Below are 144179 nucleotides of genomic sequence, written 5' to 3'. Positions count from 1 at the left end.
CCCCCATCGCAAACAGGTTCACCTTCCAGCAAAGAAACCAGCGGGAAGGTGAATCCATCAAAGAATTCGTGGCAGCGCTCCGCCAACTCGCTGCCAACTGTGAGTTCGACAATGTGGACAACGCCATCCGGGACCGCATTGTTTTTGGAATGCGAGATGTGGGGCTGCAAAAGAAATTCCTCAGCAGGAAGAGGATTCCGCTTAAAGACGTCCTCGACGAGGCAACAGCGGCGGAAACGTCCGAACAAGCAGCCGCGGCAATGGTAAAAGCAAGAGGGATCCATAAGATCCACAAATCGGGCCCGACCTCATCAGACGAGGCAACCACTCAATCCGAGTCTGATGAGGAAATGGCCGTCCACAAGGTGTCCCGCCCTCCCAGGCGGGAAACACCACAGCATGGCGACCGTGGAGAGCGATGCGGCAGCTGCAGAGGCGACCACCCCAGAGCAACCTGCAGATGGAGGGACGCGACCTGCCGCCGATGCCTGAAGAGGGGCCACATCGCCGAGGCCTGCAGAGCCACAGACCCAGCCCCGGAGCCGCCCAGACCGCGATTCCGGGAAAATCGCAAAGATAATCAGAGGACATCCAAACGGTCCTCAAACCAGTCCCGGCGTGGGGAGGAGGAATATCCCCGAAACAGAACGGTGCACCAGACCACCACCATTGCTCACACAAGCGACGAGGGGACCACCAAGTTCCACGTGACGCTGCTAGCAGAGGGGTCGCCGTGCAAGATGGAGGTAGACTCCGGATCCGCATTCTCCATCATGGACTGGCAGCACCTACAACAGCTGAATCCGGCATACAAAAGGACCCAGCTGAAAGCCCCGAAAGACAAACTTGTGGACTTCAACGGGAACCCCATTGAAATCCTAGGCAGAGCCACCATCCACGTGAAGTACAATGACTTCGACGGAAAGCTACCCATCACCATTGTGCAGCACAGCCGACCGAACCTGTTGGGTGTGGAGTGGTTCAAGCCGCTAGGACTTTCACTTCAGGGCATCCACGAGATCCGTAGGGACGAACTCGACTCCATCATCGAAGAGTTCAAGGAAGTCTTCGATGGTAAGCTGGGAAAATTTGTGGGGAGGCCAATCTCCTTTAATCTGGACAAGGGAATCACCCCAATCAGGCTCAAGCCCCGCCGAGTTCCATTTGCCCTGCGGCCTAAGGTAGATGAGCAGCTGGATAAGCTGATCGCCCAGGGCGTCCTGGAACCGATCGATCATGCCTCATGGGAGACCCCCATTGTGACCCCCCTGAAGCATGATGGGTCTGTGCGCATCTGTGCTGACTACCGTTGTACCATCAACAAGGCGTTGGCACAGAGCGCATACCCAGTCCCAGTGGTGCAACATCTGCTGCATTCCCTGGGATCTGGATCAATTTTCGCGAAACTGGACCTGGCCCAGGCTTACCAGCAACTGCCAGTGGATGAAAAAACGGCGGAGGCCCAAACGATTGTCACGCACAGAGGGGCATTTAAATGTAACCGCCTCCAATTTGGAGTCAGCGCTGCCCCTGGCATCTTCCAATCCATGATGGAACGCCTTCTCCAAGGCGTTCCAGGGGTGGTGCCTTACTTCGATGATGTGCTCATCTCCGGCGACTCGAGACCCCAACTCCTTGAAAGGCTCAGGCTTGTCCTGCAGCGGTTCAAGGACAAGGGTTTGAGGGTCAGGCGGGACAAGTGCATCATAGGAGTACAGGAAGTCGAGTTCCTGGGCTTCCTCATTGATAGCACAGGCATACACCCCACCAAATCAAAAGTGGAAGCAATCCATGAAGCTCCAAGCCCAAAAAACAAAACGGAGCTTCAGGCTTTCCTTGGGTCGCTCAACTTCTACGCAATTTTCTTAAAACAGAAAGCCACAGTTGCTGAGCCACTCCACCGCCTGCTGGGGAAATCGGCGTCCTGGAAGTGGGGCCAGGAAGAGGAAGCAGCATTCCGGGCCATCAAAGGACTACTGACGTCCAAAAGCGTCCTCATCCAATACAGCGAGACGCTCCCCATCAGACTGACCTGCGACGCGTCGCCTTACGGGGTGGGGGCAGTTCTCAGCCACGAACTGCCCAATGGCTCGGAAGCCCCAATCGCGTACTTCTCAAAGACTATGTCCGGCGCAGAACGGAACTATAGCCAGCTGGACAAAGAAGCCCTGGCCATCGTGGCCGGAGTGAAGCGCTTCCACGAATACCTCTACGGAAGACGCTTCACCATAGTCACAGACCACAAGCCTCTCCTGGGACTCCTCGCAGGCGACCAACCAACCCCGACCTTCATGTCCCCAAGAATGACGAGATGGGCCATCTTCCTAGCTGGCTACTCCTATAGGCTCGTGCACCAGCCAGGCACAGCCATAGGGAACGCTGACGCCCTCAGCAGATGCCCGTCGAAGAAGCCGGTCGAGGACCCAGCCCCCACGCTTCACCTACTTCACATTGATGACGACGCCAGCTGCCCGGTGTCATCCGCAGATGTGGCCGTCCACACCCAAAAGGACCCCACACTCCGCCAAGTGAAGTCCTGGATCCTCAGAGGGTGGCCAGCGGAAAAGCCAGAGGAAAGGTTCAGCCCGTTCGCCAGGAAACAGGAGGAGCTGTCCACCATCAAAGGCTGTCTGCTATGGGGAGACAGGGTGCTGATTCCAAGCACTCTGCAACGGCGGACGCTAGAAACCTTACACAAGGGGCATCCGGGCATCGTCCGCATGAAGGCCCTGGCACGGAGTTATGTCTGGTGGCCCTCCATGGACAGAGACATTGAACAATGGGTCTCCAGATGTGACCCGTGCCAAGAAGTTCGCCCAGCGCCGCCGCAATCCGAAGTCGCGAAGTGGGAGACCCCCAGCAACCCCTGGTCGAGGATCCACATTGACTTCGCGGGTCCGATTCAAGGGCGACACCTCCTCATCGTGGTAGATGCCTTCTCCAAGTGGCTCGAGGTGATATCCATGGCATCTACCACAACAGAAGCGACGATCCGAGCCCTGCGCCGTCTGTTTGCCACACATGGACTTCCGGAGGTGCTAGTTTCGGACAACGGCCCCCAGCTCACATCCCTGGCCATGGAGTCCTTCCTGGCAGGACTGGGCATCCGCCACGCCCTGTCCGCCCCCTACAGGCCGGCCGGAAACGGACAAGCCGAACGCATGGTCCGACTGACCAAAGAGGCCCTCACCAAGATGGGCCCGGGGGACTGGCAAGAGCGCATAGACAACTTCCTCCTCACCCAGCACATCACGCCACACGCCACCACCCACAAGAGCCCGGCCGAACTGTTGATGGGCAGAAGGTTGAGGTCACCATTGGACCGGCTGCACCCCCAATACAGCCCGGAAGTGACCGCAACCGCCAGCCGCCTGCTTCGCGCCTTCAGCAACGGAGATTCAATCTTCGCGCTAAACTTCAGCGGCTCTCCTAAATGGCTGAAAGGGAAGATTGCCAGCACAACCGGCCCCAAATCTTACATTGTCGAGTTGGAAGATGGACAGTTCACGAGACGCCACATCGACCAACTCCGAAAAAGGTGGGGGGGAGCACATGAAAACCAGCCTGACAAGGGAGGCCTACAACACCCCGACGAGGTAGGCCTCCAACACCCCGGCGAGGTAGACCTACCCCACCCAGACCAGGTAGGCCTACAACACCCCGACGAGGTAGGCCTACCACACCCCTGCGAGGTAGGCCTACCACACCCCTGCGAGGAAGAGCAGCACCACCCCGACAAGGTCGGCCCAGCCCACTACCAGATGCTGGCACGTCGACAGCCCAGCGAGGTAGACCGGGGCCAACCGCACGGGGGATGGCACCACCAACCCAGCCAGGTGGGCACCGGGCACAACAGGGCCAGGGACTACCAAACCAACTGGGTAGGTAGACCGGTACCTACCCAGGGGAGGAGCGGCGCACCCCACCAGTGACAGCAGCCTACGCCAGCCCAGCCAAGGAGACCACGGTTCCAGGCGAGTAGACCGGGACCCATCCAAGACGGGCACCCCCCAACCTATGGACAAGGGTGGCACTCGACTCCCCAGCGAGAGGGACCCCCGCCCATCACAAGAGGCAGCCAGGAAACAACACCCCGACCCGGATGACCCCAGGCACCACCTTACGGTAGACCAGGGACTAGGGGGAAGGGAAAGCCGACAACAACCCGGCCAGGTAGACCTGCACCACCCCGGCAAGGGAGACCTCCGCCGCCCCGCAGAGGTAGTGCCGCAACAACAGCCCGACCAGGTCGACAACCACCGACCAGATGGGGTAGACCAACGCCAGCCCGACCTAGCAGACCAACACCACCCCTGCGAGGTCGGACAACGAAACACAAGCCAGCACCACCCGCAGCCGGCGGGCCGGTCCAGAGGGCACCAAACAGAACCACCACCCACCCGGCACCAGGCCGAACCACAGCCGAACCGCAGCGCCCGGGAGACGGGGGAGGAGCAAACAATGGACTTACCGAGATTCAGACGCTCTTCCCGGGTCGGAACCGAGCCACCGAGACGAGGCGACAGATCCACAGGCCAGGAAGAAGACCACCAGAACCAGCCATCCAAGGTCTGCGGTCCGGCCGGAGGCGCTGGGGGTGACCCCGCTCACTCGACAGCCGAACCAAGCCCGGTTCCGGAGAGGGAGCCGGGAGACGACAGAGCCCCGTCCACCCAGGTCGGAGACGGAGAACAAGTGAGACTGCGCAAGTCAGCTAGGGTGCCGAGGCGTCCTACGTACCTGCGGGATTACGTGACTTTTGTGGACGAGATTTGACAGTCCAGACTAAGGGGGGAGGAGTGTTATGTCCTTATAAGGACATCCGCCCTGATTGGCTGCCAGCCATCGGGCGGGAGATTTGAATCCCTGTCTAGGGGCGGTGCGGCTGCCGGGAGCGAATATAAGGAGAGCTCCGGCAGCGCGCCTGCAGTCTTCTTTTACTTGTTACTTTGTAAATAAAGTGGTTACATGTATCGAGCTGGTCACGTCTTCTGTTCCTGCGCCTGATCCAACAAAGCTGATCTCCTTCAGCATGCTGGTCTTCTGCAGTGTCTGGGTGTCCTTTGTGCCGGCCTACCTGAGCACCAAGGGAAAGTACATGGTGGCTGTTCAGGTCTTCTCCATCTTGGCCTCCAGTGCTGGCTTGCTGGGCTGCATCTTCAGCCCCAAGTGTTACATTATCATTTTTAGGCCAGATCTGAATACCAAAGAACATCTGATGTCAAAATAAAGTAGAAAAATAAATTTTACAAATTGATTGTTTTCAGAAATGTCATTTCAAGAGCCTCCAACCCAATCCTACCTGGACAGCCTAAGGTGTGGTTAGAAACCTCTCTTCTAAGGGAGGGGTGCTCCCTCACACGTTGAGCATTTCTGACCTCACAGTCAGCATTGCCAGTACAGAGGATGATGATGATGATGATGATGATGATGATTTTATTTATTTATTTATTTATTTATTTATTTATTTATTTATTTATTTGGTTAATTTCTATACCGCCCTTCTTCCGAAGGACTCAGGGCAGTGCACAGCCAACAGTAAAGCAAATCCAAAGACAAAATTTAAAAACATATTAAACAATTGGCCTTAATCATTAAGAATAAACCCCAGTTGACTTCCTGTTTGCTGCTGGCCGCCGCCAGACGTTCCTTTGGGATCGTCAGCTTCCACTGCCTGTCAGAGCCGCCTTCACAACGGAACGGCGGCTCGAAAAAACTCCGTTTCCATGAGGAAACGGAGATAGAGCCGGCAGGGGTGGGTAGAACTCTCTGCAGAGTCCCAAAAGTTTTTCTTTTTCTTTTGGGACAGAGCGGATGAGATGCCCCATATCCCCAGCCGTCGCTCCGGGCTTTGGGAGACCTCTGCTAATGCAGAGCCAGGCGTCAAGAGCAAGCCTGTGAATCTAACAGATTACTTAAAGAAAATGTGAGCTGGATCTGTAATACTGAACCGCAAGTATTTTACTTATCTTTTAAAAATAAAAAATAACTTAAGAGAAAAGAGGAAAGGAAAGGAGGGGAAAAAAGTTTTTTAAAATGGCGCTTGCAGCAGCTGGAGAAGAGGCAGAAAGGAAAAGTTTTTCCGTTTTCTATTATTACAATGTAGCGGAATAAATACCACTGGCTACATTTGTAGACAAAACCTCGCTCCTGTGTTTTTCTTTCTTTTTTTTTTCCTGGAGACTTGATATTGTTGTTGACTGGAAAGAAGTCTTTTTTCTTGTTTTTTTTTTCTTTTTTTTTTTCTTTTTAACAAAGCCTGCCTGGGCGGAAACATAGCACTGAGACTTACAAAGTCAGATAAACAAGAAGGGGGGGGGAATTCCCTCACCCACAATTTAAAGGAACAAGTTTTAACTCTTCAGTCTCAGAAACCTGATTTTAATATAATAGAATTTCTCTTAGAGGAGATTGAAAGAAGGGATGAGATTGTGAATCAGCATCTTGAAGAATTTAAGCAGGAAATTAAAGAACTGGTAAAATCTAAGTTTGACTTTTTGGAGCAAAAAATTTTAAAAGTGGTTAATGGTTTTTCAGAATTTATGATACAGTTGGATACAAATACTAATTTACTAGAGTCTAAAATGGATGAAATTCAAGATAAATTGGACAATAGAATTCAAAAAATTGAAAATGATTTGATAAACATTCAGGATAATAGCTCAGAAGAAAAACCTAAAATGGATGCTGATCAAAAGTCTGGTAATGTAGAAAATCTGCAACAGAGGATTGAAAAAGAGGTTCTAATGGTTCAACATAATTTTACAGAATATGCGATAAGACTGAGAGGTTTGCAGGAAAATAATAGAGATGATTTAAGGAAAATATCTTCTGAAATTCTAGCTGGGATTTTAAAGGTTCAACCTGACGAAGTGTTTTGTAGGATTGACAGAGTTTTCAGAATAAATTCCTGGATTGCTAAGCAAAGGCAACTGCCTAGAGATGTGGTGATTTATTTTACGGACAAGGAAATTAGGAATAATATTGTGCAAAATTCCTTTAATTCTAATTTGCAATTGTATGGAAGAAAAATATGGATCTACAAGGAACTCCCACCTAAGATATTAGCAGAAAGGAAGAAATTTGGTTTTCTGGTGTCTGAGTTAAAAAAGAGAAATATCTCATATAGGTGGAATGCCCCAGTTGGTATTATACTGAGACATCAAGGAGAAAGATATCAGTTAGATACTATTGAAAGAGTGGAAGAATTTTATCAAAATAGGTTGAACATGAATTTAACATCTTCAGGAATGATACAGGATAAGCAGAAGGAGCTGGAAATAAAGGGAAAATATTGAATTACAGAGACTGTACCAGATAAATTGCCTTTGGATTTACCGGACACCCCAGCTGGATTATCTACAAATTTGAGAGAAGTGCCATCTGATTTTAATGTGATGACTTATCAAGGCAAGCATGGAAACCAATTAGGGGATATACAAGGGATAAAAAAGAAACATGAGACACCAAAACAAAATCAACACGACCAATCTACAAAGCAGAATGAAAACCGACCAGTTGACACACAATCTGTAGAAAGGAAACCAGGATGGAAGTCAAACCCACAAAAAGAAAACAAAAAAAGAAATAGGTTGTATAAAAATAGAAATTTCTAACTCAAGCAACAGTGAAGCCAGTGACTTTAAAATATGAATAATTATGTGAAAACATAGAGGAGGCGACATATTGGTCAATATCATCCTGAGGATAGTGGCAGATCTCTGCATTGCCGTAATTTTGGGACGTGGAAAGAGCCTCAAACTGATGGATTTGAATTATCTACTTTGAAATTTCTTTTTGTGTTGATAAATTTATTATAATTATCTTGAATCATAAGGCAAGAGAATCATGCTGGGGCATGCAGAAGATCCGGTTGTTACCCACTACGATGATGGAAATCAATAATCCTGATGAAACCCACAATTATTATTATATGGAATATAATTATAATGTCACTCGGGTGGTTGTTTTTACTTTTATACATATAAGAAGATATTTATTACTGATGGGGGCAGATATGATTGAAGATCTTGAATAAACTGTTGCATCAGTAAGCTATGTTACCCTATTATGGATGTTGGTTTTAACAATCCAGCGGAAAGACCTCAAAGAAGATATTATATGGACTATAAATTTAAAGTTATTGTCTTTTCTTTTTTTTTATTTAGATATAATGGAATATAAATATATATATATTTAAGTAGTGTGGGCAGTGAATTAAAGATATTAAGAATTGTTGTGTATGGTAAATTTGCAGGACAGTGGGTGAATAAGCTAACTACAGACTGATTAGTTTAAGAAAAGGGATTTTTAAGTGATATATTTAGGGGAGTGGAGGAAATGGATAGAGTGGAATAAATGTTAAATTAGATTTTAAGGGGAGGCCGCTTTGAAATGTTATAGTAATATATATAGAAGATTAAATATTAAAGTAGGATTTATCGTATAGTTTTAAAGTGGAAGGTGGTTTTGAATTGTTGTAATAATATATAGATATAAAACACTATTATGTTAAATTAGAAGTTATTTTATAATAGTTATAGTATAATGTTTTGTTTTTTTTTTGTTCTCTTCTTTTCTGAAACGTATGGATAAAGGGGGATGTTATGATATTTATAATATTTTTAGTAAGTAAAGGTCAGTATTTTGAGGAGGGAGTAAGTAATCTGTTATGAATTAGGGGTTTTTTTGTTACGAAGAAGTCACAGGGGGGGATGGGTGGGGAGGGGGGGTTAGGGAGGGGGAGGGAGAGGGGGGGGGAAAAGGGGGAAAAAATTTGTATTTGAAAACTTTTTCAATAAAAAAAAAAAAAAGAATAAACCCCAGTTAAAAATCATGTCTAGGACAGCCCAGCTTGTTGGAATAATAGCGTCTTGAGGGCACGGTGAAAGGTGCGTAGGTCAGGGATCCTCCGTATCTCTGGGGGCAATTCGTTCCAGAGGGCATGTGCCCCCACAGAGAAGGCTCTCCCCCTGGGGGCCGCCAGTCGACACTGTTTGACCGACAGCACCCAGAGGAATCCCTTTCTGTGGAAGTGTATTGGCTGGTGGGAGGCTATCGGCATCAGAAGGCGGTCTCATAAGTACCCGGGTCCTAAGCCATGGAGTGCTTTAAAGATGGTCACCAGCACCTTGAATCGCACCCGGAAGACCACTAGGAGCCAGTGCAGCTCGCGCAGGAAGGGTGTTACATGGGTGCGCCAAGTCGCTCCCATAATCATCCGCGCGGCCGCATTCTGGACCAGTTGGAGCCTCCGAGTGCTCTTCAAGGGGAGCCCCATGTAGAGAGCATTACAGTAGTCCAGACGGGAACTGACGAGGGCATGAGTGACCGTGAGCAAGGAGTCCCGGTCCAGAAAGGGGCGCAACTGGTGAATCAGGCAAGCCTGATGAAACCCCCTCCCCGGCCACAGCCATTACATGCTCTTGTAGGAGATCATCCTACAATGTAATGAAGGAATGTTTTATATTGCCCTTGGGTACATGGGCTTCCTATCTGCTGTCTGCTTCATGGTGGCTTTTCTGGCTAGGAATCTCCCTGGGGCCTTCAACAAAGCCAAGCTGATCTCCTTCAGCATGCTGGTCTTCTGCAGCGTCTGGGTGTCCTTTGTGCCCGCCTACCTGAGCACCAAAGGGAAATACACGGTGGCTGTTCAGGTCTTTTCCATCTTGGCCTCCAGTGCTGGACTGCTGGGCTGCATCTTCTTCCCTAAGTGCTATATTATCCTGACGCCAGAGCTAAACACTAAGGAACATCTCATGATAAAAGTAGGGAAGTGAGAGAAAAATTGTTTCTTAGGTGCCTTTTTAAATGATTCATTGCATTGATTATTGGCTACTGTCTGTCACAAATCTTTGATTCTCCTGGATAAAATGTCTGTTCTCTTTATTGTGCCTCTCTGCCTTTGAAATGATGCATTAAGGAAGGTCTTTTTGGTCCTGTCCAGAGAAAACATTGGGTTATTTTCCAGTTCTTTTCCTGCAAAATTTGAAAAGGTAGCTGTGCATTTGTAAGAAAAGCAGTGGACACTGCTGGATTCTGATCAGAAAGTCTTACTTGGGGAAGTCATGCTGGAGAACTCAAAGAATGTGGCCTATCCATGTAAAGGCCCTCCTTGGGGAAGGAAATTTGTACCAGAAATACCGTATTTTTTGGAGTATAAGATGCACGGGAGTATAAGACACAGCTTTTTAGGGAGGAAAATAGGGGGGGTGGATCTGCCTACGAGGTATTCATCTGGCTAGCATCCTTACTCTGGTCAGCTTCAGCACATTAGTTTGCTGGGTTTTTATCTCCTGCTTGGGGATAAAAAACAGCTTCTAAGGCACAACTGAGAGGAAGCAGCAATGAGAAAAGCAGGCAAAGCACAGGGGGAGATCGCTTCACTCTGCTAGCACCTAGTCAGGGCTGAAAAAAAGCTTCTAAAGAACAGCTGAGAGTCGGAGCGCCTCGTTAAAGCACAGTGGAGAGTACAGGGAGCAGGCAAAACTGGGAAGATCACTCACTAGTGCCTCATTAGTGCCTCGTTAGGGCTGAAAAAAAGCTTCAAAAAAGCTATAAGTATAAGACACACCCAAATTTTCAGCCTCTTTTTTTTTGGGGGGGGGGAATACTCCAAAAAATACGGATTAGATGGGCTGGTTTCTTCCAGGAAAAAGCTAAACTAGAATTCTTGGTGGAAGAAGTAGAAAGTCCCTTTATCTGGAATGGCTGATATCTAATGAGGCATGCCATTTGGCCCTTTTGCAGCTCGGAATTGAGGAAGCTCCTCCATGAAGTTTTCTGCCCAATCTCATCAAGAAGAGATTAACTCTGCAATTTTAGAGGATGACTCCCTTGGCCTCTGTCCCTCTGATCGTCCTGGACCACCTTTCCATCTCTGACAGAGTAGTTCCTCTGAGTGGCAGGTTAGACAAGCCCTCCTTTCCGCCCTTCTAAGGTTCCTGTGAAAATTTCTTACAATAAACCAAAGCTATGTAACTCTGTCTAATATGATTTCTTTTATCAATGTCTTCCACAACTTGGGCATCCTTTAGATGTGGAAATTTAACTCCCCAAATTCTTAGCAAGCTAGTTTATAGGGGTCTAAGACAATTTGCTGTGGCCAACTCGCTACAGCCAACTTGCTGTAGGACAAGAGTATACTAATATCAAATAAATGGTGGAATAGAATCATTAAAAAAAAATACAGAAGAAGGGACAGAATGAAATGTGAATGGCAACAATTAAAATAATTTTATTTATTTAAAATAAAAAAATTGAATTGTTAAATTGTCCCACAGTGAGTTGGCTCATTTTCAGAGTTTTACCCTATTCATGATTCTCTTCCCATTGGGCACCTGCCTGTTGACTCTGTAGGAGGTTAGCACACAATTCTTTCCTAGAAGAATGAAATATTTTGTGAAATATTAAAAAGGCAGAATATTATGTTTCCCTGGATGAGAAATGGAGAAGTACATTTTAAAGACAAAGCAGCTCCCACCTTCCTGCCCCCCACCCTTAATTAATGGGCCAGAGGTAGAAACTCAATCTTTGACAATAGGACCCATCTGCAACACAATAGCAACAGAAACTAACACAATGGAACCCATCTAGGACAGAAACTCACCACATGGCACCTGGGAAGATTACACCAGCCAGTAAGGTTAGCTAAGACTCCCACCCCCTGGAGTCTGACAACCAATCAGGATACTCTTTCTGGGCCCCAGGAAGTTCAAAGCCAGAGAGGGCATAAAACCTGGGGACTCGCTGTATCTCACCCTCTTTTCTGTTCAGGAACTCAAACCATGTGATCCTGTCCACCATTAAACCATCTTTCCAAGCAGTCTCCATGTTTCAAGTGTCTTTTTCCCCACTTGGAGATGAACCCAGAAGGATATTTCTTCCTACAACTCACTCAGAGATTAGAGAGGTGATCCTTACAGCCATTATCCAAATCATAGTGATTTAGTTGTTGTTTTGATGCTAAATCTCTAAAGTCATTTTGGGTAGCTTTCAGGTGTTACACAAACAGCAATAATAAGCTTTCACCTTGACATTACATCAAAACTTTGTTGGCAAATGTCTTTGCACTGGAAAATATTGGCGGCCGAAATGGAGAAAGAAAAAAGCTGGACAGGTGCTTTTTTATATAGGCAACAGTTGTGTTTGCTCCCCTCTCCTTCAGACATGTAGTCTCGGCTGGACTCTGTCTGGATTAGGAATCTTCTGAAGCTTCTGTCTTGGAAGAGGGGTTTGGTTTCTTTAAAGCAGACCCCTGTCTGGAGACTCTATCAGGAACAAAAGTCATGTTGGTACTTCTCCTGCTTCTGCTACCCCAGGCAGTCTTGGGGAGTCTCAAAGCCAAATGCCTTCTGACTTTGAAGAAGGATGAGGTACACCCACAGAACTATTACAGACCAGGAGAGTTTCACATTGGGGGCATTGTCTCTGCAACAAAGGCTGATTTTCAATCACTACGCTTTAACAAATCTCCTTTGACTCAATTTGATGGGTAAGTCAAAGTTCCTGCACAGCATGAGAGCCACACCATTCCACCCTGATTTCTAACAAGTTCCAGTCTCATCTCTTACAATGAAAGATATGATCTGCAAGTTTTTTTCTCTCTCTCTTCTCACTTCATCCTTGAGGTTTCATTTCCACCCTGCAGCTGTTGAGCCTGATTTGAAATTTTTATTTATTATTTATTATTATTTTATTATTTTATTTATCTTTGTCAAGCATGTATAAGATAACAGATAAAAGTATAAACATGATTATGAATGCATGAAATGGATACTAATAAATGGGGATAATAGGACAGAGATGGTAGGCACCCCGGTGCACTTCTGCACACCCCCTTAACGGACCTCTTAGGAATGGGGTGAGGTCAACAGTAGACAGTCTAAGGTTAAAGTTTTGGGGGGTTGGGGAAGAAACCACAGAGTCAGGTAGTGCATTCCAGGCATTGACCACTTTGTTGCTGAAGTCATATTTTCTGCAATTGAGTTTGGAGAGGTTTACCTTAAGTTTGTATCTATTGTGTGTTTGTGTATTGTTGTGGTTGAAGCTGAAGTAGTCATTGATAGGTAGGACATTGTAGCAGATAATTTTATGTATTACACTTAGGTCAGACCAAAGGCGGGGTAGTTCTAAGTTTTCTAAGTCCCAAATTTCAAGCCTGGTGGCATAAAGTATTCTATTGTGGGTAGAGGAGTGGAGGACTCTTCTCATGAAATATCTCTGGACTCTTTCCATTGTACTGATGTCCAATATGCAGAGTGGGTTCCAGGCAGATGAGCTGTATTTGAGATAGCAAATTCTCAAATAAATCTATAAGATCTTCTATTTTTCTTGATTTTGAAGAACAAGTATCCACTTTTCTTGACATCCTATGAGCAGAGCAGGACTATGGATGGAGAAGACAGAGTGGTTCTTCCCTTCCAGCCCTCCCTCATCCAACAAAGCAGTCAACGTGGCTACAAAAATGGGGGAATGTTGCATTTTCCCCTGCAATAAAAATGAGTTAACCACCACAATTTCTGTTCCATCCCCAAAATCACTAATTAAATAAATGAATCCCAGATCAGAACTGGCTTTCCATACATGTGTGTATCCCGTTTGAGTGAATGTCAGACATTCCAGCTGGACGATCACTTAAATTAAGTCTCCATTGTAGAAATATGGACAATGTAAACTTCTCTGGAAATTTAGTTATAAATAAGACTTCACATGATGTTAACAATCATGGTTGCTCATTTTGTTTGTGTGTCTGTGTACTTTAATGATCTTATATTTCATATGGAAGAATAGGTCACTGTCCAAATATTAAATATTTGGAAAGTGACGTAAAAATTTTGAAGAAACCAGAATTCCATTGTTTGGGAGTTCTGCACACAAATTAGAAAAGAGTGATAGTAGAGGGATTGTGTATATGGTAAATTCAGGAAGATTATTATATGCACAATGATGGAAGAATAATGAAACTCCCACAGTGGAGGACTGGATTGTGGAAATGTCAGAATTTGCAGAAATGACAAATTATCTGTTGAAAAGAAGGTTGGGAATCAATGAAAAAGCCTCAGTCATCCAGATAGAGCTGTCTGACAGTTGAGTCATGATATGGATTTATTGATATTTAATGTTGGAAGTCAGTCATACATTTCTGATCTTGAGTTTCAGAGAAGAGCAACCAAGATGATTAGGAGACTGAAGGCTAACTGGGCATGTCTAGTCTAGTGAAGAGAACATCCAGGGGAGACATGATAGCAGTGTTCCAATATTTGAGGGGCTGCCACAGAGAGAAGGGGGGGGTCAAACTATTTTCCAAGGCACCTAAACGCCAGACAAGGAATAATGGATGGAAACTGAACAAGGAGAGAGTCAACCTGGAAATAAGGAGAAATTTTCTGACAGTGAGAACAATCAACCAATGGAACAGCTTGCCCCCAGAAGTTGTGGGAGCTTCATCACTGGAAGCTCTTAAGAAGAGACTGGACTGCCATCTGTCAAAAATGGTGTAGGCTCTGCTTGGGTGGATGGTTGGACTAGATGACCTACAAAGTTCCTTCCAACTCTGTTAATCTGTATCTGTAACTTTCTGTTTTTAATTTCTTCTACCTTTTCTTCTTCCTCTCTTCCCTTCTTTCCTTTCTTTGACTAATTTTTTAATTTATGTAACATTCTTAATAAATATAAATCTTAAAAAAAGAATTAGACAAAGCTAATAATAATTAGATTATTTCAGACATGATGCATTCGGTATCTGACAATAAAATTGAAATACTCCAGAGTTCACCAAATAGGTGAGATATTTTTGGAGCTTTGAAAAAAAAATTCCATCAGATACACAATTAAATGCTCCAAACCTCTCAGTCTTGGGTGGTTTAAAAATATTATTGTTCAAAGGGGTTAATTAAATGTTCTTTCCAGTGATTATGTTCCAATATATTCATATTTTCAGGATAACATCAGCAGAGTACTGGAAATTGCTATCCTTCCTTTTTGCCATCTGGGAGATCAACAAGAATCCCAATATTTCATTCAATGTCACTCTGGGTTACAACATCTATGAAAATTATTTCAGTGCACAAATGACCTCAGAGGCTTTGCTGGACCTGCTTTCGGAGGGGGAGGTCAATGTTCCCAACTACAGCTGTGGAAGGCAAAGAAACACCGTGGCTGTTCTTGAAGAGGCTGATACTGACATCTCCATCCAGATTTCAACCATATTAGCCACCCACAAAATCCCTCAGGTGTGTCTTTGCCTGAGAAGATGAATTTTTAGTCATGCATGTTTCTTTTACACCTTCTGTTATCAATGAAAAGCAAAGTTCTAGTATAGGAATTGTATAAAGGATGAAGGACAAGAACCTGAGCAGACATACCTCCTGCATGGCATTCTTAATGCAGATTTTGCATGTCTACTGGCCATTGGGAAGAACAAAATGCTACACTGAAGGGAGAAGAGAAGCAATGTTAAAGTAAAATGACCAGAGACTCCCTACAAAAGTGGACAATTCCTCCATTAGGGCTAGATTTTTGGATTTATGGGTTTATAGAGTTTCCTTTGTTTCCTTTTCAGATCAGTCACAGTTTTATTTCCCAGATTCCAAGTGATAAAACTCAGCTTCCTTTCTTCTACCCAATGCTCCCACCTGAAGAACTTCAGTACCCGGGGATGGTGAAGCTGGTCCTCCATTTCAGGTGGACCTTGGTGGGTCTCCTTGCTCCAGACACTGAGAATGGACAAAGGTTCACGAGGACATTGACTTCCATGCTGATAAAGAATGGCATTTGTCCAATTTTATCACAAACCTTTTCCCCATCTTCTATGAAAGTCTTCATAGACTGGAATTTATACCTCAATTGGAGAAAGGCGAATGTCTACATGTATGGTGCTGACATGAATACATTCAATATAGGGGTTTTCATTATGCACGATATATTTGGAACACTTACTGAACCTCTTAAAGGAAAAGTCCTGATCACCACCGTACGCTGGGACTTCACAATTTATTTGAAAGAGAACTACCTTCCCACTCAATATATTCACAGTATTTTTTTCTTTCTTATGAAGAGAAATCAAATGGCAAAGTATGGTGGTTACCTGCAGTTTGATTCTTTCATGTTTCATCTTGTAAAGAACTCCTGGCTGTGTTCTTATACCAAAGATGCCTTTTCGGTGAAAGTCTGGAGAAGGTGCAGGGAGAGAGAAGAACTGGAGACTCTGAGAAAAGAGGAGATGGATCCGATCCTGGTTCTCGATAGCCATTTCATTTACAACACAATCTGGGCTGTGACACGGGCCATAAATGCCGCTTATTTATCCAGATCCAGGAGGACATTTAAAGGTGTTAACAACATGAAAGCTCCAGTGCTGAAGGCATGGCAGGTATTTCTTTTCTATTGCACAGCTGCTCATTTTATGCTTATTGATGTATATTTTAATTAGTTGGCCTCCCATCTTATCACAGGATAACTCATTGCAGTTGAGAATCCATTTTATTATTATTATTATTATTATTATTATTATTATTTATTTATTTATTTATTTATTTATTTTATTATACCGCCCTTCTCCCGAAGGACTCGGAGTGGTGAACAGCCAGCAGATAAAATGCAGAAAATACAAAAATTAAAAAAATATTAAAAATCAATTAAATTAATTTGGCCCATAGTTAAAACACCCCCATATTAAAAAAACCCCATAGTTTAGCAATTTAAAATTAAAGCAACTTAAAAAATATGGTCAGGTCAGCCCAGCTTGATGAAACAAAAACGTCTTTAAAGCACGGCGGAAAGTGTGCAGATCCGGGATCCGCCATATCTCCAGGGGCAACTCGTTCCAGAGGGTCAATGCCCCCACAGAGAAGGATCTTCCCCTGGGGGCTGCCAGCCGACATTGTTTGGCCCATGGAACCCTGAGGAGCCCTTCTCTGTGGGAGCGTACTGGTCGGTGGGAGGCTACTGGCAGCAGAAGGCAGTCTCGTAAATACCCGGGACCTAAGCCATGGAGTGCTCTAAAGGTGTTAACCAATACCTTGAAGCGCACCTGGACGACCACTGGGAGCCAGTGCAGCTCACGTAGGAGAGGTGTTACATGGGAGCACCAAGTCGCCCCCCATCACCACCCACACAGCCGCATTCTGGACCAGTTGGAGCCTCCGGGTGTTCCTCAATGGAAGCCCCATGTAGAGAACATTACAGTAGTCCAAGCGGGACGTGACGAGGGCATGAGTGACCGTGCATAAGGCATCCCAATCCAGAAAGGGACGCAACTGGTGTATCAGGCGAATCTGATAAAAAGCCCCCCTGGCCACAGCCGTCATATGCTCTTCCAAAAACAGCCGTGTATCCAGGAGGACACCCAAGTTGCGAGCCCTCTCTGTGTGGGCCAACAACTCACCCCCAAAAGTCAGCGATGGTACCAACTGACTATATCGGGATGCCGGAAGCCACAGCCACTCGGTCTTGGATTGGTTGAGCCTGAGCATGTTTCTCCCATCTAGATCCCACGGCCTTCAGGCACCGAGACATCACATCAAGCACATCGTTGGGGTGGTCCGGGGTGGAGATCTACAGCTGAGTATCATCAGCGTACTGATGGAACTTCACCCCGAAACCACAGATGATCTCACCCAGCGGCTTCACATAAATGTTGAACAGAAGGGGCGAGAGAACCGATCCTTGTGGCACCCCACACACAAGGCGCTTCAAGGTCGATCTCTGCTCCCCTGTCAACACGAACTGCGACCGGTCGGAGAGGAAGTAGGAGAACCACTGCAACACGGTGCCCCCTATCCCCAACCCCTCCAGTTGGCACAGCATGATAACATGGTCGATGGTATCAAAAGCTGCTGAGAGATCTAACAGGACCAGGACAGAGGAACAACCCCTGTCCCGAGCCCTCCAGAGATCATCCACCAACGCGACCAATGCCATTTCTGTGCTGTGCCCAGGCCTGAAACCTGACTGGAATGGATCTAGATAAACCGTTTCCTCCAGGAACCGGGGAAACTGTCATGCCACCACACTCTCAACAACCTTCGCCACAAAGCGAAGGTTGAAGACAGGACGATAATTTGCTAATACAGCTGGGTCCAGGGAAGGCTTCTTAAGGAGGGGCCTCACCACTGCCTCCTTCAAGGTGGTGGGGAAGTTACCCTCACTCAGAGAAGCATTGATAATCCCCTGGAGCCAGCCTTGTGTAACCTCCCGGGAAGCCAGTACCAACCAGGAGGGACATGGGTCCAGTAAACATGTGGCCATGCTAAGCCTGCCCAGAATCCTGTCCACATCCTCGGGAGCCACAGGGTCAAACTCCTCTCAAATGACATTCTCAAGGCCCGCCTTCATCACCCCACCTGAAACTACCCAGTCAGAGTCCAATCCTTCCTGAATCTGAGCGATTTTGTCATACAGATATTGCACAAAGTCCTCAGCTCTTCCGTGTAAGGGATTGTCCCTCACTCCCTGATTTTACCATTATAAACTGGGTTACTATTCTGATATATATAAAAATTAAATTAATCCCAACTTTCTATTTCTCTTCCTTTTGTACTTGTTTCATCCTGCTCATTTATTTTATTTTTATACTCCTTTTAATAGCTACTTGGTAAATATATATATATATATATTGCCTCCAGCCTCTTTCTTCTTGGACTTTTTTCTTCATAAGCAGGAGCACAGACTGGAATTCATCAAGAATCATAACATACAGTATAACACTTAATGATATTTATAGGGTACAAATAAGCAATCAAATGATATTAGGAAACAGTCAATATAAATCATAAGGATACCAGTAACAAGATTACAGTCATATAGTCAAGTGGGAGGAGATGGATGATAGGAACGCTGAGAAGATTAATAGTAATAGTAATGCAGACTTAGTGAATAGTTTGACAGTGTTGAGGGAATTATTTGTTTAGCAGAGTGATGGTGTTCGGGAAAAAACTGTTCTGGTGTCTTCTTGTTCTGGTGTGCAATGCTCTATAGTGTCGTTTTGAGGGTAGTATACAGGTCCTCAATGGAAGGCAGGTTGGAAGTAATTATTTTTTCTGCAGTTCTAGTTATTCACTGAAGTCTGTGTTGCAGAGCCAAACCAGACAGTTGTAGAGGTGCAGACTCAATAATTCCTCTGTAGAACTGGATCAGCAGCTCCTTGGGCAGTTTGAGCTTCCTGAGTTGGCTCAGAAAGAACATTCTTTGTTGTGCTTTTTTGATGACATTTTTGAAGTTAGGTGTCCATCTACAGTTGAAAAAAAGTGTGCTGCAAATATTAGGCAGTCTAACACTTTTGACCAACTCACCTCCTGGATAGGCCCTCTGTTCCATGACAGTCTTGACTCAGAATGGGTCTCATCTAGAGGTAGGCTGCTGCCGGTTCCGACCGGTTTGGGCAAACTGGTAGTTCCGGCCACTGGCTGGGTCTGTCCACCCGCCCCGATGCTATCCCATCCGATATATCTCACTCTTTCCAGAAGGTGCACGCACATTTTCAGTTCTGCACTAGGCGAACTGGTTGTTGAATTATGTAAAGCTCACCTCTGGTCTCATCCCTTGACTAAGAACCCCTTTGATTCCTCTCCCCCTACTCAAAACTCTCAGTAGCATCAGAAACATCAAACAGTCTCATCAGGATATGGAGAAACAACTTTGGCCCAAGAAACTAAGCCTACTGAGGCCAGGTCAGAAGATGAAGGGTTGCACTGGGAAAAGTCTAGGATCATCAAGAGTGACGAATGTTCATAAAATATTCCATATATGTTCCATAAAATTGCAAGGAGATTCGGGTTAACGTTAGGGTTCCAAGTAACACCCTCAACAAAAGAAAACTCCGAAGCCTGAGTTTCCTCAAAGTTACATTTTATTAGAGATATCGTATTGGCACATCTCGGAAACTCGAATCTGAAAGCTTAAAAGGTTTCCCCTCCCAAAGAAAAATTCAAGTCCCTGCCCAGCACCCACATGTCCATCACATGGTCCAATCAAAACACCATCCCAACTGGAGATGCCTCCCATTTCCAACCTCCAAGGTGCAGGGTGAGATGGCCTTGACTTTCTGAGAAAGGAATTGTCGAGCCCTGCCGAAGCTCACCATTGCTGGGGGGGTCTGTGTGGCTGCAAAAACGTCACCCATATGGAATGGGGAGCCGAGCAGTGGATGGAAATTTCGAAGCGTGAGATGGCATGGTACACACAGCGATCCCTGAACCCATCAACCTCCCACTCGGTTCCTGGTCACCAACGTTTGATGACATCAGAACTTACGCGATCACTAAACAGCTGATCAGGGGGGAGTTAAGTTTTGGATAAATACACCCTGAGTATAACCATTATTCTCGTAGTCATACAGTATAGTCTCTTTTAAATAAATAATCAGGGGTGGGCCGCTGGGGGTTTTCAGGGGTTTGGGAGAACCTCTAGCTAAGATTCTGTGCAGTTCGGAGAACACCCAAATCCCATTCCTGGCTGTCCCCACCCTTCTCTCCCCTCCTAAGAGTCCCCACACAGCCCGTTTTGGATGTAGGTAAGTGCAGGGTGTGCACAGAGGTTTGGGGAGAGTGAAAAATGGGCCTACCAGAAGTTCAGGAGGGCCTCCAGAGCCTAGGGAGGCAGTTTTTGCCATCCCAGAGGCTCAAGAAAAACTTCCGGAGCCCGGGCAGGGCAAAAACGCCATCACCATCACCCCCGCCATGGTGCAGGAGACTGACTAGGCCACACCCACCATGGCCATGCTCACCCAGCAACCAAGCAGAGAACCCCTTGCTAAAATTTTTAAAGCCCACCCCTATACATAATGTTCTACCAGGGATGAAATCCAGCAGGTTCTGTCAGGTTCTGGAGAACCGGTAGCGGAAATTTTGAGCAGTTTGGAGAACCAGTAAATATCACCTCTGGCTGGTCCCAAAGTGGGGAGGGAATGGAGATTTTACAGCATCCTTCCCCTGTCACGCCCACCAAGCTATGCCTACAGAACCGGTAGTAAAAAAATTTGGATTTCACCACTGTGTTTATGCCATAGTTATAACCATTATTTTCATAATTGTACCATAACACTCTATACCTTCATCATTCTATATGTTTTAATCTATAATCCCATACAATCCAATATTACTGTTACTTACTATATCTACTCTTATATATATCTATATAACTGTGTCTATTTCTATTTTGTTGATCTTCTTTCGTTATTAAGTTACTAATCTCTGCACCTGTTATCTAACTATTTGTACAGTAAGTCCCATGTTGCATAATACTCAGATTTCTCTTCATCTTTAAGTTCCATTGTTAACCTGTCCAATTTGGCTACCTTTTCGTCTATAGGTATAGACGAAATATTTATCGTTCCAAAATTGAAAAAATGACTATACTTTTGTTTTTCCAATTTTTGCATATGTAATTCTAGCTGCCGTTATTACATGTAACATTAAGTATGTGATTCTTTTATTGTATTTTCTGAGTAGTATACTCAATAAGAATAGTTCTGTTTTTAGATCTATTTATTGTGCTGCCATGTCTTCTAACCACCTTTCAGTCTTTGAGCAATATTTTTTTGCCATTGGACAGATCCACCACATATGATAGTAGGATCCTGGTACCTGATTTCAAAATCATTCTTGTTTCTTCTAATGGGATGTTTATGGTATATTCCATAGGACACGGGCCTTCAGTGCAGCCCAAGAGTCTATGGAGTCTTGCTCTATAACTTTTTCTGTCCTGTGTAACGCTGTTCATTTTTTCTTCCATTCCAGCTTCATTCTTTCCTTCAAACTTCTCAGTTTTATAATAATTCCATCGATGGGGTATATTTGGATGAGAGTGGAAAGCTGGTAGCAGACCTGGACATATTAAACACAGTGATTTTCTCCAATACATCTGTTAGCAAAGTGACATTTGGGAGTCTAGAAAGACAGGGATCCTTGGATTTCAATGTCATCATCTACAAGAATGCTACTGCAAAGATGGAACTGCTGAACAAGGTGGGAAAAAGATTTTATTGTATCCTTTTGATAGTCTTACCAAGAGGATTGCAGAGTTGGGCCAGGAAAAGTCATCCGAGTTATCCCAGAGAGGAAAGAGATTCTGTGGTTAGATGTTCAGGTATCTCTGAGAAAAAATATCCTTAACTATACCAGTTAAATGTTTATCAGTCTTCTGCAAGGGAGCTAGGTTTAAGTCATGGGGAAATTGACTTTGCCAAAGCAGAAAATTCATTCAATTTTGTCAGAGTGCTTGCCGCATGACTGCTATTTTGAGACAACCCAGGAGCAAAATACTATACATAGAGGTTTGTCTTGCAAACAGTGGTTTATATACAAGACTTACATACACGTGGTAGGCGCATACCAGAGAAGCATTCAGTCTTCTTCAACTCTACACGGAGAACTACAATGCAAATACATGAGGAGAGAGAGAGAGAGAGACACCCCCTCATGGCCTCCCTTATATAGACAGCAGCAGTAACCATGTTGACTCATCCTCATTGCAACATTCTGGTCCACAGCCTTACGTCAGCTGGTCAGCTTTAAATTGTCATTACCCTGACAAATTTCCCCATGATTATTTATATTAGGAATTAAAATTATTTTTTTTTAGAATGGGAAAACTTAGAAGTAGCCAAACCCAAAGCAGCAAAATCAGTTGGATGAGCTCAAAGTTTTAGGGAGGCTTCAAATTTAGCAAGGCTAAACCTTGAACTGGAGATCCCCAAACTCTGACATTTTGCTTCTTTTTGGAAATACAATAATTCATTTTGTGGATGTTATTTCTTTCCCTCTCTCTGCCCAGCCCCTGCCCACTTCCAGGTGTGTGGAAAGCTGCCCTCCTGGGTTCATGAAGGTGGCTCAGGAAGGGAAGCCCATCTGCTGCTACAATTGTCGTCCTTGCGCAGAAGGATCCATCTCCACCCTGGAAGGTGGGTGATGGCAAGAGAAAGGGGCAGACTTTGGAGATGACCACAGATCTTGGGATTTTCTATGAACATACATTTTGAAAGGCTTGACCAGAGTGCGTCCCACCTCTTTGAGTCTGGATCGAGGTATTGTAGGGAGTCATGCACCCGGCCTCGAAAACATGGCTAAATAGGAGAGTATTACATCTGAGAGGGCCCAGGCGGGCCCACATGGAGTCGCTGCTATTGGTTCATCCAAATTGGTCTCAATCAGCTGAATGCCACCTCTGTGCTGGAGGCTTTTTTTTAAAGTCATTGTCTGACTTATGGCCCATGATCAGGACAGGAGAGGAACCATGAGTTGGGACTGAGACAAACTTCCTTCTTTTTTTTTTTAATTTATTTATTTTTTTAATTTGATTTATATGTCGCCTTCTCCGGAGACTCAGGGCGGCTTACAATGTGCTAAGCAATAGCCTTCATCCTTTTGTATATTTATACAAAGTCAGCTTATTGCCCCCACAACTGGGTCCTCAAGTTACCTACCTTAGAAAGGATGGAAGGCTGAGTCAACCTTGAGTCTTGGCGAGATTCGAACCTGCAGTAATTGCAGGCATCTGGTCTTAATAACCAGCTTAATAACAGGATGCCTTAGACCACTGTACTACCAAGGCTCTTCTTGACTTTAAGATGGTCTTTCTGCTTATACAAAAGACAGGGATGCATTTTGATGTCCTCACTCCCTATTTAACTCATCTTCAAGGGGAACTCCACCTGTCTTTCTCCATGGCAAAAATAGGGTTCATCCACTTCAGCTGGCATAAGCTATGCTAGGCGATCATTCACATGAACTTTTATTTATTTATTTATTTATTATTGAATTTTTATACTGCCGTTCTCCTGAAGGACTCAGAGCGGTGTACAGCCACAATAAAACAACATATAATACAAAATTTAAAAAAACAATTTAAAAACGTATTAAATAATTTGGCCCCAAATTAAAACTCAACGATTAAAACACCCATTACAAATCCTTATTAAGCCAGCCCAGCCTGTTGGAATAGAAAGGTCTTAAGGGCATGGCAAAACGTACATAGGTCGGGAATCATGTCTATCCCGGGGGGCAGTTCATTCCAGAGGGCGGGTGCCCCCACAGAGAAGGCTCTCCCCCTGGGGGTTCCAGTCGACATTGTTTGACTGACGGCACCCTGAGGAGTCCCTCTCTGTGGGAGCGTGTTGGTCGGTGGGAGGCCATCAGTGGCAGAAGATGATCTCATAAGTATCCCAGTCCTAAGCCATGGAGCGCTTTGAAGATGGTAACCAGCACCTTGAATCGCATCTGGAAGACCACTGGGAGCCAGTGCAGCTCACGCAGGAGAGGTGTTACATGGGTGTGCCATGTCACTCCCATAATCACCCGCGCGGCCACATTCTGGACCAGTTGGAGCCTCCAAGTGCTCTTCAAGGGGAGCCCCATGTAGAGAGCATTACAGTAGTCCAGACGGGAAGTGACGAGGGCATGAGTGACAGTGCGCAGGGCATCCTGGTCCAGAAAGGGACACAACTTGTGAATCAGGCGAACCTGATAAAAAGCCCCCCTGGCCACAGCCGTCATGTGATCTTCTAAAGACAGCCGTGCATCCAGGAGGACACCCAAATTGCAAGCCCTCTCTGGGGGGGCTAGGGTCTCACCCCCAATAGCCATCGATGGAACCAGCTGGCTATATCGTGACGCCGGGAGCCATAGCCACTCGGTCTTGGAGGGGTTCAGTCTGAGTCTATTTCTCCCCATCCAGATCCACACGGCCTCCAGGCATCGGGACATCACGTCAAGGGCATCATTGGAGTGGTCCAGGGTGGAGCAACAATGGAACGTCATTCCATTGTAGACTGGATCTCATTGGTGCCTTAAAGCACGAATGAAAGGCTGGGATCCAGTTTTCAACAGGTTCAGAAGTGGAATGGGAAAACTACTGGAACTGCCTTCTTTCCTTAAATCTTTTCTTCCTCCCTCCTTCTATTCTCTCTCAACAAGTACATTGATGAAATCATGACATAAAAAAAATGGTATTAACCTGTTCTAGACATCTACATACAATCATTCACACCAACAATTTTACCCAAACAATGCTTTTTGATTAAAGGGAGATCCTATTCTTGCTTTTTTTTCAGATGCAGACAAATGTACTAAATGTCCAGAAGATCAACATCCAAACACCAATCGAGTTCGCTGTATTCCTAAAATGAAAAGCTATCTTTCTTATGAGGAAAATCTGGGGATCATCCTGACTGCCATTGCCTTGTTCCTCTCTTTAATCACAGGCTTTGGTTTGAGGATCTTCATTAAATTCATGGAAACTCCCATTGTCAAAGCCAACAACCGGGGCCTCTCCTACATTCTCCTGGTCTCCCTCCTGCTTTCCATCTTGACCTCCTTCCTATTCATTGGCCAGCCAAGGAAAATAACCTGCCTCCTCCGACAAACAGCCTTCAGCGTTATATTCTCACTTGCCATTTCTTCAATCTTGGCCAAAACCATCACAGTGGTGTTAGCCTTCTTGGCCACAAAACCAGGGAATAAAGTGCAGAAATGGTTGGGGAAAAGCTTGGCCAACTCCATTGTCCTTTCTTGTTCTGGCTTCCAAGTTGTCATCTGCAGCATCTGGTTGGGAACCTTTCCACCGTTCCCTGACTCTGACATGGACTCCCAACCTAGAGAGATCATCCTCCAATGCAATGAAGGTTCTGTCACCATGTTTTATATTGCCCTTGGGTACATGGGCTTCCTGTCTGCTGTCTGCTTCATGGTGGCTTTTCCGGCTAGGAATCTCCCTGGGGCCTTCAATGAAGCCAAGCTGATCTCCTTCAGCATGCTGGTCTTCTGCAGTGTCTGGGTGTCCTTTGTGCCAGCCTACCTGAGTACCAAGGGGAAGTACATGGTGGCTGTTCAGGTCTTCTCCATCTTTGCCTCCAGTGCTGGCTTGCTGGGCTGCATCTTCAGCCCCAAGTGCTACATTATCATTTTTAGGCCAGATCTGAATACCAAAGAACATCTGATGTCAAAATAAAGTAGAAAAATAACTTTTACAAATTGATTGTTTTCAGAAATGTCATTTCAAGAGCCTCCAAGCCTGGATAGCCTAAGGTGTGGTTAGAAATCTCTCTTCTAAGGGAGGGGTGCTCCCTCACACGTGGCAGGGCTGTTGAGCATTTCTGACCTCACAGTCAGCATTGCCAGTACAGAGGAAAATTGTTCTTTCCTTGCTTCCTTCTTTTTCTCTACTCTTTGACTCTCTGGAGAGTAATGTTGGAAGAAATGTCCATCTGAGTTCATTTCCAAGTGGGGAAAAAGACACTGGAAACATGGAAGTTGCTTGGAAAGAAGGTCTATTGATGAACAGGATCACATGGCTTGAAATCCTGGACAAAAAGAGATGCTGAGAGTGCCTGGTTTTTAATGCTCTCTGTTGGGCTTTGAATTTGATCTTATGTTCTGACTGGTTGTCATACTCCCATGGGGCCATGCAAAGGTAACTTCATAGGTTGTCTTTTGAGTCCCAGGCTTGGTTGACTCTTGCTGGGTGATGATGTAATGAAAGGGCTTTGGACAATTCCTATTATGGCTCTGCTTGAAGGAGGTAGATCTTCATTATGTAGAATAGACTGGCCCAGGCCTTAATGGCCCATTGACAAGTGGAGGGGGGGTGAGTTTCTGCCTCTCTTTTAGGGGAAATATTCTCCCCTTTTAATATTTCCTAAAATATCTCATTTTCCTAGAAGAGGGGTGGGTGCTAACTTCTTATAGTAACTTACAGCTTTTGTCATCCTCTTTCTGGACATGCAGTAAATTTAGCAAATTAAGTTGTTAAAAGTGATAGAGATTTGAGGGCAGTGGTTTAGCATCTAATTTGGAAGGGAGAAGTGAAAAATGAACAAGTCTGTCTTTCCCAGCTTTTTGTTGTTGTTGTTGTTTTCTTTATTGAAGAAATGTGGGTTTTAGGGGGAGGGAGGGGTCAAAGCAACTTGTCCTGAAGCTGACACCTTAGCATGCAGAGTCTGGTTTCCCAAGCTTAGCAAGAGCCAGGAGAGGTTTACAATCACCCAACAGCCTGATGATCTGGGTAGAAAGCTTCAAAAGCAGCCACCACTTCTACAAAGACTTGTCAGAGTATTGAAAGGGGTGACCACTGTGGCTTTGCCCAAAAATTAAGAAATATTGGGGGGGAAAAAAGAATTTGGTTAATAGAAATAACATTAGAAAAAATAGAACTCAAACCAGAGATTTTCCTACTAGGGATGATTGAAGAAAACTATAGGAAAGAAATAAAGTACTTAATATTACACATAGTCAGGGCAGCCAGATTGGCACTCGCCCAATATTGGAAAACTGATCAACTGCCAATAGACCAATTGATAATCCAAAAGATCTATAATTTTGCGGAAATGGACAAACTAACATTTGAAATGAAGGATAAGGTAGACTCAAAAGGTTATATAGCGTGGAATAGGTGGTATAATTGGATAACTCGTAGAAATGAGAGTAAATGTAAAATTCTGTATGATAAGAATAATTAACAAATATGCACCGTTAATGAGATCATGGACATGAGACCAAAGTCACTTTTTCTTTTTATGTATTGTTGTTTGTATTAATATATGTATCTTGTATATACATGGTATAACATTTTATTTTTTATATGTTTAATAAAGTTTTCTTTTTAAATTAAAAAAGGGGGGGACAAAAGAAAGAAAGGGGTGACCACTCCCAGGAGATATGAGGATTAGGCCCAAGCACTGCAGGGTCCCATTGGGGCAGGATCGAAGGAGTAGAAGCTTCCAGGCAGAGGGAAAGATGTTACCAAGCCACATCTGGAAGACCGTGGGACTTCCAACACCTCTATACCATAAAGATGGTGTCAGTGTGTATGAGAGTTCATGACTGGGATAGGCATGGCAACAGGTCAGCCATTGGGGATTGGCTGGAATAGGACATGGTAACAAGGTCAGCCAATGTATAGGCATAGCAACTAAGTCAGCCAATGAGAGCTGTTTGGGAGCTGAAACAGCTTGGAGCCTGGGTGTGGCTTAGGTTAACTGATAGGTATAAATATAAGTTGTGTGTTCCTATTATTGTCCTTCCTTCTGTTAACTGTGCTTCTGTGATTATGCGTCTGATTCTGAGAACTGCTCTTGGTATTATATATATGTCTCATGTGTTAGGCAGCCAGCGGATGTTTCTTAAGCTTCAGTTTGGCTTTGTGTGTTTCTGGGAAAGGCTCCTGTCTGTGGGGGAAGCCATGCAAGGTTTTTGTCTTCAAAGTGGGATCCGGCATTGCTTGGGAGGAAAAGGCAAGGGGGGTCTCTTGTGGCCCCTGCAGACCCTCTGTCCAGGCTCTCCTGAGCAGCCACTCTTCCCACTTTCCCACTGGAGGAGAATCTCTTCAGAGCAGCCATTTCTATGTGGGAAGAGAACCCTTCCCACGTAGCGGGAGCGTCCCTCCCTCTGCATTTCTGTCTCATTTTGTCTCTTTCTCACCCCAAAAATGATTTTTGATTTTATCTTTATTTGATTCACCTCTCCCCACCCCATTGTCTTTGTTTATTCAACCTCTTCTCCATGAGGCTGATTGGTGGCTGAGCTCCTAGGCAACCATTGTCTCTGCCTTCCTGTTTGATTGGCTGCTGGGTTGCCATGATGACAGGGGCAGGCCAGGAATAGAGGCAGCCACTAGGGGAGAGAGAGTGAGACAGGAAGTCTCTCTCTCTCTCCCCCTAGTGGCTGCCTCTATTCCTTGCCTGCCTTTTGTGTTCCCTCAGAACTGGAGGAGTTGAAGGGGAAATCTCTTTTAGGAAAGAAACTATGATCAGATGCAGCAGAGTGGAGGGAGGGGAATGAAAGAATATTTAACCTCAGGAAGCTTGCCGGAAAGATTAACTGATTTATTGTTTACCTGTAATGATGTAGGTTCCTATGAGGATTCTGCGTACTACACAGGAAACCATTAGGACTTCCACCAAATTCAAAAACTATTAAAATATAGCTTGTATTTTAGAAAATTATATTCTATTCTAATCTTGTGCTGGTGGTATCAGTTGTTGTCCCCAAAATATTTTTTTTTGAAAAGTGAAAGGATGGAATATTAATGAAATATTGCTTTTTTTGTTTTGTTTTTTCAGATGCAAAAAAGTGCACCAAATGTCCAGATGATGAATATCTAAATGAGGTGTGAGTCCAATGTATCCCCAAAGTTATAACTTTCTTGTCCTATGAAGAACATCTGGGCATCATCCTGGTCTCTTTTTCCCTACTTTTATTCCTAACTGCAGTCCTTGTTTTAATCATATTCATCAAATACCAAGAAACTCCCATTGTGAAAACCAGGACCTCTCTTAACATACTTCAGGTCTCCCTCCTGCTTTGTTTCTTGTCTCCTTTTTTCTTCATTGGTCAACCAAGGAATGCCTCCTGCCTTCTCCGACAAACAGTTTTCAGCATCATCTTCTCAGTTGCCATTTCTTCTCTCTTGGCCAAAACAATTACGGTGGTGTTGGCTTTCCTGGCCACAAAACCAGGAAATCAAGTGAAGAGATGGTTGGGGAAAAGCTTGGCCAACTCCATCATCTTTTCTTGTTTATAATCCAAATTATCATCTGCTCCATCTGGCTGGGAGTTTCTCCTCCATTCCCTGACTCTGACCTCCACTCCGAGCATGGATCAAAGATCTTGCAATGCAATGAAGGGTCCGTTGTCATGTTCTACATCACCCTCAGCTACTTGGGCTTTCTTAGTGCCATCTGCTTCACAGTAGCTTTTCTGGCCAGGACTTTGCCTGGAGCCTTCAATGAAGCCAAGCTTATCATTTTCAGCATGCTGGTCTTCTGCAGTGTCCGGGTGACTTTTGTTCCCACCTATGTGAGCACCAAAGGGAAATACATGGTAGCTGTTCAGGTCTTCTCCATTTTGTCCTCCAATGCTGGTCTACTGGGCTGCATCTTCATCCCCAAGTGCTACATTATCATTCTGAGACCAGATCTGAATACAAAGGAAAAGCTTACCACCAGAAGAAATGTGGAAATATGAGGCAGAGGAATTTTAATTCTCAACATGTTTCAAGAGGCCAAACTTAGAAACTGGTCCCAGCTGTTCTCCATATATGAGTTGGCCAGCTATTTTGCTTGTAATAAATAATGTTCAGCTGGATTATAGTGTCCCACATCCAAGTCAATTAGAATTGTGGTCTGACACGGTCGCGCTCCCTTGGCAGAAGTGTCAGGGGAGGGCTGCGCTGGCTTGTTCTTGGAGACTTTCGGGGGGGGATGCTTCATTGACTAGTTGGTCTTTCGCGCATGCATGCACACCAGAAACCAGACGATGAGGTGGCTGGCGCATGAATGGTGCATGGCATATGGTGCATGGCATATGACACACTTTACCCCTGCTGGTCCAAAGTCAGAGGACATTATTTTCTGAGCTATTTTCTAAGCAGTGTATTTCTGTATTCTTTCCATTCATCCTCCACATTTCCCACCTCTGGTGGCAGTTCATTATATCCAGGGGTGGGTTCCAAATCCCATCACTACCAGTTTGCTTGTGCATGCATGCATGTTCGTGCTCACATGCAGTGCTTCTGCACATGTGCAGAAGCATCCGGGTGGGTGGGCGGAGCCTCCCACTACTGCTGCTACTGGTTCGCCTGATCCAGTGCGAACTGGTAGCAACCAACCACTGATTATATCTTGCCTCCACCAACTGTTCTACTGATTCTTCTTGTTTAAGTTTTGCTATACTTAATCAATTCCTTGGTTTTTATTTGTTCTTTTTCTGATGACAATATTAGAGTCGTCATCTCTTGCTATTAGCTCTGCAATGTTACGATTGGTGTCATGTAGTCCGCTGGGGACAGCTTTTGCATCCATTATTCTGAATCTTTTTTTCTTCTTCTTCTTTTACTCTTGTAAATATGTAATCAGTCTGATTTTCAGCGGTGATGATGTCATGCCATTTATACCATGTACAGTATAATGTTGTGAATCTCAGTGTTCAAAAATCTGTTAGTAATAAAAAGATAGCGCCCAGTATCCTTTGCCCATTCTCATTCCTTTCACTGTTCTTACCGTCATGCGGAACTATGAACTATTTGTACTCTCTTTTGTTAGTACCCACTCTACCATTGAAATCTCCCATTATATACAGCGTAAGGTTAGCTTCCACTTTCTCGTCTCTTGAGCTAGTTCGTCAGAGAACGCATCCCTTTGTTCTTCTGTGCAATTATCATTGCATGGGGTATATACCGTATTTTTCAGAGTATAAGACACACTTTTCCTCCCCTAAAAGAGGCTGAAAAGTTTGGTGTGGCTTATACTCCGAATGTAGCTTTTTTGAAGTTTTTTTTTTTCAGCCCTAACAAGGCGCTAGCGCAGGGGTCTGCAACCTTAAATACTCAAAGAGCTATTGGGACCCATTTCCCACAGAAAAGAAAACACCGGGAGCCACACGGGACCGCCTACTACCACCAATAGCCTCCCACCGGCCAGTACGCTCTCATAGAGAGGGACTCCTCCGGGTGCCGTCAGCCAAACAGTGTCGACTGGCGGCCCCTAGGGGGAGAGCCTTCTCTGTGGGGGCACCTACCATCTGGAATGAGCTCCCCCCAGAGATACGGAGAATCCCGGATCTGCGCTCCTTCCGCCGGGCTGTGAAGACCTTTTTATTCCATCAAGCGGGCTTGGCCTGATCTCTTCCCTTTTTAAATATGTAAATTTTAATCTGTTTTTTAATTATTGGGGTATTTTAATTTGTCTGGGCCAAAAAGTTTAATTTGATTTTATCAGGTTTTTAAATTTTGTGTATTTATGTATTTTATTGTTGGCTGTTCACTGCCCTGAGTCCTTCGGGAGTAGGGCGGTATACAAATCAAATAAAACTAAACTAAACTAAACTAAACAAAACAAAACCTGAATGGGCATGGCCAACTCGATGTCACTCACTTCCACCAGTCACATGACCCCCCTAGCCACTCCTACCCAGTCAGTCATTAGGGCAGAGAACCAGTTGTTATAAAACACCGGGGACCACAAAATCCTTTTGACATATCTCTCTCTCCCCTCCCTCTGTCTCTCTCCCTCCCTCTCTCTCTGTATCTCTCTATGTCTGTCTCTATACTCCTCTCTCTGTATCTCTCTGTCTCTGCCCTGGCCGCTTCTCCATTCCCCGCCATCGTCCTTGCCTTCTTAGGCCAGGCAAGGAGTGACTGGGAGGGTAGGGTGAGGGGCGGGGCCAGCCAGTGGTGGGATCCCTGACAGGGAGCCACAGCAGAGGGCCCAAAGAGCTGCATGCAGCTTTGGAGCCGCAGGTTGCTGACCCCTGCGCTAGTGAGTGAAGCGATCTTCCACGCTTTGCCTGCTTTTCTCATTGCTGCTGCCTCTGACAATCAGCTGTGCTTTAGAAGCTGTTTTTCAACCCTAACAAGGCACTAGCGAGTCTTCCATGCTTCGCCTTCTTTTCTCATTGCTTCTCTCTCCGACAATCAACTATGCTTTAGAAGCTGTTTTTCATCCCCAACCAGGGGATAAAAAGTGCGTGAACACGCTCAAAACCAGCAAACTAATGTGCTGAAGCTGACCAGACTAAGGACGCTAGCCAGATGAATACCTGGTAGGAAGAATTTTTTCCCCCCTATTTTCTTCCCCAAAAACTAAGGTGTGTCTTATACTCCGAAAAATACAGCAATTGTACATATATTTCAGTTCGTTCTCCTCTCTTGATTTTTAATGTTATTATTCTGCCCAAATAGTTGTAGAAGTTTCATATGCACTTTGCTGTGTCTGCATATACCAAGAAGCCCCCTCCATTCTTTAACTGGCCCCTCCCGACAAAAAAGCATCCTTTGTGAATTTTCTTACTATTGTGTTCTTTGCATCTTATATCAGTTACTCCCATTATCTCAATGCCTTTTTCTTTCCAGTCTTTCTACAATTTCTTCTGCTTTATTTCCCAAACTGACTGTGTTCAAGGTTCCTATTTTGTATTTGTATTATAAAAGCCATTGGTGGCGCAGTGGTTAGAATTCAGTACTGCAAACTAGCTCACTGCTCGCTCCAGGAATTCAATTCTGAATGGTTCACAGTTGACTCAGCCTTCCATCCTTCCGAGATCGGTAAAATGAGGACCCAGATTGTTGGGGGCAATAGGCTGACTCTGTAAACTGCTTAGAGAGGGCTATAAAGCACTATGAAGTGCTATATAAGTCTAAGTGCTATTGTTATTTTCCTGTTCTGACTCTTAGTCCTTCAACATTGCTGCAGTGTTTTTCATTGATCAGTCTATATCTCATAATAATTTCTGTCGCAATATATTGTCAATTGTCAGCTTGCTGGGCTTACTTCACCAGAGCCCCTTTAACCAGAATGTTTCTTGGTGATCCAAGATGGCCTTCATGGTTGCTGTAATGGTCATAGTGGCACAACTCCTACTCCTTCACCCACTCCTAGCAATCTCTGACTTTGTCCTGTTACCATCTCTCACAAAGTGGACGCAGGCTTGGACTTTGAGAGATGATGGAGATGAATGAATTATCCAAACTTCTACTGGGTGTCTATTCCCAATCTCACCTGCCTTCCTCACACCATTCTCATAGGGTGCTCAATCATCTCAGTCTGCAGAATGGTTTTATAGAAATTGCATGATGCTATATTTTAGCTCCTCTCATGTTTAACTTCAGCATAATAATTTAGTGGGCCAGTTGCATAATCCACAATACCTTTCTCCTAATTTGGATGGGAGGCATCTCTCTACTCTCCTTATGCTGATGATGCTGAGGCCAATATTAAAAGGAACCTGAATTGCAGATTAACTATGATACACGTAATGGAATTTTTAGAGAGTTCCCAGTTTATTTATACTATACCCACAATATCCTAAATATAAGACTATCATGTTTCAAACACCTGGGTGTGGCATTTCAGACCTCAGAGAGACTAATGGCACAGGCCAAATTAGATGTCTGGACTGCTCAAAAGTGCTCAGTGGCCATCTTGCAATTCAGTTTGACTAGCATGGGAGAGTCTGTCATTCAGCTGCCCTTTACTTCTTTCAAACAAAATGCTGGCCCACTCATGCATGGAGAACAGCTTATATCATTTTCAAAGTTTGGCCTGTTGGAGCATTTTGAAAATATTGAAATTCCTCTGTCTCACATTTCCACATTATGTCTGGTTGTAAGCTGCTTCTTTGTATTCAGGTCTGGTCTCAGAATGATGATGGAGCATTTGGGGATGAAGATGCATCCCAGCAGACCAGCACAGGAGACCAAGATGGAGAAGACCTGAACAGCCACCATGTACTTGCCCTTGGTGCTCAGGTACGCCGGCACAAAGGACATCCAGACACTGCAGAAGACCAGCATGCTGAAGGTGATCAGCTTGGCTTCATTGAAGGCCCCAGGGAGATTCCTGGCCAGGAAAGCCACCATGAAACAAATAGCAGCCATGAAGCCCAGGTAGCTGAGGGTGATGTAGAACATGAGAACAGAGCCTTCGTTGCATAGCAGGATAATCAGTCCAGGCTGGGAGTGGAAGTCAGAGTCAGGGAATGGGGGAGAAACTCCCAGCCAAATGGAGCAGATGATAATTTGGACAGAAGAACAAGAAAGAATGATAGCATTGGCCAAGCTCTTTCCCAACCATCTCTTCACTTGATTTCCTGGTTTTGTGGCTAGGAATGCCAATACCACCGTGATCGTTTTGGCCAAGAGAGAAGAAATGGCAAGTGAGAAGATGTTGCTGAAAACTGTTTGTCGAAGAAGGCAGGTGGCTTTCCTTGGTTGACCAATGAAAAGAAAAGAAGACAAGAAGCAAAGCAGGAGGGAGACCAGAAGGATGTAAGAAAGGTCCCGGTTGTTGGCTTTGACAATGGGAGTTTCTCGGTATTTAATGAATAAAATTAAAACCAGGCCTGTGATTAGGAACAACAGCAGGGCAAAAGAGACCAGGATGATACCCAAATGTTCTTCATAAGACAGGAAGGTTTTAACTTTGAGGATACACTGGACTCGGTCCTTATTTGGATATTTATCATCAGGACACGTGGTGCATTTTTCCATATCTGAGAAAACCAATAAGTAGCATGTATTTAACATTCTGTCCTTTTACCTTTCAACAAACACCTTCTTGCAAGAACAGCTAATAATGGGGGGAAATTCCAAATGTAGTGTATTTCTTAAGAATTCCACAAAAATATAAGAATATCATTTTTTTTTTAAAAAAAAGTGTAGGTAAACTCTATGAAATTGTGAGAAGTCCTACTTCTTAAATGATTTCCTATGTAATGTGTAAAACTCTCAAAAGAACCTACAGTATTAAAGGTAAAGGTTCCCCTCACACATATGTGCTGTCGTTCCCAACTCTAGGGGGCAGTGCTCATCTCCGTTTCAAAGCCAAAGAGCCAGCGCTGTCCGAAGATGCCTCCGTGGTCATGTGCCCGTCATGACTAAACACCAAAGGCTCATGGAACACTGTTATCTTCCCACCAAAGGTGGTCCCTATTTTTTCTACTTGCATTTTTTATGTGCTTTCGAACTGCTAGGTTGGCGGAAGCTGGGACAAGTAACAGGAGCTCACCCCATTATGCAGCACTAGGGAATGGAACTGCTGAACTGCCAACCTTTCGATTGACAAGCTCAGCATCTTAGCCACTGAGCCACCGTGTCCCTACAATATTAGAGGTAAATAATTAGTCACTTAATCTTTTTAGGCAAAGTTCTAGGGCATGTGTATGGCACTTGTTAATATACTGGACTAACAGGATGCCTATCTTGTTGGCTGGCTGAGGAAAGTAGCCCCCAAAATAATGTGTAATTGCTCCTGGGAGCAGAGGTTGTCTGTTTGTAATGAAGTGCACACCACCTCATTGTGAACCAGCAACACATTCTCAGTAATCCTCAAGTGGAGGCCGATGTAGAATGCACGGCAATAAAATTTTCAGAGGATGGACATAAATTCCTCAAATTTCTGAGAACTCACTTGTTCTTTGAAAGATAAGAGTGAAAGGAGACATCCAAATTAAAAAGCAGAAGATATATTTTCACTGACTGTAGTAAAACTTGCCCAATCTGCCTCAGCCTTCTATCTCTTCCCAGCCCCTCCTTCAAGGTCTCTTTACTATTCTTCCCATTAGGTAAGTAATTATGCACTTTCAAAATAAGGGAAGAAAACAGTTGAGGTTCAATCTGTCTTTTAACTTGCATTTCCATGAAAACACTCTGGGTATATCCATTCCAGTGGTGAAATGAAAAATTTGTTACTACCGGTTCTGTGGGCGTGGCTTGGTGGGAGGGGGGGTGTAATGCGACTGGGTGGGCATGGCCAACTTTTTTTTAACGTTTAAAAGCATTTTTTCTACAACCTCTTCTTTTCTACAACATTTTAAAAGCATTTAAAATGCTTTTAAAAGATTCTGATAATCCCAGCTGAGCCGTGCGATCATCAGAGGTTTTTTTTTTTTTTACTTTTAAAAGCATTTTTTCGGCTGAAGAAAAAATGCTTTTAAAAGTAAAAAAAAGCCTCTGATGATCGCGCGGCTCAGGTGGGCATGGGGGGGGGCAGGGATTTTTGCTTCTGGTTCTCCGAACCACCTGCCGCCATCACTATGTTGTGGCCCCGCCCTCTGAGCCTGTCCCATCGGAGGAAGAAAGCTCCGAGCATGAGGAAGAGGAGTCAGCCAGGCCTCCCTCTCCAGGCCCCTCCCCTCGGGCACTGTCTCAGGTGCCAGCCGAGGGAGAGGAGATTAGCCAGGAGCCAGGTGTCTCATCTCAGAGTGACGAAGAAACATCATTCCTGGACGCACGCCTCCGAAGGCGTGATAAACGATTGCAGCAGCTTAGGAGGCGTGCTAGGGATTAGAACTGAGTCACTGGACCACACCCCAGAGACTATATAATAGAGGGTAGTGGTCAGTGATCCTTGTGACGAACAAAAGTAAACCTTGGATAGTCACTAAAGCCTCGTCCGGAACTGCGGAGAGAAATATTATTTCTGCTTGGACTTTTTGTATGCTAAGTACCTTATCTTTCTGTTTGTGAAAATAAAGGCATTTGGCAGATGGTGTGTCTATCGCTGCCAAGTGGGAGATAAGACCTGGGTGCATTCCAAAGTGTTTCTGTGGAAATTGGGATCGTAGAAAACACCCAGGAGCATAGAAGAGTCCAAAGGCAGATGCATGAATAAATGTGATAAATGTATTTATTCATATAACAAAACATATTAACTATATACAAAGGCTGTCTTAATATCCATTAGGGTAGGGGGCACACAGCGTGTGTGACTACCCCTATCAACGATCATGTCTCATGGAGAACCAACGTAAAAGAGAGAGCATGGTGGAAAGGTTAGAGGGGGTTTTATACTCAGTGTAAGCCCCTCCTCTCCACATAGGGGTGGGGGCACTTTCTGCCTCCACTAGTGTTCTGTATGATATATGTGCCAATGGCTTGCAAATACTTGACAGTTTCCTTAACCCTCGACTGGCTGTGTTTGTGTGTGTGTGTGTGGACGGGGACAGATCACACTACCAGATCGAGCAATCCAGTCCGAACTGAGAGCATTTCACCCCGATCCATTCCCACAAGGCCTTCCCTTTTCTCTGGTGTCACCCACCTTCCTCAGTGGAGATGGTCCCCTCAGGACAAGGAACACAGTCATAGCAGCAAACTGGCTCTCCCTCTTGAGCCCGCTTGACAAATCCAGGCTGGCATTTTTCCACACATTTGGACTGTGGCAGAGACTATGCAAAACAAGGAGCACCAAAGAAAATGTGTTAGGAGTCACTAACCAGGCAAAATGGAGGTTGACATGAAGTCTCTGGATTTTGCTGAGGTAAACTTTAAATTGCAGGTGATACCACTATATACAGATTCTTCACTTAATACCTGTCTTTTGCTTCTGGAATATCTCATTGCAACAAAGGACTTTTCTACCTAACAAATTCTGGAAGATTGTAACCGAGAGAAGATTTAAACATTCGGTGACAAGAAATGGTTTCTCCTCATCACTGCACGAATATGAATTGCTTCATTCCTCTTATATCCATGGTTTGAAAGAATGATGATGCATTAATTTTAAATTTTAGAATAAAATTTATTTTATAAAATGTATTATAGTTTTATTGTATTAGAATTATTAAAATAGAATCAAAGTATGATGTAGAAAAAAATGTCTGACTGGACTATATAAAATACTGTTTTGCAAAGATTCTCCTCTTTGAAAGAAATCTAGCACAGTTTTCCAGTTAAAATACAAAGGGAAAAATAAGTACAATTTAGAGCTGTCAGCTTTAAAGGATATGTCCTTTTGTTTATTTGTATTTTTCCTTCAATTTATATGGTTGCCATCTGGGTCAAATGAAACTAAAATGGATTATCTAATTTCTATAAGTGTAGTGAGATGAGATGGAAGATGGGGCCATGAGAACAAGACTGGCGAAGATGTTTAAAGATAAATCAGCTAAATGTTGGAAATGTCATCAGACATCTGGCTCATATATGTGGTGGACATGTGTAGAAGCTAAAAAATATTGGACAAAAATATGTACGTGGTTGGAAAAGATGATACAACATATTGGTTTGAAACCTGAAATATTTTTGTTGGGGATACTGCCAGAAACTTATAGTAAAGAAAATGTATATTTGATTATTCATGTAATAACTGCAGCTAGAATTGTATTTGCACAAAATTGGAAAAGTGAAGATATTCCTACGGAGGAGAATATGAAAAAGAAAATATTAGAATGTGCAGAAATGAATAGTTTAACACTGGCAACTAAAGAGAAAGAACAAACTGGTTATTATGCAATATGGGAAACATTTTATCGATGGTTAGAGGACAAATATAAAAATTAGAAATAAAAGTAGATGAGTAAAATATAGAAAATAGTTAATAGAGTTAAGCAAATTAAGAAGAGGATGTAAAGTATTAGATATTTAATGTATTGGTATTAAGTTAAGAATAGATTAAATAATGAATCTGATTGTAAATTTTAACTGTTATTGCACAAACATTAGTACCCAGAAGACACACTGTTTAATGGAATATGATTATTTATACTAAAATAAAATATTTTTTTTAAAAAAAGACTAAGTCAGTTTTGCTGCAGCACATGGGACATGAGTATGATCCCAGTATGATGAGGGATGTTTCCAAGGTCCATCTAGATATGCACGAAAAATTCATTTCTGTTGAAGAATTACAATTAAGTGACACCAACTACAATTGAAATACAGACCCCCCCCATTTATTATTAATTAAATCTAGAGCCTTGTCTCTTTCCCCAAGAGGCTTAAGGTAGTTAACAATCAAGATAAAATGCATTCAAGGGATTTTCAGATGAAGACCCCACTTACAAGCCAAATGCCAAATCTAAGAAGCATTTAATTTCAAAGTGTCCCTCATTACTTCAGATATAGGAAGGGCTTTTATATGGATCAAAGTCGTGTTTCAGTGCTTCAGTTTTCTGAGTCAGGGCCTTAGCTCACATCTGACCATTCATTGTGATTTCATGTAAACTGAAAGTCTTCGATATCTTTCCTAGGAGCAGAAAGTCAATTGCTCTATCATAGTTGGTGGGAGGGAGACATGGTTAATTCTGGTCAGATCTGGTCTGCTTAATGCTACCCACAACCCGGACAAGCACTCTAAGAAAATTCTAAATCTTCTACTCCCAATATTCAATATTAAATTTTACTTGAAGGTCACTCACCATGGTCACTAGGCATAGTCATTTTGAAATGGGCCCCACGGATTTCAAAAATAGACAAAAGACACCAATATTTCACAAACCTTGTTGAGCAATTTAAGCCGTGACAGCATATCTTGGTTGATGAGAAGCTTCTGTCTTTCAAAACTCCCCAGTTGCTCTTTGATAGGGTTCTCCTTGGGGAAAACCAACCAGCTTATGATGTTCATATCAGCTGATACCTCTCCATTTTTATCCAAGTACATTTTCTCCTGTGAAAGGTTGCAAAACTCATTCTTCTCCAGAAAGGGATGGAACTGGAATAGAAACCAGGGGTGGCTTCTACTTACCTTTACTACTGGTTTGCAATGGGGCTGTGTGCACGGAACGCTGTTGCCTTCCCACCAAAGGTGGTCCCTATTTTTCTACTTGCACTTTTTATGTGCTTTCAAACTGCTAGGTTGGCAGAAGCTGGGACAAGTAATGGGAGCTCATCCTGTTACGCGGCACTAGGAATTCAAACCACTGAACTGCCGACCTTCCGATCGACAAGCTCAGCATCTTAGCCACTGAGCCACCAGGTCCAAATAATACAATCTCTTAATTGAATAAGGGAGGATATAGCACTCTTTTGCTTACACCGGAACTTAAGATCTGTTTACTGCTATTCCAGAGTGTCAGATATGGTTACAAGATCTCAGTCACAAGAGAGGAGATTCTGACTGAATGAGAGGGGAAAGTTGTCCCACTGATTAATTGTTCTCACCATCAGAAAATTTCTCCTTAGTTCTAAATTTTTTCTCTCCTTGATTAGTTTTCACCCTTTGCTTCTTGTCCTGCCCACAGGTGCTTTGGAGGTGCAATTGTTTATTGTACCTCAGGTGCAATTGTTTATTATCAGATTTTATCTGTCATATTTCCTGCTCTTTGGAACATTATCACCTGAGTGAATAAATAAGCCAACCCATTTACATTTTTTTAAGCACAAGAAGGTTAAGATAGTTCTCCTTCTTTTCCTTTGGATTTCTTCTCCAAAGAAACTTTGATGGATCCTTGGGGGGATCCCATACCTGCCAGGGCTGCAGCCTTAGAGGCCCAAAACTCTCTCTGCCCTCTTTTGTTCTCCTTCTGGATCTGGAGGAATATGCAGCGTTGAAGGCATGGGCCAGAGTCTTAAAAGCACTAAAAAGATGGTGGTGAGTTTTAATCCGGATACTGTTTTTTTTCTCTTGGGTGTCCAACAGCACTTTCTGGGTGCATCTTCTCTGGCCCTTGACAGAAAAACTGTGCTTTGAAAAAGAACAGTGAAAAGACTGGTCTTGAAAATGAGGTTCCACAAAGATAATGAATTGATTATCTTTTGACCTTTCTTTTTCCTGAAAAGCAAAGAGCCAAATACTATGGACATATTTGAGAAGTCTGTCCCAACCAACTACGAAGTGCCCCAAGGCTGTCTTGATCCAGATTTTCCCTTCAATGGGTCCTGGCAAATACATAAATGTTAAATGGAAAGGAAGAAGTCGGTCTCTAAGGGAAACATATTCCATGAAGTGAATGTACACATTGACTTGTCTCCACTTAGACAGGGCATTCTTGAGAGGTTCTATCTGTCCAGTTATGGGAAATCGTTGTGATATAACAACACAAATCCCATTCCTGACAAGCACCGGAATAAAAGTTCTCATGAAATTATCTCCCTTCTCTGTGTCTGAAGCAAAAAGACCAATCAAGGTCCATCTGAAATGGAGGAGCAGTTGGACAATTCCTGGGTACTCGACACCTTCCTTGGGGAGCATCGAGTGGAAAAAGGGGAATTTAGTTTTATCACTCAGAGTTCCTGAAATAATTCCATAACTGGTCTGAAAAAGCAAGGAAGAATTCTGTATTATATTTGGGGCAAGATCAAAGACAAAATACAAGATTTTAACAAATTTAAATTGGTTCTCATGAGGACACAAAATACCTTATTGTTGATTATTCATTAAACAGGTTAAAAAGTATAGAAAATTTATAGGTGTGTACATAAAATAGAATAAAAAATTTAAAAAGAAATTTTTAAATGGTGCCTCTTCGACCAGAAACATATTTATTAGGAATATTGACAAAAGGTTATAAAAAAGAAATACAATATCTGATAATACACATTTTGACAGCAGCCAGAATTACTTTCGCACAAATGTGGAAATTCGAAGATACACCATTAGAGGAGAGAACAATACAAAAAACAATAGAATGTGCGGAGATGGACAGACTTACCAAAGAAATTCAGGAAAAAGAAGACTCAGATTACTACTTGATTTGGCAAAAATGGTACGATTGGTTAGAGGAAAAGAAGATGAAATAAGGGAATACCACTCAAGGACACAAAAATGAGGAAACAAAATTAATATTGTTACATAAATATCGTTATATAATGAAAGATATATAGATATATAGATATACAAATTACCGAAGTAGCTCTTTTTACAAAGCTCAAGTCGTATGACTTGATATTAGTGTACAGTTTGTCTACGTATAGTTTGTTTATATATGTGTATGTTTGTATATGTATGTTTGTTTATTATTAATAATTAAAAAAAGATAAAAAGAATAAAAATAAATAATGTAACTTATATTTCTGTATCACCCCCTACATCTATCCAAAATGAATTGTTTTATTCAAATAAATGCCATATTATATGCATTTTTGTGAATTCTGACCACATGGGAAATATGTTGTTTTAATGTAAGGATCCAAAATGTCATATCTGTAATGCACTCCAAGATTATATATATACATATCTTATATAATTGACTTTGAAATAATACATGTTATGTTTTCTATCTCTGGAGCTCCATAAATTAAATTAAATTGAATAGAACACTTTATTTGTCCAATAAATAAAGTATACTTGGTGTACTTGCAAGGCAGTAGAGAAAATAATAATATAATAATATACAGCAAAAACCACTGGGAACATCAGGTTGAGAAAGTTTTAGAGAATGAGAAACTCAAGATCTTGTGGGACTTTAGGATTCAGACTGACAGGCACTTGGTCCACAACACACCTGACATAACAATAGTTGAAAAGAAAAAAGTATAGTTCATTGACATTGCAATACCTGGTGATGCACGGATTGAAGATAAGCAGCAAGAAAAAAATCACAAAGTACCGGGACTTGCAAATTGAAGTTGAGCGACTGTGGAAAAAGAAATTGTGTGTTGTCCCGATTGTAATTGGAGCCCTTGGAGCAATACCCAAAGGGCTACCCCGCTATTTAGAAATTCTAAATTTGCCAGACTTGAACATTTTGACTCTACAAAAAACCACCTTACTCGGAACAGCTTACATCCTCCGACGATACCTTAACAGTTCCTAGGTCCTTGGTTAGGACTCGAGCTGCTGAGCTATTAACCAGCCTCAAAGGCTGTGAATCTCACTAAAGATTTAATAATAATAATAATAATAATAATAATAATAATAATAATAATAATAATATAGAATGACCATGGAAAAAGAAAGCAAAGGTACTTCCAATAGTAATTGCATTGTTTTGGATGCAATTCCAAAACAATTGGAGCACCACTAGAATAACATGAGCACTGACAAATTCATTTATCAGTCAATTGCAAAAGGTGGCTTTATTTGGAACAGCTTACATCCTATGTAATTCCATAGAACATCCAGATGTGACTATCCCAGGTCTTTGGAAAGGACTCAATAGGGAGACAAAAATGTCAAATTCAATCTGTACATATGGCTGATTGTGACGAACCAAGAATATTAATTCCCAGCGACACAGTACTGTGATGTGGTCGTGGGGTTTGTGTGTTCTGAGGAAGATGATAGCTATGCCAGAGGTGCAATATGCTAGATAGGTCTCCTCAGAGGAGTCAGATAAAGTGTGTCTTTCCCATAAAACATATGGTGAGACATAAATTACAGAAATCTGTACACCAGTTCTGTCATCACCTTGGTTAACAAAGACTGCACTATATATTGGAATTCCTGCACATCTAGTGAAAAATGGGCTATGGGACTTAGAATTGTTGGCTGAGCAACCAAGGCCAGCAGCTGCAGAACTACTGGAAGGAAAGGTCTATCACAAATATACAGTGATTGAAAAAAAAATCCTCTTCTGTTGATGATCTGTTATTACAGATCAAGTCCAACAGGAAGAGAATATTTTAAACGAATGCAACAGTTCTGGAAAAGAACAACATCCGGAATCAGAAATAACAGTACAGAGGTTGGCAGATCAACATCAACTTCCGTATTCACGGAAGCAAAATTGAAAGAACTGCAAAAATCTACTTCCTAGATGCCTTTCAGCTTGGCTATTCTATGATATAGGGCTTTTTAAAATTTAACCAGCAAATTCACAGCCTAAGAGAAAATTAGTAAGTTAGTAAGTAAGTAAGTAAGTAAAATTAGTAAGTAAGGAAAATGTTAATTCACTCTATTGGCTCTTCATTGAATAGTCACGTATGACTATGATGTGGATTTCCAAAATCTGTAACCTTTGACTTTTATGTATTAATAATCACAGAATTATTATGACATTAGGAACCACCTATTTTCAACAGACTATGCAATAAAATTTGAAACTATGATAATAATACATTAACAAAAATATGGTGTTACAGTACTAGATATTTAGCTCCTTAGAAGTGTCTACTTCAGAATCGTTCACAACTCATGATAAGTTATTACTGTCTAGACTGAATAACAATGGTTCAAGAATGACCCTTGTATTATTCCTTGGACAGTATTGATCCTGCTTCTCATGGCTCCATTGAGCCAAACCAGCCTCTCAAAGAAGTGCTTGTTGAAAGGGCTTTGATCTGTCTCAGCAGTCTGGATTTCATTTTAAGGGCAATCAATTTCTTCTATTTCTGTCTGTGTTAAATGCAGTACTAATACACCAGATCTATTTATGGCAACAAACTATTCCTTCCCTTAGTGGTATATATTGTAATTAAATGGTTCAAGACAAAGTCAATAGTGAATTAACTCTGTCTAATGCCTGCCTGTTCTGCAAAAAACACACTTTTCATCTAGTTAATGTAACAGATATTACCATATTTTTTGGAGTATGAGAGAAAAACCTTAGTTTTGGGGGAGGAAAATAGGGGGAAAAAAATTCTGCCAGCAGGCAATCATCTGGCTAGTTCTTAGCCTGATCAGCTTCAGTACATTAGTTTGCTCACTGGTTTTGAGATTGGGGCTGAAAAACAGCTTCAAAAGCACAGGTGATCATCTAAGGGAGCTCCAGTGACTAAAGCAGGTGAAGCCAGAAGGGGTAAGAGAAGGCACAGCTGTTCTGGGCAGCCATTTTGGGCACCATGGGTTGTGTTTTCAGCCTCCAAACGCATCGCATTTTTGGGCGACGATCAGCAGTGATGTGTTTTGGTGATCCCTGCAGCCTTGAAGGGCTCTTAAACAGAGTATTTGGAAGCTGAAAATGCAACGCGCAGAGCCCCAAAACGCAAGCCATTGTGGGTGGCAATCCCTGCAGCCAGGAAGAGGATGTGTAGAGGCCGCAGTGTAGGGGCCAGCGTTCGGAGTATAAGACACACCCAAATTTTCAGCCTCTTTTAGGAGGAAAAAAAGTGTGTCTTATACTCTGAAAAATACGGTATTTATCTGTAAAAGAACATGCCAATAGAGGGCTCCACCAGTTAGGATATTTTTTTAATTAGTGCCATTCATAAGGAACCTTGGGGAACAGTGACCATGCCTTATTGGAACTCAACCTAATGTAGACACAAGCAATACAACAAAGTCAAACTAGAGTCTTAGACTTTAAGAGAGCTGATTTCAACAAACTTTGTTGAACAACAAACAAGAGTGCTCAGAAAGGATTCCAAGGATGGAAATGCTCAAAGGGAACCCCCAAGAAGCTTGGAAAACTTTAAAAAGTGAGATTATAAAAGCCCAATCTAGCACAATACCAATGAAGAAGAAAAATAAGAGATCCCAGAAGAAGCCATCATGGCTGCACAAAGAATTCTGTGATAAACTGAAAGACAAAAAAGGGCAAGTATAAAAAAATGGAAAGAGAGGCACAGGATATCAGAATACATCCCAAACCTGCAAAGATGAAGTCAGGAAAGCTAAGGCTCAAAATAAACTAAGTCTTGCAACAAATGTAAAAATAAAATAAAATAAAGAAGCTTTTTTCAACATGTAAAAATCAAGAAAAATGTCAAGGAGCGATTGGTTCATTAATGAAAGAAATTGGCAGGAAGGTAACTACAAGCATGAAGAAAGCAAAACTGCTCAATTCATTTATGCAAAACCCAACCTATCAAAAACAGTTCCACAAAAGATTAGGAATGCAAGTCAAAATAGGAAAAAAATGATAAGAGAACATCTGTCTGCCCTAGATGAATTCAAACCAACAGGTTCAAATTCATTACATCCTAGGTGTCTGAAGGAACTGGCAAATGTGATTGTGGGACCATTGAACCGTAACTTTCAAAGATCCTGGAGCATCAGGGAATTACCCGAGGACTGGAAAAGAGCTAATCTTCAAAAAAGAAAAAAAAATGGATCCAGGAAACTACAGACTTATCAGACTGACATCAATACCTGGAAAGATTCTGAAAAAGATAAACAAGCAAGGAATTTGTGAACACCTAGAGGCAAGCAAAGATATAACCAGAAGCCAAATGTAAGTTTAATTCTTTGACAAGGTGACAAAATTAATGGACCAGTGAAATGCTGTGGACATAATTTACTTGGACTTCAGTAAAGCATTTGATAAAGTAGACCACAATCTATTATTTGATAAGATAAAAATGTGGATTAGTTAGCATCATCATCAGATCAATTAGTAACTGACTGATCAACCGCACTCAACATGTAGTTCTTAATGGAGGTATATCTACACGGAGGGTAGTATGCAGTGGGGTATCTTATGGTTTTGTCTTAGTCCCAGTGCTCTTCAATATCTTCATCAAGCTGGCAAGAATAGCCAACATTCCAAAAGAGATGGGATTTGTTCACCATTGATTTTTTTTTTAAAATTTGATTTATATGCCGCCCTTCTCCGGAGACGCAGGGCGGCTTACAATGTGTTAAGCAATAGCCTTCATACTTTTGTATATTTTTATACAAAGTCATCTTATTGCCCCCACAAACTGGGTCCTCAATTTACCTACCTTAGAAAGGATGAGTCAACCTTGAGCCTGGTGAGATTCGAATATTATTGTTTTGTTTAAGTTTATGTACAAAATATGAGCTTCCCATCATGGCTGCACCTTCCTTTTATACAGAAGATATTTTCAATGGACTCAAAACCTCTCCTCATCTCCAAGTGTGCATCCAGAAGCCCTCAGAGCGATGTGATGATGATGTTATGAGAGGATTTGTCTGCTTTGATCTTTGCCCCCTCCCCACTGTGAATTCCACTCCTCAGACATGGCACACCAGAATGGCCATGCTGAAAGACAGCTCTTGAATTCTGTATAGAAGGTATAGTTGGATCTATTGCTCATCTATTATCATCCAATTCATTTTACAAGATAGAAATATTCATGCACAAACCTGTGGGACTTTGTAGATGCCTCCTAATGTTGACATCTGGATGGAGATTTCCCTGTCAGCTGCATCAAGAAGAGTCAAAAGGTTGTCCTTCTTCCCACAGCTGTAGTTGGGAACATTGGCTTCTCCAGTAGAGAGCATGTCCAGCAAGGCATCTGAAGTGCCAAATATGTTCAGATAGTTGTCATGGATGTTGTAGCCAAGTGTGAGATTGTGCAGGAGCTGGGAATCCTTGTTGGCCTCTTGAATGGCGAAAATATTGCAAAGCAATTTTGCATGACCGACAGAGAGGCTACTGTAAAAATGTTCATATTATTATCATAAACAACAAAAGAAACAAGAAAATACTTTTTTTAAAATTTAATCCTCTGTCTCCACAAGCCTATTGAGTCATAAGCCATTATTTTTTATAATATATTTTCATTAAAGTATTTTTTTTCTTTATATAAAATACAAATAGAAATAAAAGCAATGGAATAAAAGGAAAGTAACAGAGATAGAGAAGATAAAGTGAGGGAAGAGGGATTTTTTTTAAAAAAAAGAAACAAAATTCAGGAGCTTCCAACTTTTTTCAGTGTACTGTAGTAAGATACTTAATGATATTTTAGTATCAATTTACTATTTACACTAAATAGTAACTATTAGACATTTTCTATAACAATAATATACTCAATTGTTAAAACCCAAAGTCAGAATTCCATTTTTTTCTCTTTCCAAGAAACTGCAAAACTATTTATATTATTGTCTCAAATTAATACAATCAGCTTCATCATTTCCATCGGGTTTTTTTTTTCCCAATCAATTTCCCTATTGTGGAAATTAGCACTTCTTTCCATTTCTGGATGTATAGAATTCTTTTGTCTATAACAACAAAGTTCCAATTTTCTCCCATTTCTTTATCTGATATTATTAAAATAAACATTTGTGGTTTCCATTTGTAAGGCTGTTTTTAAAATGTTCTGAATTAAACCATGAATCTCTGCTTCATCACACGTCCACATGTGATAAAAAAGGGTACCTCTTTAGACTTACATTTCCAACAAATATTTGAAACTACCTTAAGCAGTTTATCTGGTGTTTAAATACCATTGGTACATCATTTTATAGAAGTTCTCTTTAAAGTTATGTTTCAATATGAATTTTAGTCCTTTAATCCACATGGTTTCCCATTGCTCTAACATTACATTAGAACCAAAATTTCTTGCTCACTGAACTATGCAATGTTTAACATATTCACTACACTTTCTAGGTTTAACTGTAACAGCATTTTATAAACCTTAGCTGTTAGATGTCAGTCATTACTACAATGTATCATTTCAAATTCATTTTTAGCAGCTTCAAAAGCACCGATCACCATGTAATTTTAATTCGTGTCTGTCTCTATCTCTGGGATAGAGATAGTCCTGCACCAGGATTAAGAATCACAAACACACCATTATTTGTAGCGAAACTAATTTTCATCAATCCACTAACCAGGGTGCAAAAGAATGAAAGCATGGAAAGAACCATTAGAAAAGGAAAAGGATATGGCATAAGTGACTCAGATAACCCTAATAAGATGAATAAAAAGGAGGCCATGGAAATAAAAATGATTGAAGAAATTAGGAAAGTCCTGCAATATAGGAGGAAGTAAAATTCCACGGGGAAACAATAGATCGATTGTAGAAAATATGACTTCAGCAACAGAGTGGTCAATGCCTGGAATTCTCTACCCGACTCCATTGTTACATCCTCAAACCCCCATAGCTTCAACCTTAAACTGTCTACCGTGGACCTCACCCCATTCCTAAGTGGTCCGTAAGGTGTGTACATAAGCACACCAGTGTGCCTACCATCCCTGTCCCATTTATTTGTACTCATTTCATGTACTCATGTCCATGTTTATACTTATACCTGTTATCTCGTACATGTTTGACAAACTAAATAAATACATAAAATAAAATAGGACTGGTTGTATTGAGTGACTTACAAGGGAAACTCAGTGGAAGGAACTGTGTTGAAAGGAAACATTCTAGGGGATATACTTGTTATAGTAATGATCATACTAATGAGATGGTCTCCTGGCTTGTAATAGCTCCATGGTCTTTTTCCATCTTGGTGCTCCAAAGTCAGTGGGCACTTCAGTCTGAGCTTCCCAGAGACTGGTTGGAACACCAGCAGCATCAGAAGCAGAGGCACGAGGTCCATAATTGATGGGAACTGAATCAATCCTCTTCCTGTTTTTTCAATGAGAACAACAAGAAGTCTTCGAAGAACCCAGAGCACTCTGCCAAGATGGACATGCCAGTGGCTTTCCTGATTCAGACAGAGACAAACTGAGCTTCATCTGGAAAGGGGAAAAAGTTTCATTGAAGAATTTCAGTCCCAAAATTTGCACCCACACATGACATGAGGCATTTATCCTTTTCTGAACCTTTGCATGTTGCTTAAGTTTGAAGTTTACATCAAAGGCAGGCACTGGAGAAGTAGAAGAAGTGGTCTTGAAGACTGGGCAGATGATAATTAGAGCAAGAAGCAACTTTTCCTTAGGGGATCCTGAAGTTCTCCCAGGACTTCATGTCTAAATGAGAGACTAGAGAAAAGTGTGTTTGCGAAAAAATCACAGATGCATCCCTTGGGGCCCAGTTCTGCAATGATTGTGGTCCTTCCTGTCAGGACATGTCTAGAATGTGATGCTGGAGGAAGATTCTTCAACACACAGGAAATTTACTTCTGCTGTTGTCAGGGTTCCAAGTAACAGTCCCAATGAAATCAAACTCAATCAAACAAATGTGCTTTGAATAAGAACAGTGAAAAGACCGATCTGCAAATTTCAGTTCTACAAATAGATTGGGTTCAGAATCCTCAGCCCTTGTTTTTTCCTGAAAAGCAAAGCTCCAAATACTATGGACATATTTGTAAAGATTCTCCTGTCCCACTACCAAATACTCGATGCTTTCCACGATCCAGACTTTCCCTTCAATTGGTCCTGTCACACTTTCAAATGTTAACTGCAAAGTATGGATTCTGTCCCAAACATTAACAGTTTCTATGTAGTTCACAAAGACATTGACTTGTCTCCACTTAGAGATGGCATCCTTGAGGGGTTTTGTATGCCCAGTCGCTGAGAATTGTCGTGATATAACAACACAAATTCCATTCCTGACAAGTAGAGGGGTAAAAGTCCTCATGAAATTCTCTCCCTCCTCTGTGTCTGATGTCAAGAGACCAATCAAGGTCCACCTGAAATGGAGGAGCAGCTGGACAATTGCTGGATATGTGATCCCTTTTTTGGGGAGGATCCGGTGGAAAAAAGGGAAAATGGTTTTTATCATTGAGAGCCTCTGAAATAATTGCATCACTGATCTGCAAAAGTAATGAAGAATGCTATGATATATTTGGGGTCAAATGAAGTTCAAAATACTAGATTTTAATAAATCCAACTTGCTACTCATGAACATCCTAGAATGATACATTATTAATTATGCACTGAACCATGTTAAACTTATTAAATTATAATTTAATATAATTTAAAGTATTAAATTATAAAACATATTAAATTAGACATATCCTTGTATCTAGTTGTTCTGACGTGCAGTGCTCTATAGAGTCGTTTTGACGGTAGAAGATGAAACAATTTATGACCCCTCACATCTTGGACATAAATTGTTTCAACTTCTACCCTCAAAATGATGCTATAGAGCACTGCACTCCAGAACAACTAGACACAAGGACAATTTTTTCCCGAATGCCATTACTCTGCTTAACAACTAATTCCCAAAACACTGTCAAAAAATTTACTAAGACTGTATTACTATTATTCTTCTCTTCCTTACTAGTATCTATCTCTTCCCACTTATGATTATAACCATGTGCTCGTATTTTTCAATTTATATTGTTTTCTTATTTCCTAGTACAAATTGATAGCTTATTAGTAACCTTGACTATCACTAAGTGTTGTATCTTTTTATTCTTGATGAATGTATTTTATTCTCCTTATGTACACTGAGATCATATACACCAAAGACAAATTCCTTGTGTGTCCAATCACACTTGGCCAATAAAGAATTCTATTCTACTCTATTAAGATATAGGATGTAAAGCATAGAACAATAACAAGACTGTACATAAAAATAAAAGAAGAAAACAGCTTAAGTTAAAAAGAATAAATATAAAGAATGCAAATCATATTTCTAGATCATGTTAGCATTAAAAGGAATCCAGGCTGTCAAGGAACATGGTGGCCGGACACTATCAAAGTTGACACCAGCCAGAACATAGAGCAACTCAAAGAAGCTGGCAGTATGGAAGCTTCTGGTCCTAATATATTAATTGGTGTGGGGTTTTCTGGAAAGCTGACAGAAGCAGTGCAAAATCAGAAGATGTGGAGAGACCTGGTCCATAGAATCACCAAGAGTCAGACATGACTGAATGGATAACATTATCATCACATCATCAACCTACATATGCAGATCTCAACTGAACTGTTTTGTCCAAAAAAATATCTTTAGTATATGTTGTTTTTGAGTTCTGACTACATAGGAAATGTAGGTTTTATTTTAATGTAAGGATCAATAATAGGACATTGGTCTATTGTACAGTCCAAGATACTTATCTCTCTCTTCCTTATACAATTGAAGAATGAATAAGAATGTTATTTTTAAAAAACTCTGGAGCTCTGCAAATGTAAGCATATTCTGTAACAGGGATTTGGTTAAATCTTCCCTAACTAATTATTGTGTCCAATTGCTCAAATCTTGAGTAAATACCATCCTAACGTATTTTTGCATTGAAATACTTGGCAATTTGGAAGGTCCATTTGTAGAGGCTCATCAATTTCAATGTTCCAACCTTAATGAGGTATCTTTCTCTATATCCTGGATTCTTTGTGCAGCACTCTTTTTACTTGTTCTTCAGTTGTGCAAAACACAAGGAGACCAAAACTCCTGATACAATCGGTCAGTTATATACAATATAAGAAGCATTTAATTAAAAATTTGTTTGTTCTACAGTAATGGTCCAAATTGTGGAAACCTTTTGGGAAAAGTGTATTTTCTAAAACTAGCTAATAATACCCCCCCTTTTTTTGGAGTAGTACCATAAAATTATATATCAATGGAAAAATAATTGAATTAAGAATGTAATGCAATAACTTTTATGAAGGACTTGCTATTAGAATAGCAGTTACAGTATAAAGAAGAAAAATGAAACACGTAGAAAAAATGAGATATACAAAAATTATCACCATATCAGTTAATACTTAGTTGGGTAACCTTTAGCATGAATTATGGCCTTACAACATCTTCCCATGGAGTGAACCAAGTCTTTTAGTTCTGCAGCTGTTATATTGTGAAACCAAGATTAAATGATTGCTTCTATTAACTGGGTTTTATTGCTGGGTCGCTTCTGACTAGAAGTATTTTTAGTCGGCTCCATAGATTTTCAATTGGACTAAGGTTTGGGCTATTCCCAAGCCACTCCAGCCCTGGAATATGATTATCTTGAAACTCCAAAAAAAAAAAAAAAAAAAAGTGGTGTTATCAGCCATCAAACCTCTAAAATACACTTTTCCCAAAAGGTATTCACAATTTTGGCCACTACTGTAAAAGACAGAATTTTGGCATTCTCTCCTTTTCCATAGCTTTAATTTTAGACTATTAAATATACTTCTGGATTTTAGATAAAGAACAAAGTACATACATTCTGAAATCAGTTCTGAGGGCAGCAGCTGAAATTCTTTTATCCACCTATAAGATACATTTCAGATTTGGTGATTTTGTTCTAGCAGTGAGATATTTTAAGTACTAAATATCAGCTCTACATAAGAGCATTTTGGTAATCTTGGCATTACATTGGGGTATGTTATGGGTTTGGGGTTTTTTTAATTTAAGCAGCAAATTCACTTAAACCCTTGTTCTAAATCAGCTCCTTTGATGAAGGGGGAAGTTAGATCCAGTCTCAGAAAACTACTCCTAGATAAAAAAAAAAAATGTTAATTCACTCTATTGGTTCATCATCAAACAGCCATTTATGGCTACGGTGTCATTTCCAAAGACCATAAATTTTACTTTTATTTACTAATAATCTTAGAATTGACACAAGAGAATATTTGTAGCTCAAAGTTGAAATGTGAGGTACTTGGTGCTCTCTGAGCTTGATTGTTTCTTGTAGACATAGCATAACCAAATTAGGTAATTTCATCTATGCTAGTAGGGAATGGGGTTTGCTCACATTTTTTATTCTTGGCCCAGTCAGTGTGGGTGGAAGTAGTCTTGCTAGTTCCTTGGCTGGACATTATTTAGACAAATACAAACATGTTACAGCAACCCTGAACATCACAAAAAGGAAACAGATCATCTATACAACATCTTCCAACAAAGTAGATAGCCAAGCAATTTCATCCAAAAGTTCCTGATCATCCAATCTAATATAACACAACTAACACAAGATGTGAAAAGGATAACACTGCTGTTCATCAAAAATACATCTCACCAACGAACTATTACTACCACATGATATCATTGTATCAACTAAAGTTGGTTTCTTGCCAACCAAAAGATTGCTTGGTTCCACCAAAACATTCTAGGTAAAGAGTCATCTACAACATAGAGTGTAAGGACTACGACAGCCTCTATGTAGGAGAGAGAGGCAGAAGGCTAGCAGAATGCATCTATGAACACCAATCAGCAGTCAGAAGACTCTTTGATTGGACACAAAGGCTCTCCTCACCTTCACAAGTGTGCAGCAGAAGCCCCCAAAGCAATGGGGATGGTATCGTAAGAGAATATGTCTACTTTCCCCCTCCCCAGAGTCTACTCCAATCCATGGCCATGATACTAATGAAGGCCATGGTGAAAAGCAGCTCTTGAATTACATAGACAAAATATGGCTGGATTTATTGGTCACCCACCATTGCCCAACCCTCTTTACCAGATAGAAAAACACACAAAACAAACCTGTGGGACTTTGTAGGTACCTACTAATGTTGACATCTGAATGGAGATTTCCCTCTTAGCTCCATCAACAACAGCCAGAAGGTTTTCCTTCCTTCCACAGCTGTAGTTGGGAACATTGGCTTGTCCAGTAGAGAGAATGTCCAGCAAAGCATCTGAAGTGCCAAGGGTGCTGGCATAGTTGTCATGGATGTTATAGCCAAGGGTGAGATTGTGCAGAAACTGGGGATTGCTGTTGACCATTTGAATGGCAAAAATCAGGATTAGCTGTTTAAAATAACTTGTCCTACTGTAAAAAATGTTCATGTTATTACCATCATGATCTATAGAAATAACAAAATTATTTTTTCAGTTTCATCCTCTTTTTCTCCACAAGCCTACTAAGTCTTACACCAATATGGATCCAAAGCCAAAGGCAAATAATACCCACACATCAGCAGGTACTGTTTATGGGCATTGAGAAGATGGGATAGAGATTGTCCTCCATCATGGTTAAGAATCATAAATACATTATTATTTCTACCAGCCCTAATAGTCATCTGTAAACTGTATTCAATATCATTCAATCATTGAAGTAGAACTACCATAAAATGAAGAGTATATTTATAAGTGATCCAGAAAAGCAACTGCATAAAGAATTCATCCTCTATTCTGTTAAGGGTCAGGCTGATTGAATACTGATGTAATGACTGGTTATATAAATATGGTTTAAATACTTTAAACCAAACTTAATATATGAGAATGGATAAATAAATTGGACATATTTCAGGTTTTATTTGCCTCATATTTGGATTTGAGTCTCTTCCACAATAGAAGACAAAAGAGGGAAGCTAAGATCATCAGAGGGAAAGCTAAGATCAAAAGAGGGAAGCTAAGATCAAGAAATTAGACATATCCTGCAATATCAGTAAGGAGTTAGTCAAATCAAAAGAAAAGAAGAGCGTTAGGACTGCAAATGGAGGGAATGAAACTCCATCAGACTGAATAACTTACGAGCGAGATGGACTAGAAGGAGCCTTGTTGAAAGGCAACGTTCTAGATGATGATGTTGTTTCAGTGGTGACTATGCCAATGAAATGGTCTCCTGGCCTGTAATAGTTCCGTGGTTTTTCCCCATCCTGGTTCTCAAAATTCAGTGGGCATTTCATTCTAAGATTCACAGAAACTGCCTGAGACACCAGCAGCATTAGAAGCAGAAGATCCATAACTTATAGGGCTGAATCAATCCCATTCCTGTTTCTAAACTTGAACAACAAGAAGAGTTAGAAGAAGTCAAAGCACCTTCACTTTCCTGATTCAGACAGAAACAAACCAATCTTCACATGGAAAGGAAAGAAAGGTACATTCAAGAGCACAATCTCTGCCTGTCCCTTAACTTTTGCCATATATCATGACCTGTGGTATTTTTTCCTTCTCTGATGCAAGATCCCTTTTATATTTCTTCATTCTGATGTTTATGTCAAAGACAAGAAGTAGCAGAAGAGGCCTCAAAGACCAGAATTATGAAAATTACAGTGAGAAGAAACTTCTTCTCTTGGGATCCTGAACTCCTTCCTGGGCCCCATATTGGAAAGGGACAGCTGCAGAATTTTATTATCTTAGTGAAAAATCACAAATCCACCCCTGGGGGCAGTATTCTCCAATGGTTGTGATCTTTTCTGTCAGGACATGCCCAGAGAGTGATGCTGGAGGAAGATAGTTCCTCTTATTTCCACTTTCCATGACGAGTACATCATTTCCATAATTTCTCTAATTTCTTGAGCCATTTTGTTCTTTCTGTGTTAATACTGTTCCAGTTTTAAAAGTTCCGTTGTTTCTTTTTTTTTCTAAAGTCAAGCCACTTGCAGACAAAGCAATCCTCACCAAAAGTTCTCACTACGATTATCACTGATGCAGTTCAAAATTTTCCAAAACAAAGATTCCAAATTGCAATGCTCTTTTTTCTCCTGAAGATGTCTCTCTACAATCCACAATTCTCTTAACTGTTTAACAAAATGTCCATTTTGTATCAGTCCTCATTTGCAGTCTAGTTTCTTTTTTCTTCTTTTTAACTTTGGAAATATCAAATCAATTTTATAGTCCAGTCCAAATTAAACAAATATTTTTTGCTCTTTTTCTTTTTTCTTTTTCTCCTTTATTTTATCTTTAGATATACAGCACTTCTGTTGTAGGGCTTAATATCCAATTATCTTTTATTTTTCTTAGCCTTCAAAAAGAAAGGATCTATTTATTTTCTTCCCAATCCTTTAATTAAAATTGGGGTTACTTCTTCTAATTCTTAAAACTTTCTAGATAATTTTATTTATTTATTTGTTCAACTTGTATGCCGCCTTTCTCCGAAGACTCAAGGTGGCATTTATTCAAATGTCAATTTTCTTTTTGGGTTTTTGTCTCTTTAAATTCTGCTTGCATCCTCTTTTTCTCCCCCATGTCCATTAGCTGCTGTTCTTACGCTGGGGGTTTCAGGTTTAAAAATATTTTTTTTGTTGTTACTTCACCTGTAGGTTAGCTGTCACTCACCCAGCTTCAAAAACTCTGTTACATTCACTGCTCCTGCTCAATACTTAGTCCGGTTGCCCCAGCTTCTTGACAGCCAAAATGATTGCCACCCCTGCGGCCGAATCGGAGAGAGTTTCCTCTGACCTTCGAGGAACTTGCCTGTTCCTCTTGGTCTTCCGAGATGCATCTCCTTCTTCCCCATCTCTACAGGACGGTTCTGGTCCGAAGACCCCTTGGCAGTGATTTGTCATTCCAGGTTTTCGCGGAGCTCATCAGAGCCCACTAATTCCCCGACTGTCTCGGTGCAACACTTCCAGTTGAATCCTCAATTGCAGAAAATATGACTTCAGTAACAGAGTGGTCAATGCCTGGAATGCACTACCTGCCTCTGTAGTTTCTTCCCCAACCCCCAAAACTTTAAATTTTAACTGTCTACTGTTGACCTCACCCCATTCGTAAGAGGTCAGTAAGGGGCATGCATAAGTGCACTAGCGTGCCTACCATCCCTGTCCTAATATTCCTTTTTACTTACTCTTTTCATGTATTCAAATTATGTTTATACTTTTACCTGTTATCTCATATATGCTTGACAAAATAAATTTATGATTATTATGATAGTACAACTCCACCTTCTCTTTTGTTAGGTCTGTTTCTTTAAAACAGTTCGTATCCTTCCATCAGTACATCCAAGTCATGAGTTTCATCTCACCAAGTTTTGGTAATGGCAATCATATCATATTTTCCTTTGTGTACTGTATGTTCACCTTGTTTATTCACCAAACTTTGAGCACCTGTGTGTAGGCATTTGAGTCTATATACATTTGAGAGGGAGGGGATACAAAACCACGTATCTCCTATTTATAACACAGTCCTTTCAGATGTACCAAGAAGGTTCCACACCCATTTGCCCTTGATTCAGGAGACCCTGGGGACACAGATAAATCCCCAAATGGCCTCAATGACTCTCAGAGGGCAAATGACTGACCTTCAGAGTGCTAACAGTCAGTTGACTTCAAGGAATATACATCCTTCCATTCCCTGTAATTCAGTCAGAACTGAAGAAGCTGTTCAAGAAAACAACTGTGAAAGAGATGACATTGAGACCTTTGTAATTTTCTTTGAAACACCTGTCAAATATGTGGCATCCTTATGCCCAGGATATCTCATATTTGTCCTATTCTGAATGGTTGCTGAAGCCAAATATTGGCTAACTCCCATGCTGAGGAATATGCAGACTATGAACTAAAAGAATACAAATATTAATTATGAATTCATTTATTATATTGTCCAATATTAGATTTTATTTTCTTTTAGTTTTACACTGTTCATAATTTTATCTAATTTTAAATAACATAGATTGTCAAACAGGTGCAAAGGAAGCAGACAAACCCAATAATAATGAATAATTAAACATTATGAGCCTAAGAAATCATTTCACTATTAGTTCCCTACTTTTATCATTAGATGTTCCTTGGTATTTAGATCTGGCCTCAGGAGGATAATGTAGCACTTGGGAATGAAGATGCAACCCAGCAGCCCAGCACCGGAGGCCAAGATGGAGAAGACCTGAACAGCAACCATGTATTTCCCTTTGGTGCTCAAGTAGGTGGGCACAAAACTAACCCAGACACTGCAGAAGACCAGCATACTGAAGGTGATCAGCTTGGCTTCATTGAACGCCCCAGGGAGATTCCTGGCCAGGAAAGCCACTGTGAAGCAGATGGAAGCCAGGAAGCCTAGGTAGCTGAGGGTGATGTAGAACATGAAAACAGAACCTTCATTGCATTGTAGGATGATCTCTCCAGGCTGGGAGTGGAGATCAGAGTCAGGAAATGGAGGAGAAAATCCCAGCCAGGTGGAACAGATGATAATTTGGACAGCAGAACAAGAAAGGATGATGGAGTTGGCCAAGCTCTTCCCCAACCATCTCTTCATTTGGTTTCCTGGTTTTGTGGCTAGGAAAGCCAACACCACTGTGATTGTTTTGGCTAAGAGAGAAGAAATGGCAACTGAGAAGATGATACTGAAAACTGTTTGTCGGAGAAGGCAGGTGGCTTTCCTTGGTTGACCAATGAAGAGAAAAGGAGATAAGAAGCAAAGCAGGAGGGAGACCAGGAGGACATAGGAGAGGTCTCGATTGTTGGCTTTGACAATGGGAGTTTCTCGGTATTTAATGAATATGAGTAAAACAAAGTGTGTGGTTAGGAACAAGAATAAGGTAAAAGAGACCAGGATAATAGTCAGATGTTCTCCATAAGACAGGAAGGATATGACTTTGGGAATACATTTGACTCGATCCTCATTTGGATATTTTTCATCTGGACACTTGGTGCATTTTTCCATATCTGAGGAAACCAAACACCAATATTTCTTTAATATTATGTTCTTTTACTTTTTACAGAATACCTTCTTTGGAGGGCAGCTGATACTGAGAGAAAGGAAAGCCCCAGTAAATAGTAAACAGTTCATAAAAGTATAAAAACAATTTGTTGAACATCAGCAGACACACTTCTTTACTATTCTGTCTTTTTACTTTTCAAGAAATATGGTCTTGGGAGAATGTCTGAGGAAAGCAACATCTTCTGAAACAATTCCATAATTTAACAACTGCACAGAAGAAAATTAAGAAGAATCTATCTATCTATCTATCTATCTATCTATCTATCTATCTATCTATCTATCTATCTATCTTAGTATAGTAATAGTAATAGTAATAGTAATAGTAATAGTAATAGTGTAGTGTAGTGTAGTGTAGTGTAGTGTAGTGTAGTGTAGTGTAGTGTAGTGTAGTGTAGTGTAGTATAGTATAGTATAGTATAGTATAGTATAGTATAGTATAGTATAGTATAGTATAGTATAGTATAGTATAGTATAGTTAAGTTCTATGAAGAAAGGAAGGAAGTCCTAGGACCTGAAGAATTTCCTGTGTAATTTGCTGAATCTTGATAGGAACCTACACTGTTAGAAGTAAATAATGAGTCAGTTAATCTTTTAGATCCAGTTTAGAGGATCTGATGAAAATTCACTGGTAGAGAAAGCTAGTCCTGCAAACAATCTGTGGTATCTACTTATATAAATGGTTAAATGGGTTTAATGAGATGCACCCATAACTGTCCATACCATCTCATTGTGGATCAGTGGCATCTTCTCAGTAATACTCAAGGGAGGCCCATGTAGAACCCCCTGTTCCTGGAAGTTGATGTAAGGCCATTCCTCACGTTTCAAAGAACTCAAATGTTCTCAGATAGATAAACATGGAAGGATACATCCAAACCAAAAAGCAAAAGAGATATTTTATCTGGCAATAGTAAAGCTTGCCAAATCTGTCACACACCCCTATTTTTTCCCAGTCCCTTCTTCAAATTTGCTTTGTTATTTTTCCATTGAGATATAAAATTGTGCAATTTAAAAATAAATTAGAAAAAAAAAATTGCAACCGCAATCTGCCTTTTAACTTGCAGCTTTCATAAAAATTAACTGGATAAATCCACCAGCATGAGACCTGCCTCTCACCCACCCACCCACCCCCATTTTATTTTATTTTTTTAAATTTTTTTGATTAACCACCTTCCTCAGTAGAGATGGTCCCTTCCGGACAAGGAACACAGTCATAGCAGCAAAGTGGCTCTCCTTCTCGAACCTGCTTGACAAATCCAGGATGACAATTTTCGACACATTTGGATTCAGGCAGAGACTAAGCAGAAAAACAAGGAATGACAAGAAACAAGAAAATGTGTCAAGACTAATCATTTATGGAAAATGGAGGCCAACATGAATTTTGTTTGTTTGTTTGTTTGTTTGTTTGTTTGTTTGTTTGTTTGTTTATTTATTTATTTATTTATTTATTTATTTATTTATTGTTCAAATTTATATACCGCCCTTCTCCCGAAGGACTCAGGGCGGTGAACCGTCGAAGATAAAAATACATAGAATACAAAATTTAAAAATAGTTTAAAACAAATTAAATAGTATTGGCCCACGACAATTAAAACACCCCCAATTTAAAATCAAATTAAGAATTAAATTACTCAATTAAAAGAGTTAGGCCAGCCCGGCTTGTCGGAATAGGAAGGTCTTGAGGGTGCGGCGAAAGGTGCGTAGATCTGGAATCCTCCTTATCTCCGGAGGCAATTTGTTCCATAGGGCAGGTGCCCCCACAAAGAAGGCTCTGCCCCTGGGGGCCGCCAGCCAACACTGTTTGACCAATGGCACCCCGAGGAGCCCCTCTCTGTGGGAGCTTACTGGCCGGCGGGAGGCTCTTGGTGGCAGAAGGCGGTCTTGAAGATATCCGGGTCCTAAGCCATGGAGCGCTCTAAAGGTGGTAACCAGTACCTTGAATCGCACCCGGAAGACCACGTAGCCAAGTAGTCTCTGGACTACATATAAATATATACATAAATACATAGATAAAACAAATCAGGACTGTCAACCTTAAAGGAGATGATCTTTGTTTTTTTCTATATATTTTCTTCAATTTAAATGGTTGCTATCTTGGTCAAAGGAAACCAAGTCTTTTCTAGAAATGTAGGGAAAATACAAGGTCATGAGAACATGTCCTCAAAAAAAAAAAAATTAATTCAGACATCAGTTGCTGCAGCATGTGGGACATGAATATGAGCCCTTTGTCAGAAAGCAATATTTTTAAGACCCAGTTAGATATACAAGAAAAGGTCCTTTCTGTTGAAGAATGTTACTGAGGTGACACCAGCTGCCATGGAAGGACAGACCCATATTTACTATTAGATAAATTTGGAGCCTCCGTTTTCCCCCTAGGGAAGCTAACAATTAAGATCAATAATTGCATTCAGATTAAGTACCTTCCTAGAAATCAAAGGCCAGAACTAAATAGAATTTCTTTTCTAATTCTCCATCATTAATTCTGATATCACAACTTGACTTTCAAGTCAAGTTTCAGCGCTTCAGTTTTTTCGGCCAGGGCATTAGGATAGGATAGGATAGGATAGGATAGGATGGGATGGGATGGGATGGGATGGGATAGAATAGAATAGGATAGGATAGAATAGAATAGAATAGAATAGAATAGAATAGAATAGAATAGAATAGAATAGAATAGAATAGAATAGAATAGAATAGAATAGAATAGAATAGAATAGAATTCTTTATTGGCCAAGTATGATTGGACACACAAGGAATTTGACTTAGGTGTATATGCTCTCAATGTACATAAGGAGAATAAAATATTCTCCTTATGTACATTCTTCATCAAGAATAAAAAGATAGAACACTTAGTGATAGTCAAGGTTACTAATAAGCTATCAAATTGTACTAGGAAACAAATAAAAACAATATAATTGAAAGTTACAAGCAACATGGTTATAGTAATAAGTGGGAAGAGATAGATATTAGTAAGGAAGAGAAGAATAATAGTAATATAGTCTTAGTGAATTATTTGACAGTGTTGTGGGAATTACTTGTTAAGCAGAGTGGTGGCATTCAGGGGGAAAACTGTCCTTGTGTCTAGTTGTTCTGGTGTGCAGTGCCCTATAGCATTGTTTTGAGCGTAGGAGTTGAAACAATTTATGTCCAGGATGTGAGGGGTCTGTAGATATTTTCACAGCCCTCTTTTTGACTTGTGCAGTCTACAGATCCTCAATAGATGGCAAGTTGGTAGCAATTGTTTTTTCTGCAGTTCTAACTATCAATTGAAGTCTGTGTTTGACTTGTTTGTCATTATCTCCCATCAGACCAGGGGTGAAATCCAGCAGGTTCTGGAGAACCGGTAGCAGAATTTTTGAGTAGTCTGGAGAACCGGCAAATGCCACCTCTGGCTGGCCCCAGAGTGGGGTGGGAATTGAGATTTTACAATATTCTTCCCCCAGGAGTGGGGAGGGAATGAGGATTTTATTTATTTTATTTGTTTATTTATTTTATTATATTTCTATACCGCCCTTCTCCTGCGGGACTCAGGGCGGTGTACAGCCAGGATAAAACATAGTATATAAAATTTAAAAACATTTTAAAAACAATTAAATAATTTTGGCCCGAATTTAAAACAACCCAATTAAAACCGAATTTCGATTAAAAAACTAAGAGGATGGGATCAAGCCAGCTCAGCTAGATGGAACAAGTGTGTCTTCAGGGCCCGACGAAAAGTCCGGAGGTCTGATATCGTGCACATCTCAGGGGGTAGGTCATTCCAGAGGGCAGGTGCTGCCACAGAGAAGGCTCTCCCCCTGGGGGTCGCAAGCCGGCACTGCCTGGCCAACGGCACCCTGAGGAGGCCCTCTCTGTGTGAGCGAACCGGTCAGTGGGAGGCTATCGGCGGCAGAAGGCGGTCTCACAAATACCCCAGCCCTAAGCCATGGAGCGCTTTAAAGGTGGTCACCAACACCTTGAAGTGCACCCGGAAGACCACAAGAAGCCAGTGCAGCTCGCGCAGGAGAGGTGTTATATGTGAGCACCCCGTCGCTCCCATAATCCCCTGCGCGGCCATGTTCTGGACCAATTGCAGCCTCCGGGTGCACCACAAGGGGAGCCCCATGTAGAGAGCATTGCAGTAGTCCAGGTGGGAAGTGACGAGTGCTTGAGTGACCGTGCGTAGGGAGTCCCGATCCAGAAAGGGACGCAACTGTAGTATCCTTCCCCTGCCACGCGCACCAAGCCATGCCCACAGAACCAGTAGTAAAAAAATTGGAATTTCACCACTGCATCAGACCAGTCATTATGATTATGAACAGAAAGCTTGGCCCTCTCTCCTACAAACAGAAGGCCAATTGCACTAGTGGGGTGAAAGAGAAGCATAAATAACTGACCAGGACTGGTCTACTTAAGAACATCACATACTATGGACCTTGCATATGAGATGACACTTTCTCCAGCCAGGACAAGTTGAATCCTAATTCCAAAACTTATTTCCCACTGGGTACAATAACATCCCCCCCACCCCCCACCCCCACACACATACCAGCTTTGATTGAATTTCACTGGATTCAGTTTCTCATGTTTGGTGATCAATGTCCCCTGAAAGGGCAGGTTTACTGTCTGTGATGTCCTTAAGAATACCAGCCTTGGCCAGAGTTATCCATGCCTTTCTTTTACCTCCCTGAGAACTTGAGGACTGGCCAACATAATTGCCTTTTTCTCTGCTACATTGGGGTAAGGAATAACAGAATAACAGAGGGACCTTGGAGGTCTTCTAGTCCAACCCCCTGCTTAGGCAGGAAACCCTACACCACTTCAGACAAATGGCTATCCAACATCTTCTTAACAACTTCCAGTGTTGGAGCATTCACAATTTCTGAAGGCAAGTTGTTCCACAGATTAATTGTTCTAACTGTCAGGAAATTTCTCCTTAGTTTTAGATTGCTTCTCTCCTTGATTAGTTTCTACCCACTACTTTTTGTCCTGCCCTCAGGGGCTTTGGAGAATGGCTTGACTCCCTCTTCTTTGTGGCACCCCTGAGATATTGGAACACTGCTATCATGTTTCCTCTAGTCCTTCTTTTCATTAAACTAGACATACCCAGTTCCTGCAACCCTTCTTCATATGTTTTAGCTTCCAGTCCCCTAATCATCTTTGCTGCTCTTCTCCACACTCTTTCTAGAGTTTCCACATCTTTTTTACATCGTGGTGACCAAAACTGAATATAGTCTTCCAAGTGTGGCCTTAACAAGTCATTTTAAAGCGGTATTAACACTTCATGTGATCTTGATTCTATCCCTCTGTTTATGCAGCCTAGAACTGTGTTGGCTTTTTTGACAGCTGCTGCACACTGCTGGCTCATATTTAAATGGTTGTCCACTAGGACTCCAAGATCCCTCTCACAGTTACTACTATTGGGCGAGGTACCACAAATACTGTTCCTGTGCATTTTGTTTTTTTCGCCTAAAAGTAAGAACCTTACTTTTTTCACCATTGAATTTCATTTTGTTAGATAGCGCCCAATGTTCAAGTCTGTCAAGATCATGAGGCTCTCAGTGGCACAATCCCCAGGATTTCAAAGCCTCTGTAATTTTTGTTGAGTTTTTTTTATGGAGATACCAGATTGCAGAGAGGACACAAAACAATTTTGATCTCTATCCTAAGGTATAGTCCCTTAGCATTGCTGAATGACTTAAAACCATATGATAGCCTCTGAAAGACATCTTGCCCAATAGTACCCAAGTCATTTAAGAAACCTACAAGGGTTTTCCTCCCCACATTCAATTCTCAGTCAAGATCATCCACTTAGTCATCAGGCTTAGCCTATTTTGAAATGAGTCCTAAAGCTGTGGAAAAGAGAGAGAGAGAAAAAAAAATGTGATTATTTCACCTACCTTCCTGAGCAACTTTAGCTGTGAAAGAGCATCTTGGTTGTTAATAAGACTCTGTCTATCAAAATTCTCCAGTTTTTCTAGTACAGAATTATCCTTAGCCGAAGCCCTGCAGCTCCTGATCATCAGATCTCCCTCTACATCTCCATTTGGTTTCAAGTATAGTTTGTCTCGGGAAAAATTCCAAAATTCATTCTTAGCCAGAAAAGGATGGAACTAGAATAGAAACATCCAAGAACCTTAAAAGCAGAAAACTTGGTTTCTTTTCTCCCATGGTCTTTGAAGAATTGAATCCTTCTTCTACAGTTATCAAACTTGCTCATATGCTCAATTGTGGGAAAATGTGTTACCACTATCTTCAAAAGTGAAAATTAAAGGCTCAGCAAAATTTGTCAAGCACATATTTATAAAATATATATTAGCAAAATAAATAGCTGATAAAATTTATCAATTATAGAGAACATTCTAGAGCAGGTACTATATAAATTGAGTAAACTGAAAATAAAATAGATTATTCTTAAACTCCTTGGAAACAACAGGATGATTACCAGAAAACATGGAATTATCAAGAAGAAAGTCAGAAATCTGAAAGTAGAAATCTCCCATCCACACTTTTGAAAGCTTGCAAAATTAAGGAGAATCCTTTCTGATTTTTTTTCTTTGCCTGTTATACAGTTCTGGGATTCCTGCCTGCCCCCCCCCCCCAACCTTTATTTGATGATTTCTAGGCAGCAACTATTCCCCAAGTCCCCAAGGTCCTTCACACATATCATTCATTTCCTTAATATTGGTAATATAACTTGATTTCAGCAAAGTATTAACAAAATATCTCCTGATGAGATGATTAGAAACTCAGTTAAGTGAAGGCTGAGTAGTATGAAAAAAACTGTCTTGAAATTGTACTCAAATAACTTTCAAAGTTCCTTATAAAACTAGGGAGTTAAGAATAACAATTAGTCCTCTATTTTTATATATATATATATATATATATATATATATATATATATATATATATATATATATATATATATATATATATACACATATACACATATACACATATACACATATACACATATACACATATACACATATACACATATACACATATACATTCATTAATACAGACAGGTAGAGATGACAAATCATGGTTTTGTGATGCAAACTTTGTACTAACTCACACAAAAAGTTATTTTAAGGTCTTTCAAAAATACCAATCTCCCAGAAAAATATTTATGATTTCCTGATAGAGAGAGGATCATAAACAAAACCCAGTAGAAAATTATCTGATTTTTAACAAGTAGGACTTGACAAATGATGGTATCTCATATAAGAACAAATAGATGGCACCTACAATACTGTATAAACATTTCATTAATTTGTACTTTTTCTCATAATATTACATATAGCATGTCTACTGGTCACTGATTATAACAAGTTAGTAGTAGTTGTATTTTAATGATTTCATAAGAATCATATAATTAATTTGGTGATGATGTCATTAATGATATATGGGAAGAAAGATAAGGGATACCAAACTTGTGAAAATGATCTCAAAATAGTAGTGGTTTGGAAAACAAATGTGAGCCAGCAATGTGAAACATATGAAGAATGGTTACTAAAACATACAAATGCTAAAACATATGAAGAACTAATGCTAAAACCTACGAAGAATAGTTACAGGAACTGGGTAATGTCTAGTCTAATGAAAAGGAGAACTAGGAGTGTCATAATATCAGTGTTCTAATATTTGAGGGGATCCTAGAAAGGCAAGGCGGTCAAACTATTTTCCAAAGCACCAAAAGACAAGACAAGAAACAATGTCTAGAAACTAATCAAGAAGAGAAACAACCTAGAGCTCAGGAGAAATTTTCTAATGGTGGAAGCAATCAACCATGGAATAGGTTGCCTTCAGAAATTGTGGGTGCTCCATCACTGGAGGCTTTTAAGAAAAGACTGGACAACCATTTGTCTGAAATAGTATAGGATCTCCTGCTTAAGCAGGGGGTTGGACTAGAAGACCTCCAAGGCCACTTCCAACTCTATTAGTCTATGTTCTATGTCATGGGTGTCAACTCGATTGTGTCACCTGACATATTGTGACGTATTGCGATTTTTTTTTTGCCTTTGTGGAGCTGGTGTGCCTTGTGCGTGACGCATCCAGCTTGCAGGCTGCCAGTTTGACACCCCTGTTCTATGTCATGCTTGTGGAAAGAAGGCAGAACATCCATAAAAATATCAGGAAATTGCGGATATCATGCTTTGAAGAGATGCCAATCAAATACCAGGTCGCATTGTGGGCATCACGCTGGAGAAGATGCTACAGAAAACCTGGATCAGATTTAGAGAAGGGCAAAGAAGCCAAGGAAGAGATCAAAGGAACGAGTCTTAGCCTTGGAGAAAGACAACAAGAAGACGAGCCACATTGCTCTACAGCAGCTGTAAATAACAAATCTGGGAAGATATTTTCCAACTAAACACTTTTATTTGTTGGAGAAGGGAGGGTAGAGTGCTCTTCCAATAACTGAAAGATAGCAATAGGAATAACACTTAGACTTATATAACTCTTCACAGTGCTTTACAAGCCCTCTCTAAGTGGTTTACAGAGTCAGCATATTTGCCCCCAACAATCTGGATCCTCATTTTACCCACCTCGGAAGGATGGAAGGCTGAGTCAACTTTGAGCCAGGTGAGATTCAAATTGCTAAATTGCAGGCAGCAGGCAGGCAGCAGAAGTAGCCTGCAGTACTGCACTCTAACCACTGTGCCAATTTGGCTCATGGTGGTGCATCTTTCTAAGAAGATGTTAGAAAAAAGGTTAAGATCTTTTTTTTTTTCCCAGACTGTGGGATACAGTAAAATGAAGGTAGTCACAAGATAAGAGACTCTGACAAAGAAAAATATCTTAACAGGATAAGGAGTTTTAGAGGTGAGCCAATAAAGCAGAGAAGTTCATTCTCCCTTTCACTGATTATCTCAGTGCAAAGACTGAGTAGCCATCAGTTAGAGAAGCTTTAACTGGGATTCCTACAGAGAGGGGGGATTGGGCTAGATGCTCTCAGGTTTTCCTTCAAATTTATAAAGGTAAAATTCTATGTTGGTAATTTCAAACCTATACATAAAGTATTTTTAAAATGCATATATTCTTTTTAAATTTAACAGGATTTAATAGAACAGAACAGAATAGAATAGAATTTTTCATTGGCAAAGTGTGATTGGATATACAAGGAATTTGTCTTGGTGCATATAATATTAAAATGCCTCTGTCATGGTGCTGGCTCTTTAGAAGATTATGCGCTGAGCAATTAGCTTGGCCAGATCGGTTGGCCTTTTCTGGCACAAGAAGGTTGAGATGGTTCTCCTACTTCTCTTTTGGATTCTTTCTCAAAAATAATTTAATTTGATGGATCCTTGTCAGGACCACATACCTGCCATGGTTGCAGCCTTGGAGTCCCCAATATATTTTTACCCTCCTTTCTTCTCCTCTGGGATATGGATAGATATGCAGCATTCAAGGCATGGGCCAGAGTCAAAATGAAACTGTAAATATAGGAGTCATTTTGCATCCAGATACTGTTCCTTTTCTTTTGGGTCTCCAGTGGTGCTTTCTGGGTACATCTTCTTCGTCCTTTGACAGAAAAGATGTGCTTGGAAAAAGAACAGTGAAAGGACTTATCTTCATATTTGGGTTCCAGGAAGAGACCTGGTTCAAAGCCATAATCCTTTTGCCTTTTTCTAACCTTAAAAGCGAAGTTCCAAATACTATGGACAAATTTGAGAATTCTATTGCTTTTAATTGGGCAATCCACATAAGTTGCCAGGATCCAGACTTTCCCTTCAATGGATCCTGGCAAACGCTTAAGTGTTAAATGGAAAGGAAGAATTCTGTCCAAAAGGGAAACAAATTCTATGAAATGAACATAGACATTGACTTGTCTCCACTTAGAGATGGCCTCCCTGATGGGTGCTGTATTTCCAGTTGTTGAGAATTGTTGTGAGATAACAACACAAATTCCATTCCTGACAAGTGTAGGAGTTAAAGTCCTCATGAAATTCTCTCCCTCCTCTGTGTCTGAAGCAAAGAGACCAATCATAGTCCATCTGAAGTGGAGGAGCACTTGGACAGTTCTTTTGTAGAAGAATCCTTTTTTGGGTAAAAGCTGATGATGAAAGGGGAATTGACTTTTTTCCTTCAGGACTTCTGAACCAAATGCACAATTGATCTGTAAAAATAATGAAAAATGCTGTCAGGATTCCAAGAAACACCCCCAATCAAGTAAGACTCTGAGGCAAACAATTCCTCAAAGATCCATTTTATTAGAGATGTCATATTGGCACATCTGGGAAAACCCGAATCTGAAAGCTCCCAGGTTTTCCCCACACAAAAGAAAGTCAAAGTCCCTGCCCCAACACCCACATGTCCATCACATGGTCCAATCAATCCACCGTCCCAACTGGAGATACCTCCCAGTCACGCCACTCCAGGTGCAGGCTAAACGTCTTTGACTTTCAGAGAAAAGAATGTTGTTATGGCTAAATAACTCTACCAACTCCATGCAACCCCCTTCCCACTTTCCCACAGCACTAAGTGTGGCAGCCCTGAAGATCCAAAATGGCCTCTAGGCTGACAAATGCTATGTTATCTTTGGTGTCAGATCAAGTCCAAAATATTGGCTTTAAATACATTCAACTTTGTTCCCACCAACATATCATAATAGTTTATTGTTGATTAGCTATCAATCCATTTCAAGATGCAAAATATAAAACATGGGACCTTAACAAAACTGTACCTAATGTAGAATAAAAGAAATAAGTAGAAGAAAATGCAAATCATATTTCTGGTTCACCCCTAAAATTTATTGCACAAGACCCTCATATGCAGATCTCAACTGAACCGATTTGTTCCAATAAAGGTTCATATTAAATGTAAGTTTTGAATTCTGATGAGACAGAAAATACCGTATTTTTCGAAGTTATAAGACATACTTTTTTCCTTCCTAAAAGAAGCTGAAAATTTGGGTGCATCTTATACTCCAAATGTATTTTTTTCCAAGCTTTTTTTCAGCCCTAACAAGGCACTAGTGAGTGAAGCAATCTCCGTCCGACTCTCAGCTGTGCTTTAGAAGCTTTTTTTCAGTGAAGCGATCTTCCCTGATTTGCCTGCTCCCTCCGAGTCTCAGCTGTGAAGCTTTTTTTTTTCAGCCCTAAGGAGGTGCTAGCAAGTGAAGCGATCTCTGTGGTTTGCCTGCTTTTCTCATTGCTTCTCTCTCCAAAGATCAGTTATGCTTTAGAAACTGTTGTTTTTATCCCCAAGCAGGGGATAAAAAAACAGCAAACTAATGTACTGAAGCTGACCAGATTAAGGACGCTAGCCAGATGAATACCTGCAGGGGTGAAATCTAAAATTTGTTACTACCGGTTCTGTGGGTGTGGCTTGGTGGTGGTGGGGTAATGTGACTGGGTGGGTATGGCCAACTTTTTTTTTACTTTTAAAAGCATTTTTTTCTACAACTTTAAGAGATTGCAGGAAAAAAAATGCTTTTAGAAGCCTCTGACGATCAGGCAAGTCAGCTGGGATCGCCAGAGGCTTTTAAAGGCATTTTTTTCCCTACAACCTCTTCGCCTGAAGGGGTTGCAGAAAAAAATGCTTTGAAAAGCCTCTGACAATCCCAGCTGAGGTGCACGATCATCAGAGGCTTTTTTTTTTTTTTTACTTTTAAAAGCATTTTTTCGGCCGAAAAGGTTGTAGAAAAAATGCTTTTAAAAGTAAAAAAAAAACAGCCTCTGATGATCACACAGCTCAGCTGGGCATGGGGGGGGGGGGGTTGCAGGGATTTTTGCTGCCGGTTCTCCGAACCACCCGCTGCCATTGCTACCGAATCAGGTGATCCGGTCCGAACTGGAAGCATTTCACCCCTGAGTACCTGGTAGGCAAATTTTTCCCCCACCCCATTTTCCTCTCCAAAAACTAAGCTGTGTCTTATACTCCAGTGCATCTTATACTCTGAAAAATACAGTATATTATTTTAATACAAGGATCCCATTAGGTCGTCTGTCTAATGTGCAGTTCAAGATACTGACCTCTCTTTTTTGCACAATTCCCATTCAAATAATAGATGTGTTACATCTTCTAGCTCTGGAAGCTAGTCCCCTTTGTAAGGGACTCGGTGAAATATTCCATTGTATCCAACTCCTCAAATTTTGCTAGAGTAAATACTACCCTAAGATGTTTAGGCATCTCTTCATTTAAATATTATGCAATTTGGAAGGTTATGTATATAGTGTCACATCCATTTCAAGGTGCCACTTTTAGTGAGGATGGTTATATCTTTCTCTGCTTTGATATCCTGGATGCTTTGTGTAGAAACTTTTTATTTTGTCCTCCTGTTCTACGAAAGAAAGGGAGAGCAGAGCTCCTAATATAATTTGTCAGTTGGACAAACCAAGGCATCTTTAATTGAATGTTTGCCTGCTCTAAAATAGAGAACTTTGGGAGTTTGACAGGTTCCATAGCTTCCACACCCATAATTTTATTTATTTATTATTAATTAATTTGGTTATGCTGCCCATCCCATTGATAAAGTCAGTATATGTCTTGATTTTAGACAAAGAAAAAATTATATAAATTCCCAGTTCAGTTCTGGCGACAACAGCTGACATCCATGTATCTACCTGCAAAATACTTCTCAGATTATGTGATTAGATTTGTTCTAGTATTGATATATTTTAAGTTAAAATAGAATAGAATAGAATAGAATAGAATAGAATAGAATAGAATAGAATAGAATAGAATAGAATAGAATAGAATAGAATAGAATAGAATAACAGTGTTAGAAGGGACCTTGGAGGTCTTCTAGTCCAACCCCCTGCTTAGGCAGGAAACCCTACACCACTTCAGACAAATGGTTATCCAACATCTTCTTAAAAACTTCTAGTGTTGGAGCATTCACAACTTCTGGAGGCAAGTTGTTCCACTCATTAATTGTTCTGTCAGGAAATTTCTCCTTAGTTCTAAGTTGCTTCTCTCCTTGATTAGTTTCCACCCATTGCTTTGTGTCCCACCCTCAGGTCCTTGGGTTGTAAAACTCAGTTTGATATAAGAGTGTGGGGTTAACCTTAACATTAGATACATTAATAAATGGGGCTGAGGAAGTTGGGTAGTTGTGATTTTTTAAAATGGAAGCAGTAAATTTCCTCATGAGGGAGCCAAAATCTAGCCTCAGAGAAAACTAAGTAAGGAAAGATGTTACTCCATTTGTTCAACATTGAAAAGCCATCAATGGCTATAATGTCCTTTGTCAAAACTTTGATTATGATTTGCTAATAATAGACAAGCAAAACAACCAAAATTGCGAGTATGATACAAATATATCAGAGTTATCCTGTGGTAAGATGGGAGGCCAATAAATTCAATAAATAAATAAATAAAATATATTGTCAGTCCTTAACAAGATGTTACAATAGGGCCTTAGGGCCTTAGGATGTGGACTTTAAATTGGTTCATTAGCGCAAGTAAGTTGTTAATATCCAGCTGAATAACAATGTTTCAAATATGAATCTTTGTCTTAGCCTTTGGAAAGTATCAATCCTTCTTTCCATGTCTTCACTGAGTCCAAATCGCCCTCTCAAAGAAGTGTTGTAGAAAAGAGTTTGACCAGGGCTATCAATCTGGGTTCTATTTTAAAGGAAATCAATTTCCTGCGTAATATCTCTCTTTTTACTGTGTCAAATGTTGCAGTAAGATCAGCACACGGTTGTTTCTATTGATTGACATATTTAGTAATTACCATACTTTTTGGAGTGTAAGATGCACTTTTCCCCCCTTAAAAGAGGGTGGAAATGTTGGTGTGTCTTATACACAGAATACAGCCATTTTTGGCCTCCCGAAGCTGCACCCTGCGTATTCCGTTTTTGCGAAAAACGGGCCTGTTTTTCGCAAAAAAAACAGGGCATGCAGAGGCTTTGGGAGGCCTGCAGAGTGCTCCAAGGGGCTGGGGAGGACAATTTTTTTTTCTTGCTTAGCTCTTCGAAATCTTGGTGTGTCTTATACACCGGTGCATTTTATAGTCCGAAAAATATGGTAGATAGTTCAAGACAGAACAATTGTCAATTACATATTTCCTCTCCCTAAAGCCTGCTTGTTTTTCTGCAAGGATGCGGTTTTCATCTATGTACTCTCAGCTCTACTCAAGAGGAACCTAACATATATTTTAGCCACAATATCTATTAGACAAATGACAATTTGTTCCCTTTTACTCCATTTTTATCTAAAGGAACTACTATTAACATTTTCCACCCAACTGGAAATGGCTGGTATTTTTTATATATCTAAATCAACTTGCCAATAGAGAGACCCACAACTTGAGATATTTTTGAATAGTCCAGCATGTGGAATCTTTATTGCTATTCAATAAAATTTCATAATTTTTATGATCAATTTGATCATGAACATATTAGGGTCAACATTGGCTAATATGCTATTTTTGATAAAGCAATTAATTAATGCTAGAGATCCCTACGAGTCCATAAGATATATATGTTTTATCAACTGTCTATAAGATAATTCACTGGCTTTCCTTTTAGAAATCTGAGATTTCTTCACAATTTACAATATCATGTATTAAACATTACCTTGCAATAACTGCTGATCCTTCTTTGTGTACAGAACACTCTTTCATGTGGTCACACATCCTCTTGTCATCTTCAAAAGTATGCAGGAGAAGCCCTCAAAGCAGTGGGGATGGTTTCATGAGAGAATATGGCTGCTTTGATGTTTGTCCCCCTCCCCAATGTGAGTCCTAATCCATAGGCATCACATTTACAATGGCCATCGTGAAAAGCAGCTCTTGAATTTCAAACAGAAAATATGGTTGGATTTGTCACTTAGCTATACAAACTTTAATGGGTACAAGAACATACAAACAAACCTGAGAGACTTTGTAGGTGCCTATTAATGTTGACATCTGGCTGGAAATGTCCCTCTTAGCTCCATCAAGAAGAGACAAAAGATTGTCCTTCCTTCCACAGCTGTAGTTGGGAACATTGGCTTCTCCAGTAGAGAGAATGTTCAACAAGGCATCTGAAGTACCAATTGTGCTCAAATAGTTGTCCTGGACATTGTAGCCAAGTGTGAGGTTGTGTAGGACCCATTGATTCTTGTTGACCACTTGAATAGCGAAAATGAAGTGCAGTATTCTTGACTTATCAACAGATAAACTAGTGTAAAACAAATGCTCATGTTACTCTCACCATCATTAACAGCAACAATACTTTTTTTAAAAAAAAAAATATAATCCTATTTATCTCCACACACAAATTGAGTCTTAATCCAAGACTGATTTTAAACCAGAGGTCAATGATAGTCACACATCACCATGAAATTTGTATTAGTGTTAAGAAGATGGGCTGGAGGCTTAATAGTCACAAATATATCATCATTTGTACTGGTGGTGATTTTCATTTCTTATTGCTATTTCTCCAAGAATAAGAATTCAAAATAGTTCAATCATTAAAGGCAAACTACCTTATAAGGAGCAGAATGTTCCATTAGTGACTTAAAAAAGCAATTGTAGAAACAAACCATACTCTATTCCTCTAAGTATCAGGCACTGCGTATCAAAGAGTAGTTATTTAAATATGGAAATGGGCTGGCAACTGCAACTAGAACCTGTTCAATTACTACTCTGAACAAAAGTTAATATTCAAGCAATGAATTTAGGATTGGACGGTCGAGGAAAATAATCTTGACTTCTTTTGGGTATTTTTTTCTTCCCCATCTTTGGATTTGAGTCTCTTCCACAAAATAAGACAAAAGGAAACCATGGAAATCAAAACAATACAAGAAATTGGAGAGATCCTGCAATATAGGAGTACATGAAATAAGAAGAAAAGAAGGAGAGTGTTAGAAGTACAAATGAAGGGAGTGCAATTCCTTCACACTGAATTACTTACAAGCGAGACTGACTATAAGGAGCCATGTTGAAAAGCAAAATTATATGTGGCATTTTGGTTGCAGTTGTGACTACGCCGATGAGATGGTCTCCTGGCCGGTAATAGCTCCAAGGTTTTTTTCCATGCTGATGATCCAAAGTCAGTGGGCACTTCATCCTAAGCTTCCCAGAGATTGGTGGGGACACCCACAGTATCAGAAGCAAAAGCAGGAGGTCCATTGGTCATAGGGCTGAATCAATCCCCTTCCTGTTTCTAAACAGTATTAAGAATAATTGAAAGCACTTTCACCAAATGGAATAGCTAGAGATTTTTCTCATTCAGACAGAGACAAATTGAGCTTCACCTGGAAAGAGAAGAAAGTACATTCAAGAGCACCGTCCCTGCCTGTCCTAAATGTTGTGCCCAACACTCAGCATGACTACAGGCAGTTATCCTTTTCTGATGCATGTTGCTTCTATCTGATGTTTACATCAAAGGCAATCTCTGGAGAATTAGTAGAAGAGGTTCTCAGACCAGGATGGTGATAATTATAGTAAAAAGCAATTTCTCCTTTGGGGGTCCTGAAGTTCTTCCTGGGCTCAATGTGTAGAGGGATAGCTGGAGAAAAGCATGCTAGTGAAAAACTACTAAGAGCCGAGGTGGTGCAGTATTGCAGGCTACTTCAGCTGACTGCTAGCTGCAGTTTGGCAGTTCAAATCTCACCGGCTCAAGGTTGATTCAGCCTTCCATCCTTCCTAGGTGGGTAAAATGAGGACCCAGATTGTTGAGGGCAACAGGCTGACTTTGTAAACCACTCAGAGAGGGCCGTAAAAGCAATATGGAGTGGTAAATAAGTCTAAGTGCTATTGTTATTGCTACTGATATACCCCTGGGGGCACTGTCAGGACATGTCCAGAAAGTGATGCTGGAAGAAGATATTTCAACACCCAGAAAATTGGTTTCTGCTGTCCTTCACTGTGTCCTATGTCTCCAGAGACTGCTGGGGAAGGTCACTCAGAGCTATGGAGTTTGGTGCCACTCTAGATTGATGATACTTAATTCTAGTTATTCTGCAGCCAAGAAATTAAAAGACGCTTGCTCCTGGGGAGGAAAGCTATGGCAAATCTAGACAGCATACTGAAAAGCGGAGACATCACCCTGCCAACAAAAGTACATATAGTCAAGGCTATGGTGTTCCCAGTTGCAATGTATGTGTCGAGTGTCAGCCATTCCCTCGACACATGATCCCGGGGACTGTGACAAGCCAGAAGAACAGAGACACGGTGAAGGGGGGTGTTGTAGCGTTTAGCAGGGCACGGTGATATCAGGTGGTGGACGGTATAGGGAATCTGGGGACAGGGTCAATAAAACGATGTCAAAGGAAACAAATGCCCTTCAATACGAGGGACAGCGAGATCCGGAAGTAACTGAAGGATTAAATAGCGCGGTCACTTTAAATGCACAATTGAGCAAGGGAGGGGCGCTTGCGGGCGTTCTATAAAGCCAGATAAGCGGAGGAATCAGGCATCTCCAACTTTGTTTTTCATCAGAAAACTTCAGCGCTTACTGTATGACCACCGTGTAAGCTACGATTAAACCGGATAGCTTCACCTTTGAGTGTGTGCGTGTGGTGTTTGTTCGGTGGAGCACAGGTGGTTCCAGAGGAGGCTGACAGTATGGCTGTGAACATTGGACCATAAGAAAGGCTGAGAGCCAAAGAATTGAGGCCTTTGAATTATAGTGCTGGAGAAGGTTCCTGCGAGTCCCTTGAACTGCAAGACGATCAAACCGGTCAGTCCTAGAATGTTGTGGTCCGCCAGCAGCCTGTGGACCTGGCAGCAGAGTTGGACAGTGAGGAGGCTGGGGAGGACAATGGGCCAGTCCTGGAGTCAGGGGAAGGCCCAGACGAGGGCTCTGTGTTGGAGGCAAAGATGGGTCCAGGGCCATCTGGGAGCGATGCGCAAACTCCGGAGCCTCCAGAGGCGGACAGCAGAGAGGCAGAGGAACAGGAGGAACCTGTTCCTAGTGCATGCATGCAAAGAGCTGCCAGAAGGCAAGAGCAGCTGAAGCAAAAAGGACAACTTGGGAATAAGGCCAGAAGATGATTGGCCATAAGGCTTAAAAGAGCAGCAACAAGCTGTTGAGTTCTTTGTAGAAAAGCAACGTTGATTCCGGTGCTTCTTTTCAGCATCTCTTGAACTTTGTGGGGGGGGGTTGCCAATAAAACTCTTTGGCAGGTTGCCAAAGACATCAAAGGTTGGTGATAAGGCCGACAGACTGGGTATGAAGAATTTGTTTTGGACTAAGCTGAGAATGAATTAATTCTCAGCTGTTTTAATAAAATAAGTTTTTTCAGGACTGAATTGTGTTTGGTAATCACTACTTGGGCCTCGGTCACAACATAGAGGAGATCAATCCTGACTGCTCTTTAGAAGGCCAGATCCTGAAGATGAAACTCAAATACTTTGGCCACCTAATGAGAAGGAAGGACTTACTGGAGAAGAGCCTAATGCTGGGAAAGACTGAGGGCAAAAGAAGAACGGGACGACAGAGAATGAGGTGGTTGGATGGAGTCATTGAAGCAGTTGGCGTGAGCTTAAATGGACTCCAGAGGATGGTAGAGGACAAGAAGGCCTGGAGGAAAGTTGTCCATGGGGTCATGATGGGTCGGACATGACTTTGCAACTAACAACAAACAACAACATATAGTGGGACAACCTTTGAATACCAGATCAGATTCACCAAGTATGGCCAACCTTCTACCTTTCATTATCAGGATGGTCTTACATATTTCTTCAGATTCCCTCTTTCATTTAAACCTCAAATTAATGCCTAAAATGTACATATCAAGATAGGAAACAAAACCTTCCCAACTAGGTACATCAGGAATGTACCACCAACATGGCCATCTGACAATATTGGGAGAGGATTTACACACAGCCTCAAAGATAGGAAGGCCAAAGAGCCCCCACTCTATCAACTTATGCCCACAGAAAAAGAAGGGGGACCACTTGGTCTTCCCAAACCAGTTTCTGGATGTGTGTGGTAAGAAATCAGGTCGCACCATTCACTATGATCTGGGTACTGCCACTGTCACAGCTGCAGACCTCATGGCCCACTCTCTTTACTTAATAAAATATGGAACTTCAAAATATAAAGCTACTCAGTGATTTACCTGAATGCACAAGTGTGTGGGGGAGGAGAGAATCAGGGGTGAAATGCTCCCGATTCGGACCGGATCGCCTGATCCAGTAGCGATGGTGGCGGGTGGTTCGGAGAACCAGTAGCAAAAATCCCTGTGCACCCCCCCACCTTGCCCAGCTGAGCCGCTTTTTACAACCTCTTCCGAGGAAAAAATGCTTTTAAAAGTAAAAAAAAAAAAAAAGGCTCTGATGATCACGCGGCTCAGCTGGGATTGTCAGAGGCTTTTTTCTGCAACCTCTTGGCCGAAGAGGTCGTAAAAAAAATGCTTTGAAAAATCTCTGATGATCCTAGCTGAGTTGCCTGATTGGCAGAGAGGCATTTTAGAAAAGCCTCTCTGATGATCCCAGCTGAGTTGCCTGATCGGCAGAGACTTTTCAAAGCATTAGAAAAAATGGTTTGAAAAGTTAAAAAAAAAAAAGTTGGCAATGCCCACCCAGTCACATTACACACACACACACACACACACCACCAAGCCATGCCCACAGAACCGGTAGTAACAAATTTTACATTTCACCCCTGGAGAGAATGTCTATCTACTCTATAACTTTCTCCCTATTTAACCAACAAAACTTTCCACAGGCTATCACTTTCCTGTGTCTTAGCTCTCATTCATGAATTGATGTTGATTGAACAGATGGGAAATGAAATTTCACTTGAGGCCAAGCAGTTTTAAAATCAGCTGTAAATTTAGGATGAATATATGGAGATCTTACAGAAAATAAAATCCCAAACAGGCCCTACTCTTAACATAAAGGTAAAAGTTCCCCTCGCACATTATTATTATTATTATTATTATTATTATTATTATTATTATTATTATTATTATTATTATTATTATTATTATCATCTTTAGTGAGATTCACAGCCTTTGAGGCCGGTTAATAGCTCAGCAGCTCGAGTCCTAACCAAGGACCTAGGAACTGTTAAGGTATCGTCGGAGGATGTAAGGTGTTCCGAGTAAGGTGTTTTTTTGTAGAGTCAAAATGTTCAAGTCCGGCAAATTTAGAATTTCTGAATAGCGGGGTAGCCCTTTGGGTATTGCTCCAAGGGCTCCAATTACAATCGGGACAACACACGATTTCTTTTTCCACAGTCGCTCAACTTCAATTTGCAAGTCCCGGTACTTTGTGATTTTTTTCTTGCTGCTTATCTTCAATCCATGCATCACAAGGTATTGCAATGTCAATGAACCATATTTTTTTCTTTTCAACTATTGTTATGTCATTATTTATTATTATTATTATTATTATTATTATTATTATTATTATTATTATTATTATTATTTAGACTTCTATACCGCTTCATAATGCTTTACAGCCCTCTCTAAGCAGTTTACATAGTTATCATATAGCATATTGCATATTAGCATATTGCATTAGCATTAGCATATTGCCCCCAACAATCTGGGTCCTCAGTTTACCCACCTCGGAAGGATGGAAGGCTGAGTCAACCTTGAGCCAGTGAGATTTGATCTGCTGATCTGCTGAACTAGCAGTCAGCTGAAGTAGCTGCAGTACTGCACTCTAACCACTGCGCCACCTCGGCTCTTATATATGCTAGTTGTTCCTGACTCTAGGGAGCCGTGCTCATCTCCATTTCAAAGCCGAAGAGCCAGCGCTGTCCGAAGACGTCTCTGTGGTCATGTGGCTGGCATGACTAAATGCCAAAGACACACAGAGCGCTGTTACCTTCCCACCAAAGGTGGTCCCCATTTTTCTACTTGCATTTTTTATGTGCTTTTGAACTGCTAGGTTGACAGAAGCTGGGAGAAGTATGGGAGCTCAGCCCATTATGTGGCAGTAGGGATTTGAACCGCTGAACTGCTGATATTTTGATCAACAAGCTCAGCATCTTTTTTTTTTTTTTTGATTTATATGCCACCCTTCTCTGGAGACTCAGGGCGGCTTACAATGCGTTAAGCAATAGCCTTCATACTTTTGTATATTTTATACAAAGTCAGCTTATTGCCCCCACTATCTGGGTCCTCATTTCACCTACCTTTGAAAGGATGGAAGGCTGAGTCAACCTTTGAGCCTGGTGAGATTTGAATTTACAGGAATTGCAGACAGCTGGTGTTAATTACAATGCTATCAGTCTGCTGAGCCACCACGCCCTGACTCTTAAGATAAGGTAGGGTTTAAAGGTAGTGATTGCTTCCATGGTCTTATTTTAGACTTCACTGTTAGTATTTTAAAAGGTAAAACTTTTAACATGGTAGCACTCATACCATGTTGGCACATCTTAGCTGCAGAGCACACAGCCCACTTTTTATTTGATAAACTAAGAAACTTTAAAATATCAAGGATCTTAGTGTTTTACATCAACATCTATCCCCTCTATAACTTCTCCCTATTTACCCAATGACAGAGCCCCAAAGCTGCCACTTCCCTGACTCTTAGTTAGTTCTCATCCAAACATTGATATTGCTAGAGCAGATGGGAAATTAAGCTTTACTTCAGGCATAAGTAATTCAAGATATTTTGCGGACCATCTGCTGCCAGCAACAGCTGCCCATTGCCCGATGCGTTCTTACAGGGAGGGCCTGCTCCGGGCACCATCAGCTAGACAGTGTCGGCTGGTGACCCCCAGGGGTAGAGCTTTCTCTGTGGGTGCACCCACCCTTTGGAATCAACTCCCCATGGGGCTCCGGTTGGCTCCTGACCTTTGCACCTTCCGCTGAGAATTAAAAACATGGTTCTTCACATCGCCCAGCCTGGACTGAGAGGGTTTTTAGATTTTGGGGGTTTAAATATAAATTATATACATACATTATGTATTTTATATTTTAATTGGCTGTTTTATTGTTGTGAGCCGCCCTGAGTCCTCGGAGATAGGACGGCATATAAATTTTATTAAATAAATAAATAAATAAACAAACAAATAAATAAATAAGCAATTTTAAAATCAGCTCCAATTTGAGATTGATATGTGGCAAGCTAATACACAAGAAAATTAGAAAGATGCCTTACTCTTAACATTAGGCTGGGATCAACTCTTGGTGTTAGAAGACAGGCAGTAATTGAGTTAAGTGTCCACAGTGGTGGGATTCAAATAATTTAACAACCTATTAATTAAATAATTTAAATTATTTGAATCCCACCACTGCCTTCCCCTTTAAGAAAGTTAAGCCCCAGCAAAGTACCAGCAAAGCAAAGGAAAAAAAAATCCTCCGGAGAAGCTTAGGCAACAGTAAGTCTAGACGTACTGCCAAGAATGTAATAAGGGTTAACCAGAGACGCAGTTTCTGTAAGCAGGGCAATAAAGATTAGGCTAGAAACAACACCAGACTCTTTCCTTTTTGCCTTCCTTACAGGATTAGCCTTGTAAAGTGAGAAAAAAACAAAAGGAGATTTCTTCCAACAACCAATTCTCTGAACTGCTTAGAAAGTTAACAACAGGTTCTAGCGAAAAAGTGCGATCCGGTTGAATCCCACCCTGAGTGTCAGCAACCTAGAGTTGCACCAAACTCCATAGCTCTGGATGACCTTCCCCAGTAGTCTCTGGAGACAAGACATGTTGAAAGACAGTTGAAGTCAATTCCCTGAGTATTGAACTATCTTCCTCTAGCATTGCTTTATGGACATCTTCTAACAAGAAAGACACAACCAATACAGAAAAATGCCCAAGGGATGTATTGGTGATTTTTCATTAACATGCTATTCTCCATCTTCCCTGTGCACATGGAGCCCTAGAAGTTCAGAATCCTCAGAGAACTTTCTTCTCACTATTATTATCACCATCCTGGTCTTCTGCTACTTCTCCAGGGACTTGATGTAAGCAAATACTGAAGCAACCTGGAAGGGATCTTGCATCAGATTAAAGATAAAATTAAATTAAAGAGGATAAATGCCTCAGGTCAGACTGCACGGCAGAGGTTTTGGCATAAACAGGGGCTGTATTGTCAGATGTGCCTTTCTCTTCTTTTAAATGAAGCATGGCTTCTCTCTGAATCAGGAAAGTGAGGGTGCTTTGAATTGTTCTTGTTTTGTAACAGGAAGAGGATTGATTCAGCTCTATAAATTATGGACCTCCAGCTTCTGCTTTTGATCCTGCTGGTATCTCAGCTAGTCTCCGGGAAGCTCCGAATGAAGTGCCCACTGAATTTTGAGAACCGGGATGGAAACAATCCATGGAGCTTTTACAAGCCAGGAGACTATCTCATCAACATAGTCCTCAGCGAAACAAAAGTAACACCCATAACAGTATCTTTCAGCAGGGCTCCTTATATGCAGTCTTACTCGTAAGTCATTCAGTAGGATGCAATTGCATTTCCTCAATTTACAGTTCTAACACTCTCATTCAATTTCTTTTATGTCCTTTTCATTTATATTGTAGGACCTGTCTCATGTCTTGAATCATTTTGATTTCCGTGCATTCCCTCTTTTATCTTAGTTTGTAGAAGAAGTGAAAATCCAAAGATGGGGCAAAAAAAAAAGAATAGAATAGAATTCTTTATTGGCCAAGTGTGATTGGACACACAAGGAATTTGTCTTGGTGCATACGTTATCAGTGTACATAAAAGAAAAGATACATTGGTCAAGAATCATAAGGTACAACACTTAATGATAGTCATAGGGAACAAATTACCTATCAAAACATATTAGGAAACAGTCAATATGAATCTTAAGGATACCAGCAACAAGGTTACAGTTGTACAGTCATAAGTGGGAGGAGATGGGTGATGGGAACAATGAGAAGATTAATAGTAGTGCAGACTTAGTAACTAGTTTGACAGTGTTGAGGGAATTATTTGTTTAGCAGAGTGATGGCGTTCGGGAAAAAACTGTTCTTGTGTCTAGTTCTGGTGTGCAGTGCTCTATAGCGTCGTTTTGAGGGTAGGAGTTGAAACAGTTTATGTCCAGGATGTGAGGGGTCTGTAAATATTTTCACAGCCCTCTTTTTGACTGGTGCAGTATACAGGTCCTCAATGGAAATGAAGTCCAAATTATTTTCTTTTCTTGTCTAACCCTTAGTTTATCACTTGAATACTGATATTATTTAAAGTAGTGAAGGTTGTAGTTGCCTCTGCCCAGTCCAATCTCATATTTTGCAATTGCAAAAGACTCATTGATATTCAGTGCCTGATCCTTATAGTAATAGAGGATCATTTGTTTTTAGAGATGGTTTTCTTGGTTACTCATGAAACATCCTTTTTATTTAATGGTGGTTCTACTTTAAAGATTGCATGGTTTTGAATCCTGATTACTGGGCAGATGAAAATTAGTACTGCTACAAATAATAGTCTATTTGTGATTCTTAACTTTGGTCGAGGGTTATCCACCCTATCTTCTTAACACTCATAGAAAATTAAATGGTGATGGGTGTCTATCATTTGCCTTTGACTTTGGATCTATATTGACTTAAGACTCATTTGGTTTCTGGAGACAAAGAGGATCAAATTGGGAAAAAATATTTTGTTGCTTTTATTGATGAAAATAACATCAATGTGTTTGTTTGGTTTTTTTTTTTACAGGAGAACATCTACCAATCATTTCAAACTGCGAATTCTAATTTTTGACATTCATGTGGTCAACCAGAATCACCAGCTCTTGGGCAATCTCACATTGGGCTACAACATCCACGACAACTATATCAACACACTTGCAACTTCTGATATCTTGCTGGACATGCTGTCTACTGGAAAGGCCAATGTTCCCAACTTCAGCTGTGGAAAGATGGAGAACATTTTGGTTCTTCTTGATGGAGCTGAAAGGGATATCTCCACTGATATGTCATCATTAATAGGCACCTACAAAATTCCTCAGGTTTGTGTGTGTGTTCCTCTATCTAGTATAGTGAGTGGTGTGGTGGTGTGTGAATGATAGATGAAGCCCAGTAGTTTAATAGATGTTATAGCTAAATATTCCTGGCAAATAAATGGGGAAAAATTGGAGGTAGTGACAGATTTTATTTTCCTGGGCTCCAAGATCACTGCAGATGGGGACTGCAGCCAAGAAATTAAAAGATGCTTGCTCCTGGGGAGGAAAGCTATGGCAAATCTAGAAAGCATTCTAAAAAGCAGAGACATCACCCTGTCAACAAAAGTGTGTATAGTCAAGGCTATGGTTTTCCCAGTTGCAATGTATGGCTGTGAAAGCTGGACCATAAGAAAGGCTGAGCGCCAAAGAATTGAGGCCTTTGAACTATGGTGCTGGAGAAGACTCCTGAGAGTCCCTTGGACTGCAAGGCAATCAAACTGGTCAGTCCTAGAGGTGATCAACCCTGACTGCTCTTTAGAAGGCCAGATCCTGAAGATGAAACTCAAATACTTTGGCCACCTAATGAGAAGGAAGGACTCACTGGAGAAGAGCCTAATTCTGGGAAAGATTGAGGGCAAAAGAAGAAGGGAACGACAAAGAACAAGGTGGCTGGATGGAGTCACTGAAGCAATAGGCGTGAGCTTAAATGGACTCCAGAGGATGGTAGAGGACAGGAAGGCCTGGAAGAATGTTGTCCATGGTGTTGCGATGGGTTGGACAGGACTTCGCAACTAACAACAACAAATGGCTAAATATATGCTAAGTTCCTCTTGAGTAGAGATGAAAGTGAATAGAGGAAAAGTTCATTCCTCATAGAAGAACAAGCAAACAAGAACCATCTAATTACAAAATACGTCAGTCAGGGGAAACCATAGTTGCCTTAAGAATTCCTACTGCAGCATTTAACATAGTAAACTGAGAAATATTATGGAGGAAACTGTTGGCCCTGATCAAAGCCCTTTCTACAAGCACTTGCTTGAGAGTTAGCTTTCAGCTCAGTGATGCCAGGAGAAGGAGGATCAGTATTCACCAAGGAGTAAAACAATGTGCTTATTTGATCCATTGTAAATCAGTATAGATATTAATGACTTACCAGAAGTAATGGAGGATTCTGAAATACGCATATCTAAAGAGCTCAATACCTACTGTAACACCATATTTTATTCTGTTTATATGATATTATTACCATAGTCTCAAGATGGGTTGTTTAATCTGTGGAGAAGTGTTGTTTCCTACTGCTAAAATAATACAATGATCAATAATTAAACCAAAGTCAAAAGTTATGCTCTTTGGAAAATGACATCATAGCAATAGATGGCTCTTTGATGGTGAGCCAACAGAGTGAATTAACATCTTTCCTTACTTAGGAGTGATTGTCTCTGAGTCTCGATGCTAGTTGACTCTTCATCAATAGATTTAAAACAAGGGCATAAGTGAATTTGCTATTAACAGTTTAAAAAAGAAACTTACAGCTATCTAGCTTCTTTAGCCCAATGTATTAGAGTCTATAATGCTACAGTTACCTCCAAGCTCTGATATCAAATTGAAGTTTGGTACTTAAAACATATCACTACTAGAACAAAAACCAACCACAGCATCTGAGAAGTGTCATGGGGGTGGATCAAAGGAATTCAGCTGCTGCTTTCAGAGCTGATTTAGGAATACACTTTGTTTAAAATTAGGGCACACAATTATTGCTCTAAAATTAAAGCTATGGAAAGTGAGTGAATCTCCAAAATTCTGCCTTTTAGAACAAACAATTCTTTAATCAAATACCCACTGGATTGGACAACTGACAAACTGTATCAGTAGCTTTGCTTTTTCTGTCTTTTGAACAACTGGAGAACAAAACAAAATGATTTGCCACCCAAAGAATCCAAGAGACCAAATAAATAGCCATATTCAGTATGGTTGGCACATTGAAATGGATGAACCACTACAAACATACCTTCCATGTATGGAATTGCCATCTATATAAATGCAGAAATTCCTAAACATCTTAGGGCAGTATTAGAATAGAATAGAATAGAATAGAATAGAATAGAATAGAATAGAATAGAATAGAATAGAATAGAATAGAATAGAATAGAATAGAATAGAATAGAATAGAATAGAATTCTTTATTGGGCAAGTGTGATTGGACATACAAGGAATTTGTCTTTGGTGTATATGCTCTCTGTGTACATAAGGAGAATAAAATAGGTTCATCAAGAATAAAAAGATACAACACTTCATGATAGTCAAGGTTACTAATAAGATATCAAATTGTACTAGGAAACAAGTAAAAACAATATAAATTGAAAGATACAAGTACATGGTTATAGTAATAAGTGGGAAGAGATAGATGCTAGTAAGGAAGAGAAGAATAGTAATACAGTCTTAGTAAATTGTTCAATTTATTAAAAGCTAATATTTTGGACTTGATCTGACTCCAAATATAACACAGCATTCTTCATGGCTTTTTCAGATCAGTGATGTAACTGTTTCAGAGGCTCTGAGTGATAAAAGTCAGTTTCCCTTTTTCCACCGGATGCTCCCCAAAGAAGGGATCGTCTACTCAGGAATTGTCCAAGTGCTCCTCCATTTCAGATGGACCTTGATTGGTCTCTTTACTTCAGACACAGCGAAGGGAGAGAATTTCATAAGGACTTTTACTCCTATGCTTGTCAGGAATGGAATTTGTGTTGTCATATTACGACAATTCTCAGCAACTGGAAATTCAGCATCCCTCAGGGAAGCCCTCTCTAAGTGGAGACAAGTCAATGTGTTTGTGAACTACATAGAATATATTAACGTTTGGGACAGAATTCTTTTTCTCCATTTAACACTTCAAAGTTTGCCGGGATTTATTAAAGGAAAAGTCTGGATTGTGGGAACCATCGAGTATTTGGTATTGATTCGGGAGAGTCTTTACAAATATGTCCATAGTATTTGGACATTTGCTTTTCAGGAAAAAGAAAGGCCAAAGGACGATACCTTGATTGGTCTCTTTGCAAAGCATGATTTTGTATATCAATCTTTTCACTGTTCTTTTTCTAAGCGGGCCTTTTCTGTCAAAGGCCGGAAAAGATGCACCCAGAAAGCGCCAGTGGAGGTTGTAAAGGAAACGAGGAGGATATGGATCCCTTTTCACCACTATATGAACAGCATCATTAAGACTCTGGCCCATGCCTTGAAGGCTGCATATTCCCCCAGGCTACTTCTCCAGAGGAGAAGGAAGGAGAGCAAAGAGGGTTTTGGGGCTTCAAGCCTGAAGCCGTGGCAGGTAGGGGAGTCCCAACAAAGTTCCATCAAACTTACTTCCTGTTGAGTAGGAATCCAACAGGGAGAGGGAGATTAACCGTTTAAACCTCCTTGTGTTACAAAAGGCTAACAAGTTTTGCCAATCTAATCACCGGGGGCATAATGTTCCAAAAAGTGGCCATCATAACAGACTAAAATAACAACAGAGTTGGAAGGGACCTTGGAGGTCTTCTAGTCCAGCCCCCTACTCAACCAGGAAACCCTTTATCATTTCAGACAAATGTCTGTTCAATTTCTTTTTAAAAACCTCCAGTGTTGGAGCATTCACAACTTCTAGAGGCAAGTCGTTTCACTGATTTATTGTTCTAACTATCAGAAAATTTCTCCTTAGTTCTAAGTTGCTTCTCTCCTTGATTAGTGTCCACCCATTGCTTCTTGTCCTGCCCTCAGGTGCTTTGGAGAATAGCTTGACTCCAGGGGTGGGTTCTACATACCTTTACTACCAGTTCGCAATGGGGCCACGCATGCGCGCACTCTTCTGTGCATGCGCAGAAGCGTTCTGATGATGTCGGGGTCAGTAGGCGGAGCCTCCCGCCAGTTTTACTACCGTTTCTATAGAACCAGTGAGAACCGGGGGCAACCCACCACTGCTTGATTCCCTCTTCTTTGTGGCAGCCCCTGAGATATTGGAACACTGCTATCATGTCACCCCTAGTCCTTCTTTTCACTAAACTAGACATACCCAATTCCTGCAACATTCTTTGTAGGCCTCCAGTCCCCTGATCATGATTGTTGCTCTTCTCTTTTCTGCACTGCATGTATGTATGTTTGTAGTATACATATGTAATACATGTTTTTTTCAATATACGTGTGGAAGCTTTTTCACTTTTGAAGAGTGTGGTAACACTTGTTCTCCCAACTCACAATATTTGCAAGTTAAACAATTGTACAAGGAAGATTCAAATGTGAAAAAAGACCAATGTGGGTTAAAACAACAACAACAACCAAGGTTTCTGCTTTAAAAATTCCTGGGTGTTTCTCTTCTAGTTCCATCCATTTCTGGAGAAGAATGAGTTTTGCAATCTTTCCCATTGGAAATTGTACTTGGACCAGAATGGTGATGTAGCAGCGGATCTGAATGCCATAAGTTGGGTGCTTCTTCCCAGGATGGATCCCATTGACAAGCAGATGGGAAGTTTTGAAAGGCAGAAATTTATTATCAATAAGGCTACCCTGTCATGGCTAAACCTGCACAACAAGGTAGGAGAAATATTGGTGTCTTTTTTCTATTTCCTAAAGCCTGAGGACCCATTCCAAGATGGTTAAGCCTCATTACCAAGGTGGTTGACCTTCATGGAGAATTGAATGTGAGGAGTAGAAATCTCACAGTACTCTCAGACTGCTTGGAAGGCTTCAGTACTATTGACCAAAGTGGCTTTTACATGCAAAAATATAAACTAATTTTTTAAAGCTGAATCAGCTATGTCCAACATGGGATGCTGGGTGACATTTTTCAGGACATAGTTCATGGACATTTTGTGCATCCTCTGCAATCTGGTATCTCCATAAAACTGATGAGAGAAGCCCTCAGGTGTCAGTGAAGGGATGGGCTGCTGGGGGTTCGCAGGGGTTCGGGAGAACCTCTAGCTAAGATTCTGTGCAGTTCAGAGAACCTCCAAATCCCACTCTTTGTTGGCCCCACCCACCCCGCCCTCCCCTCCCAGGAGTCACCATGCACCCCGTTCTGGATGCAGGTAAGTGCAGGGCGCATACGAAGGCTTGAGGAAGGTGAAAAACAGGCCTACCGGAAGTTCAGGAAGTCTCGGAATGGCCCACTTTTGATAACCTACTGACTGGTCTGATGAGAGATAATGTCCTGAATGAGAAAAAACTGGAGCACTGGAGGATGATTCTGATTCAAAGAAAAGCCCTTCCTGATATTAGAAGTAAAGTAAAGGTAAAGGTTCCCCTCACACATATGTGCTAGTCGTTTCCGACTTTAGGGGTTGGTGCTCATCTCCATTTCAAAGCCGAAGAGCTAGTGCTGTCCGAAGACGTCTCCGTTGTCATGTAACCGGCATGACTAAATGCCAAAGACGCACGGAACACTGTTACCTTCCCACCAAAGGTGGTCCCTATTTTTCTACTTGCATTTTTTTACGTGTTTTCAAACTGCTAGGTTGGCAGAAGCTGGGACAAGTAACAGGAGCTCACTCCGTTACGCAGCACTAGGGATTCAAATCGCTGAATTGCCGACCTTTCGATTGACAAGCTCAGCATCTTAGCCACTGAGCCACCGCATTCCTTTATGATATTGGAAGTAACAAGGGACAATTTGAAATAAAATGTTACTGAGATTTGGCCTTTGGTTTTGTAAGAGATTATTTCATTGGAAAATCCCTTGAATGATTGTTAGCTACCGTCAGTCTTTCTGGACAGAAATGAGGCTCCAAATTTAGCTAATAATAAATGTGGGTCTGTCTTTCCATGGCAGTTGCTGTCACCTAATTGTAGTATTTCAACAGAAAGGACCTTATCTTGGATGACTAGCTGACCTTTTAAATAACCTTGTCCAACAAAGGGCTCATATTCTTCTACTGCAACCAAAGATGCTTGACTTTTTGAAGGACGTGTTCTCATGACCTTACCCTTCTGTTATCTAACTATAGTTCAAGAAACTAGGCACTCAGCTTAAGTCTCATTTCACTAAGGTTGCAACCATATAAGTTACAGGAAAAATATATACAAATAAGCAAAGACGTACTTTAAAGTTGACAGCCCTAATGTAAGGGTCTGCCTCAAGTCTTTTCCCAAAAAGTAAAACTCTTGAAACCAGTCACATTTCAGAAGGAACTTTTACTGAGAGATAGTGTTGTGGCCAGTCAGCCATTGGCCCCTCCAGCAGCCAAATCAGAGGAGGAAGAGGTGTGGGAGTCAGGGTCAGCATCAGGGCAACCTAGGAGCTTCAAGGGGGAAGAGGGAATGGATTTGGCAGAGAGAGAGAGAGAGACAGAGGCAGAGCCTGGACCATCCGTCAGCTCTCAGATGGAGAGTCAATAGCCCCCAGGTCTGGAGGTGGTTAATGAAGAAGAGGAAGAACAGCTGGGTCCAGTGCCTGATGTGTGGATGCACAGAAGGCAAGGAAGAGGAAAGCAGTGGAAAGCCATGGGCTGATCCTGGGGAAGGAAGAGCCACCATTGTTAATGAGGCCCCATCCTAGCTCTGGGGATAAAAGGAAGGGGCAGAGATGAATAGGTATATAGAAAAAATGCTTTTAAAAGTAAAAAAAAAAAGCCTCTGGTGATCGCGCGGCTCAGCTGGGCATTGGGGGGGGGCAGGGATTTTTGCTACCAGTTCTCCAAACTACTCGCCGCCATCGCTACCGGATCAGGTGATCCGGTCCGAACCAGGAGCATTTCACCCCTGGACTGCTGGCATTCCTAATAAAGGAATCTTTTGAGCTCATGTCGGAGGGTTTGTCGTGTTTGGGGAGCTGGTCAGAACTGATAGTGATAGCAGAAAAGTCAGGTGGAGTCTGAGAATCAGGTGCAAAGCATAAAGCTAATTTTCCCCTTCAGTCGCCAACCCCAATGCCCCATGTCCATTGTTAGCCAATCATCTGCCACAAAAGTATTTTGACTTCGCCAAGTGGAGAAGATGCCATCCTTGGGGCAAGATAGATGGATGGTGAGTCCTAATCCATTTTCTTTGGAATTCCTTGTATTTTCTACTTAGTCCCTGCCTCAGTCCAAATGTGTGGAAAAATGCCAACCTGGGTTTGTCAAAAGGACTCGAGAAGGACAGCCAGTTTGCTGCTATGACTGCATTCCTTGTCTGGAAGGAACCATCTCCACTCAGGAAGGTGGGTGACACGTGAAAGGGGTGGTCTTGTGGAAGGGGATTCATCCAGAGCATTTATATGGAAGTCAATGTTAAAGGATGCATTGAAGCTCAAATGGTTTTTGTTGTTTAATTTCAAACTTCACAATTTCTTATCTAATGGGAAGAATAACAAAATGACCTTGAAGATGGGGCTGGGAAGAGATATATGGTAGATTGGACAACCTCTCTTCTATTTTTTAGTTTGGATGTTTCCTTCTATATTCAGACTACTAGGAACATCAGATTTCCTTGAAACTTGAGGAATTATCTTAGGATATTTATTGGAAAGATCACTGCAATGTGTTCTATATGGGCCTTCCCATGAGGATTGCTGGGAAAGTATCAGTGGTCCACAATGAAGTGTTGTGGACAGTTATGGGGACACTTCATCCCACCCATATTATCACTGCTCCCCTTAGCAATTCTAGAGTATTTGGAAGACGAGCTTTCAATGCCAGGCAACTAGATTTCACAAGATAGTTATCGTCTGGGACCAGCATATTAAGAAGTCCATTATATTAATAAGTGCTATCCTGCAGGGTTCAGAAATTGTAGCTAGAAAGTCTCACGGTATTCTCAGATGCTTAGAAGTCTTCTAAGACTTCTAAGGAGTCTTCTTCACTATCTTTTAGAAAGATTTGTAATTCATTATTAACTTCTAATACTGCAAGTTCCTATGGAGGTTCTGAATATTATACATGAACTCCTTCAGTTCCTAAGATTTTCCCAAATTCCATAGATGTTACTCAGGGGCAGGTTCTACTTACCTTTACTACCAGTTCTCAATGGGGCCACGTGCATGCGCGTGCCTTTCTGCGCATGCGCAGAAGCTTCCAGATGACATCTGGGTCAGTGGGTGGAGCCTCCCGCCGGTTTTACTACCGGTTCTTGTGAACCGGTCTGAACCGGGGACAACCCACCACTGATCTTACCTATATATTTATATATTAGAAAATGGTATTCTTAATACTTTTATTCTGGGAAGATGTTAAAGGATGAATTTGGGAAAATGTTCCTGGTGTCAACTGTTGTCCCAAGAAGCTACTTCTTAAAATTTGAATGGAGAGATTGTTTTAAAAACATAATCCTTTTGCTATTTTCAGATGCAGAACAATGTACCAAATGTCCACATGACCAATATCCAAATGAGGACAGAATCCAATGTATCCCCAAAATAACAATCTTCCTGTCTTATGAAGAAAATCTGGGCATCATCCTGGTGTCTTTTGCCCTATTTTTGTCCCTAACTGCAGGCCTTGTTTTAGTCATATTCATTCAATACCAAGAAACTACCATTGTCAAAGCCAACAACCAGGACCTCTCTTACATCCTTCTGGTCTCCCTCCTGCTTTGCTTCTTATCTCCTTTTCTCTTCATTGGTCAACCAAGGAAAATCACCTGCCTTCTCCGACAAACACTATTCAGCATCATCTTCTCAGTTGCCCTTTCTTCTCTGCTGGCCAAAACGATCATGGTGGTGCTGGCTTTCCTTGCTACAAAACCAGGAAATCGAGTGAAGAGATGGTTGGGGAAGAGCTTGGCCAACTCCATCATCCTTTTTTGTTCTGCTGTCCAAGTTATCATCTGTTCCATCTGGCTGGGAGTTTCTCCCCCATTTCCTGACTCTGACTTCTATTCTCAGCCTGGAGCCATCATTCTGCAATGCAATGAAGGCTCTGTTGTCACGTTCTACATCACCCTCAGCTACCTGGGCTTTTTGGCTGCCATCTGCTTCACAGTGGCTTTCCTGGCCAGGAATCTCCCTGGGGCCTTCAATGAAGCCAAGCTGATCACCTTCAGCATGCTGGTCTTCTGCAGTGTCTGGGTGACTTTTGTGCCCTCTTACCTGAGCACCAAAGGGAAACACATGGTGACTGTTCAGGTCTTCTCCATCTTGGCCTCCAGTGCTGCTTTGCTGGGCTGCATTTTCATCCCAAAATGCTACATAATTATCCTAAGGCCAGATCTGAATACAAAGGAGCAGCTTACAACCAGAAGAAATGTAGATATGTGAGACAGAGGAATTTTAAGCCTCAACATTTTCCAACCATCCACACCTAGAAAATGGTCCAAGTTGTTCTCCATAAATAAATGGATCGATGATTTTGCTTGAAATAATTAAACAATGCTTGGAACATAGTGTCCTCAACCCTGTGTAGTGAAATTCAAAAATGTCTACTGAGTTTTTTTAAAAAATTTCAAGCCACCATATCTATCTAATGCCATTAGCCTATTGAAGTCTGAGATACCACATCCAGCTTGTTGAAAGTGACACTTGTGCAATGGAAATCTTATTGATATACTTGAAATATATAATGAGGGGAGGGCAGGTTGTTGGATTAGAAGATCTCCAAGGTCCTTTCCATCTCTGTTATTCTGTTATTCATTCTGTTCAGACATTACAACTCTTCCTATTGACCCCTACAGCATGGGTAGTAGGCTACGGAACATTGCACACATACCTCTTTGATTTAGTCCCTTCAGAGACAATCATGAAAATATTAAATTGCAGGTTCATTTTTCTGTACATTTTACAGAAAATAAATACATAAGGGTGTTCCAGTCACCAATAGATGTAGCTGTCAGGGTTCCGACGGATGCCCTAATGAAATCATGCGTCTCGAGCCAAACTTCAAAAGAAATCTAGTTATTTATTAGGAGGTGAGGTATCATCAATATGCTGATGATACTCAATTATATATCTCCACCCTGGGCCACCCCGGGGATGCCCTTTCCATGATGTCCTGATGCCTGGAGGTGGTGCGGGCCTGAATGGGCAGGAACAGACTAAGACTCAACCCTTCCAAGACTGAGTGGCTGTGGATGCCAGCATCCCGTGTTCTAGAGGTCCCGTCACTTTTGATGGGGGGGAGGTACTCACCCCCATTGAAAGGGCCCGCAACTTGGGTGTCCTCCTGGATTACCGGCTGTCTCTAGAAGACCATTTGACAGCCATGACCAGGGGGGCTTTCGCACAGGTGCGCCTGGTGCACCAGTTGTGCCCTTTTCTAGACCGTGATGCCCTTTGCATGGTCACTCATGCCCTGGTTACCTCCCGCTTGGATTACTGCAACTCCCTCTACATGGGGCTGCCCTTGAGGTGCAGCCGGAGGCTCCAGCTGGTCCAGAATGCAGCCACGTAGGTTGTTACAGGAGCTCCTCATTACTCCCGTGTAACACCTCTCCTGCGCGATCTGCACTGGCTACTGGTGGTCCTCCAGATCTGCTTCAAGGTGCTGGTATTGACCTATAAAGCCCTACATGGCTTAGGTCCAGGGTATTTGCAGGACCATCTCCTGCCTGCTTCCCAACATCCTGTCCGCTCCCATAGGGTTGCTCTCCTCAGGGTACCGTCGACCAGGCAATGTCGTCTGGCGACGCCCAGGGATAGGGCGTTCTCCGTGGGCGCCCCTACCCTCTGGAATGAACTACCCACCGAGCTCCGGACAGCCCCGGATCTCCGCTCCTTCTGTCGAGGCCTGAAGACTTGGTTATTCCAACAAATGGGCTGATTCTGATCCTTGGGTTTTTATTATTTATTATTTTAATCTGGTTTTAGTGGGTTTTTATTATTGTATGTTTTTAATCTGTGTTCACCGCCCTGAGTCCTTCGGGAGAAGGGCGGCATATAAATTCTGTAAAATAAATAAATAAATAAATAAATAAATAAATAAATAAATAAATAAATAAATAAATAAATGATAGAAGAAATAACTGTGATTTTGAAAATTATAAGGAGAAGAAATATCACTCTGGTAACTTCCACAAGAGGGTACTTTCCAAACTACTGCATTGAGGTAGGAAGTTTAAGAAAGCACTACCAAGACCAATTCAAAAGAATCCCCAGTCCTCTCAAGAAATAGTCCAAAAAACACAAAGGAAACAGTATCAGTTTCTGATTGTCAAAGAGGAGACAAGATTGCAGGAAAACTAGGAAAGGAAGGGGAGGGGAGTGAGAAGCAATGAAAAGGATCATGTCATAGAAGAGGAATCAGCTGATCATATCAACATTCCAACTGATGAACCTAACCAAAGCAAGCACGATCAAGACGATCCAATCTCTAATGCAAAACTTTATTGAGTACATCATATCGGGAAAGATAAGGGAAAAACCAGAGCTAGCTAATTCCCATGGAAACCCACATAGTTAAAGTTCAGGTTCTCCCTCCCCCTATTAGACCTGTTAACCATGTTATCCAATGGAGTCTCCTAGGATTGTTGTGAGAAAGTCTGGTAATGTTTTGGCAAACACCTGCTGAAGTGTCCATGGTTCTCACGGCTGGCATCTTGATGTCCAGAACTTAATTTCTATCTTCCCCTTCCCTCCTGCCATAGTTTGTTTGCAAGCTGATAATAGTTGCAACAGCAAAAGCATCTTCTGAAGCTTGACAGATGACTTATCTCATAAAATGGCAAGTTTGCCCAGATGAATGAAACTGGGGAAGGAGTATTTGAAGTCAAAGAGACTCCATCTTAATTAGTCCAACATAAATAATTGGGGGGAAATCCTGTTGCTGTTTCCAACAGTGTAGCAACACCAATTAGCCTTCAATAGACCTTCCTGAGCATCTATCTAGGACATGGCTGTCAAACTCAAGGCCTGCTTAGATCTGGCCCACAGGGTTGCCCTGGAAACAGTGAAGGACCAGCCTGTGGTTCCTCTGCCAATGAAAATGGAGCTCAGAAGGGCCGTAGGCGGCCTCCCAAGCTCCATTTTTGCTGGCAGAGAATTGCAGGAGGCCGTTGCAGCTGAAAACAGAGATTGGGAGCCTGTTTTCACTGGCAGAGCACCCAGGCCTCCACAAACACTCCCGACATGAGTGACATCAAGCTGGCCATGCCCCCTCTGGCCACATACACACACCCTGAGGTCAAACACAATCCTGATGTGGCCCTCAATGAAATTGAGTTTGAGTTTTAACCAAGTAGACCACAACCTACAGTATTTCTTAGTAAACGAGAAAAATGTGATATAGATAGATAGCATCACCACCAGATGGATTTGAAACTGGTTGACAAACCTTATTCAACGAGTTGTCTTTAATGGTACTACATCCACATGGAGAGAAGTAAGCAGTGGGGTACCACAAGGCCCCGTCTTAGGCCCAGTACTCTTCAATATATTCATAAATGACTTAGATGTGGGAACAGAACATGTCAAATTTGCAGATGACACTAAGCTGGCAGGAATAGCCAACAGAAGGAGTGAACACACAACCATAGCATCCACAAACATTCGCACATTTTCCCATACATTGAACATCAAAGAGAAAGGGGGAAAACATGTTTTTTATAAACTGGGAATCCATGTCCATTACTTAAAGAAATTATTTATTTTTTTAAACTTTTATTTAAAAAACATTAAAGTATCAAACTCCATTTGTATCAACTGACATTTCTGGGAATCCCATACAGAAAACTCAATGTACTATTTCATTTTGACATCAAGTGTTCTTTTGTATTCAGGTCTGGTCTTAGGAAAATAATGTAACATTTAGGGAGAAAAATTAATAGCAACAGGCTAGCACTGGAAGCCAACATGGAGAAGATTTGCACGGCAACCATATACTTCCCCTTAGTGCTCAGGTAGGTGGGCACGAAGGATATCCAGACGCTACAGAAGACCATCATGCTGAAGGTGATCAGCTTAGCTTCGTTGAAGCCTCCGGGTAGATTTCTGGACAGAAAAGCCACTGTGAAGCAGATGACAGCTAGGAAGCCCATGTAGCCAAGAGCAAGGTAGAACATGGCAACGGAGCCTTCATTACATTGCAGGATGACCTCAGTAGATTCTGAGTACATGTCCAACTCAGGGAATGGGGGGAAAATGCCCAACCAGATGCTGCAGAGGACAACTTGGACACCAGAGCAAGAAAGGATGATAGAATTGGCCAAGCTCTTCCCCAGCCACCTCTGTACTTTATTTCCTGGTTTTGTAGCCAAGAAGGCTAACACAACCATGACAGTTTTGGCCAAGACAGTAGAAATGGCCACTGTGAAGATGTTGCTGAATGCTGTTTGTTGGACAAGGCAAGTGGTTCTCTTTGGCCGGCCAATGAATAGGAAGGAGGTCAAGAAGGAAAGTAGGAGGGAGATAAGGAGGATGTATGAGAGATCACGATTGTTGGCTTTGACTATGGGGGTTTCTTGGAATTTAATAAATATGCCAAAGATAAAACCTGTTATTAAAGACAGGAACAAGGTAAGGGAAGCTAGGATGATCCCCAAACCTTCTAGATAGGATAAGAAAGTTTCAATTTTTGGTATACAGTCATCTCGGTTGATGTTTGGATGCTGATCCGCTGGACATTTTGTGCATTTTTCAGCATCTGAAAAAGAACAAGATTAGTATCTATCAAAAAGCAGATTCTTTCATCAGATGCATCATTGAAGAGAAACTGGGGATAGTTTGGATGAATGTGTATGGAGAAAGAAAGTATGGAGAATGGTTAGTAAGTGTCATTAGTATAAATAAAAGGATGAGTGATACATTTTGGAGGTGAAATCCGAAGCAATCCACTACCCTGCCAGCAATGACCCATGGAAAGGTGTCCATTGCACTTCCTGTCGATCAGAAAGGTCGGCAGTTCGGTGGTTCGAATCCCGGAGGACTCAGGGCGGTGAACAGCCAAGATAAAATACAGATAATACAAACATTAAAAGTCCCTTAAAATTATTAAATATTTTGGCCGAAACACAGATTAAAACACCCAATTTATAAAATCAAACGAATTAAAAATTTAAAAAAGGAGAGTTAGGCCAGGCCAGCCTGCTGAAATAAAAAAGTTTTGAGAGCATGACGAAACGTGCGCAGATCCGGGATCCTCCGTATCTCTGGGGGGAGCTTGTTCCAGGTGGTAGGTGCCCCCACAGAGAAGGCTCTCCCCCTGGGGGCCGCCAGTTGACACTGTTTGGCTGACGGCACCCTGAGAAGCCTCTCTCTATGGGAGCGTACTGGTCGGTGAGAGGCTATTGGTAGCAGAAGGCGGTCTCGTAAATACCCCGGTCCGATGCCATGCTCTAAAGGTGGTAACCAAAACCTTGAAGCGCACCCGGAAGACCACCGGGAGCCAGTGCAGCTCGCGCAGGAGGGGGGTCACATGGGAGCGCCACGCTGCTCCCATAACCATCCATGCGGCCGCATTCTGGACCAGCTGGAGCCTCCGGGTGCTCCTCAAGGGGAGCCCCATGTAGAGACCATTGCAGTAGTCCAGGTGGGAAGTAACGAGAGCATGAGTGACCATATTTAACGAGTCCCGATCCAGAAAGGGACGCAACTGGTGAATCAGGCAGACCTGATAAAAAGTCCCCCTGGCCACGGCTGTCACGTGCTCTTCCAAAGACAGCCGTGAGTCCAGGAGGACACCCAAGTTGCAAACTCTCTCCGTGGGGGCCAATGACTCGCCCCCAATAGTCAGTGATGGCACCAACTGACTATATCAGGATGTCAGAAACCACAGCCACTCGGTCTTGGATGGGTTGAGCCTGAGTCTATTTCTTCCCATCCAGATCCGCACGGCCTCCAGGCACCGGGACATCACTTCATGGGCATCGTTGGGGTGCTCCGGGGTGGAGATGTACAGGGGTGTACGGGGTTGGACTAGATGACCTCCAAGGCCCCTTCCAACTATGTTACTGTTATCTGAGTAAGTGGTTGGACTGAAGTGACACTTTTAAGCTCTGAATCTTTGAAAAAGGAAGGTATTTCACAATAGATCTAGCAGCTGGTCTGCATTTGTAAACTGGTTATTAGGAAAGCTGATTTATTAAATTCTGACTGGATGGTGGGGAATGGGAGGATTTATACTCCTTGAAGACAGCTGGACATTTGCATTCTTTGAGCAAGTCGTTAAGGTCACCTGGAGACTCGCTAATAGAATGCAAATGTCATCTGTCTGCAAGGAGTATAAATCCTTCCATTCCCCACCATCCAGTCAGAGCTGAAGAAGCTTCTTGGATGAGAAGCGAAACGTCTTCAAAGAAAAAACAGAAAGTCCAGTTGCCTCTTGAAAAGACACCTTTGGGACAATCATGACCTGGATGACTGAGAATGTCCATAGTCACTGATTTATTAAATTTTCCCTTTCAAATATTGATATCTCATTCCACTTGGATCATGGAAAAGGCCAGGTATTATGTTCCTCTGACTGGTGGATTCCCGTGTTTCCTTATCTCCAACCCATTCCAGGAAACCAAACACCAATGTTTTCTGTAGCCTTGGCATCTCCCTTGAAAACTAATGGGGGAAAAAATCAGCCTCAATGTTCTTTCTTTGATGGAGGATAAATTTGTCAGTTTTGCCCACTTTAAAAGAATAGAGAATCCATCATTTCAAATCAGGAAAGAAGGAAGGAAGGAAGGAAGGAAGGAAGGAAGGAAGGAAGGAAGGAAGGAAGGGAGGGAGGGAGGGCGGGCTTGTCAAAGTGTGAATCAGCCTCGTTCCCCCCCCCCCTGGAGAAACTGTAATTAATTAGAGGTGAATGGATCTTGTTTTCCATGGTGTATACTTTCAAAGAAAGAAAACCCGAAGTATATATTCTAAGAAACATTTTATTATAAAAGTAAAAAAAAAAAACTAGATAACTACATCTTTACCAGACAAAGGAAAGATCAGGAAGTTAGAAAAGAAAGAATGTAGACATGCACAGTAGTCCAATGTCTCACAAGACCAGTCTTATCTCTGTTACTACAGATAAATAAAGTTCTCTGACCAGGCTACCCTAAGTCTTAGGATGGAAGCTCAGCTGGCAAACACTTAACGCAGTGACTGTTAAAATTGTTCTGTTGAAATTATTCTTAAACTTGTTAAAAATAACTCCCTATAAATTATTTATAGGGGAAGCGGTGGCTCAGAGGCTAAGATGCTGAGCTTGTCGATCAAAAGGTTGGCAGTTTAGTGGTTCGAATCCCTAGTGCCAAGTAACGGGGTGAAACTAGGTTGGCAGAAACTTGTCAGCTTCTGCCAACCTAGCAGTTCGAAAGCACGTAAAAAATACAAGTAGAAAAATAGAGACCACCTTTGGTGGGAAGGTAACAATGTTCGGTGTGCCTTTAGTGTTTACTCATGCCGGCCACATGACCACGGAGACGTCTTCGGACAGCGCTGGCTCTTTGGCTTTGAAATGGAGATGAGTACCGCTCCCTAGAATCGGGAACGACAAGCACATATGTGCGAGGGGAATCTTTACCTTTACCTATAAATTATTTGCATTAACAGAAATTGCTTTTTAATGCCAAGTTTAAAAATGCCTTTCAAAACATACTGGGCAATATCAGAGTCTATGGTCTTCCTCAAAGTCTGGTCCTTTTCTCTGATTTCATTCACCTTCCATGGTGGAGATGGTTCCTTCTGGACAAGGAAGACACTTGTAGCAGCAGATGGGCTTCTCTTCCAGAACCACCTTCATGAATCCGGGATGACAACTTTCCACACATCTAGAGGTTGGCAGGGGCTGGGCAGTGAGAGGAAGCACATCCAGAAAATCAATGTATTCTCAGAAAAAAAGATACTTGAAGACTTTATTTTTCATGGCCAATTGAATATCTCATAAAGAAAAAAAACTTATATTCTTGAGAACCTGATTAGTTGCATGAAATATAAATACATTGAATGAAAAAAAAAAAATAAACCACTCCACTCATCCCAAAGCACAATCCTGTTTTTGCCACATTCAGTGGCAAAAAGCATTTCTACCTGTGTGATACTCTTCTGGTCAATGGTAACTTTAAAATCCCGAGATGCCCTTTTTTCTAGAGTCCCTGATTTCACCCTCTTGACAGATTTGTTTGGAAAAACATCCCAATTCACAATGTTCAAGTCAGCTGTCAGATCTCCTGTCTCGTCCAGATATACCCCATCTATGGAATTATTGTGAAACTGAGAGCTTTGAAGGAAAGGATGAAGCTGGAAAGGAAAAGAGTTTAGTAAGGACATCAGAAAGTCTTTAAAAACATCTCTTGATCTATGCTGGGAGGGATCTCGACATTTCTCTCTCTCTCTTTCCAAAAACAGATTCTGTTTTCAGTTCCAAACTTGGTTAGGAGAGAGTATCAATAAAGATAGGAATAATAACAGCTGCTAACGTAATGTTTGAATAGAATAGAATAGAATAGAATAGAATAGAATAGAATAGAATAGAATAGAATAGAATAGAATAGAATAGAATAGAATAGAATAGAATAGAAACAGAGTTGGAAGGGAGGGACCTTGGAGGTTTTCTAGTCTAACCCACTGCCCAGGCAGGAAACCCTACGCCACTTCAGACAAATGGTCATCCAACATCATCTTAAAAATTTCCAGTGTTGGAGCATTCACAACTTCTGCAGGCAAGTTGTTCCACTGATGAATTGTTCTAACTGTCAGGAAATTTCTCCTTAGTTCTAAGTTGCTTCTCTCCTTGATTAGTTTCCACCCATTGCTTCTTGTTCTACCCTCAGGTGCTTTGGAGAATAGCTTGACTCCCTCTCCCTCCTCTGAGATATTGGAACACTGCTATCGTGTCTCCCCTAGTCCTTCTTTTCATTAAACTACACATGCCCAGTTCCTGCAACCGTTCTTCATATGTTTTAGCCTTCAGTCCCCTAATCATCTTTGTTGCTCTTCTCTGCACTCTTTCTAGAGTCTCAATATCTTTTTTTTACATTGTGGCGACCAAAACTGAATGCAGTATTCCAAGTGTGGCCTTACCAAGGCATTATAAAGTGGTATTAACACTTCATGTGATCTTGAGTATATCCCTCTGTTTATGCAGCCCAGAACTGTGTTGGCTTTTTGACAGCTGCTGCACACTGCTGACTCATCTAGAGCAGAACAATGATAGTAAGGGACAGGAGTTTCAACATCTTGTCATAGCCCTGTTCCCATTTTTTAAAAAATGATATCTTTGGATAGGTGGGTGAATTTTAAAAGAAATATGTTTCTATTAAGGTATCAAAAGTTGTCAAATCTATAAAATTAGAATAGAATAACAGAGTTGGAAAGGACCTTGGAGGACTTCTACCCCAACCCCATTCTCAAGCAGGAGATCCTATACATTTTCAGACAAAAAGTTGTCTAATCTCTTCTTTAAAACCTCAAGTGTTTAATTTAATTTTTCTAAGTAACCTAGGCATTCACTTACAAAACTGATTCCCATTGGTAGGAGTAATAGATGTCATGGAAAAGAGATACCTGCCAAGCCTTCAGCCTTTCAGCTTCTAGCTTCGTGCCCCTGTTCCTTCCTGATCTCTTGGACGTGGAGATAGAAGCTGAATGTAAGGCCCTTCCCACAGCCCAAATGCTGCTGTAAATGAGATAGCTGTCCATAGCCAAGATCCGATCCATCTCCTCTTCCCTCAGAGCCACCAGTTCTTCTCTCTGTCTGCACCGTCTCCAGACTTTCACTGAAAAGGCATCCTTAGTGGAGGAACATGTAAATGTGTTCTTCACAAAGTTATGCATGAATGTGTAAAAGAGGTGAATTGCATCATAGTTTGCCCATTTCCTTTTCTGCATCAGAAAGGAAAAAATGCCAGCAAGGTATTTAAAGGAAAAGCCCTTAAGCATCAACTCAAGGCTGAGGTCCCAGTGAGCTGTGGTGATCCAGACATTTCCCTCAATGGGTTTTTTGATGTGTTGAAGTATTGATTGTACAAAAATGATTCCTGTTTGGAAGGAACTCATGTCTGAAACATAAACAAAGACGTTGACTTCTGTCCACTGGAAAAAAGATTTAAATGTTGAAACTTTAGTGCCTACATTTAGCGGAAAGGTTTCATATATAACGGCACAAATGCCATTCCTTAACAACAAAGAAGGCATTGTCCTCATGAACCTGTCCCCCTGGTCAGTTTCTGGAGCAATGAGACCAACCAAAGTCCACTTGAAGTAGAGAAGAAGCTGGACCATCCCTGGGTACTGGAGTCCTTCGGCAGGGAGCATTGGGTAGAAGAAGGGAAACTGAGTTTTATCCCTCAGAATAAGGGAAGCCAAACTGTGACTGATCTGAAAGGAAGGGTATTTTAAATTTAACAAGCAAAATAGCATGTCTGTCATTTCCACAACCAAAATCTGCTTTTCTTTTAAAGTAATTTGACCTCTGGTTCAAAGTTGCATGACTGAAAACTGCCTCCCCAAGAAAGACACACCTGAGGGACTTTGTAGGTGCCCAACATGTTTGAAATCTGGGTGGAGATGCCAGTCTCGGCCTCTTCCAGAACAGCCACTGTGTTTCTCTGCCTTCCACACCTGTAGTTGGGAACATTGGCCTCCCCGTCTGAAAGCAGATCCAGCAATGGATCTGAAGTCATTTCAACTTTGAAGAAATTTTCATAGATATGGTAACCTAGAGTGAGGTTAGGTAAGAGATGGCCATTCTGGTTGATGTCCTCGGTTGCAAAAAGGAAAGGCAGAAACTTCCAATAAAATTTGGATGTTCTTCTGCAGGTATTAACATATCAGTGAAAATAATATTTAACTCTTATTCCATGATAATAATTTTAATCCATTCAATCATAAGCTTTATTTCAAAGATTAGTTTTATGTGCAACATTCCAAAGTATTGCCATACAAAAAGAATATAAACAGCAAAAAAAAAAGAAGATCGTATAGTATTTCAAAACCACTCTCCTATTTGGTTACACTAACACCACTTTAAACTCATGCCTTGGTCTTCAAGCATTTTCTCCATATTTGATGAACTGTTTCCTCTTTCTTAATGAGGGAAGGTGAGATACACAGGTAGGTAAAAGAAAATATTTATTATTAACTCTTCTATATGCTATATATTATAAATATTTTTGGAGTTGGATTAAAAGTTTAGAGTGACAGAAAATGGCTCCTGCAGGGATAACATTCAGAAGCTGTTGAAGTCCAAGTTATTCTGCTGTGCTTTGAGACAGCAAAGGTTGAACCTCTGTTAGAAGAATTTTTGCTGGGGTTTTGTTGTTGTTGCTGTTTCTGAGGTTATGATTCTTTTCCTCTTCTCAATTCTATTTCTTCTAATTTGACTCTGGGAGAGTCAAACAACCTATGAATTCTGTGAATAAACAAATAAACCAACCAACCAACATACATACATACATAATGGATATATTTTCATTGAAAAAAGATTGTTAGAGCCTTCCGTGAACTTCTGAATGAGAATCAGTTGCAATCTCTGTGAATAGCTATCTGGGACTCTTTCATCCTAGCAGTAAATTTTGGTGTGGAAAAAGCAATGATGGTGTTATCTCATTTCTGATGCAGAGAGAAAATCTAACATCCCTCTTGAGCGCTTGGACCAGTCATCCCACAGAATCAGCTCAGCTCAATCCTTTTCTTCCTCTGTGGCCACATTGTAGCTCTGCTCATGGTTGCAAAGGAAAGTGGATGGGGATAACCATTCTGATTGGGTTCTGATACTTGATAGTTTAAAATGAGCTTCATTGCCTGCGGTGTATAATAATGACCGCAAGATAAAATAAAACAAGTTAAGAAAAGGAACAGAACAAGGGGAGAGCAGCTTGTGTTTTAAGAACGTTGGAAGTGTAGACATTCATTGGAGAAGGAGTGTCTGTAATGTAGTGCAGGAAGATTGACAAGGAGAATTTGTTGAAGGACTTCTATTGAACTTTAATGATTGAAAAATAGCCTTCACTGTAGAGACTATGCCACTAATTAAATCATCTCCTGACTTGAAATGATTGTCTGGGTCCACTTCACTCTGCTCTAAAGTCAGAAGGTATTCGTGTAGGTTCCTGTTGGCCACAGGACTTTACAGCTCAAAAGGAGCAGCTTCACCTGCAGTGTGAAAACTGAAGGCAGAATCAGAAAACTAATTTAGCAAAAGGAGCAGATCAAGGGGGAGCTCCTTGTGTTTTCAGAGGACAGGAACTGTAGACATGCATTGAAAATGGAGTGGCTCTAAAGCAACACAGAACTTACGTAATGAACTTCATTGAAGGACTTCTATCAAACTTTAATGATTGAAAAATGGCATTCATTGTAGAGACTATGCCAGTAATGAAATAATCTCCTGGTTTGTAATGATTTTCTGGGTCCACTTCACCGTGTTCCAGAGTCAGGAGACATTTGGCTTTGCGTATCCCACAGGCTCCCCTTGGCCACAGAAGCAGAATATATAGAAGCAGCAGCCACATGGTCTATGTTCCTGACTGAGCCTTCTCTGTGGCACCTGGTTTCTAACAATGTATGAGATGAGGTGGTGGAAGAAACAAAAACCTCTTCCAGAAAAGTAGCTTCGGATCAGTCAGGTCCCATCCAAGGGACATGAACATAGAATCTGCCTGTCCTGAAACCAGACCCAGATTCTCTTTTGGTCTCCAGAGCCATTTATGCAGCCACTATTTTTTCATGTAGACTCCACTCAACTTTGCCTTTGAGTCTGATATTGATATTGTCAAGCCACCTTCTGACTTGTTTGTGTAAAATTCTCTGAACATTTGCAGAAACATCTCTAGGGTTTTAACATAAAGACAACAAAATCACTATAATTTGGATAACTGCAAGGAAGAGAAGCATGTGAACCTTGAACAAGTCAAGAGGCAGATGTCCAAAGGGAAAACTCAAAGTTGTGGCTCCAAACTTACCGCAAATATTTTTTTCCCTTTTTTCTCCCAACCATCTTTAAATCCCATAAATGAATAAAATTCTGACTCCTGTTTTCTTCTATTATCCCAAAGACTCCCAAAGCCAGACATGGATGGGTGAGTATTCTCCCATCAAAACTTTAGAAGAAAGATTCAAATGTGAAAATCACCTGGGATAAGAAACCAAGGTTTCTGGATTTAAAATTCCTGGGTGTTTCTATTCTAGTAAGACCACACCTAGAGTACCGCATCCAGTTTTGGTCATCACACTATAAAAAAGATGTTGAGACTCTAGAAAAAGTACAGAGGAGAGCAACCAGGATGATTAAGGGACTGGAGACTAAAACATATGAAGAACGGTTACAGGAACTGGACATGGCTAGTCTAGATAAGAGAAGGACCAGGGGAGACATGATAGCTGTCTTCCAATACTTGAGGGGCTGCCACAGAGAGGAGGAAGTCAAGCACCTGAAGGCCAGACAAGGAATAATGGATGGAAACTGACCAAGGAGAGATTCAACCTAGAAATGAGGAGGAACTTTCTGACAGTGAGAACAACCAATGGAACAGAAGTTGCTTTCAGAAGTTGTGGGAGCTTCATCACTTGAGACTTTCAAGAAAAGATTGGACTGCCATTTGTTAGAAATGGTGTAGGGTCTCCTGCTTGAACAGGGGGTTGGACTAGATGACCTATAAGGTCCCTTCCAACTCTGGATGGATGGATGGATGGATGGATGGATGGATGGATGGATGGACGGACGATGGATGGATACTGTAGATAGATGGAATTATAGTTGTTTTTGCTTCAACTGTTAATAAATGCTTCTTTGAAAATGTTCATGGTATCAGCTATTTTTTCAAGAATGTATTCTTGAAATTTAAAAGGGCAGAATGTTGAAGAAATATTTGTTTTGTTGTGTTTTGTGTTTTGTTTTCTCAGATATGGAAAAATGCACCAAACGTCCAGATGATGGGAGGCCGGAAAAATTCAGCTGGAGTTTTAAGAGGAGCTTTGGAAATTGTTACATTTGGATTCTGCAGAAGTTGCAGGTCATAAGATGTAAATGTGCCCAGTGAGTGACATCATGCAGCAGTAAGATATTACCAGTAATAAATAACTTGTTTCTGAACTCCTTTATTGCTGAGTTAAGATACCATGTGCATAGTCTTCCTTTCAGTTATGAATAACTAGTTTTACATTTCAGAAAGAGGGGAAATAAGGCAAAAAGAGGTAAATTTATTTATTTATTTATTTATTTATTTATTTATTTATTTATTTATTTATTTATTTATTTATTGAATTTCTATACCGCCCTTCTCCTGAAGGACTCAGGGCAGTGAACAGAATAAGATTTCATATACATATAATGATTTTTTTATATATAAACAGTAAATAATAAATTGAGTCAACTTAGTGTATCTGCTAAGACCTTGGCATAGAATTTAGATGTTTATGCTAGCCCTGCTTGTTGAAACAGAAAGGTCTTCAGGGCACGTCGGAAAGTGCGAAGATCTGGGATTATTCGTATTCCAGGGGGTATTTTGTTCCAAAGAGTAGGTGCCCCCACAGAGAAGGCTCTCTCCATTGGAACTACTAGACGACATTGTTTTAATGATGGTACTATGAGTAGGCCTACTCTGTGAGAGCGTATTGGTTGGTGGGAGGTTATCGGTTGCAGCAGGTGGTCTCGTAAGTACTCAGGTCCTAAGCCATGGAGCACTTTAAAGGTAAGAACCAACACCTTGAAGCACACTCGGAAGGCCACCGGAAGCCAGTGCAGCTTGCGTAGAAGAGGTGTTACATGTGAGCGCCATGTTGCTCCCATAATTACTCGCGCAGCCACATTCTGGACCAGTTGGAGCTTCCGGGTGCACTTCAAGGGGAGTCTCATATAGAGAGCATTGCAGTAGTCAAGTCAGGAAATGACGAGGGCTTGAGTGACTGTGCATAATGAGTCCCAGTCTAGAAAGGGACGCAATTGGCGAATCAGGCGAACCTGATAGAAACCTCCTCTGGCCACGGCTGTTATATGATCTTCTAAAGACAGTCGTGCATCCAGGAGGATGCCTAAATTGCGAGCTTTCTCTGCGGGGGTCAATGACTCATCCCCAATAGTTAGTGATGGGACTAACTGGCTGTACCGGGACGCCGGCAGCCACAGCCACTCAGTCTTGGAAGGGTTGAGTCGAAGCCTGTTTCTCCCCATCCAGACTTGCACGCCCTCAAGGCATCGGGCCATCACTTCAAGGGCATCATTGGGGTGGTTTGTGGTGGAGATGTACAGCTGAGTGTCATCAGCGTACAGATGACATCGCACCCCAAAACCACGGATGATCTCCCCCAACAGCTTCACATAAATGTTGAACAGGAGAGGTGAGAGGACCGACCCCTGTGGGACCCCGCAAGTAAGGGGCCTCGAGGTCGATCTCTGTCCACCTGTCAACACTGACTGTGACCTGTCAGAGAGGTAGGACGAGAACCACCGTAATACGGTGCCTCCCACTCCCAGCCCCTCCAACCGGTGCAGCATGATACCATGATCGATGGTATCAAAAGCCGCTGAGAGATCTAATAGGACCAGGTTAGAGGAACATCCCTTATCCCGAGCCCTCCAGAGATCATCAACCAACGCGACCAATGCTGTTTCTGTGCTGTATCCAGGCCTGAAGCCGGACTGGAACAAGTCTAGATAGACAGCTTCATCCAGATACTGTGGGAGCTGTCGTGCCACCACACTTTTGACAACCTTCACTAAAAAGCGAAGGTTGGAGACTGGACGGTAGTTTGCTAAAACAGCCGATCCAGAGAGGGCTTCTTAAGGAGGGTCTCACCACCACCTCTTTCAAGGCGGAAGGTAAGAATCCCTCGCTCAGAGAAGCGTTAATAATTCTCTGGAGCCAGCTACATGTAACCTCCCGGGTAGCCAGCACTAGCCAGGAAGGGCACGGGTCCAATAAACATGTGGTCGCATTCAGCTTCCCCAGTAACCTGTCCATGTCCTCAGGAGTCACAGTATCAAACTCATCCCAGATAATGTCCTCAAGGTCTGCCCTCGTCATTTCATCCAAATTAACCCAGTTAGAGTCCAAGCCTTCCCGAATCTGAGCGATTTTATCGTGCAGATATTGTGCAAAATCCTCAGCTCCTCCTTGCAGAGGGTCTTCCCGGGCTCTCAGCTGGAGTAGAGAGCGGGTAACTCTAAACAAGGCGGCTGGGCGATTATCTGCCGATGCAATAAGAGTGGAAAAATAGTTGCATTTTGCCGCTTTTATCGCCACTAAGTAGGTCTTAATATAAGATCTCACTAGTGTTCGGTCGGATTCGGAACGGCTGGTCCTCCAACTGCTCTCTAGGCGTCTTTTCCGGCGTTTCATCCCCCTCAGCTCATCAGAGAACCAAGGAGCTGGGTAGGTTCAACGCCAGGTCAGAGGCCGCAAAGGCACAACCCAGTTTAAAGCATCAGTGGCCATCCTATCCCAGGACGCCACTAGGTCTTCAGCCAAGTCATGAGCCAAGGTCTCAGGAAATGGCCCAAGCTCCATCCGGAACTTATCAGGATCCATCAGGCGCCTGGGGCAGAACCATTTAATTGATTCCACCTCCCTGCGGTGGGGTGTAGTGGTCAGAAGGTCAAGTGATCTATCAAAGCATAGTAATAAATAATAGCATAATAAATCTCAAGTTACTTCTTGCCATTCTGTTATCTGTCAAAGAAAAATGGTGTTAGATATAAGAAATATTTGCATCTTCACATTCAGGGGTTGCTATGGGGACATTATGATGAAACTTACCACAAGTTTCTAGGAGCTGCAAGGCCACATTCCTTGTGTCTCCATTTGCCTACTAAACAGTCCCATTCATCTGGAAGCTGATTTTACCCACACTATTGTGACTAAAAATGTATTGTTATTGGTTTCCTTAGGACTGTAGAGGAGTAGGAATAGGAATAGCTTTAGGAATAGGAGGAATAAGTCCTCTCCATGTGCATCTTGCTCCATGCCTTCCCTTCCTTACTTGTCAATTTTAAACCAATGTTAGCAGTACTACTTATTGTTTTAATCTTTCTTCTTTTTTTCTTGATTGTAAGCTGCCTAAAGTCATTTCTAGCCAAGATGGGAAGCATTTAGGTTTAATAAATGAATAAACAAACACACATTGAATGAGCTGAAGTGGTGCAGTGGTTAGAGTGCAGTACTGCAGGCTACTTCAGCTGACTGCTAGCTGCAGTTCGGCAGTTAAAATCTTACCGGCTCAAGGTTGACTCAGTCTTCCATCTTTCCGAGGTGGGTAAAATGAGGACCTAGATTATTGGGGCATTATGGTGGCTCTGTAAACCGCTTAGAGAGGGCTGTAAAAGCACTAAGAAGCGGTATATAAGTCTAAGTGCTATAGCTATCAAACCCATTAATCAAGCTTACTAAATGACATTTTTGGAAAAAAAATAGATTTGTAAAAGTCATATTTAAAATTTTATTTTGACATCAAATATTCTTTGGTATTCAGATCTGGTCTAAAAATGATAATGTAGCATTTGGGGCTGAAGATGCAGACCAGCAGACCAGCACTGGAGGCCAAGATGGAGAAGACCTGAACAGCCACCATGTACTTCCCCTTGGTGCTCAGGTAGGCCGGCACAAAGGACACCCAGACACTGCAGAAGACCAGCATGCTGAAGGAGATCAGCTTGGCCTCATTGAAGGCCCCTGGGAGATTCCTGGCCAGAAAAGCCACTGTGAAGCAGACAGCAGACAGGAAGCCCATGTACCCAAGGGCAACATAAAACATGGAGACAGAACCTTGATTGCATTGTAGGATCATCTCTCTAGGTTGGGAGTGCATGTCAGAGTCAGGAAATGGGGGGGAAGCTCCCAACCAGATGCTGCAGATGACAACTTGGAGGCCAGAACAAGAAAGGACAATGGAGTTGGCCAAGCTCTTCCCCAGCCATCTCTGCACTTTATTCCCTGGTTTTGTGGCCAAGAAGGCTAACACCACCGTGATCGTTTTGGCCAAGATTGAAGAAATGGCAATTGAGAAGATAATGCTGAAAGCTGTTTGTCGGAGGAGGCAGGTTATTCTCCTTGGCTGGCCAATGAATAGGAAGGAAGTCAAGATGGAAATCAAGAGAGAGACCAGAAGGATATAGGAGAGGTCCCGGTTGTTGGCTTTGACAATTGGTGTTTCCAAGAATTTAATGAAGATCCACAAGCTAAAGCCTGTGATTAAAGAGAGGAACAAGGCAATGGCAGTCAAAATAATCCCCAGATTTTCCTTATAAGAAAGATAGCTTTTCATTTTGGGAATACATTGAACTCGACTGATATTTGGATGTTGATCTTCTGGACATTGGATACATTTGTCTGCATCTGAAAAAGAGCAAGAGTAGGATCCCCCTTTAACATGTCCTTTAATAAAATGCATCCTGTTCTATTCTGATTGAAACTGTCAATTTAGTTCATCAGATTTGCCAGTTTTGTGAGAGCTCTAATCTGGACAGTGATCATAGCAAGAAGTAGACTCTTGGGTTGTGAGGAAATTTGAAACTCTAAACTGTGGCTGTAGTTCAGGGTTGGGTTCTAAATTTTTTTACTACTGGTTCTGTGAGCATGGCTTATTTTGCGAGCGTGGCTTGATGGTCATGTGAATTCTTTAGGATTTAGCAGAGGTACTGGTCTACCAGGCTTTTAACTGCTTGCAGAGCTGTACCGGTCTACCCATTTGTTCTTGGAGCGTTCTGGTCTACTCAATTGTTTTTGGAGGCACCCGTTTACTCATTTGTTTATGGAGGCACCGGTTTACCCATTTGTTTTTGGAGGCACCGGTCTACTCATTTGTTTTTGGAAGCAGCAGTCTACCCATTTCTTTTTCGAGCGCACTGGTCTACCACCACACTGCCTTTTAACACTGATCAGCTGTAGGGCGGATTTGAAGTCCCGTGGCAAGAGTTAAACAGTTTTTTTTTCCTTCTAGCCAATCAGCTGGGACTCAGGAGGCAGTGAATCAATTGGGGGTGGGGCCAAATAAAAGGTAAGAATAATGCGGGGGCGGGGAGGGCGGGTGGTGGTGGAGGGGGCAGGAGGGCCCAGCTCCCGAAGAAAGAGAACTGGTTCAGTGACGTCATATCGTCATTGCTACTGGCTTGGCCGAACCGGGCCAAACTGGGAGGAACCCACCACTGCTGTGGTTCCTACCAAACATGGATACTTGGAACAATCTGATCAATCCCTTTCCAAAGACCCAATCAAGATTCAATCAATATATACTGGGATATGAAAAAAAATCTCACTATTCAGAGCAATGAGGTAAATGGTAATATGAAACATGGAAGATGTGATGTAAAAAATGAAGAACAAGAGATGTCACCTGTCTCATAGTACTCAACTCTCACTTATCCTGTAACTTTATCCATAATTGGTAACCCAGTTTACTTGACCAGCGTACCAGATTAACCTCCAAGATAATTTCTTATAATTCAGTATGAAATAAATGCATATTTTGATCAAAATTCAAAGGGATGGGGCCCACTCTGGCCAAGTCTTCAAAAATGCATGCTCATGGAAAATGTCAGGGTCATTCTTTCTCCTCCCAAAAAGACTTTCTCCTGCCGGGACCCACCTTCCATGGTGGAGATGGTTCCTTCTGCACATGGACGACAATTGTAACAGCAGATGGGCTTCCCTTCCTGAGCCACCTTCATGAATCCTGGAGGGCAGCTTTCCACACATCTGGAAGGGGGCAGGGGCTGGGCAGAGAGAGGAAGAAATAACATCCAAAGCATGATTTATTGTATTTCCTAAACAGGTAAAAAGAAAAGTTGGGGATCTCCAATTGAAGGCTTAGCTTTGCTAAATTCAAAGCCTTAAAAAAAAAATGTTGGAGCTCATCATACTGATTTGATTGCTCATTGCCTATTTATCTTCTAACGTTTCTCACACACAATTTTTACAGAATACAGAATAACAGAGTTGGAAGGGACTTTGGTGGTCTTCTAGTCCAGTCCAGTCCTGCTCAAGCAGGAGACCTTATACCATTCTGGACAAATGGCTGTCCAATTTCTTCTTTAAAACATCCTGTTGTGGAGAACCCACAACTTCTCGAGGCAAGCTGTTCCACTAATTAAGCGTTCTTACCAACGGGAAATTTCTCCTTAATTCTATCTTGGATCTCTCTTTGATAAGTTTCCATCTGTTACTTCTCCTCTTGCCCTCTGTTTTGGAGATAAGGTTGACACCATCTTCTCTGTGACAGCCCTTCAAATATTGGGAGACTACTATCATGTCACCCTCTAGTCCTTTTTGTTAGACTAGACATTCTCAGTTTCCAAAACTATTGATCATACAGTCATACAGTCCCCTAATCTTCTTTGTTCCTCTTCTCTCCATTCCTTCTAGAATTTCATATTTTGTTTAGTGTACATTTTCAGTGTACATACAGTAAGTAAAGTTGGATGGATGTTCTGCTTTGGTGAAATGATTCATGTTGCCCCAAAATTTAAATCTTGCTGCCTCACAGCAAGATTTAACTGATAGACAGTTAACTGGAATAGTTAAGGATATTTTTCTGAGACACCTGAACATGTAACCAATGAATATGTTTCCTCTCGGAGAACTCAGATGAAATCCTTGCCCCAACTCTGCAATCCTCTTGGTAAAACCTTCAGGAAGGATAGATTAAATTCTGTAGTGATTTAGGGTTTTCTGCCTAGCAGGGGGCTACATTAGAAGACCTCCAAGGTCCCTTCCAACTCTGGTATTCTGTTCTCTTTTGTCTTTTCCCCACCTTGTTCAGCATTTCCATCTTTGCAGTAGCATTCAGGTTCATCATCAACTTGAAATCCAAGGATCCCTGTCTTTCTAGACTCCCAATGGTCACTCTGCTGACAGACATATTGGAGAAAATCATCCAGTTCACAATGTCCAGGTCTGCTACCAGCAATCCATTCTCATTCAAATATACCCCATCAATACAATTATTATAAAACTGAGTGGTTCGAAGGAAAAGATGAAGCTGGAATGGAAGAGAAAATGGGCAGTGTTACATTAGACACAGAAAGCTTTCTGGCAAGACTCCTTCAATTGAGCTGGAACAAGGATCTGAATACTGAAGCCAAAATTAAATCAAATCTCCCACACAGAAACAATCTTGTTAACATTGGGGAATGTTAACAGGATCCCCTGTACATTGGGAAAACAAAACAACCACTTCATAAATGCATGGCACAACATAGGAGAACAAACCCAACAGGACAAGATTCAGCAATCCATCTGTATTTAAAAGACAAAGGCCAGTCTTTTGAAGAAAGCAAAATCCACATTTTGAACAGAGAGGATGATGGTTTGAAAAAGGGGTCAAAAAGGCCATCTATGTCAAAAATTGAACATCCTTCTCTCAACAGAGGGGGAGGGATATGACACCATCTATCTGCAGTCTACAACACAGTCCTTTCAGCTGTTCCAAGAAGGCTCCATAACAATTTGCACTACTCAAGACCCTGAGGACACAGGTAAACCTCCAAGTGGCCTCAACAACTCTCTAAAATAATGCAAAAGACTAGCTGTATGCAAAGAATATAAATCCTTCCATTGTCACCATCCAGTCAGAGCTGAAGAAGCTTCTTGGATGAGAAGCGAAACATCTTCAAAGAAAAACAAGAAAGTTCAGTTGCCTCTTGAAAAAGCATCTTTGGGACTAGTGTTAGTTGGCTTAATATGCACAGAACACTTTTTTAGACTCTGGGGGACACAGTAATGCTCCTGTGAATTGAATTTAGAATTCAATTTAATTTTTATTTTCAAAATAAATTATTACTAGCCATCAGAATCACTACACGGTTCTTACAATTATAAAAATTGATTCTCAACTGCAATGGAGAGGTGTGTGATAGAAAAGAAATACCTGCCATGCTTTCAGCATTTGATTTTTCATGTTTTGACACCCTTTATATGTTCTCCTCCTGGAACTGGATAAATAAGCGGCATTTATGGCCCGTGCCACAGCCCAGATTATGTTGTAAATGAAATAACTGTCCAGAGCCAGAACAGGATCCGTCTCCACTTTTCTCAGAACTTCCAGTTCTTCTCTCTCTTTGCATCGTCTCCAGATTTTTACCGAAAAGGCATCCTTAGTGTAAGAACACAGGAAGGAGTTCTTTGCAAAAATTTCCATGGTGGAATCCGACTGCAGATATCCATCCTTCTTTATCATTTGATTTTTCTTCATAAGAAAGGAAAAGATGCTATGGATGCCTTCAGTGGGAAAGTAATCATCTGCCCAGTAAATACTAGTTGTGAAGTCCCAACGGGTTGTGGTGATCAGGATTTTTCCTCTAAGAGGTTCAGTAAGCCTTTCAAATATATGATGCATAATTACAAATCCTATATTGAATGTATTCATGTCTGCACTATAAAAAAAGACTTTCACCTTTCTCCAATTTTGGTATAGATACAAGTCTACAAATAGTTTTTGAAAATCTGGGGGGAAGGATTGTGATAAAACTGGGCAAATGCCATTCTTTATCAGCATGGAAGACAATGTCCTCATGAACCTTTGTCCATTCTCAGTGTCTGGAGCAAGGAGACCCACCAAGGTCCACCTGAAATGGAGGACCAGCTTCACCATCCCTGGATACTGGACTCCTTCAGGTGGGAGCATTGGGTAGAAGAATGGAAACTGAGTTTTATCACTTGGAATCTGGGAAATAAAACTATGACTGATCTGAAAAGGAAAGAAAGGAAACTCTATAAACCCATAAAACCAAACATCTAGCCCTAATGGAGGAACTGTCCACTTTTGTAGGGAGTCTTTGGTCATTTTACTTTTACTTTGTTTCTCTTCTCACTTCAGTGTAGCATTTTGTTCTTGCCAATGGCCAGTAGATATGCAAAATCTGCAGTAAGAGTGCCATGCAGGGGATTCTTGTCTATTCAAATTCTTGTCTCCCATTCGATGGAACCTTCATCCTTACTCTACAAAATTCCTATACTAGAACTATGCTCTTCATTCATAACAGAATATGTAAAAGAGCCTGAAAGTTGCATGACTAAAAATTCGTCTTCTCAGCAAAGACACACCTGAGGGATTTTGTGGGTTCCTAATATGGTTGACATCTGGATGGAGATGTCAGTATCAGCCTCTTCGAGAACGGCCACTGTGTTTCTTTGCCTTCCACAGCTGTAGTTGGGAACATTGACCTCTCCCTCCGAAAGCAGGTCCAGCAAAGCCTCTGAGGTCATTTGTGCACTGAAATAATTGTCATAGATGTTGTAACCCAGAGTGACATTGAACGAAATGTTGGGATTCTGGTTGATTTCTTGGATGGTGATAAGGAAGGACAGCAATTTCCAGTGCTCTGTTGGTGCTCTCCTGAAAGCGATGAATATATTGAAATGTAATCAGTGGAAATAACATTTAATAAACCTTTTTGAACAATAATATTTTAATCCACCCAAGACTAAGAGGTTTGAGAGCATTTCATTATATATTTGAATGGATTATTTCCAAAAACTGTCTCTGCTATTTGAATGGAACAATGGGGGTCTTGCAATATATTTTATTTTAAGATGATGAATGCATCTTATGTCTGAAGCAATCAAGTGATTGTTAACTTTGGCTTATTTTTCTTTGATATTTCATAAGAAATTTCTGTAGAATAAAAGTTGGACTCTAAGAAGAAAAGAAAAGGAAGGAATCAAAAAAAGATCCTGTTGCATTTATTATATACAAAATCCATACCTTCTAATTCATTGCTCAGAGATCCCAACTGAGTTTCACCCATGTAATTGCATGGAAATGCAATTGTGACCTGGGATTCTTTCTTTTACTTAGTGAATTCTGGTTCAGAATAAAAATTATGGAGAAAAAAAAATGTTACTGCAGAGAAAAATTACTGCATTTTTGTACCCACGTTGACCCCTTGATGAAGCAAGGAAGCAGTAGATGAGAACAGCCATCATCTCTTCTCCATCCACAGTCCAGCTGTGTTTCAAAGTAAAAAAAAAAAAAGATCTAATGATTTACTTGAGAATTTCAACTCAGGCATTTCAAATCTGTCTGGAACCCGCACTGCATATTGGACATTAATACAATCAAACAAGTCCAGAGATATTTCATGAGAAGTGTCTTCCACTCCTCTGCTCACAACAGAATACCTTATGCCACCAGACTTGAAATAATTGGATTTAGACAACTTAGAACTTCACCGTCTTCGGTCTGACCTAAGCTTAGTACATAAAATCATCTGCCACAATGTCTTACCTGTCAATGACTATTTCAGCTTCAACCAAAACAATATAAGAGCACACAATAGATACAAACTCATGGTAAACCAATCCAAACTCAATTGCAGAAAATATGATTTCAGAAACAGAGTTGTCAATGCCTGGAATGCACTACCTGACTCTGTGGTTTCTTCCCCAAACCCCCAATACTTTAACCTTAGACTGTCTACTGTAGAACTCACCTCGTTGCTAAGAGGTCTTTAAGGGACATGCATAAACGCACCACTGTCCTACCATCCCTGTCCTAATCTTTCCTTTATTTGTATCCATTTCATGTATTTGTTTCCACTTGTATCTGTTATCAAATACATGCTGGACAAAATACATAAATGAATACAAATAAAAATGAATAAATAAATATCAGTGGTAGAGTGAAAATTGGTTCCCCAAGGACAAAATGAGACAGAAAGAGAGAAAAGTTCATAGATCAAGGGGACCATTCATTGTAAGAGAGGAGGCTGAAATTTTAGAAATCAGAGAGGAACAGAATGGTTCTCATGCCATGTGTGAAATTTGACTTACGGAAATAATTCAATTAAAGGAGGTTTATTGAAGAGAAGGTATTCAAAGTCAGCCTTTGTTGCAGAGACTATGCCGCCAATGAGCAATTCTCCTGGCTTGTAATGGTTTCCTGTGTCCACCTCATTCTTCCTCAGAGTCTGAGGACATTTGGGTTTGAGACCCACCAAGATTGCCTGGGGCAGCAGAAGAAGCAACATGACTTGTGTTACTGATGGTGTCTCCAGCTTTGCATCTGTTTTGAAGAAATAATGGCATGAAGAGGTGGGGGAAACCAAAACCTTCTTCCAAGAGAAAACTTTGGGGGTTTCTTAATCCAGAGTCAAGCCAAGGCTTCACATCTGAAGGGCAGGAGAACCAATGCAGGACCTGCCTCTCCTTAAAGCTTCCCCATGTGTTCTCTTTCTCCAGAGCCATTTCTGTCCCCAAGGTGTCCCAATGCAAAGATGTTCGCCAACAAGGCTTTGATGTGGGATCAAGGTGAAAACATGTTATGGCTGAGTTTGTGTGTGACATCCAAAAGTTTTCTGAAATGTCTTTAGGGATTTAGCATCAAAACAACACCTAAAACACTATGATTTGGATAATGGCACTAAGGAGAGCCATCAACTCTCTAAACTCTGAGTGAGTCAACAGGCAGGTGCCCAATGAGTGGAGAAGTCTACAGAGGTCCATAACAGGGGGTCAGAACAGCAAGAAGAACATGGAGCTTTTGCCCATCCATTTTGTATGTGAATTGGGGCAGTTCTGCACGTGCTTCTACAATTTTTTTATTTTTTATTTATTTTGTCTAACATGTATGAGAAAATAAGTATAAGTGTATACATAACATATAAACATATAAGTATAAACAGGTATAAGTATAAACATAAGAAATGAGTACGAAAAATGGAAACAGTAGGACGGGGACGGTAGGGACCCTGGTGTGCTTATCCATGCCCCTTACAGACCTTTTAGGAATGGGGTGAGATCCACGGTAGACAGTTTAAAGTTATGGGGGATTGAGGATGTAACAACAGAGTCAGGTAGAGCATTCCAGGCATTGACCACTCTGTTACTGAAGTTGTATTTTTTGCAATCCAATTTGGAGCGATTTACTATAGGTTTGTATCTAATGTTTGCCCTTGTATTATTGCGGTTGAAGCGGAAGTAGTCATTGACAGGTAGGATGTTGTAGGAGACAATTTTGTGTACTAAGCTTAGGTCAGATCTAAGGCAGCGTAGTTCTAGGTTGTCCAGGCCCAAAATTTCAAGTCTGGTGGCACAGGGTATTCTATTGCAAGAAGAGGAGCGGAGTGCTATTCTCATGAAATACCTCCAGACTCATTTGATTGTATTAATGTCCATTATACAGTGTGGATTCCAGGCAGACGAGCTGTATTCAAGAATTGGTCTGGCAAAGGTTTTGTATAACCTGGTTTGCAGTATACTGTTACCGGAGCAGAAGCTTCACAAAATTAAGTTTTTTTATTGCCTTCCATTCTCAGTCATGAGTGACAAAGCCTGCAGCTATGATGTGACTTGAACCTGCCCTTGTTTAATACTGCAAAAAGGAGGAAAAAACCTAAGATGGAGCTAAGGACAATTTAAGTCAATCTTATTTGTGAACTGCAGACAATGGGAGGCAGTGTCTTGGGGGGGGGGGGCAACACAAAAACAGTAATCAATGCATGTTTCTGCCAGGGTGAATGAACAATTAACCAATGTGATTAGAAATTTGAATGAACAAAATAATAAAAAAATGTGACAGGGACAATAGTGCATTTACGTAGGGCCCTTAAAAAACTCTTCAATTTGTTTTTGTTTTTTTTTTGTTTTTTTTCCCCTCAAGTCCAGAAGCAATTTCAAACTAGAGGCTTATTGTTATAGAAATGGATTGTTATAGAAATGGATGGCACATACTGTTGTGTAAAAGCAAAAGGTTGTAGTTGTAACATTGTTATCTTCGACTGTGCCAAAGACAATTGGAAGTTGGTGCATTTTGCTTTTCTTTTTTTTACACACAGGTGACCACAAGGAATTGAGTGTGGAATTTTTTTATACCTTCTCTCGAGCTTTGCACTTGAGCTTCCTGTTCCTGAACAAAAACATGTATTCTATTGGCTGTTGTCAGACTCCCATGGGGTCATGTAGGGGTTATGTAGGGGTGCCTACCATCCCTGTCCTACTGTCCCCATTTATTTGTATTCATTCCTTGTTCATGTCCATGTTTATACTTATACCGGCTATCTTGTGCATGTTTGACAAACAAACAAACAAACAAACAAACAAACAAACAAACAAACAAACAAAAACAATCATGAGACTAAATTCCCAAGAGAGCAGGAGTGGTTTTTATTTCTAAAATGGAAAGAGAGCTCCACAGGAGTGTGCCTGCTTTCCAGGAAAACCAGTTAAACGATTTAGCTAAAAAAATGGCTGACAACTTGTCTTTTTGTGAAATATATGGAAACATCAATGATGCCTAGAGCACAGAGGAATAAATTAGTCTTTATTTTTCTGTGCTCTAGGCATCATTTATGTTTCATAAAAATGAGTGAATCTGATCAAGCACAGGTCTATTATCATATTCAGGTCCATCCAGGCCAGTAAGAGAGGTAACAGCTTCTTATATCTCCTCCCTTATTGCATTGGCCAGTTATTAAGATCTGATGGTCTTGTTCCAGGTGATCAATTCTCTCTTGGATAAGAGGTGGTCCACAGAAGTTTTATTTGATTGCTGTGACAAATTATTCAAACATTTTTCTGGTGATATCTCTCAGATTTCCTTCAGTCTGAACTCTGTGCGAACAGAGTCTTTGGTAGCGATTGGGGTATTACAGGCTACATTTTCTGGGATTCAGTCCATAGTTTCCATGAAATGGAGCAGTGAACTTTCCTGATGTCCTCAGGTTCTTGGAGGCTGGATCCTTGCCCATTCTGTTCTTTTGAGGATAACTGGGCAAGAATATTAAGAATATCTGTATCCAAGATATTCTTAATACTTTGTGGTAGAGGAAAATATGCCAGCATCCTTGGAAGAAATTCTTATGCATCCCTTCTATTTTCCCAATTTTAGTAAAGATTCATATTATAATGGTTTGGAAACACCTAGAGAACATCTATAGCAGTGATGGCTAACCTTTTCTGGACTGAGTGCCCCCCCCCCCGCATGCCCCCCACACACACACACATGTGTGTGGCAGAGATCCGAAGACCAGATGGCTGGTGGGAGGCATGCGTGCATGCGCAGCAGAACTGAACTGAGGTAACGGCTCACATGCCATCAGAGAGGGCGCTAATGTATTGTATGTATCATTTGTTGTGTGTATTACATCAGAAAGCAAGTGATTGAACTCTAAAAGTCAATTTTATTTTTAATATCTTTTTTATTTTAGTGTGGAATGTTTTATCTTGTTTTTTTTTTTTTCTGGACTGTAAGCCACCTAGAGTTACCTCTTACCAAGATGGACAGTGTATAAATAAACATGATAAATAAAAGGAATTGATTACATGCTCAGTTACATTGAACAGTGGAAATTATGGATTTTAAATAACATTCCCTAAGTGGCAAATTAATGGATTACGTTACTCTTTTCGGGCTGGGTATCTTTTTTAAAACCTTCAAAAACTGTGTTCAAGGACTCTCTGTTGTTTTGTGCTGAAAAGACATGTATTCCTATACCAAAAATAAAAAAAAATAAAAAAAAAATGGCCTTGGTCAGGAAGAAAAATAAATGTTCTCCTGACATTAAGGTTAGGGTTAGGATTATGTTAAAAGTATAAAAGAGATCTTAAAAGTCCTAACATCACATTTTAAAATGCTAATCACAAAGCCTAAACTTCCAAGAAACACTTGTATAGGTATACATATACATATACATATACATATACATATACATATACATATACATATACATATATATATATATATATATATATATATATATATATTCATTCTTACTTCTTCGTAGGATTTATGTGTGTTTTTCCTCTAGCCAGGTTTTTCCTACGTAACCAAGATTTTTTCGAGAATCGAGAAATGAGTGGATGTGATTCTACTGAGCTAGGGCTGCAGAAAAAACCTTGGTTACGTAGGAAAAACCTGGCTAGAGGAAAAACATATATATGACCAATTTCCCTACTAAATGGTGATTATAAACTGTTTACATAAGCTTTGGCTGATAGATTAAAAATATTTTTGAAGAATTTTACTCGTGAAGATCGAAGTCCATTGTTACATAACAGACAAAAGACAAGGCAAGAATTGTAGTGGATGAAATAGAATATTTACACACAATGTAATGAAAAACAAGCTGTGTTAATCTTAGACGCAGAGAAAGCTTTTGAGAAATTTCAAATTAGGAAATTTCTGGAAGGTAGGGACTTTGGAGATAATTTTATTGAAGGAATGAAATCAATATCTACATTTCAAAATGATGGTTTTTTTTTTGTTTTGTTTTTTATTTATATGCCGCCCTTCTCCGGAGACTCAGGGCAGCTTACAATGCGTTAAGCATGTTTAATGGTGATCTAATTAAACCAAGGGATATCCAGAAGCGAACAAGACAAGGTTGCCATTTTCCCTCTATGTTTTCCCCCCTTTGGGCTCTTGAGGTGTTGACTTGACATGGCCCAGGAGGAAGGAGAGGAGAAGGGAGGTTTTATTAAGTTAGTTGCCTAGCAACAGAGTCAAGATTCCGATCAGCGACAGTTGGCTGCAGCCACATTCCGAGGAGTGACAGTTGGTAGAAGAGGCTGTGGGTTCCCTCTCTTTTCTTTGCTGGAAATGACATTTAACGCTCAGATGTGATCCCTGTGTATGAATTTCACTCTTGAATTTTAAACCCTGATCCTGCTCTTGAACCATGGACTAACTTTACAAGGAGAAATTTCCTGACAGAACAATTTAATAAATGGAACAACTTGCCTCCAGAATTTGCAAATACTCCAATACTGGAAGTTTTTAAGAAGAGATTGGACAACCATTAGTCTGAAATGCTATAGGGTTTCCTGCCTAAGCAGGGGGTTGGACTAGAAAGCCTCCGAGGTCCCTTCCAAATCTGTTATTCTATTCTATTCTATTCTATTCTATTCTATTCTATTCTATTCTATTCTATTCTATTCTATTCTATTCTATTCTATTCTATTCTATCCCTTTCCAAGTTCTTCCTTCAAAAACACACTTTGTAGAATGAAGTTGCCCTGAATGACCAATTTTAGGAAGGGTTGGTAGATGAGATTCTTCACAAGTTATCAGAAACTACAATGTCTGTGCACAAGGCAAGAATTAATTCAGTTCGTCTTGCGGATACATTGGCAGCTATAACACCACAAGTTCAGAACTTACAGTAACAAACCTGTTGCCATTCCTGCAACATCTCAGACCACGTTTATTGCTGGAAAAAAAAAAACTTCCACTTCCACTGAGGAACCCTTGCAAATTGGGGATGCATGGCTTAATTTGACAGAGAAGGCACAGGCAAAGCCAAAGACAAACAGTTGTTGATGCTCTATCATGGGAGGCCGGAAAAATTCAGCTGGAGTTTTAAGAGGAAATTGTTATATTTGGATTCTGGAGAAGTTGCAGGTCATAAGATGTAAACATGCCAAGTGACATCATGCAGCAGCAAGATCTTACAGGTAGTAAATCACTTATTTCTGAACTCCTATATTGCTGAGTTAAGATACCAAGTACATAGTCTTCCTTTCAGCTATGAATAAGTCAGTGGTGGGATTCAGCCGGTTCAGGCTAGTTCGGGCGAACTGGTATAGTTAAATTGCTGACTGGCTCCACCCTGCCCCACCCTGCCCCTGTCAATAACTACTTCAGTTCCAACTGCAATAATACGCAGGCAAACAATAGATACAAACCTATAGTAAACCGCTCCAAACTGGATTGCAGAAAATACAACTTGAGCAACAGAGTGGTCAATGCCTGGAATGAATTACCTGACTCTGTTGTTACTTCCTCAAACACCCATAGCTTTAACCTTAGACTGTCTGCTGTTAACCTCACCCCATTCCTAAAAGGTTGTAAGGGGCATGGATAAGCGCACCAGAATGCCTACGATCCCTGTCCTACTGTTTCCATTTATTCATACTCATTTCTTATGTTTATACTTATACCTTTTTATACTTACATGTTTAAATGTTATGTTTATATTTATACTTATTTTCTCATACATGCTTGACAAAAATAAAACAAACAAACAAACAAACAAACAAACAAATAAATAAATTGTAGAAGCACATGCAGAACTGCCTCAAGTCCCCAACTCACATACAAAATGGATGGGCAAAAGCTCCATGTTTTTTTTTTTTTTTTTGGCATTCTGACCCTCTGTTGTGCACCTCTGTAGACTTCTCCTCTCATTGGGCACCTGCCTGTTGACTCACTCAGAGTTTAGAGAGTTGATGGCTCTCCTTAGTGCCATTATCCAAATCATAGTGTTTTAGGTGTTGTTTTGATGCTAAACCCCTAAAGACATTTCGGAAAACTTTTGGATGTCACACACAAACTCAGCCATAACATATTTTCACCTTGATATCACATCAAAGCCTTGTTGGCGAACATCTTTGCATTGGGACACCTTGGGAGCAGAAATGGCTCTGGAGAAAGAGAACACATGGGGAAGTTTTAAGGAGACACAGGTCCTGCATTGGTTCTCCTGCCCTTCAGATGTGAAGCCTTGGCTTGACTCTGGATTAAGAAATCCCCAAAGTTTTCTCTTGGAAGAAGGTTTTGGTTTCCCCCACCACTTCATGCCATTATTTCTTCAACACAGATGCAAAGCTGGAGACATCATCAGTAACACAAGTCATGTTGCTGCTTCTGCTGCCCCAGGCAGTCTTGGTGGGTCTCAAACATAAATGTCCCCAGACTCTGAGGAAGAATGAGGTGGACGCAGGAAACCATTACAAGCCAGGAGAATTGCTCATTGGCGGCATAGTCTCTGCAACAAAGGCTGACTTTGAATACCATCTCTTCAATAAATCTCCTTTAACGGAATTATTTCCGTAAGTCAAATTTCACGCATGGCATGAGAGCCACTCTGTTCCTCTCTGATTTCTAAAATTTCAGCCTCCTCTCTTACAATGAATGGTCCCCTTGATCTATGAACTTTTCTCTCTTTCTGTCTCATTTTGTCCTTGGGGAATCAATTTTCACTCTACCACTGATATTTATTTATTCATTTTTATTTGTATTCATTTATGTATTTTGTCCAGCATGTATTTGATAACAGATACAAGTGGAAACATGATTACAAATACATGAAATGGATACAAATAAAGGAAAGATTAGGACAGGAATGGTAGGGACACTGGTGCACTTATGCATGTCCCTTAAAGACCTCTTAGCAACGGGGTGAGGTCTACAGTAGACAGTCTAAGGTTAAAGTATTGGGGGTTTGGGGAAGAGACCACAGAGTCAGGTAGTGCATTCCAGGCATTGACAACTCTGTTTCTGAAATCATATTTTCTGCAATTGAGTTTGGATTGGTTTACCATGAGTTTGTATCTATTGTGTGCTCTTGTATTGTTTTGGTTGAAGCTGAAGTTGTAGGTAGGTCATTGTAGCAGATGATTTTATGTACTAAGCTTAGGTCAGACCGAAGACGGTGAAGTTCTAAGCAGAGCTGTGGAGTCGGGAGATAAATGTTCCGACTCCGACTCCGACTCCGACTCCGACTCCTCAGTTTTTTGTACTTCCGACTCCGACTCCGACTCCGACTCCCCGACTCCGACTCCTCTGTATTAATATGCGAATGTATTTTATACATTCCTTGAAGGAAAGAAAGGCAACATACATGTCATTACCACAGGACTACTGGCTGGGAAGCCAACAGTCTACTGTATTGAACAGTTTAAGCAAAAGACAAACACAATGAAAACAACAAAGTTTTATTAATTTTTTTTTATTAATTTAATTAATCAAGTTGCTGGATAGTAGCAGCAGGCATAAACATCAGGAACAGGAACTTTACCAGTTCAAAAATACAAACCACATTATTTGGTTGTTTTAGAACAAAAACAAAGCTTATCTATATGAACCAAAAACAAAATCTGTAAAACCTAGAAATGGTTTATATTAATCTTGAAATGTAGTTATAGGCTTAGCAAATGCAAATCAATTCAATGTAGAGTTCTAAGGAAGAGAATTGCCTCTGCCAGATCCTCTTTCATAGAGGCTCTTAAGTCAGACTTTATTATTTTTAGGGCTGAAAATAATCTTTCGACACTGACTTGGGTGGGTGGCATTGCAGTAACTATTCTGGCCACATCACTAACGATCTCTGGATAAACAAGGATGGCTTCTTCAACAGTAAGTTTTGATGAGCGATCATACTTTTCAACTTCTTTTAGTGCTTTATAAAACTCCTGTTGGAATTTTTTTATTTGGACATTTACTGGTTCTGTAACGCTTATGCGACGTCGCTTTCCTTTAGCAACTTCCATTTTGTCTAAGAAGGAATCAAAGTCTAATTCTTCGTTTGAAGAAGATGATTCTGAGTTACCACTATTGCTTAAAAGAACTCCATCCTCCTGTGGAGGTATTTCAGGTCGTAATCCCTTCATGCGAACTGCTACATCATAGAGGGCCTTTTTCCCAGTAGCAATCTGTTTACTGTTCAATAAAAGTCGGCTCATTGGGTCGACATAAATAGCCGCTAACAAGATTTCATTTTCCAGCAAAAGACTCTCTCTTTTCATCATTGAAGATGCAATGCCCTCAGCTATTAACCCTCCATTTTTGTTCAGGCGATATAACAGGCTCTTCCATTCCAAGAGGAATTTACCCGGGGTTAGATCATCACATTGCAACCTCTTGGTGACAGTGAAGGGGTGAGAAAGAAGGTTCTCCAGCTCTTTTGTTTGTGTCCACTGGCTTGCAGTTAATGCAAGATTTTCATTGTCCATTTCTTCTATGAAGTCTTTAAGTTCAAGCAAACGCTTCACCATTAAATAAGTGCTTCCCCAGCGAGTTGTTTGATCCAAAATGGCTCCTTTTCCTGCACGTCTTTTCAAAATTGCATCTGTTTTTGGGGCCCTGGCTGCAACAGTTACTTGCCGTAATTTGCCAATTAATGTAGCTGCATGGCGATCTTTTAATCCATCTCTTATGGCAAGTTGCAGTGTATGAACAGCACATCGCATATGATGAATAGTAGCAAGCTTCAATGCTTCTTCAACAAAGTTGTCTAAAAAAATGTCAGCATTCTCTTCAGTTTCTAAACTTTCTCTAATACTTGCAGAGCTGTCTTCCTCTAAGTCTAATATCTGTTTGATACCTTCTTCATCTGCCTTCATCTTCTCAATTGTGCTCAACATGTTAGAAGTGTTATCTGTCACAACACATAAAATCTGTTCCTTTTTAATTTCAAAATCTTCTAGAACACCCTCCACTAACTTCTGAAGGTAATCACTGGTGTGATGTGCCTGAGTGTCCTTTACTCCGAGGGTCCGTGTTATTGTTTTGTTATTTTCATCCACAAATCTAACAATAGCGAAATAATTGACTCTGTGACGTGTGCATGCATCCATTTTAAGGAAGACAAAACGTCCTTTCATAACTTTCTGTAGTTCTTCCTTTTTACATTTGGCCTCCTCAATTATAAGTTTCCTTATACTTTCTCTTTCCAGAGAAACACCAAGTTTTTTTGCCATTTCTCCATTTAGGCCTAAAAAGGCTGTCTGTGAAAAGAAGGATAGTGGTACACTATTCTTTACTACCATTTCAATAATGTGGTGTTTGAATTTTTCTGGTGTCATCCTTATGGTAACTTTGTCAGATATAAAGAATTTTCTTATTTGTGATTGTTCTCCAGTAGATTTCTGAACGTTTTTTGTCACAGAAGTAGATGCAATGTTTTCATTGCTATCTTTCTCATTCACGGCTTCTAACACTTTGGGATGAAAACGCTGTAAGTGTCTTTTCAAATTTGATGCTCTTGTAGGTGCATTTTTATCAGGCCCACTGAAACTGCTAATTTTTGCATCACATTGTTTTTCACCATCATCATCTTTTCTAATACATTGGCACACGTAATGTTTTCCATCACTTGATAATGCAAAGTGCTCATAAACAGTAGACTTTGTTGTGTTTGTTGTTAGCAGTCTTTTTGCCATTGTTTAGGATGCCTCTTTCCCTAAAATATAAAATATGTTATACTAACTGGCATATAATTAGATTTTTAATATCAACATACACAGTCTTGTAAGTTGTACGTACATGGCTTTATACAAACAAATAAGCTATATATCCCAGCACTAAACCTAGACATGATTTGTCCTATACAATATAAACACTTACAGTTGAATCCAAGAAGCTGTTCCACCAAGTTCTTCTAAGCCAGTGGTTCTCAACCTTCCTAATGCCGCGACCCTTTAATACAGTTCCTCATGTTGTGGTGACCCCCAACCAGGGGTGGGTTCTAAATTTTTTTACTACCGGTTCTGTGGGCGTGGCTTATTTTGTGGGCATGGCTTGGAGGTTATGTGACTGGGTGGGTGTGGCTAGCTGGTCATGTGACCGGGTGGCCATGGCTATGTGTATAGAGGGCTGAAAAAAGTCATTTCTGACAGGTCCTCGCACTTTTGACTGGTCCTCACACTTATGACCATCCTCACATTTATGCCCGTGCAGCATTTTTAACAACCATGTCACTCATTTCACAACTGCTTCTCTTCACCATGGTGACAAGATAGGGCAAAAACGTAAAATGTGAGGACAGTCGTAAGTTCGAGGACTGGTCAAAAGGGAGAGGACCAGTCAGAAATAACTTTTTCAGCCCTCTGAGTAGTCCATATACATAAAAGGATACAGCAATAGAGAGGGATGAAGGAAGGGAAGGGAAATTAGAGTAGGAGTGAGGGTAAGAGAGGGAGGAAGAGAGGAGGAGAAGGAGAAAGGAAGAGGAAGTAGGGAGGAGAAGAAGAGGGTGAGGAAGAGAAAGTAAGAAGGAAAGAAAAGAGAGAGGTGGTAGGTTTGAGGAGAAAGATTGCTGTACAATAAAAAAGATGAAAGGGAAGAAAGCCAACCCCAAACAAATATAAAGATATTAAGATAAAGAATGAATTGTTAAACTTTAAAGAATAAAAGAGAACAAATATGAATAAATAACAATAATTAGAAACACACATACAAACATACAATGTATTTTCTTTGAACAGAGTATTTGGCCGGTTCATAAATTTAAACAGTGTTTAGTCATGTTTAAAGTTTAAGCTAACAATCAGAGTTACAAGTTTTTATAGCCTTAGCTGAATGACAGCAGTTTTTCCAATGGTTTACAGCTTCAGTCTTGAACTATTGACCCTCCATTCCCTTCACTTATGCAAGTGTCTCTAGTCCTGCAAAAAACATATTTACTTAATCCCTTATCAGTGAGAGGCTAGGTTACCCATGGGCGCTGCGTTCCCTGTAACAGCAGAACACAACACTATGGAAAGTATAAGTATTGCCACTCCTAATTGTGCGTTGCGTGCCTTATAGTGAAGCACATGAAAAGCATGCTTCTTCACGGTCACTTAACGTGTTCATTTTGCGGTTACGTGAGGCACTGCATGCATTGGTCTTTATTCTTACAGTAGAGAAGTCATTAATTATAACTTTTTGTGAATTGGGACATTTAAACTTGCTTTTTTTAAAATTCCAATCTAAATTTAGTAGGAGTCGGAGTCGGAGTCGGTGCATTGTTTGCCGACTCCGACTCCGGCTCCAGGTACCCAAAATTTCCTCCGACTCCGACTCCTCGACTCCGACTCCGACTCCGACTCCACAGCACTGGTTCTAAGTTGTCTAAACCCAATTATTTCAAGTCTGGTGGCATAAGGTATTCTGTTGTGAGCAGAGGAGTGGAAGACACTTCTCATGAAATATCTCTGGACTTGTTTGATTGTATTAATGTCCAATATGCAGTGCGGGTTCCAGACAGATTTGAAATGCCTGAGTTGAAATTCTCAAGTAAATCATTAGATCATTTCTTTTTTTTGACTTTGAAACACAGCTGGACTGTGGATGGAGAAGAGATGATGGCTGTTCTCATCTATTGCTTCCTTGCTTCATCAAGGGGTCAACGTGGGTACAAAAATGCAGTAATTTTTCTCTGCAGTAACATAATTTTATTTTTCTCCACAATTTTTATTATGAACCAGAATTCACTAAGTAAAAGAAAGAATCCCAGGTCACAACTGACTTTCCATACATGTGTGAAACTCAGTTGGGATTTCTGAACAATGAATTAGAAAATATGGATTTTGTATATGATAAATGCAACAAGATCTTTTTTTGATTCCTTCCTTTTCTTTTCTTCTTAGAGTTCAACTTTTATTCTACATAAATTTCTTATGAAATATCAAAGAAAAATAAGGCAAAGTTAATAATCACTTGATTACTTCAGACATAAGATGCATTCATCATCTTAAAATAAAATATGTTGAAAGACTCCCATTGTTCCATTCAAAAACCAGAGACATTTTTTGGAAATAATCCATTCAAATATATAATGAAATGCTCTCAAATGTCTTAGTCTTGGGTGGATTAAAATGTTATTGTTCAAAAGGGTTAATTAAATGTTATTTCCACTGATTACGTTGCAATAAATTCATCACTTTCAGGAGAGCACCAACAGAGCACTGGAAATTGCTGTCCTTCCTTATCACCATCCAAGAAATCAACCAGAATCCCAACATTTCGTTTAATGTCACTCTGGGTTACAACATCTATGACAATTATTTCAGTGCACAAATGACTTCAGAGGCTTTGCTGGACCTGCTTTCGGAGGGGGAGGTCAATGTTCCCAACTACAGCTGTGGAAGGCAAAGAAACACAGTGGCCGTTCTTGAAGAAGCTGATACTGATATCTCAATCCAGATGTCAACCATATTAGCCACCCACAAAATCCCTCAGGTGTGTCTTTGCTGAGAAGATGAATTTTTAGTCATGCAACTTTCAGGTTCTTTTACATCTTCTGTTATCAATGAAGAGCAAAGTTCTAGTATAGGAATTTTGTAGAGTAAGGATGAAGGTTCCATCGAATGGGAGACAAGAATTTGAGTAGACAAGAATCCCCTGCATGGCACTCTTACTGCAGATTTTGCATATCTGCTGGCCATTGGCAAGAACAAAATGCTACACTGAAGTGAGAAGAGAAACAAAGTAAAAGTAAAATGGTCAGAGATTCCCTACAAAAGTGGACAGTTCCTCCATTAGGACTAGATGTTTGGTTTTATGGGTTTATAGAGTTTCCTTTCTTTCCTTTTCAGATCAGTCACAGTTTTATTTCCCAGATTCTGAGTGATAAAGCTCAGCTTCCTTTCTTCTACCCAATGCTCCCACCTGAAGGAGTCCAGTATCCAGGGATGGTGAAGCTGGTCCTCCATTTCAGGTGGACCTTGGTGGGTCTCTTTGCTCCAGACACTGAGAATGGACAAAGGTTCATGAGGACATTGTCTTCCATGCTGATAAAGAATGGCATTTGCCCAGTTTTATCACAATCCTTTCCCCCAGATTTTCAAAAAATATTCATAGACTTGAATCTATACAAAAATTGGAAGAAAGTGAAGGTCTTTATTTATGGCGCAGACATGAATACATTCAATATAGGGTTTTTAATTATGTATCATATACTTGAAACCCTTACTGAACCTCTTAGAGGAAAAATCCTGATCACCACAACCCGTTGGGACTTCACAACTGGTATTTACTGGGCAGGTGATTACTTACCCACTCAATACATCCATAGCATCTTTTCCTTTCTTATGAAGAAAAATCAAATGATAAAGAATGATGAATATCTGCAGTCAGATTCCACCATGGAAATTTTTGCAAAGAACTCCTTCCTGTGTTCTTACAGCAAGGATGCCTTTTCGGTAAAAATCTGGAGACGATGCAGAGAGAGAGAAGAACTGGAAGTTCTGAGAAAAGTGGAGATGGATCCTGTTCTGGCTCTGAACAGCTATTTCATTTACAACACAATCTGGGCTGTGGCACGGGCCCTAAATGCCGCTTATTTATCCAGTTGCAGGAGGACAACATATAAAGGGCGTCAAAACATGAAAAATCAAATGCTGAAAGCATGGCAGGTATTTCTTTTCTATCACACACCTCTCCATTGCAGTTGAGAATCAATTTTTATAACTGTAAGAACCATGTAGTGATTCTGATGGCTAGTAATAATTTATTTTGAAAATAAAAATTAAATTGAATTCTAAATTCAATTCACAGGAGCATTACTGTGCCCCCCAGAGTCTAAAAAAGTGTGCTGTTCATATTAAGCTGACTAACACTAGTCCCAAAGATGCTTTTTCAAGAGGCAACTGAACTTTCTTGTTTTTCTTTGAAGATGTTTCGCTTCTCATCCAGCTCTGACTGGATGGTGACAATGGAAGGATTTATATTCTTTGCATACAGCTAGTCTTTTGCATTATTTTAGAGAGTCGTTGAGGCCACTTGGAGGTTTACCTGTGTCCTCAAGGTCTTGAGTAATGCAAATGGGTATGGAGCCTTCTTGGAACAGCTGAAAGGACTGTTCCTACAACTGCAGTGTTGTAGACTGCAGATAGATGGCGTCATATCCCTCCCCTTCTGTTGAGAGAGGGATGTTCAATTTTGACATAGATGGCCTTTTTTGACCCCTTTTTCAAACCATCATCCTCTCTGTTCAAAATGTGGATTTTGCTTTCTTCAAAAGACTGGCCTTTGTCTTTTAAATACAGATGGATTGTTGAATCTTGTCCTGTTGGGTTTGTTCTCCTATGTTGTGCCATGCATTTATGAAGTGGTTGTTTTGTTTTCCCAATGTACAGGGGATCCTGTTAACATTCCCCAATGTTAACAAGATTGTTTCTGTGTGGGAGATTTGATTTAATTTTGACTTCATTGGCAAAATTCTTTCAATGTGCTTGTGCATATCCATCTCCTTCAGAGTTTTTAATTTTGGACATCATCAGCTCAACAGTTGGTTTTTCAACTCTGCCGTGACAATTATGAAAGGGAAGAGGTAAAGTGCCTCTGTTCACCATCCTTTTCATTTTTCATTCCTCAGTATTCAGATCCTTGTTCCAGCTCAAATGAAGGAGTCTTGCCAGAGAGCTTTCTGTGTCTAATGTAACATTGCCCATTTTCTCTTCTATTCCAGCTTCATCCTTTCCTTCGAACCACACAGTTTTACAATAATTGTATTGATGGAGTATATTTGAATGAGAATGGATTGCTGATAGCAGACCTGGACATTGTGAACTGGATGATTTTCTCCAATATGTCTGTCAGCAGAGTGACTGTTGGGAGTCTAGAAAAGCAGGGATCCTTGGATTTCAAGTTGATGATGAAGCTGAATGCTACTGCAAAGATGGAAATGCTGAACAAGGTGGGGAAAAGACAAAAGAGAACAGAATATCAGAGCTGGAAGGGACCTTGGAGGTCTTCTAATCTAGCCCCCTGCTTAGGCAGAAAACCCTAAATCACTACAGAATTTAATCTATCCTTCCTGAAGATTTTACCAAGAGGATTTCAGAGTTGGGGCAAGGATTTCATCTGAGTTCTCCAAGAGGAAACATATTCATTGGTTACATGTTCAGGTGTCTCAGAAAAATATCCTTAACTATTTCAGTTAAATCTTGCTGTGAGGCAGCAAGATTTAAATCATGGAGCAATGTGAATCATTTCACCAAAGGAGAACATCCATCCAACTTTACCTACAGTATGTACACTGAAAATGTACACTAAACAAAATATGAAATTCTAGAAGGAATGCAGAGAAGAGGAACAAAGAAGATTAGGGGACTGTATAACTGTATGATCAATAGTTTTGGAAACTGGGAATGTCTAGTCTAACAAAAAGGACTAGAGGGTAACATGATAGTAGTCTCCCAATATTTGAAGGGCTGTCACAGAGAAGATGGTGTCAACCTTATCTCCAAAACAGAGGGCAAGACGAGAAGTAACAGATGGAAACTTATCAAAGAGAGATCCAAGCTAGAATTAAGGAGAAATTTCCCGTCGGTAAGAACACTTAATTAGTGGAACAGCTTGCCTCCAGAAGTTGTGGGTTCTCCACAACAGGATGTTTTAAAGAAGAAATTGGACAGCCATTTGTCCAGAATGGTATAAGGTCTCCTGCTTGAGCAGGACTGGACTGGACTAGAAGACCACCAAAGTTCCTTCCAACTCTGTTATTCTGTATTCTATAAAAATTGTGTGTGAGAAACGTTAGAAGATAAATAGGCAATGAGCAATCAAATCAGTATGATGAGCTCCAGGGTTGTGTGTGGTTTTTTTTTTTTCCTTAGGCTTCAAATTTAGCAAAGCTAAGCCATGAATTGGAGATCCCCAACTTTTCTTTTTACCTGTTTAGGAAATACAGTAAATCATGCTTTCGATGTTATTTCTTTCTCTCTCTGCCCAGCCCCTGCCCCCTTCCAGGTGTGTGGAAAGCTGCCCTCCAGGATTCATGAAGGTGGCTCAGGAAGGGAAGCCCATCTGCTGTTACAATTGTCGTCCATGTGCAGAAGGAACCATCTCCACCGTGGAAGGTGGGTCCCGGCAGGAGAAAATCTTTTTGGGAGGACAATGACCCTGACATTTTCCATGAGCATGCATTTTTGAAGACTTGGCCAGAGTGGGCCCCATCCCTTTGAATTTTGATCAAAATATGCATTTATTTCATACTGAATTATAAGAAATTATCTTGGAGGTTAATCTGGTATGCTGGTCAAGTAAACTGGGTTACCAATTATGGATAAAGATACAGGATAAATGAGAGTTGAGTACTATGAGACAGGTGACATCTCTTGTTCTTCATTTTTTACATCACATCTTCCATGTTTCATATTACCATTTACCTCATTGCTCTGAATAGTGAGATTTTTTTTCATATCCCAGTATATATTGATTGAATCTTGATTGGGTCTTTGGAAAGGGATTGATCAGATTGTTCCAAGTATCCATGTTTGGTAGGAACCACAGCAGTGGTAGGTTCCTCCCGGTTTGGCCCGGTTCAGCTGAGCCAGTAGCGGTGATGATATGACATCACCAAACCGGTTCTCTTTCTTCGGGAGCCGCCCCCTCCAACACCCCCAGCCCTCACCGCCCCCCGCGTTATTCTTACCTTTTATTTGGCCCTGCCCCCAATCTATTCGCTGCCTCCCGAGTCCCAGCTGATCGGCTAGAAGGAAAAAAAACTGTTTAAACTCTTGCCATGGGGCTTCCAAGAGTCGCCCTACAACTGATCAGTGTTAAAAGACAGTGTGGTGGTAGACCAGTGCGCTCGAAAAACAAATAGGTAGACTGTGCCTCCAAAAACAAATGAGTAGACTGATTCACCCAAAAACAAATGAGTAAACCGGTGCCTCCAAAAACAATTGAGTAGACCAGAACGCTCCAAGAACAAATGGGTAGACCGGTACAGCTCTGCAAGCAGTTAAAAGCCTGGTAGACCAGTACCTCTGCTAAATCCTAAAGAATTCACATGACCATCAAGCCACGCTCACAAAATAACCTACGCTCACAGAACCGGTAGTAAAAAAATTTAGAACCCAACCCTGAACCACAGCCACAGTTTAGAGTTTCAAATTTCCTCACAACCCAAGAGTCTACTTCTTGCTATGATCACTATCCAGATTAGAGCTCTCACAAAACTGACAAATCTGATGAACTAAATTGACAGTTTCAATCAGAATAGAACTGGATGCATTTGATTAAAGGACATGTTAAAGGGGGATCCTACTCTTGCTCTTTTTCAGATGCAGACAAATGTACCAAATGTCCAGAAGATCAACATCCAAATATCAGTCGAGTTCAATGTATTCCCAAAATGAAAAGCTATCTTTCTTATAAGGAAAATCTGGGGATTATTTTGACTGCCATTGCCTTGTTCCTCTCTTTAATCACAGGCTTTGGCTTGTGGATCTTCATTAAATTCCTGGAAACACCAATTGTCAAAGCCAACAACCGGGACCTCTCCTATATCCTTCTGGTCTCCCTCTTGCTTTCCATCTTGACTTCCTTCCTATTCATTGGCCAGCCAAGGAGAATAACCTGCCTCCTCCGACAAACAGCTTTCAGCATTATCTTCTCAATTGCCATTTCTTCAATCTTGGCCAAAACGATCACGGTGGTGTTAGCCTTCTTGGCCACAAAACCAGGGAATAAAGTGCAGAGATGGCTTGGGAAGAGTTTGGCCAACTCCATTGTCCTTTCTTGTTCTGGCCTCCAAGTTGTCATCTGCAGCATCTGGTTGGGAGCTTCCCCCCCATTTCCTGACTCTGACATGCACTCCCAACCTAGAGAGATGATCCTACAATGCAATCAAGGTTCTGTCTCCATGTTTTATGTTGCCCTTGGGTACATGGGCTTCCTGTCTGCTGTCTGCTTCACAGTGGCTTTTCTGGCCAGGAATCTCCCAGGGGCCTTCAACGAGGCCAAGCTGATCTCCTTCAGCATGCTGGTCTTCTGCAGTGTCTGGGTGTCCTTTGTGCCAGCCTACCTGAGCACCAAGGGGAAATACACAGTGGCTGTTCAGGTCTTCTCCATTTTAGCCTCCAGTGCTGGTCTGCTGGTCTGCATCTTCAGCCCCAAATGCTACATTATCATTTTCAGACCAGATCTGAATACCAAAGAATATTTGATGTCAAAATAAATAAATGTCACTTAGAAAGCTTGATTAATGAGTTTTGATCATTTAATCAGTGATGGGATTCAAATAATTTAACAACCAGTTCTCTGCCCTAATGACTGGATTGCTGGATGTGGCCATGGTGGGCATGGCTAGGGGATGTGACAGGTATCACTTGGACTCCTGCACACACCCCGGGACCAAAAATAGGCCCTGGGGGGAAACATCCCCTGTGCCCCATTTTGGGCCTAGGAGGCCTCCTGGGAGCAAAAACGGGCTGCAGGGGGGCACGCCACATGCACACACACACACACACACACGTTGGGCCTAGGAGGTCTCCCTGCACTTACCTGGGAGCCAAAATGTGGCTCGTGGGGACTCCTGTCAGGGGCAAGGAGGGGAGGGGCTACCCAGTAAGTTAACTACTCATTTTCCTGAACCGGCTGAATCCCACCACTGCCTTAAGGTAACTAAGAGTTGTGATAAAAATTGTATTCAGAGATTTTTTTCAGATTAAGTGCTGCCTTAGAAACCAAAGGCCAAATTTAAGTAACATTTCCTTTCAGATTGTCCCTCATTATTTTTGATATCAGGAAGAGCTTTTTAAAGTCATGTTTCAGTATTTCAGTCTTCTGGCTGAGGGCACTATCTCACAGATGATCAGTCATTATGATTTTATGTGGATTGAAATGCTTGGAATTCATTCCTAGAAGTAGAAAGCCTATTGCACTATATCCAGTGGAGTGAAAGAGAGTCAGGAATGATTTGGAGCAGCTTAAAAACATCACAAGACCATGGACTTGCCCTTTTATGGGACACTATTCCAAGCCAGGACAAGCTGAATCCTAATTCCAAAGTTTTTTTCCCACTAGGATCATCAGGGACACCTCCAGTTTTGATTCAGTTTCATGAGATTCATTCCAAATCTAAATTCAGATACAGAATTGTCTTCTCCTTTGCTATTTTGAGGACAAGGAATATGTGAAACTGGTGTTATCAGCACCACAATCCCCAGCACTTGAGGGCCTCTCTCACAGGTATTATGGAGATACCAGATTACAGAAAGGACACAAAAGAACCATGATCTGTGTCCCAAGTCACTCAGCATCCCATGTTGGACAATGCTGAATCAGCTTAAAACATTGTTGTGTACTATAGCATCTGAAACAGAGGTGGTATTCAGCAGGTTCTGACCAGTTCTGGAGAACTGGTAGCGGAAATTTTGAGTAGTTCAGAAAACCGGTAAATACTACCTCGGACTGGCCCTGCCCCCATCTATTCTCTGCCTCCGAGTCTCAGCTGTTCAGGAGGAAATGGGGATTTTGCAGTAACCTTCCCCTGGAGTGGGGAGGGAATGGAGATTTTACAATATCCTTCCCCTGCTATGCCCACCAAGCCACGCCCACCAAATCACACCCACAGAACTGGTAGTAAAAATTTTTGAATCCCACCACTGATATGAAGGGCACTTTGGCAATAGTGCTGAAGCTCCCAAGCAGTTTAAGAACACAATAAGTTTTCTACTCCCCTCATTTAATTATCGGAGAACATCATCCAGCTAGATGACTAAGCTTAGCTCACTTGAAATTTGTTCTAAGGCTATGGAAAACGGAGAAAAGACACCAACATTTCTCACACCTTGTTAAGCAACTTCAGCCATGTGAGAGCATCTTGGTTGATAATAAGTTTCTTCCTTCCAGTTTCTCTTCAGTTAAATCCTCATCAGGGAGAACCACTCAGCTCATGATGTTCAGATCTGCTGCTACATCTCCATTCTGGTCCAAGTATAGTTTCTCCTTGGAAAGATTGCAAAATTCATTCTTTTCCAGAAAGGGATGGAACTAGGATAGAAACACCCAGCAGTTTTAAAAGCAGAGACCTTGGTGGGGGTTTTTCTCCCGCATTTGAGTATTGTTTCTATGATTGTCTTCCTTGCAAGCATTGTGAATTGAGAAGATGCATGGTACCACTATCTTCCAATGTGCTGAACAAAGGTTCAGCAAAATTTGTGGATCATAGATTGAGAAAATATAATTTACAAAATTGATCATTTATAGGGAACCATAAAGGAGGTCACAAAAAAACCCAAAGGTACAAGTACAGATCAGGCGAAACTTGGTTCAAAAATAGGAAGTGTGAGAGGGACCTTGGAGTCCTAATGGACGTCACTTAAACACGAGCCAGCAGTGTGCAGCAGCAGCCAAAAAAGCTAACACAATCCTTGATTGTATAAACAGAGGCATAGAATCAAAATCACATCAAATATTAGTAAAAAGTAAAGGTTCCCCTTGCACATATGTGCTAGTCATTCCTGACTCTAGGGAAGAAGACATCTCTGTTTCAAAGCCAAAGAGCCAGCGCTGTCCGAAGATGTCTCCATGGTCATGTGACCAGCATGATTAAATGCCAAAAGCACATGGAACGCTGTTATCTTCCCACCAAAGGTGGTCCCTATTTTTCTACTTGCATTTTTTATGTGCTTTCAAACTGCTAGGTTGGCAGAAGCTGGGACAAGTAATGGGAGCTCACCCCATTAAGTGGCACTAGGGATTTGAACCACTGAACTGCTGACCTTTTGATCAACAAGCTCAGCTTCTTAGCCACTGAGCCACCGTGTCCCTTCAAGTATTAGTACTGCTTTATAAATCTTTAGTAAGACCACACCTGGAATACTTCATCCAGTTTTGGCAACACAATTCAAAAAAGAAAACAAAAATGATTATACTGGGTTTAACAGTAAAATTCAGATGATTATGCTGGGATTGACAGCAAAAATAAAAATGATTATACTGAGTTTAACAGTAAAAATAAGGACGATTATGCTGGGAATAACAGTAAAAATAAATGATTATGCTGGGTTCAACAGTAAAAATAAAAATGACTACGCTGGGATCAACAGTAAAAGATGATGATTAAGATGAAGATGATGTGCTGGGAAAAACAATTAAAATAAAGATGATTATGCTGGGATTAACAGTAAAACTAGGATGATTATGTTGAGATAAACAGCAATGAAGATGATATGTTGGGAGTAACAGTTAAGATGTTAATGCAGTTAAGATTACTAATGCAGCCTAGGACTGCATTGGCTTTTTTGGCTGCTGCCGCACACTGTTTTGGCTCATATTTAAGTGATTGTCCACTATGACTCCAAGATCCCTTGGACTTTTCAATTTAATTATCTTAGTTTCCACAAGCCTTCTAAATCTTAAGCCAAAATCAGATGCAAATGCTAGTCACACATCACCATTTTATTTTAATGAGTATTAGGAAGATGGGTTAGAGACAAGAGTTCCACTAAGAATCACAAATACACCATTATTTAATAGAACTAATTTTCATCAGCCCAGTAACCAGGATTCAATCATTAAAGTGGAACCATCATAAGAAGAGGTTGTTTCATAAATGACCCAGAAAAGCAATTCTGAAATCAAGTCATTCTCTATTCTTATAAGAATCAGGCATTGAATATGAATGAGTGGTTAGAAAACTATGGAAATGGGATGGGCAGAAAGAACTACAACCCATTCAATAACTACTTTAAACTAAAATTTATATTGAATTGATAACTCAGAACTGAACCTGTAACGGTACATAAATTAGACTTTTTCAGGTTTTTTTCCCCTATCTTTATTTTTTTCTACAAAATAGGACCAAAAAACAAAAAAAAGGAAATTTTGGAAAATCAAAATGATTCAAGAAATTGGTCAGGTCCTACAATATATGTGTAAGTGGAATAAGAAGAAAAGAATGTTAGAACTGCAGATGGAGGGAATGCAGCTCCATCACACTGAATGACTTACAAGTGAGATTGACTAGAAAGAGCCATGCTGGAAAAAATTAAAGAGAGACAAAACAAACTAGACAAAACATTAAAAATATGAATTAAAAAAAACAAAGGACATCCCCCCTGGTTGAACACTAACAAATCTATTGCAACAAGAATAGCTTCCCCCCACCCCACCCCCTTACAAGGCAGATCCAAAATTTATAAACTTGTATGTCTATTTGCAATCCAATTGACCTGTTACACATTACATACATGAAATAAAAACTAGTTAACAGGTTAAACAACAGCAAAGTTAACGTTTGAAGTTTAAAACACTTGGTTATTGTAGTTTACTTGTAGAAAGTCTTACATGATTTCTTATTTACCACAAATCACCCCAATCATTCTGAGTCCAGGATCAAATATCCTGGTTTGGTTCTTAATAATAAAAACTTTCCTCAGATTTTAATTGGGAACTTCCCCAACAATTACCTCTCATTTTCAAAGTTCATAAGTTCCTGTTGTAAATATCTCTACTATGTTGCTGCCATATTAACAGGACTCTTATTGCACAAATGCCATATTTCACAAACCTGAATGTGGTATCTCAGACCGCAAGTAGACTAAGGGCAGAGGACAGATAAGCTCCTTTGAGAGTTCAACAGAGCTCTGAGGACATCTTCAAATTTCACTGGACAAATATTGGGGACACTTCCAGCTGCCCTTTAATTATTTCAAGCAAAATTGTTGGGCCACTCATTTATGGAGAACAACTTGGACCATTTTCTAGGTGTGGCCTGTTGGAATATGTTGAGATTTGAAATTCCTCTGTCAAATTTTTACATTTCTTCTGGTTGTAAGCTGCTCCTTTCTATTCAAATCAGGCTTCAAAATGATAATGTAGCACTTGGAGAGGAAGATACAGCCTAGCAGACCAGCATTGGAGGACAAGATGGAGAAGACCTGCACAGCCACCATATATTTCCCTTTGGTGCTCAGATAGGTCAGCACAAAAGTCACCCAGACACTGCAGAAGACCAGCATGCTGAAGGTGATCAGCTTGGCTTCATTGAAGGCCCCTGGAAGATTCCTGGCCAGGAAAGCCACCGTGAAGCAGATGGCAGCCAGGAAGCCCATGTAGCTGAGGGTGATGTAGAACATGACAACAGACCCTTCGTTGCATTGCAGGATGATCTCTCCAGGCTGGGAATAGAAGTCAGAGTCAGGATATGGTGGAGAAACACCTAGCCAGATAGAGCAAATGATCATTTGGATTGCAGAACAAGAAAGGATGATGGCATTGGCCAAGCTCTTCCCCAACCATCTCCTCACTCGATTGCCTGGTTTTGTGGCCATGAAAGCCAGCACCACCGTGATGCTTTTGGCCAAGAGAGCAGAAATGGCAACTGAGAAGATAATGCTGAAAAATGTTTGTCGGAGAAGGCAGGTGGTTTTCCTTGGTTGACCAATGAAGAGAAAAGGGGACAAGAGGCAAAGTAGGTGGGAGACCAGGAGAATGTAAGAGAGGTGCCGGTTATTGGCTTTGACAATGGGAGTTTCTCGGTATTTAATAAATATGATTAAAAGAAGAGCTGTGGTTAGAAACAGAAATAGGGCAAAAGAGACCAGGATGAATCCCAGATGTTCTTCATAAGTCAAGAAGGTTATTCTTTTGGGGATACATTGGACTTGGTCCTCATTTGGATATTTATCATTTGGACATTTGGTGCATTTTTCCATATCTGATAAAACCAAAAACAGTATTTCTATATAAGTTTCTTCACTTTTACCTTTCAAGAAATACTTATTGGGAAAACAGCTGATATGGGGACAATGTTCCAAGATGCATTTCTTAACAATTCCACAGAAAAATGTTAAGATGAATATCATTTTCTTAAAAAACACATAGCTAAGATCTGTGAAATATGGGAAAATCCTAGGAAGTGAAAGATTTCCTGTGTAATGTACAGAACCTTCATAGCAACCTAGATTATTAAAGTAATTAATGACACTTTTTAATATACTGAACTCAGAGGATGTCTCTCTCATAAAATCTAGTTGGCTCACAGAGAAAGCTAGTCCTGCTAATAATCTGGAATGACTACTTGGACCTGTGGCAATATGGGTGTAATGAAGTGCACCTGTTGTGGCCCGTCAGCGGCCTGTGCAGATCGTAGCCGATTCCAACAACGTGGAGGCTGGTGTGGTGCTGCGCCAGCAGCCTGTACAGCTGGCACTCAAGTCGGACAGTGAGGAGGCTGGAGAAGATGTGGTGCCAGAGGCAGGGATTCAGCCAGGGCCTTCAGAACCTCCAGAAGCTCCTTTAAGTGAATAGGACGAAGAGGAGGAGCCTCTTCTCAATGCACGGGCATACAGAGCTGCCAAAAGGCAGGAGTGGCTCCTCAGGAGGAAGTCTCCTCGAGAGTAAGGCTTGGGGCTAATTGGTCACCCCCTTAGCCTATTTAAGGAGGAACGCTGCTTGCAGCAAGCTGTAGGGAACAACTTTAGTTCACTTTCCTTTGTGTCTGGATTGCTTCTGGGCTTTCTGCCAACTCTAGTAAGACTGTGATTATCTTATCTTAGAATTCTTGTAGGCTGTTAAAACAGTTTATTAACAGCCTTTGGTTGATAAAGACTGAGTTATTTGAGTAAAATAAGCTTGGTATAGAGTTTGTGTGTGCTGCGTTCTTTGGGGTCCGTAGCTGGGGCAGAACAGCACCCATATCAGTGGTGAGTTGCTACCAGTTCGCCCTGGTTCAGGCAAACCAGCAGTGGCGGTGGTGGGAGGCTCCGCCCACCCTCCCAGACGTCATCAAAAATGCTCTGCGCATGCGCAGAACCTTCTGTGCATGCGCAGAACGCTGCGTGCTTGCGAAGCATGCGTGCGTGCCTGTGCGCTCCCAAGATCAAACCGGTAGCGCCGGGGATTTGAAACCCACTACTGACCCATATGTGTCCACGCCACTTCACTGTTGACCAGTGATACCTTTCTAGTGATCCCCAAGAAAAGACTCATGTGGAATGCATGACAATAATCTTTTCAAGAGGTTGACTTGAGACAGTTCTTCAAATTTCAAAGTCCTCTTATGTTCCTAGGAAAATAAATATAGGGGATTTTGATAATAAATAGGCGAACAGTTGAGCCACAATGCCTCTTTCAACATGCACTGTCACCAAAGTGCTTTGGATTAATCCATTTCTGCAAGGTTTTTAGTGTCACCCACCTTCCTGAGTGGAGATGGTTCCCTCCGGACAAGGAACACAGTCATAGCAGCAAAGTGGCTCTCCTTCTCGAGCCCTCTTGACAAATCCAGGATGACATTTTTCCCCACATTTGGACTGAGGCAGAGACTAAGTAGAAAAACAAGGAATGCCAAAGAAACTATATTGAGATTCACCATTCACAGAAAATTGAGGTAGACAAGTCAAGTAGTCTTTGGGCTTCATTTAATTCAGTGTGAACTATCACCCAACTGGATTGGCCCATCTCACTTGTTCCAGTGCAAGGGGCCTATTTCATATCCCATCTGAAATTTTATAGTTAAATTTGTTCTTAAAGATTGATTAAGTATTATTGTATTATATTTATTAAAATAGAACAAAGCTGATGAAGGAAGAAAGTTCTCACCAGTAGGTTCTAGAAAGGTTTCTTCTAGACTATGTTAAACATTGTCAATCTGTTCATGTCTGGGTTGCTTAAAAGCATCATAGACAGCATGGACCTGCTCTTTCATGGGACACTGTCCAGAGCCAGGACAAAGTGAATCTTAATTAAAAGCTTATTTCCCACTGGGACCCACAGGACCCCCTGTCAGCCTCTATGATGCTTGCTTGATTTCGGCTGCCATAGTAATGTGAGGGAGGAGGTATAGGTATTTGGGAGGGGGGAAGTGAGCTGGTGGAGATGTCTGATGAAAGGGAAGAAAACTCTCACTGTCTTCGTAGCAGCTGCAGGGAGTGCTGATACCCACTTAAGGTCAACCGTTCTGGCATACCAGATAGATGGGACCATCTGAAGAAGCACCCCACATGACACCTTGGGGAGTTGTGGATTGGACATTCAAATTGGGTCCTTGGGGGAGAGAGATTTGGGAATGCTTTCAATATGTAATTTTCGAGCCTATTGCCTCAGACCTTGCGTTCTTTTCGTTGCATTCAGTTCAGGCTCAGTAAAAGTATCTTTCTCTACAAACACGGACTTGGGGTTTTTCATTCTTGAGTTTTGAGCAGAGGCACATCTGAAATTCATCCTGTCTTGATTCAATTTCATGAGATTCACTCTGAATATTGGCCATTGGTCAACAGAATTGCCTTCTTCTTTTTGCCAAGGAACAATCTGGGTTGAGCCTATCAGCACCACAATCCCCTCTCTCACTGGTTTTATGGAGATACTAGATGCAAAGATCATGATCTGTGTCCTAAAGAATCATCGCTCAGCATCCCATGTTGGAAATGGCCATAGTATATAAGCTTAAAATGATGTTCCATGTTATAGCAACTGAAAGACAGCAAGGGTGCTTTTTCAGGAGGCAACTGAAGTTTCCTGTTTGTTTGTTTTTTTCCTTTTGAAGACGTTTTGCTTCTCATCTAAGAAGCT

At 41.2% G+C, this 144179-nt stretch overlaps 3 protein-coding genes and 2 pseudogenes across 3 annotated transcripts in view; 1 reads left to right on the top strand and 4 right to left on the bottom strand.

Moving 5' to 3' along the window:
- Positions 1–34068: 34068 nt before the first annotated feature.
- LOC139309914 (vomeronasal type-2 receptor 26-like) lies at positions 34069–54306 on the bottom strand (annotated as a pseudogene).
- A 3696-nt stretch (positions 54307–58002) lies between these two features.
- LOC139309913 (vomeronasal type-2 receptor 26-like) lies at positions 58003–75004 on the bottom strand (annotated as a pseudogene).
- Positions 75005–81991: 6987 nt separating this feature from the next.
- Positions 81992–92867, top strand: LOC139309912 (vomeronasal type-2 receptor 26-like). Its single transcript, XM_070934097.1, has 6 exons — positions 81992–82209; positions 83443–83734; positions 86196–86993; positions 88019–88231; positions 90707–90833; positions 91957–92867. Exons 1-6 carry the CDS (start codon positions 81992–81994, stop codon positions 92865–92867), a joined length of 2559 nt encoding a protein of 852 aa, XP_070790198.1.
- Positions 92868–96286: 3419 nt separating this feature from the next.
- On the bottom strand, positions 96287–103141 carry LOC139309289 (vomeronasal type-2 receptor 26-like). Its single transcript, XM_070933345.1, has 5 exons — positions 102980–103141; positions 102024–102836; positions 100548–100757; positions 100179–100305; positions 96287–97182 (listed from the first exon to the last, which is right to left on the bottom strand). The coding sequence occupies exons 1-5, from the start codon at positions 103139–103141 to the stop codon at positions 96287–96289; spliced, it is 2208 nt and encodes a 735-aa protein (XP_070789446.1).
- A 37272-nt stretch (positions 103142–140413) lies between these two features.
- LOC139309911 (vomeronasal type-2 receptor 26-like) overlaps positions 140414–144179 on the bottom strand; it is a 12487-nt gene continuing 8721 nt past the window's right edge. Inside the window, exons 6-7 of the mRNA XM_070934096.1 lie at positions 142807–142933; positions 140414–141324 (exon numbers count right to left, since the gene is read on the bottom strand). Coding sequence (XP_070790197.1) covers positions 140414–141324; positions 142807–142933 — 1038 coding nt within the window. The remainder of the gene's footprint in view (positions 141325–142806; positions 142934–144179) is intronic.

This window comes from Pituophis catenifer, unplaced genomic scaffold (assembly GCF_029215685.1).
Source record: "Pituophis catenifer annectens isolate HBS135680 unplaced genomic scaffold, rPitCat1.0.hap2 SCAF_2, whole genome shotgun sequence".
NCBI lineage: Eukaryota > Metazoa > Chordata > Lepidosauria > Squamata > Colubridae > Pituophis > Pituophis catenifer.
This window is presented reverse-complemented; position numbering and strand designations above follow the sequence as displayed.

Excerpts from the sequence above, each read along its gene's own strand:
- LOC139309912 (XM_070934097.1), top strand. The coding sequence starts at position 81,992 with ATGGACCTCCAGCTTCTGCTTTTGATCCTGCTGGTATCTCAGCTAGTC. Across the intron at positions 86,994-88,018 it reads CAAGCCTGAAGCCGTGGCAG|TTCCATCCATTTCTGGAGAA; the intron begins GTAGGGGAGTCC and ends TTTCTCTTCTAG. Across the intron at positions 90,834-91,956 it reads AACCATCTCCACTCAGGAAG|ATGCAGAACAATGTACCAAA; the intron begins GTGGGTGACACG and ends TGCTATTTTCAG.
- LOC139309289 (XM_070933345.1), bottom strand. The coding sequence starts at position 103,141 with ATGACTTCAGATCCATTGCTGGATCTGCTTTCAGACGGGGAGGCCAAT. Across the intron at positions 100,306-100,547 it reads ACCAGAAGAGTATCACACAG|CCCCTGCCAACCTCTAGATG; the intron begins GTAGAAATGCTT and ends CTCACTGCCCAG. Across the intron at positions 97,183-100,178 it reads AACCATCTCCACCATGGAAG|ATGCTGAAAAATGCACAAAA; the intron begins GTGAATGAAATC and ends GTTCTTTTTCAG.